The sequence below is a fragment of the Labeo rohita genome, chromosome 8 (genome assembly GCF_022985175.1).
Source record: "Labeo rohita strain BAU-BD-2019 chromosome 8, IGBB_LRoh.1.0, whole genome shotgun sequence".
Taxonomy (NCBI): domain Eukaryota; kingdom Metazoa; phylum Chordata; class Actinopteri; order Cypriniformes; family Cyprinidae; genus Labeo; species Labeo rohita.
The window spans coordinates 9,336,159-9,453,012 of NC_066876.1; the positions used below are offsets into that span (position 1 = coordinate 9,336,159).

The 116,854-nt window shown below is 35.1% G+C and overlaps 3 protein-coding genes across 6 annotated transcripts; all 3 read left to right on the plus strand.

Moving 5' to 3' along the window:
- Positions 1 to 4,590: 4,590 nt before the first annotated feature.
- Positions 4,591 to 79,598, plus strand: slc12a5b (solute carrier family 12 member 5b). Its single transcript, XM_051118158.1, has 26 exons — positions 4,591 to 4,811; positions 44,211 to 44,311; positions 44,402 to 44,533; positions 44,753 to 44,899; positions 49,259 to 49,313; positions 49,622 to 49,752; positions 51,402 to 51,649; positions 51,743 to 51,954; positions 53,266 to 53,433; positions 54,273 to 54,371; positions 54,613 to 54,670; positions 56,154 to 56,328; positions 56,415 to 56,533; positions 59,733 to 59,831; positions 60,330 to 60,449; positions 62,141 to 62,245; positions 62,380 to 62,548; positions 62,634 to 62,829; positions 65,423 to 65,592; positions 65,865 to 65,996; positions 66,085 to 66,192; positions 67,564 to 67,686; positions 68,075 to 68,262; positions 70,920 to 70,934; positions 71,137 to 71,270; positions 71,386 to 79,598. Exons 1-26 carry the CDS (start codon positions 4,757 to 4,759, stop codon positions 71,475 to 71,477), a joined length of 3,351 nt encoding a protein of 1,116 aa, XP_050974115.1. The 5' UTR covers positions 4,591 to 4,756; the 3' UTR covers positions 71,478 to 79,598.
- Positions 79,599 to 84,664: 5,066 nt separating this feature from the next.
- Positions 84,665 to 90,591, plus strand: rh50 (Rh50-like protein). Its single transcript, XM_051118163.1, has 2 exons — positions 84,665 to 85,364; positions 88,649 to 90,591. The coding sequence occupies exons 1-2, from the start codon at positions 84,918 to 84,920 to the stop codon at positions 89,678 to 89,680; spliced, it is 1,479 nt and encodes a 492-aa protein (XP_050974120.1). The 5' UTR covers positions 84,665 to 84,917; the 3' UTR covers positions 89,681 to 90,591.
- A 2,212-nt stretch (positions 90,592 to 92,803) lies between these two features.
- On the plus strand, positions 92,804 to 111,970 carry rbm39b (RNA binding motif protein 39b). Of its 4 annotated transcripts, XM_051118161.1 has the most exons (18): positions 92,806 to 93,067; positions 93,385 to 93,448; positions 95,211 to 95,281; positions 96,517 to 96,666; positions 96,955 to 97,007; positions 97,112 to 97,306; positions 100,522 to 100,587; positions 100,712 to 100,765; positions 102,720 to 102,837; positions 102,934 to 103,086; positions 103,175 to 103,312; positions 103,427 to 103,492; positions 104,991 to 105,195; positions 105,331 to 105,411; positions 105,610 to 105,724; positions 105,844 to 105,949; positions 111,017 to 111,095; positions 111,196 to 111,970. In XM_051118161.1, the coding sequence occupies exons 7-18, from the start codon at positions 100,523 to 100,525 to the stop codon at positions 111,294 to 111,296; spliced, it is 1,281 nt and encodes a 426-aa protein (XP_050974118.1). In that variant the 5' UTR covers positions 92,806 to 93,067; positions 93,385 to 93,448; positions 95,211 to 95,281; positions 96,517 to 96,666; positions 96,955 to 97,007; positions 97,112 to 97,306; position 100,522; the 3' UTR covers positions 111,297 to 111,970. The 4 variants fall into 4 exon arrangements, with proteins under 4 accessions (XP_050974116.1, XP_050974117.1, XP_050974118.1 ...); XM_051118162.1 differs by lacking the exon at positions 96,517 to 96,666; XM_051118159.1 differs by lacking the exons at positions 95,211 to 95,281; positions 96,517 to 96,666 and having other exon boundaries at positions 92,804 to 93,067.
- The last annotated feature ends 4,884 nt before the right edge of the window (positions 111,971 to 116,854 follow it).

Consider the following 116,854-nt stretch of genomic DNA (forward strand, 5'->3'; position numbering starts at 1 on the left):
TCACTGCATGAATACAACCAGGCCAACATGTTCTCATGCTTCTCAAAATCTTATCTCCTTTTCTTCACCCTGGACCTTGATACCACTTATCTGCACAAGGTCCATTGGTCCGTTTTTTTTCCACACTGATTGTCTTTGTTTCTCTGACTCAGTTTGCATAACATTTCATAGCACATTTAGTCCTTTCAATACGTTTAAGGCAAGACATCCAAGTGAAGACTGTAAAAAAACTAAATACATTTAGAATTACTTTTTTGTTTGTTTGTTTGTTTGTTTTTATTACAAGTTTTTTATGCGAATGAGACATTGACATTGTCTAATTAAATATGCAATAATTTGCATACATTTCCAGAACAGAAATTTGATTAATTTCTATAAAGCCAGGTTCAGAATTCTTCTTTTATTTCTTTGACATATTAAAGTCACAGTTTTTTACAGATATAAATCGGAAAATACTGTCAACAGCCAGCAAATAACAATCATTTGCACCATATTTTAAGTAATAAAATATACAAAATCAGGCAAATGATAAACCTTTACAATACACACTGCCATTAAAAGGATCAGTTAGATTTCATGTTTTTTTTTTTTTTTTTTAAATAATTTAAAGAAGCCTCTTACACTCATTAAAGTTCTATTTATTTGATTAAAAATACAAAAAAATAAAAAAATGTAATATTATGAAATATTATTGCCATTTAAAATACCATTTTTTTATTTTAATATACTTTAAAATATAATTTATTTCTGTGATGCCATTACTCCAATTTTCAGTGTCACATGATCTTTTTTAATATGCTAATTTATCAATGTTGGAAACAGTTGTGCTGTTTCATATTTTTTGGGAACCTGTGATGCTTTTTTCAGAATTCTTTGATGAATAAACTGTGTTTATTCAAACTAGAAATCTTTTCTAACAATATTAGTCTATTTACTATAATTTTTTATCAATTTAACACACCCTTGCTGAATAAAATTATTAATTTCGATCATACAAAGAAAGAAAGAAAAAATGCACCTATCCCAAACTTTAAACGGTAGAGTATATTGTTACAAAAGATTTCTATTTTAAATAAATGCTGTTCTTTTTAACTTTTTATTCATCAAAAAATCCACAAAAAAATATTTAGCAACTGTTTTCAAAACTGATAAATACATGTTGATTTATGAATGATTTAGAATATTAGAATGACTTCTGAAGGATCATGTGACACTGAAAACTGGCTTAATGATGCAGAAAATTCAGCTTTGCATCACAGGAATAAATTATGTTTTAAAGTATATTAAAATAGAAAACCACCATTTTAAATTGCAATAATGTTTCACAATATTACTGTTTTTTCCCTATATTTTTAATTAAATAAACTCTAAATAAAGCCTTGATGAGCAGAAAAGTTCTTTAAAAAACATTAAAAATCTTTACTGACCCAAACTTTATTCTTTCCCAAATAGCCTAAAATCTCAAAACTGACCGATATATGAAAAAACAATGTTTTGCCTGTAGTGTCTTGCCTTAAAATGACGAATTATAAGCATTATAAGCGACAATTTAAAAATTATAATAATAAAAATAAAAAACTTTAATGACTTGAGCTGCGTGAAATATGTATTTCTTATTAAATAAGGCCATTGTTTGTTTGTTTATTTCTAGGTTTAAATTAGATTTTGAATTCAGTGTGGTTTTAGATGTTTGGATTCTACATGCATATGCACGTGTAGGGATATGAGAACATTTTATGCTGTTCCAAAGCCCCATATTTGCATCCATACTTTGTCCTCTCCAGCTTCACACAGTGGCTTTTATCCATCAGCGTTTCTCTCTGAGCAGATCTATCATTTATGTGTCTAACCATTTCTGTGTCCCTCATTCCTGTGTGCCCTTTCTCACCATCCTGCACTTTAGAAAAAACCCTTTCACATCTGCCATACCTTAATTTATTCTCTGTATTTATAGAAAGCTCTCAGGAAGGAAGACTCTGTGGAGTTTTACCTCTGAGGTCAGAAGGAAAGTGTGTATAAAAGACAGCAGAAAGCAAGATTTCCACATCACTTCATCTCACAAGCATCTCTACAACCTGTAGCATGATATAGAGCCTGTAAAAGCCTCTGGCAATCATTCCTTACATGGCTTATGCCTCATAAGTATTTCATCACATATAGAAACGTTAAGGCCGAAGGTCGAGGTGTTCATGTGTCTTGTGAAATGGCAGAATTGAAATATCAATGCCCATATGTGATTGTAATGCCAAACCAAGTTTTCTAGAAAGGAAAACAGTTTTCAACTTGGTTCAGTTTATTAACATTATTAATACATTTGATGTTGTTAATGAAAAATAATGTTTATATATATATATATACACTACCGTTCAAAAGTTTGGGGTCAGTACATTTTTATTGTTTCTTTTCTCTTTTTTTCTTTTTTTTTAAGAAATTAATACTTTTATTCACCAAGGATGTATTAAGTTAATAATTAAACGTTTATTAAAAGGTAATAATAAATAATTTACATTGTTATAAAATATTTATATTTTGAATAAACACTGTACTTTTTAAACTTGTTATTCATGAAAGAATCCTGAAAAAAAAAAAAATCACAGGTTCCAAAAAATATTTGGCAGCACAACTGTTGATATTATCCAACATTGATCATTCTAATAATAAATCCGCATATTAGAATGATTTCTGAAGGATCATGTGACACTTAAGACTGGAGTAACAGCTGATAAAAATTCAGCTTTTCATCACAGGAATAAATTCTATTTTAAAGTATGTTAAAATAAAAAACATTATTTTATATTGTAAAAACATTTTGCAATATTACTGTTTTGTTTTTTTTTTGTTTTTTTTTTTTGTTTGTTTTTTAATCAAATAAATGCAGCCTTGATGAGCATAAAAGACTACTTTAAAGACTATTACAAGTCTTACTGACCCCAAACTTTTGAACGGTAGTGTGTGTATATATATATATATATATATATATATATATATATATATATATATACATATATATATAATAGGTTAATAATTTATAAATACTATTGCTCATGTTATGTATATTTATATTATTGTACAGCAACATGCTCATTTATACAACTAAAAATGTTCAAGTAAATTAGCAATAAGGTTAATAATTATACTATTTCTTATGTGGTGTACATTCATATTTTTGCACATTAATATATTCATTTATACAACTTAAAATGTTCACATGAATTATCAAATGTGTCAATAAAGATTAATCATTATTATTTGTATAAATTATTATATTAAAGTATAATTTGTAGTATGTTATAAATATTTTAAATTATGTTAATTTTCTTGTATAATTTTCTTTTTGAAAAATATATTTTTAAATAATACAATTTTTTCATGTTAGCTACTGGATTAACTAGTACTAAACAAAGAAAAAAAAGTTAATTTTGGGTGTGCTACCAGAAAATAAAACCCTAAAGGAATTTTTGTAAAAATATATACTATAAATAATTTATTATAAACATATATTATATTATATTATATTTATTATATTATAATTAAATGATATTAATAAACTTTTTTACAACATTTATTAAATAGGAAAATAATTTATAAATATTACATATTATTGTACAATAAAATGCCCATTTATACAACTTAAAATGTTAAAATGAATTAGCAAATGTGTTAATGAACATTAACCATTATTTTTGTAATTTTGCTAAATATTTTAAATTATTTATTTATTTATTTATTTTTTTCTTTCTTTCTTTCTTTCCATGTTAGGTCTTGCATTATGTTAAGGTATCTTCTTGTAAAGTTTTACCTGAAAGTAAAACCAGTTAGTGTTGGTTTGGTACGTGTCTAGCTGGTTGCTAAAAAAAACATTGGTGATTGTTTCTTTGTTTGTTTGTTTGCTTGTTTGAGCTTGGGACCATCGTCTAAAACAAATCATGTGCAACAAGCCATGCTGCTCTTTTCAGCAAGAAAGGGCAAAAATATAAATATCTCTAGCTTTCAGACTTGCAAATTGGACTTGCATTGGACTTGCAAATTAGCAACACCCAGAACAGATTAGCAACTGCATAGCAACACCTTTGCAACCTCTCAGAACAGCCATACCAACATGTTCAAATCCACTCTGAACACCTCAGCAACGACCTAGCAACCAGCCATTACACCACTCACATTTCAAACAAGTGCAATTTCACATTTCCAAAAATATCAGCTTGAAAATGCAATTACAGCTCTTTTGGGTGGTGAGAATGAGAGCTACTGTAGTAAACCACAAGCAGTCTTTTTTGTTTTTGCGTCTTTTTTAAATGAACGCAGACATGGTGATAACATAAAAACTTCAACAGACAAGAACGGTCAGTGTAAGACAATTCTTGATCACTGCATTGTGAATAGAATAGAGAGGCACAGGCAGCCTGTGGTTGCGTAGCAGAGAGAAGCAGCGAGAGAGAGACGACATGCTGTGTGAGTGTTAGAGAGAAAAAATGTGCTCTTAAGCATTCCATCATTTACGTCCCTGCAGCCTCTCTCTGTCCCCCCCAACCCCTCCTCCTCCTCCTCCTACAGAGAGAGAGAGAGAGAGAGTCAATACGCAGAGAGGACTCCAGTCTGCCGGAGCACAGCTCTGCTCGCTTTCTTGAGAGGAGAGAGGCAGAGAACCACAAGCCTTCTCCTCCTCCTCCATCCGTGTGAGGCTGGTACACGCGTTGGCTGGTGGACACAGCAGCAGCGTTAGCATTAGCAGGGGATCTGTGCTTGAGCTTCCAAAATGCTCAACAACCTCACCGAATGCGAAGAGGGCGATGGGGGACCCAACAGTCAGGGTGAGTGGACTGATCCTGCAACAGCTACTGGGAGTGTGTGTGTGTGCACAGAGGATGAGCAAATGTGCCTTTTTACCGGTCACTGGTGATGGAACCTGTGTGTGTGTGTGTGTGTGTGTGATATAAATGATGCACCAGTGACTGATAGTTGCTTGTCAGTGTGTGTGGGAGATACAAGATGTCAGAATAGGAGTGCAAATTTTCTTGTACTGTCATCAGATATGTTTTTGTGTTTGTGGGTGTGTATGTGGCAAGGAAGCATTCAAAGGAATGATACAGTTGGAAATTCTTTTATATGTGTGTGTGTGTGTGTGTGTATGTATGTGTGGTTGGTGTGTATGCAGCTTTGGCAAAGGCTCGTGCTGCAAGGTTGCTGTGAGGAGAATGATAATGCTTTCTGTCTGAGGAAGTACAGACAGCAGTGGGTGTGTGTGTGAGTGTGTAGATTTTCACACGCTAAGAAAATGTGTAAAAAAAAAAAAAAAAAAAAAAAAAAACCCCTAATGTACAGTTTTAATGCACTGAAAATGATAACTTAACTGATTTTATTTAAAAAATATATAAAAAACAATTACTTGTAACACTGATACACCCTAAAAAGTCCGTAAAAATGTAAGTAAAAAGTAATATATAACATGAGTAATACGTAATATAAATATCCTAATGTGTTATTACACTGAAAAAAATGGTAAATATGAATAAAAATATAAATTAAAAATATAAATTATTTTTTTAAATATAAAAAATTCAGTACACTGGAAAAATGGTAAATATGATTAAAAATATAAATATAAATTATAAATATAAACTGTATTTTTAAAAAATAATAAAGTATTACATTAAAAAAAATGGTAAATATGATTAAAATATAAATTATACATATAAAATTATATTTAAAAAAAAATAAATGAAAAAATATATATTAATTTTTCACAGGCATTTTACACACATTTTCACAAACAATTACTTATTACAGTAATACACCCTAAAAAGTCTGTGAAAATTTTGGTAAAATGTATCATATAATATGAGTAATACGTAATATAAATAACCTAAAAAATATAAATTATAAATATAAATTCTATTTAAAAAAAGAATTTAAAATAAATAAATTATACATATACATATATATTAAACATTATTAAATTTAACATCCCTTAATCAACCTAAATACCTGAAATAATACCAACAGTACTTACAAATCAGGTAAAAATACCTCTTTAAGCTAATAATCACTGGTTACCAGTTTTTGCAGTGTATAAAGGAATTTTCCACAGGCATTTCACACATATTTTTACTTACATTGCATTGTGTTGTTTTTAGGGATAAAATGAACATATAATGTCCTTGCAAAAATGACCAGTACCAGTCCGTTTTTTCCACATTTTTTTTTTCTTACAGTGTAGCTGACAAGCGCAGGCTATTCTGCTTGTCTGTCCTTTTCTCAGTCTGTCGCTCTGTTGCTTAATCTTATTTAGTTTCCGCAGGCAGTAGATTCAGCTCCCTGTGTCTTAGATCCTTGGGAATAATTGGAATAATTGGAGCGTTTTAACAAAAGCAGACCTTCGGTGCATTTCATGTCGTTAACCTCTCTGAAAAGGGGAAGGGGGTCTTAAATGCAAAGATCTTGGTCTCTAAAAGAGCTTCGTGCCTACAGGTACAGCCCGTGAGAGAGGAATTAAATTAGCTCGTACCTGACCTCTTCTCGCATGCGTTCTTATCAGCCCCTGCAATACAGCAGAACCTGCGCTCATTACGAGCGCTGAAACGTTTTGTGTGTTTCACACACATTACAAATTATGGCAGTTGAGCAAATAGCTCTCTTATTAAATGCATCGTGGTGTAAATGTCATGATTGGATTGCAGCAGTTGTAGCAGAGACGCTGTCCGTGGTGCTGAAATGGATGCTGATTGAGCTGCTGGTAGCAGTGGAGCTCTCCGTGGTTCTGAAACAGTCATGCATTGTGAATGCAAACCCATTCTAGGCCCTCTGTCGCTGACAGACTGATCTGTTTTGTGTAGACATGAGTGGAGCTGGCTGCAGACTGCTGCAATATAGCTTTTGCTTCTTTTCAAAGGGTTTCTCTCTCTCTCGCTCTCTCTGCTTCGCTTCCTTCAAAGTCCAATGCTGCCCTGAATTCTCTCTCTCTCTTCCTCCCATCAGGGGGTAGGGACAGTACTGCAGTGGTGCTAATGCCTATTTGGTCATAAAATTCATGCTTGGAAGCTCACCAGCTAAAGCTGTCCCAAAACAGTCTTGTTCTGTCATTCTTATTTTGGGGGAAAATACAAAGCAAATTATTCATTGTATCTGTAATTATTCTGTCTAATCTATCTCTCTATCTGATTCCAGACAGTTTACCTTTGTACAGTTTTCTACACAGACTTAGGTATCATATCTCATATGGGTCATATTTTTAAAGGCATAGTTCACCCAAAAATGAAAATTTGATGTGTATCTGCTTACCCCCAAGGCATCCAAGATGTAGGTGACTTTGTTTCTTCAGCAGAACACAAATGAAGATTTTTAACTTCAGAACACAAATGAAGATTTTAACCGTTGCGGTCTGTCAGTCATATAATGGCAGTCAATGGGATCCACGGCTTTGAGAGTCAAAAAAACAGACACAGACAAAACCAAATTAAACCCTGTGACTTGTGACGATACGTTGAGGTGTTAAGACACGAAACAATTGGTCTGTGCAAAGAACTGAACAGTATTTATATAATTTTTTACCTCTGATCCTCCACATTATCCAACTGTACTGAGCGCGGTCACAACATCCAGCGCGTGGCGCGTCAACGTGCTCTGGCATATACAGAAGCAAGCAACCATAACTTCAGTCGATCAGGCTCAAAAGTTGTCAGTGAAAAGTCAACTCTCCCGAAAGAGTTCGCGTAGGTCATTTTTCAATATGCGTTCTTATGTGATTTTGTGTCCTTGTGTCCTTGCATTACGTCATCATTAACCACCGAAGTTCAAAACACTCGTAATCTTTTAGATTTTAATCGGTTGCAACAATCAGGATAAGCACAAGTAATTACCATTTTGAGTAGCCGTCGTACCCAGTCTCTTCACTGTGTAAACAATGAGCGATGTATATGTGCGATATATCGCTGCCGCGCATGTGTCTACTATGCCAGAGCATGTTGACGTGTCACGCGCCGGCTGTTGTGAACGCGCTCAAAACAGTTGGACATTGAGGTGGATCAGAGGTAAAAAATGATATAAACACTGTTCAGTTTCTTGCACAGACCGACTGTTTCGTATCTTAACACCTCAATGTATCCTCACGAGCCATGTGTATGTTTTTATGACTCTCAAATCCGTGGGTCCCATTGACTGCCTAATTACTCACCCTCACGTCGTTCCAAACCCGTAAGACCTTTGTTCGTTTTCAGAACACAAATGAAGATATTTGTTATAAATTCCGAGAGTTTTCTGACCCAGCATAGACAGCAATGCAAGGACATCATTAAAATAGTCCATGTGACATCAGTGGTTCAACCATAATGTCAAAGACTGATACAGAAGAGAAGAAATTGTAAACTAATTATTTTTGTTTTCTTTGCACGCAAAAGAATTCTTGTAGCTTCATAACATTAACAATGTCCTTACTACCTTTCTGGGCGCTGAACGTGTCAGCTGCATTGCTGTCAATACAGGGTCAGAAAGCTCTCGGATTTTATAAAAATATCGTAATTTGTGTTCGAAAGGTGAACGAAGGTCTTACAGGTTTGGAACGACATGAGGGTGAGTAATAAATGACAGAATTTTAATTTTTGGGTGGACTATTTTTAGGATTTGCATTCTTTAAAAAAATTTGCTATTTACAAGAATTGCACTTTAAAGTAATTTTCTTGCAACCGTGCTGACAATGAAAACATGTTTGCCTGTAAATATGTCATTTTTCCTACTATCACCATCTGACAGCATCATAAAATTCACAGACTTGTCAGCTTTATGAACTTTCAGTAGGGAGAATGTCATTTTTGTATCTAATGATCTGTCAGTTAACAGGCAAGCTGCACTGTGTGAAACGCTGACTTGTGTGAACAGCTAGGTTTGATAAACATGCCACCAGCTCTTATATGTTATTACCAGTCACAAGCTTCAGTAGCTTCACAGATAATGTTCACAGTGTGTTCTAATGACAGTCACTGTGACAATGCAGTTACATCACTCATAGCAGCCGGGCACACCGGATCGTTTTGGAGCTGAGGTGCTTTCTCTCAGTGGATAATGAGGTTTGAGATTGCATTATGACACCAGTGATCTTTGGCATTTGTTAGCTGTGAAGAAGGCTGGACTAGATTAGTTGAGAAATTGGATGGGAGGCAGAAGGAAATTGATTGTTGATCGACTTCAGGGGAGCAAATAAAAACCCTATCAAATCACAACTCCAAATTATACACACGACAGTGAGCAATGCCAAAAATATCTTGTCTCACTACGATTTGAGCAGTTCTTTTTAAAGGCATAAATAGGATAGTTTGCGCAAAAATGAATGAGCTTTCTGACCCTGCATAGACAGCAACGCAACTGACATGTTCAAGCCCAGAAAGGTAGTAAGAACATCGTTAAAATAGTCCATTAATTTTATGTAGCTACGGGAATACTTTTGTCCGTAAATAAATCAAAAATAACTTTATATTTAACAATTTCTTCTCTTCTGTGCCAGTTTTGAGGCTTAATTTTACCTACCGCAATGTAAGCCGGAGAGCGCAGGATGGAAAAGAAATGTATTCTGTGGAGAGTGTACAGTGATGGCTGCTTGTCCTTGTGGTGAAGTCTCAGGTCAAGTGAACATCAGGCCAGATGGCACAGACCTGTTTTAACAGCCACAGATGCATTAAAACATAACAGGACCACCCTAAATTAGGAGCATCTAGAGCACTAGCTGTCCTCAAACCATACAGACACGAACAGAACAAAAGAGAACTGTTTGTACTTAAGCAAGCTTAATTGCTTGGGCTTTGCTGGAACCAACTGTTTCTATCAAAGATGACTCTTTAAAAAGATTTTCCTTGATGTAACCTAATGCATGTCATGTAAAAACTATTTTGACTTGATAAAATGAATTTCAATGCATGTTGAGGTTTCCTTACAAAACACTTTTCAGGCAAACACAGTCATCATCATCATACTGCCATGACGCACTCTCTCTTTGAGAAAAAACGAGCTGCTGGAAGCCATAAGTTATGTCAAAACATACAGTACTCATAATGTCGTAATACTCCACTTTTACAACAGCTCTGACTATGAATCCAGTAATAAAACTGCACCATGTAAGGTTACCGCATAAACCTAAATAGAAAAATATCTATTTACATTCCGTCATAAGACACAAATGCTTGTAAATACTATTACACTTCACTCAGGGCTATTCATAAGTGTGGCATTACCTTGATAAAGACAGAACACAATGTTACTGGATCTGTTGATGTAAGGTTTTAATCAACACTTCATGTGTTAACAACAGCTACCCTCAGCCAATCAACTCACAGCATCTTAAGCTTGTGGTGTGAGTGTTTGATAGACAAGCTGCCACAATTATGACAAGCAACAAAAAGGCAAGTGAGAAAAATGTATTTCCTGTCAGCTCATTGCTTAGATCCATGCAGAGTCGGTGTCGGACGTTTATGAACAAAAATATCTTTGGGTGGCTTAGCTCTGAGCTATTGTGTTCATTGACAAGTACACTATTGTGATAACTGGTTCCGAATTATCTTTTAAGAACATCTGGTTATGTTTACATCATTTCAAGATTCAGTTATTTTTATAGTCAGCTCTGTCTTTAATAGCAGCTAAATTGCATCTTTCAGGCTCATGTGACATTCACAACTGAATTGGTTATATTTTAGATAGTAAGCATTCAATTTTGAATGTAAAAATGATTTACATATTAAGTAAAAAACAAAGCTGCAAGTGTAATTCATGGTGTAGGTGTGTAATTCATGTGTTTTAGGGTCAGGGGGATGTAGATCTTATGTAATTGTGGCAGTGTAGTGAGTATTGTGTCACTGCAAAAGACCATGCATTATATAAGAATATTTCCCTAATGCCACATGAAGGATTTTTATATGCCCTCCTGTAATCCTGCTGATGTATTTGCCCTTGATGGATGGTTTTGTTAAGTTGTCGTGGCCAGCTGTCTCTGGCAGGTGCCTGGGAAGCCATTTTAGGGTGAGAACAGAGGGGAGGGCAGAGGCTGTGAGGTGAGACATGCATAAGAAAAGAATAGCAACAACAGTTTAAAGAGAAAAGACTCAAAGGAGATGAGACTTCATGCAGTGTAGAAGTTATAAGAAGGTTAATCACATGTTGGTTGAACACTGTTCTGTTAAGACACTGGTTAGTTATAAAGAAACTACATTATGTAACAAGAAGCATCATGCACAAATTCTTTCTGAAGAGGCGCCAGTGATAGCCCTGCCACTTTTTCCAATGACTACAAGAAATGATAGTTTGGTGTAGGGATGCACGATATATCGGCCACCATATCGGTATCGACCGATAAATGTTCATTTTTACTGTTATCGGTATCGGCCCAATAAGAAAATTCGGCTGATATCTTTAAGCCAGGCATTTAATTACTTGGGCATTTCCGTCTTTTTGTGCATTTATAAGTTGTAATATTATGTTTATGTTCTATAAATATCTGATTCTCATATAGCCTACTTAACCCGCTAACAAGCGTTTCAGTTTACCTGTGTTCATTCAGCTCTGCAGCTGCAGCGCACAAAGCTCAAACAGCATTGGTGCTATTAATTAAGTGGTATTTGTTACTTTATCAAAATCATTGATGCATTATTAATAACCACCACTTTAATTTTTTTCTTATTATTTTCATCAAAAATGTGATTAAATAATTAAAATCATTTCATTATTGTGCGTGCAGAGGATATTCTGTTTTATTGTTCCATAGCGCAGGCATTTTGATTCTTTACACAGAAGTAATTATGTCCAATGAATTGTTTGCATTATTTATGCATTATTTTATTTATTTGTAGGACTTTTTTTATGAGGAAATTTGGTAATAGGAGGGTATTTTTCAAACATACACTGTTAAAACTAGGCTGCTCATGTTGAAGTGTTTGGGATGTGGCTTTTAATGATGAAACCTTTTTTGTAAGCAGGCTCTCAAAAACAAAAAAAGGATTTAGATTTATCGGCCAACATATCTGTTATCGGCTTTCATATAGATATATATAATTATCGGTTATCGGTATCGGCCAAAATGTTCATATTGGTGCATCCCTAGTTTGGTGGTTTAACTTTTGTTGGGTATGAAAAGGGTCTAGGTTTAAATTATTAAGATATGGCTGTGTTTACTGACACGGCTGTGATTTGGCCGAAGGTACAAGTGTTATGTATTGCATTTATACATTAACATTAACAGTTCGACGGCACAAGTGTGTAAATGCATAAGAAACAACAACGGAATGTCTTTTTGTGCAATTTACTTCCACCATGGATTCAAATCTCAGTTTGACAGTTTAACAGCTGAGCTCAAGCCTCCGTTACTAATACGAAAACATACAAAGGCAGTGCTCTGATATACAGCTTTAATGTTATATAAAATGATGAGATTTTGCCCTCAGTCAAAATTATTTGCTCTGGAACAAATAATAGATTAATGAGACCAAAGACTGCCTGTTAGATTTACCCAAAATGAATTATATCTCATGTTTAACCACTATAGAGACATCAGAGCCAGTGAAAAATTCCAGAAGATCTGGCTGAGGTAAAGCTGCATTTAGTGGGTTTATAAGCGCTAAATGGCCGGTGACACCCTGGGATCTTAAACAGTTATGTATAAATTCTTTAATAATACATAAAGATCTCGATGTCATTGTCACTGAAGGTTTGTGCAGCAAAAAAGACATCTGATAATGGCATTTTTGACTTAAAAAATAAAAACACTGTTGCAATTATTGCAGAACAGATCACTGTTAGTGGCTGTTTCATTATTATTGGTAGTATATTGTAAATATTATTCTTATTTACTACTCATTTAAACCCTTTTAACATTTTTATAAAATAGTATTATTACAAACAATAATATTTATTATGCTTTTTAAACTATTACTATTCATAAAAGTATATCATGGTCAAGATCTCATCTATTATATAAAGTAATGTTTAATTTCACCAAAATATCTTTTATAAAGCCTATATATTATATAGCCTATATGACGCACACGTGCCTTGATGCCTTCCTGCCTTGGAAGCTTTCAGACACGGCCAGTATCCGTTCCAATATCACTAGAATATCACACTTCTTACAGCCAATCATATATAACAGTTGTTTCTGATCCTCAAATTTGATTGGCTGATAAGAGTGCGATATTAGAGTGATATCAGAACTCCAACAGCTGCCTCACAGTTTGTAACCGTATCACTCCGCTTGCGGTACTTGTTTATTAAATATTATTATTCAATAAGTAATATTTTATATAAATAATAGTATTTAATAACATCTAATCGTGTGATATTGCTTGTATATTTTTTTCATCAGAATTTCTCTGAAACCCTCCCCTTCCCCCAGCTCCACCTGTCTATATTATTTGCTTCTGTTTTAAGAACAGTTCAACTGAAGAGTCACCTGTTTGTAAAGATGTTAGTCATTCCCTAACACTGACTGTGTGAAGTTGTGAACGTAGGCATAGAGAGTTGGCAGCACACACTCTCTGTATTTGACTTGCTGGTTATGCATGAACACTCACTACAGTGATGTCCACAGAAGAGCGAGCAGGTGTGATACTTACATCTCTGCCTTGTGTGACTGCAGATTACAGAATGTAGTGTTGTTAATCTGCACCATTCACATAGACAAGCAAACATACATAAGTATACCCTTAGAGTCTCTTTATCTGCGTCCACTGGATTGAGAAGAATGAAATCTGTCTAGGGCTTCTGATTGTTGGAAGACGTGTCTCGGTTCCATGACTCTGTGAGGTCTGCAGTTTTGCTCTTTTTTATTGTCACCTTCCTGCTGTGAGTTAAGAATTCATTAAGTTTCAGTCTAAAGTTCCAAATCAGAGAAGCAGCCTTGAAAAAGTAATGAAATTATTCTTGCATAACCGCAATGAAAATTGAAGAGCAGGGTACACATTGAGCTATGGTGCGCACACAGATGATGCCAGTTTGAAATCCTAATTCTGTTCACGCACCTTTTCTGTCTTTTATGGTTATTCAGATAAATAGGCTTACAGTTCTGGTCCTTGAATCTGACGATGCAGCAGTCCCAGATTACTGAGATAGCAGCACAACAGCGCCTGGAACTTTCACTGTTTGTATCACTCCATTTGTCTCTGTTTGCTCGTTTAAGACAGTTTGTGCATTAGTGATGCTGATTTTTCTGTATGCCCTGTGATGGACTGGCCATCCATCCAGTGTGTTTCCCTGCCTATGGGAAAATGGATGAATAGGTATTTGACTTTCATTGAAAGCAGCCATTTATTCAATCAATTTGTTTAAAATGCTGATGCGTTCAGGAACAATATAAGTACAGTTACTGAATTCAGTTCCACATGCTAATATACTAATCTTAGTATATGTTTCTGTGTCAGAATTAATAAGAGTAATATATAACAATTCAGCAATTAGTTTTAATGAATGAGTCATTGAATCATTGTCTAAAGCTATTTCTTTAACAGGGCTCTACGCTTACTTTTATTTTTAGGAGCACTTGTGCTCTTAACTATAAAATTTCGGGTGCACATTCTAATCAATAATCAAAAAAATAGCCTTCTCATTACAAGGTGATTTCATTACAAGTGATTTACAGGGGGATTTTGTTTTTACCTTTGTAATGGCATTTTTCTTTATTTATTTATTGTATTAAAATTATACTTTTATGTCAAATTTGTAAGAAATTATATTTTATAAACTTTATAAAATTTCTAAGTAAAACAACAGACTAAGAACAAGTAGAATAAGAATTAGTTACCAATCAAATGAATAAAAAAATAATAATTTGTACTACAGAGGTGGCACAGAAGAACACAAAAGTGGCACCTATATTTTCATGTTTAATGAGGCTCAGAGGTGGCATAAGTGCAATCAAATTCATAAATTCATGTTGGTATTAATGTTTTTAAATAAAGAAAAAATATCTGAAAAGATACTTTAAAAATGAAACTAAAACTGCCAGCAAGTGGCAACAAGTCACTGATTTAATTGCTGAATCATCTATTCATTTGATTCATTCGAACATCTGATTCATTCAGGAATAAAGCAAGTGACTGTCTTTATAAATGGGAAATTGAATCATTGACTCACTATTCGTCTAAAAACCCACGTTCATTCATAAACGAAACACCGCTGTGTTTGAATGGAGATGCGCAGCAGCTCGGTTGTGACTTGTTTCAAACTATTTTTGGCGACAAAATAGAGCAAAATCAGGCAATAGTGTTATAGTCTGACAATCTAAGTCACTTAATATTAATTTCTTGTTTATTTAACTGTTGTATTAAATCAATATCTCATTTATAAACTCCCTTAAAAATCATTAAAAGCTGTCACTCATCTTAGTTCATCGCGGTCTCACAAAGTTCCATTATAACTAACAAAGCTCCCTACACTGCACAATGAATCTGTTATTTACACTCTCTCTACACTTTGTTTATGAAAGGATTCGTAAAATATACTGTATCTGTGATACATTACTCAACATTGCAAAAACACGTACAAACCTTTGAAGCTCCCCTCAGCACAAACGCAAATATGCTGATCGGGTCAGTCACATTGGTGCTCCTAAATATTTTTTCATAATCGCATGCAGTAGTTTTCAGTCGCAAATGTGACTGAAATGGTCGCACTGTAGAGCCCTGTTTAAAAGTGGTGGTTCATTCAGAAACCAGCAATTAAACAATTAATTCTAAAACAGATTAATTAATCAACAAAACGGCACTACTACTGTACGTGTGGCACAACTATATGGATTGGTGGAGCAAAAACACAGCTTAAATGTAAATTAATGAAAGGAATGGCACCCAAACCTTTAATTTTATTTTGTCATGCATTTCTTGGAAATCATACCCATAACTTTTTACTACCCATTACTAGTGCCGTACACAACTGTTTTTAGCTACACAAATGCTTCCATTTGCATGGCTGTCTTTGCCTACCAAATGTGTAGTCACGCTTACCGCTGTTTAAGAAAATTTTGCAGTCATTATCCAGTCATTTAAGTATAAATCCACACTCATGAGTTTCACGTGTTTTCAAGGTGGCGATTCTGGTGTGAAATACGCTCTTTACATCGCTATTTTATTGACAATAGACAATGGACTTTTTTTGCCTGTGAAATTTCTCAGAAATGTCGCTAATGTGCCAATACCAAAGCAACCGTTTGGAGTTAAAGCTGCTGATATTCAAATACTCAGTCACTTTTGTCCATACACCGCTGAGAACAAGGAATTACCTTGAGAGCAGAGATGGAAATGAAGAAATGGTACATGCTGTCCCTGTGAGTGCTGGATGAGTCAGTTTCACCCCAAGCGCACTGTGTGCTTTCTCCATTTCTCTCTCTCTTAATCTCCCATTCTTTCCCTCCCTTTCTCTCTCTCTCCTTTTTGAGTAGGGTGAGGATCTCCTTTCTCATTTGGAACTGTACTAAATCCCTCAGCCGGTTTTCATGCATGTCTCTCTCAGCTCTGTTCTCCATCTGCATTGGTCCACAGTCCCCTGTATTCTCTTATCCTCTTTAAATAGGAAAGTTGTTGCTGTAGAATTGATGGATTTCCATGTTTTATTCCTCTGTCAGACAATGATGTGAATTTCATAGATTTTACTTATGAGAAATTGCTGGTCCAGTGATCTCTTTGTGTGTGTTTGCATGGATGTATGAGTCATGCTTATCCCAGTACATGCAAAGCAATGGCAGTATTGCACATTATGACCTTGACATTCATATTGCACTAATCAGCATGAATCATGCTTGATTTTACACTGTAATAATGTAATTAGTAATTCATTTTTGCAGTCAGCATTAACACTGCATGACAGTTTCATCTTTAGTCATCTCTAGTGACCTTTTCCACAGCTTTGCGTGTTGCATATGAACGTTTTATTGATAAAGACAACATGATCTCCAAGGGCAAGATGATTTATGACATGTCACGTGTTCACAGACACAACAGATTTCTAAGCGGAGCTTTGCCTGGGGTTTTGTGGCAGTTGACATGTTCATGCGCAAGACAGTGACATATGATGTCCCATCCCGTGTGTGAAAAGCAGCTCTGTATGTGTGTTTTGTCCAAAAGCATGTCCTCTTTCAACAGGACTGTTTTCACACCATGTGCCATTGGAGTCTGGTGAAGTCTGCCAGTATTGGCTCTTAACACTTTGTCCTGCTATCCCACTCTGTGGGACGAATCTTTAATAGCCGCTCAGCTGGCTGGAGTTCCGTGTGCGGGTGCTGATCTCTGTAAGCTGGCCTGTTAAGTAGCAGTATGTGAGTCTGTCTTAGACCGGTCTGACTTAAGAAAGCTTTAATGTCAGTACAACCTGTGGATCTTAGAAAAGGTAATTTGTGTGATGTGCAGATATGAACGTAATAATTTTCCCAAATGAAAATTATTTTATTAATTACTCACCCTCATGTCATTCCAAACCTGTATAGACATTCATTTATCTATGGAATTAAGATATTTTTTTGTGAAATCGCTTTCTGACCCTCCATAGACAGCAACACACCTGACATGTTCAAGGCCCAGAAAAGTAGTAAGGACATCGTTAAAATAGTCCATGTGACATCAGTGGATTTCATCAAAAATATCCTAATTTGTTTTCTGAAAATGAATGATCTTACAGGTTTGGATTTTTCATTTTTGGGTAAACTATCCCTTTAAAAAAATATAAAATGTAGTTGTTTATACAAAGAGTTGACTTGACTTGTTGGTGACATTTATCAGCTAACATTTTACAATGTTCCGATAGCTGATATATATGACTCAAAATCTGCAAAGCGGTCATTAAATGTAACAAATCATGTAAAATGTATCATCTTTTACTGGAAAATGAAACAATGTTTTATCAAACTTTGATAATTGCCTTTTAAACAACTGAGAATTCTTCTTTTAAGCATCTGAGAAAATCAGTTAGAAGACAATCACCTGTGGGTTTTAGCGAGTGAAGAACAAATCTATTTTTACATGTATGTATGTTACTGTCTTTGACAGAGAGCATGTTAAAGCCATTTAGGCTGCCATTTTCTCCTTTTTCTAGGAAAGTGATGATGTAGTCAAAACTTATGGTAGTGTGGGTTTTCCAGGAAACGCATCTACACCCTGGACCTCTGCAGGCTTCCTGAAAAACTGTGTGTATTGTGCATTTTTTTTTTTTTTTTTTGACAGACATTGTAGTTGTGATACTCAAACGATGCAGATTTAAAAACATTGATAAAGACAACATGATCTCCAAGGCAAGATGATTTATGACATGTCACGTGTTCACAGACACAACAGATTTCTGAGCAGAGCTTTGCCTGGGTTTTTTGTGGCAGTTGACTTGTTCATTTGTAAGGTAAAAATTATTAGTTTATTAGCCAGCAAGTATTCAGTGAAGTGACTAATGCCCATGAGTGTGTTATGCTGATGATTTAGTTCTAATATTCCAACAGTCCTTTTTTGTCCATCAAAAAAGTAAAAAAAAAAAAATGTTACAGTCAGCTGTCTCTAGTTTGTTGAGTTTTGAAAATCAAGTTCTTTTTTTTTTGTTTGTTTGTTTTTTTTTTTACCAGTGAAGGAGTGGTTTTGATGTACAAAGTTGGTTTTATCATCACTTATAACCAAAAATATTTTATTTAAAACCATGAAAATGCATTGATTGTAAATAATAGTAAATGTAATTTGGAAAAAAAAAAAAAAAAACACTTTTTGAAAGTGTTGTTTCCAGGGGCGATTCTAGAATTTTCATTTTAGGGGGGCTCAACCCACAATGAGGCTATAATAATAAAAAAATATAATAAATAATAATACAAATATAATAAACATTAGTGGTGTCAGTCGATTACTTTTATACTTTTATATTGCAATAATTTCACATTCATTCAAAATTAATGTAGAACTAACATAAAGAACACTTTTTTTCCATATTTGTTTAGTGCCATCTTTTTAATGATTGAAGGCAAGTATCAATGATACCAACTGATGTCTCTATTATTTTTTTTTTCTATTATTTAACCATTGACTATAGGCATTCAACATTGCAGTATAATTGAGAGCTGTCACTTTAACATTTATTAGACTTTAAACTTCTAATTTAAGTGAACTAAAAACAATCTTCACATAAACCCCATTATAATAAATGTGCCTTCCAGCAACAAAATCTAGCCTAATTTAGTAAAGTTATCAAACAGTAAATTCTAAATTAAATAAATATAAAGCTTAAAATGACAACAGTTATTGATTTTTTTTTTTTTTTTTTTTTATTATTTTGTTCTTTGATTAACAGACATCACAGCAGCTGGTTATTAGGATATTTTGGCTGCTGTTACTTTAAAAGCTGCCGTTTTTTTTTTTTTTTTTTTTTTTTTTTTTTGATTAATAAGGGTGGTTTACTAAACTGATTGCAGTGTTCCTCTGTAAAATTCCACTAGAAGTTTTCCAGATCTCACATGCACACCTGTTTACTGTAGTTACAAACACAAAATGTTAATGTTTGCATTTCTACTACAACCCTCTTTCTTTAGCTTAAGTATGCAAACCTCTTTACCACATGCACTGTAAAATGTATTATATTGAAAGTTCAATTTTCAAATGAAAATGGCAACTTTGTTATTTTATATGCATTTATATGTGTTTAGGGCTTCATTTTCACTGGAGAAAACAGCTGTGGTCTGATGAGGAGTGAACGCAGCAAAAACTTTACAGTGTATGGGGAGCCGATTGCTCCCTCGTGATATTTTGTAAACTGTATTTATGCACAGATGCAGATATTCTAACAATCTATCGATAAACACACACCTTGTCCTCTGTTTCTTGCTGTGCACCGTCACAGTCTGCGGATCGAAGAATGCGCTGAAAGACAGGGAGGAGCTGAAGTCTGCTGCCGTTTTCATTAGAAATTTAAAGGGGACTGAAGTGATCACGGATTCATGTACTGGAGCTGATCGCAAAATTTTTACGGGGGCTGAGTAGTCATTTTATTGACATCATGTTGTATGACCACAACTGTTTTCAACACTTATAATTAAAACAAGCAGCAAATCAGTATCTATATCTATATCTATCACACACACACGTAATCAGGTGACTCCATGCAGAATATTTTATGTTTGTAAGAATCACAATAGTGAGGAAAAAGCTGAATGAATCGTGTGGATTTCAAGCATGAATGCACATTATGTCTGGTGCATTACATGCGTATCTGATTGTGTGTGTGTGTGTATTCTTGTGGCAGCTGCATGCACCATCAGGCAGTAGTTCTCCACTATGTAGGTCAGACTGCATAGAGAGAAAAAGATAGAGATCTGTGTTTGCTGAGCAGAATGCCATCAACACTGTGACTCTGTTTGCTTATTTATTGAATTGGAACCAAGAGTTAGTCTTTTCAACCTTTTTATGCATTCATGTGTTCAATTTAACAACTGCAAAAAACCATAGGTGAGCTTTGAGTGTGCACATGTCGGTGTGTATGTTTGCTTGTGTGTGTATGCGCGATTAAGGATCTTGTCATAGAAATTGTCCTACAGTAAGAGCGACTCCCCTGGGGGTTTATACAGGCAGCTTAAGCTTCGGGGAACTCTCTAGAGAGTGTGTGTGTGTGTGTGTGTGTGTGTGTGTGTGTGTGCAGGTGCATGGATGGTGAAGGTCATAGATGCATTCCCAACAATAGGTTTATAGGGATAGGTACTCAATCACACTGTCGAACTTCTGTGTTATGCTGCATATCAGTTTATCATCAGAAATATCACAGTTTTACCTAAGGTATGTGATTACAGCTGCATTTTGGATTTTTTAACATAATGCAGATTTAGGGCTAGATACTAAAACGGGGTGAATTAGCATAAGAGCGCAATCCTTTAAAAGCGCAGATGGGAGTAAAAGGTTTGGTTGATCTACTGACAATGAGCAAATTAAAGAACACAGACACAGCCAGATCATTTCAATCATGACCAATGCAATCTACCAAGAGAAGTTCAAATTAACAGCTATCACAGCCATCTGAATTGCAAAAACTGATTAAGAGATGTTTTTTTGTTGTTGTTGTTGTTTCCCCAAATAATGGCATAAATACCAGTACATTGACTACTGCAATCTTCAGTACAGTACATCACCTTGCTTGATTCATTTAAGTACTCTTCTCCCATACATTTTATGTCTACAACTGTGTCCACTGCAAATCTGGCTCAAAAACACGTCTCGTAGAAATATCATAAGTTGTCTATGTGGCTTGTATGCTATATTCCAAGTGAAAAGTTACATTTAAAGTCACAATGCAACAAAAGTAGCAACAGATATTTTCTTCTGTTCTTCTGTAACGTATATCAAAGTAACACTGAAGAATGATCCATTATGTCTTCAAAGGCTTAAATTTAACAGGACAATTATGACATTTTAATTACAAACTAGTTTTTTAAAAAATAAATAAATAAAAAGATACATATGCATGGAAGAATCATGCACAATAAGAATAATAACACACATTTAGAAAATAGAAATAAAATGTACAGTAAGGGGCTGATAATGTTCCCCTCCATTGGGCGGCTAACCATTGTGACTGAATCATTGAGTCAATGAACTAAACACAACTCAGAATCAGTTCAGTTAATCAATAAATCATCATTAGATTGATTTTTTTTTTTTTTTTCAAATGATAAATTGAAAAGATCTTACATCATTTTACATCATTGTTCACAAATCAGACATAGCTGCTTTTTTGCTACCTCATCGGTTATGGTGCGTTTGCATCCTTTTAAAGGGATAGTTCACTCAAAAGTGAAAATTCTGTCATTTATTAATGGCCTTCGATCATCTTTAGAACACAAATTGAGATATTTTTGATTAAATCCAAGAGCTTTCTGACCCTGCATAGACAGAAAACTCAGATTTTGTCACAAATATCTTAATTTGGAACAACATGCTGCTTAATTTGGTGTATAGAATCAAATCGAATCGAATAGAATAGAATAGAATAGAATAGAATAGATGGGATGTGGTGTGGTGGAATGAACTGCAGGAGAATGCGATGTCAGTGCCAGATGAGCCATTATGGGAGATTAAATCTGATCCACGCTAAGAGTGACCCTGTGGAGAGAGAGAGAGGGAGGGAGACGTTCAGCCTGGCTTATTGTATTAATAGCTGTCTGTGGGTGTCAATAGCTGTATATCAGATCTGGAGAGACTTTGATTTGATTTAAAGTTTGGCTGTACAGTGGATCAGCCCCTGCCCTTCAGTTACCCAGCGCTACGATGTCTTTTCTTAAGTATCTCCAAACGTGCTTTCATATAATATTGTAAGTATAGTATTAAATTTAGTGCTTTTATAATAAACATCGCAACCATGAGCATATTAACACTGAACTGAATTCTGCATAAGAATTCAATTCAGTATTCAGCAATTTGGCCTACTGGTCACAATGAAGTAATAAGATGTAGGATAGATCGTTTCAGAGAATAAAATGACAGTTAATTTCTAGATATAAGGGAGGTTTTAGCATAATTAGTTAATTCCAGATCATTTCAGTCTTTACATGTACTGGTAGTTTACCACTAATATAGTGGATAGTTCACCCAAAAATGAAAATTCTGTCTTTAACTACTTACCCTCATGTCGTTCCAAACCTGTAAAACCTTCATTCATCTTCAGAACACAAAGTAAAATTTTTCTGATGAAATCCGATAGCTTTCTGACCCTGCAATTCTACCACATTCAGGGCCCAGCAAGGTAGTAAGTATATTATTAAAATAGTCCATGTGACACCAGTGGTTCAACCATAATTTTATAAAACTACAGGAATACTTTTTGTACGCTAAGAAAACAAAAAGAATGACTATTCAACAATTTCTTCTCTTCGGACATGAGGGTGAGTAATTAATGACAGAATTTTTTGATTTTAGAGTGAACTATCCCTTTAAAATTGTCAAAAGCCACATTAAAAACATATATAGCTAGAAATTATTTCAAATAAATGCTGTTTTTTATTTTATTTTATGTTATTTATTTTTTTTGTACTTGTAAAAAACACAACTTTTTTCAACACTGATAGTAATAAGTAATATTTCTTAAGCAGGAAATGTGATTTTTTGAAGGATCATGTGACATGCAAGACTGGAATAATAATTCAGCTTTGCATCACAGGAATAAATTACATTTTAAAATATATTCAAATAGAAAATTATTTATTTTAAATTTTAAACGGCGGCTTTTAATTAATCTCTAAAAATAATATCCCCTTTTTCAAATCGAGCCATTCTCAGATGCCTGTGTGGCGTCATACCGACAGAGGCCGCTCCCACGATAGTTGATTGACATGAGCGTCTTACCTCAGACCCGCCTTAAATCAGCTGTAACAGTCCGACCTCCATTGTTTTGATACCGAAGCAGTGATGTAAGTTAGACAAGAATATCTCCGATTGAGGGATTGAGGTGTTGTGTTGCTGGATGTAATAGTGAACGTAGTGGTCGTAATTTACTCCCGACATCTGAGCCACTGAAGATGCAGTGGATTACATTTGTTTGTGAAGGGAATGCACCTCCCGATTTACATAAATGCGTCTATTTTCGCGCAAATCATTCGTGATCCAGTTTCACTTACAGCAGAAGTGAGTATAAGTGTTGTTTTTTTTTAGAAATCACTGCAATCACTTTTCCTAATAACGTGCTAGATAACACGTTTTGCGACTAAAATGTGCTAAATGCAGCTAAAGTAAACAGGCTCGTCACTCCACAGAGAGAAGAGAGGGACGGGGCGAGCAGACCTAATTTACATTTAAAGGAACAATCCATCAGAATGGGTTGATTTTGTGCATAGCTCAATTTGGCAAGGTAAAAAGGGTGTTGTTTTACACTACCATTGAGAATTTTTAACTAAAGTATACTATAGAATTTTCATTAAGACCCTAAAGAATCATATCAACTTGTGCAAAATGGGCATCCGATGACCCCTTTAAAAATAACTTTTGTAAATGTAACATAATGTGATCAGTTGGATTTGATTTAAATAAAAAACTGTATATTAAACAAATATTTTACTTCAGTAAAAACATTTTTAGGTTACCTGACAAAATATTGTTAAAGTGCAACAAAAACAAGGTCTCAGAGACAATAAAAAATGTCAATGTAAAATCATTTAAAGTTAGATTAAGTCTTTAAAGGAGAAGTTCACTTCCAGAAAGTTACAGTTAATGTCCCTTGTCATCCAAGATGTTCATGTCTTTCTTTCTTCAGTCGTAAAGAAATTATGTTTTTTTGAGGAAAACATTTCAGGATTTCTCTCCATATAGTGGACTTCATTGGTGCCCCGAGTTTTAACTTCCAAAAAGTAGTTTAAATGCGTCTTCAAAGGGCTCTAAACGATCCCAGCCAAGGAATAAGGGTCGTATCTAGTGAAATGACAGTTAGGGTATGTAGAATATCTCCCATCTTATTTTTTTTCTCCAACTTCAAAATCGTCCTCCATCGCTGTTTTACCTTTTTTTTTTATATAAAGGGTGTTTGATCTTCTTCACACGTTCACTTTGTAAACGCTGGGTCGGTACTTCCGCAGCGATGTAGGATGATTTTGAAGTTGGAGGAGAAATTGAGATGGGAGTTTTTCGAACATTCCTGTCATGTTTTCCTCAAAAAAAAATCTTTACGACTGAAGAAAGACATGAACATCTTGGATGACAATGGGCATGCTATTAAAAATAAAATGCGTCAAAAGTGTATCATATGGCTCTTTAAAGTATAATTTATTGCATTTATAAATGTTCTTAGGCTGAATGCTCAACCTTGCTGCGCTGAAGGACACAGTTTGACAGGCTAGTGAAGGTATGTTGTGATTAAGCCGTTGAATACCAGTCAACTCTTCGTTGTTACTAAGCAACCTGTTCCCTGGCAACGCTTTACTTGTCCTTCGGCAACCATTGATTTAATTCAGAATGACTGTTCCCCCTTCACTCCCATGCTGTGTCATCTCTAAGTCAATGCAAGTCTCAGGACCGATGAACCTAGACATTAAAGAATGTTCAGCATCCAGATATGACATTGAACCATTCTCTGCTGTTAAGTGTTAAAAAAATTGCTGCGTCAGAGCGGTTTTCACATCTCCCAGTACAGTCGGGACTTTTTATATGCCCGTGAATCTGTTCAGATAAGCAGCGTCTATGAAAGGTACGTTTGCACTGGCAGACTGCAGTGTGAGGAGAAAGAGACAGCTAGGGGATTTCATCAAAGAGTCTGCGACAGGGAGCAAGAGTGGGAGGAAGATGAAGACAGAGAAAAGGAGAGAGGAAGACGTTACTCAGTCCGGCAGCAGCACCTTTGCAGCTCTGCACCACTTTGTGTGTCAGTACCTCCGGCATAAGATATCTGCAGAAATTAATCTGACAGCTGTGGCCGTGTGTCTGCGCGTGCCTTTGTATGTGTGCGCTAACGTTCAGGTGGCCTATTTACTGAAATTAATGCAATATCTGGCATGCCACGGTCACCCACTCTGCATGTGGGATAATCCGAGTGAGACACACTTCTAGTAAAGCCTTTGAAAGCTAGTGTAAACTGTCCATTTTGGGATGAATCTACCACGTGAGAGACGCAACCTGTGCTTATCTAGTCTTTGCTGGTGTTTTAAACAATCTGCTACTTATATAGACCCATATTTAGTGTCATTGTGCTATTCCTGCATCGTATCTGAAGCTCCATTTGTTTTGTAGTGAGATTTGTGGGTGTGCACTGTAGAGAACCTTATACTAAAGGACTGCAGTGAGCCAGACCCGTGAAAAAGAAGTGAGCTTAATTGTACTGAATGTGCATCATCATCTTAATGGACTAAATGGCCAGTGTACTTAAAGAAAGCACACTTTCATGACTGTTTTTTAACACGCACTCTTAAAAATAAAGGTGCTTTAAAAGGTTCTTCACAGCAATGCCATAGAAGAACCATTTTTGGTTCCACAAAGAAGCATTCAGTCAAAGGTTCTTTAAAGAACCATCTCTTTCTTACCTTTTTATATTTTGAAGACACACAAAGAACCTTTTGTGAAACAGAAAGGTTCTTCAGATGTTAAAGGTTCTTTATGGAACCATTTAGACAAAAAAGGTTCTTCTATGGCACCGTGAAGCACCTTTATTTTTAGGAGAACTCCACTTCCAGCAAATGCAAAATGCAGTTTAAATGCGGCTTCAAACGATCTTAAATGCGGTTGTAAACGATCCCAGCTGAGGAAGAAGCAAAACGTTTCGTTATTTTTATTAAAAAAATACAATTTGAATTCTTTTTAATCTCAAACGCTCGTCTTGTCTTGCTCTCCCTGAACTCTGTGTATTCTGACTCAAGACAGTCGGGGTATGTCGAAAAACTCCAATCATATTTTCTCCCTCAAATTCAAAAATGATTTCGAAATCATCCTATATCGCTGCAGAAGTACCGACACAGTCTTTGCAAAGTGAACATGCAAAGAAGATCAAATGACCTTAACAAAAAAGGTAAAACAGCGATATAGGGCTATTTTGAAGTTGAGGGAGAACATGAGATGGAGTTTTTCGACATACCCTAACTGTCATGAACCGGAAAAAAACAGAGTTCAGGCAGAGCAAGACAAGACAAGCATTTGACATTAAAAAGTACATAAATTGTTTTATTTTAATGAAAATAACCAATCGTTTCGCTAGACTTTGATTGTATTCGTCTAAAAGAACAAAGTCAGATGCATCTAGGATGGCTTGAGGGTAAGTAAATGATGGGTAAATTTAGTAAATTTTGGGTGAACTATCCCTTTAAGTATATTTTTTTAACAAGTATTATTTCCATAATTACTCTTTTTTTAAAAAAGTATGCTAAAGTGTACTTCTTTTTCACATGGCTGTTTTGTCTTATTGACCGATAGTGAACCATAGGTCTGTAGTGAGTCTTATAGGTCTGTAATGAACCATTTAAGTAAGCAGCAGACAACTTTATAGATCTGTAATGGGCATTACAGGCCTGTAGGTCTACAGCAGCTGAGCAAGCAACATCAACCATGTCCTCTAATGAACTCCAAAATAATTGGTTAACAGTCTTTCTGAACTGCCTTTTAGAAAGCATTTTTAAGCATACCAAGTGTGTTCTTGAAATAAAAACGACAGGTCTTCAACTATACTGCACTATATTAAAGCATAATTTAAGGCTTTAAAACATGCCAATAATTTTCTGGCTTGGTGTATACAGTTTATATTTAGCAGACACTTTTATCTACAGCAACTTATAGTGCATTCAAGCTCTACATATTTCCCTCAGGAATAAAACCCATTACTGCTGGCCATGCTGTAACAGTTGAATCATAGAATATACAAATACATATACACGTATGTATATTAAATATTGTCTGTTTGGCTACATTGATTCACATTCATTGTAATGGCAGTGCTGAAGGATCTCTGCATAACGTCACACACTGCATCTGCAGCACTGCCTTTGGCTATGGTCTACACACGCAGACACACAGCTGCGGTCCTCTCTGCGCTTCTGACTTGTGGTCTGGACAGTCATTATGTAAGTCTTGAGTCAGTGAATTGGTGGTGAGCTCTCCTGGGGAACATGAAGGTTTGTGTCAATACTGTTCACACACACCACACAAAGGATTTGAGGGCTGTGAACGACTAGAGATTTAGACAGAACAATGCTAGCCTTTGTTGAACAAAACCTTTTGCCTCTGACTTTAGTAGCACATTGCAAACAGACAAGTATTATAGAATGAAGGAGCCTATGTAGGGTACAGTTTGTGAGCCCTTTGATAATTACTGCATTTCTGCATTGATGGCTCATAAAATGTGATCTGATTTTAGTCTGTTATACACACAATAATTGACAGGCACAATCTTACTGTACTGCTAACACACAAACAAACAGTTTTTCACAGAGTATGGTGGAAAACGTAAGTGGACCCTTGAATTTAGTTACTTGTAGATCTTGCTTAAGCCACAAAACCTCCACCAAATGTTTTCCGTAGGTGTTTTCTGACCAAGATTTCTGACCAAGGATCTTTGACCATCCCTTTCCACAAATCTGTTTCAGTTTATCAGTATTTCTGGGTTGTCTTGATAGCACAGGTTTCTTTAGGTCATGCCTGTGTATATGTATGTACAGCTTCTCTAAAGCTTGTCATGAACTGCTGTTCTTACATTCTCCTGTAAAATGTCTTTATACACTTAAATTATAATAATGTTACTGTATTTTATTTAAATAAATGCAGCCTTGGTGGGCATAAAAGACTTCTTTCAAAAACATACTATTGTTTTTCTAGGGAAGCTTGTTTTTGGGTTGGACTCAAGAAAAAGAAAATTTAGAATTATTTTTTTCCTCACAATTGTGCAAGAAAAAGGTCAAAATTGCAGGATATAAACTCCTAAAATTTAAAAAATTAAATTAAAATTCAATTAAACTGTGAGATACTGTATAAACTCTAAAAATGTCATAATTTCTCAATTCTGATTTTGTATCTCACAATTCTGCAAGAAAAAGGTCAGAACTGTGAGATATAAACTTACAGATGTTGCAATTTCTCAATTCTGAGTTTGTATCTAACAAATTCTGCAAGAAAAAGGTCAGAATTCTGAGATATAAACTCCAAAAACATCTGAATTTCTCACAATTCTTATTTTGTATCTCACAATTCTGCAAAGAAGAAGGTCAGAGTTGCAAGATATGAACTCCAAAAACATCAGAATTTCTCATAATTCTGAGATTGTGTCTCACAGTTCTGCAAAAAAAAAAAAGGTCAGAATTACGAGATATAAATTTCAAAAACGTAGAATTTGTATCTAACAAATTCTGCAAGAAAAAGGTCAGAATTCTGAGATATAAACTCCAAAAACGTCTGAATTTCTCACAATTCTTATTTTGTATCTCACAGTTCTGCAAGGAAAAGGTCAGAGTTGCAAGATATAAACTCCAAAAACATCTGAATTTCTCACAATTCTGAGTTTGTGTCTCACAATTCTGCAAGAAAAAGGTCAGAACTGTGAGATATAAACTCCAAAAATGTCCCAATTTCTTAATTCTGAGTTTGAGTCTTACAATTCTGCAAGAAAAAGGTCAGAATTATAAGATATAAATTCCAAAAACGTAGCAATTTCTCACAATTCTGAGTTTGTATCTCACAATTCTGCAAGAAAAAGGTCAGAACTGTGAGATATAAATCCAAAAATGTAGGAATTTCTCACAATTCCGAGTTTGTGCCTCACAATTCTGCAAGAAAAAGGTCAGAATTATGAGATATAAATTCCAAAAACGTAGCAATTTCTCACAATTCTGAGTTTGTGTCTGACAGTCCTGCAAGAAAAAGGTCAGAATTGCGAGACAAAACTCCAAAAATGTCACAATTTCTCACAATTCTGCAAGAAAAGGGTCAGAATTACAAGACAAAACTCCAAAAACATTGCAATTACCTTTAACGTTTTTTATTCTGTGGTGAAGCAAGCTTCCATAGTTTTGTATTTTAACATAATTTCACATGTTTTATTGTGATGACAAAGCTGAAATTTCAGCAGCCGTCACTTAACTGTCATATGATCCTTCAGAATTCATTCTAAAATTCTGAGTAAAAGTAATCACAGCATGAATTTTTTGGCCATGTGTGCAACTTTAATACACTTGGTAAATTTGTCAGTCAGTTTACAGTATTTTAAGACACAATTTTAAAATGGCAGGTAATTGTTATCAGGTTATTGAGAGTTGGTGGATTCTCTTTTTTTTTTTTTTTTTTTTTTTATTTTTTTTTTTTTTTTGGTGAAGCAAGGTAGTCAGCCACCTCAAAACATTTGAAAACCACTACAGTACTCAGATGTCTTTATAATGCGAGACTAGCCAGCTCTTGGCTCTGAAACACTAATTTAGATCCACCTCAAGACATTCACAGCACATACAGATGAGCTTATGACATGAGATAAATGACTGCTGGTCTGCACACGCTGGAGGGCTTCTCAATCAAATCTCCACCATATGTCCATTTCTGTGGTTGTGAATTCAGACAGTTTGTATGTTTTGCCCACACTGAGGCCTTCCGCCATTAAGTTTGTTTGGATTAAGCCAGTTGGCATAGTGTTACTTTCTTTGTCACCAACTCCACATTGCCAGCTCCATGAATCAGCACTTTTGGCTGGGGGATAAATGCTTGTATATTCAGTCCAACTACTGAGAGGAAAAGCATTGAAAAGATCCAAACCAAAACAGACCTGTCAGATATGTCATTTCCCCAAGTCTAGGTTAATTTCTACTGTATTAAATACACTTGAGAACTGTGAAAGAGAGTTGACACCCCTCAAGCTTTTCTCATAATGTCTCTATTCTGGCATCGTGCTTTATTACTCTTGTCAGTATCCTCTAAAACGAAGCCATGTTTTCAGCTCTCACAAGCAGACGTCTGATTCCACTTTTAATATTTCAGGTCTTTAACTGTCTTTTATCATCAGAGCTCCTGAATCTGAGGATCAGCAGTTATTTAATTAACATTAATATCTTTTGTACAATCGCTGATTTTTTTTCTCCTTTACTCAAGACTTTTGAAATTGAAATTGATATGACCTAATATTATAACGAAAAGGAATCCAAGTAACAAACAGAAAGTCTTGTGTTTAATCCTGTTTGGGTTATTTTCTTTGACTCTGTCTGTTCCAGGATTGACCCTGATACTGTCCCTACCCCCGCTTTCTGTCTAGATCTGATAAAACTCAGTCTGAAACAAATTATTCCTATAGCTCAACTAGTAGAGTGATATGGACAAGGCCATGGTAATGAAATCTTGAATGAATTGAAGTTCTTCAGAAAGGCCATGTACACACTAAATTTGTTTGTCAATTCACCTTTTAGTGCTTAATCCTGTTCTGTACACAACAAGAACAAAGTTGAGTAATTTGAAGGGATAGTTTACCCAAAAATAAAAATTCTGTCATTAATTACTCACCTTCATGTCGTTCCAAAACTGTAAGACCTTCGTTAATCTTCGGAACACAAATTAAGATAGTTTTAATGAAATTCAAGAACTTTCTGACCCTGCATAGACAGCAGCGCAACTGACACTTTCAAGGCCCAGAAAGTTAGTAGGGACATCGTTAAAATAGTCCTTGTGACATCAGGTCTTCAACCCTAAATTTATAAATATTTTGTGCGCAAAGAAAACAAAAATAATGACTTTTTTTAACAGTTTCTTCTATTCCGTCTCAGTCTTTGCCTTGCATAGACACAAGAGTACCATGACGTTTGCATGTAGTGCTGCTGAGTTATGGTGCCTTAAATCATAAGGAGATACATTAGCACTGCCAGATCTTGCTAAAATAAAAAAGTAAAAAAATAGGAACAGGGCCATAAGCATTATCTTGGAAAAAAGCCACATACTCAAAATATTGCGTCCTGCACCAGCCTACTTTATTAACTCCATGAACTGGATCGCTTTATGAGCTGAGCCCAAACAACAAACCTAAAGCCCTATAAGCATCGCTTATAGTGGACATGGGAATGGCAACCCTTGCTATAGCGTGCTATTATGTTGGAGCCTTTCAAACATAGCCAAAACATGACCGCTCTGTTGATGGTTTAGTTAAAATGGCCGCACATAACAGGTCTTTGAAAGCTGTAATATTATTTAGGTCAAAAATAGCGGATACCAAACATATAAGATGGCAAAGTCTGTGTGAGTTCTGTACTGTACACACACAAAACAATAATTCAGCAGATTCACTCCCATATTTAAATGCGGTTGTCAACTACTCAGAGAAGATAAATAGCTTCTCTAAAGAGGATTCTCAGATCAAAAATGAATATCAAACCCCTGATGATGTGTCATAATAGAGAATGCTTGTCAAAACAGAGGGTTAAAGAAATCTTGATGCCAATACATCTGACATCCAGCCTGTATAATCGTTGATGTGATGACTGGCTCTTAGAAATCAAGTGTAGCGTTAGTTCTGGCAGGTCATGTTAGTTAGCTCGCATCAGCTGACCCTCAGCTGATCCACATCTACCTATAGGAATATGATGCCTATTTCAGCATTCATATATAAGGTCCTTAAATATTATTAGCAGCGTTGCTCAGCTAATTACCTTCCTCCATCCCCAACTCCTCCTTTTGTCCAGTCAGGATTAAGCCTTCTGATTCTCCTTTGAATCAGGCTAATTTCTAAAATGTGTACCTTAAATTATTAAACATTAATGATCTCTGAAATACATTGATGTTGGTTCTATTCTGTTAATCTCTAATGATAGTGTGTCACACTTTGGTACAGCATGCGAGGAGACGTAGCGATAAAAATACAAACAGAGAATAATCCAAACAGAGAAACACAGAGCAGGCAGGAACACATGTAGCACAAGGGTAGACATTAGACACTGGACGCTGGACACAAGAAAACACAGGGCTTAAGAATTGAACTAAACAATGGAAGAGACGACAGGAGGGACTTGGAGTCAGTGGCGCCAGGTGGGACTCAGGCCACAGCCATAATGGCGAGCCACGGTGGAGCCGACAGAAGGAGGAGCCATGGAGGAGGAAGGGCTGGCGACTCCAGGGGGCCGACCAGTGGCGGCAGAGCCGGTGAGCTAGGATGACGAAGAGGATCCGGAGAGCCAAGGTGGAGCAGAAGGTGCCAGCGACCGTTGCGGAGGCGTGGACCGAAAGGCCAAGGTGGAGCTGAAGGGATGGAGGAGCCTGACGGAGCCGGGGGGAGTCCGGAGGTGCAGGATGGTCGATTACAGACCAAGGCAGAGCCAGATGGATAAGGGAGCTCGGCGGAGCCAGTGGACTGCCAGGCCATGGCGGAGAGGAGGGAGCTAGGAGCCATGGTGGAGACCCTGGGTCGATGGGCCAAGGAAGAGTCCTAGACTCTGAGGAGGAGACAGGGGATCCTCCAGCCACAACACCAATGGAGACTGGCAGACCCGCGGTGAGCTCACCACATAGATAGTGGGCTGAGGGTGAGCAGAGGGGCTTCCAGACGACAGCAGAGGAGGAGGCAGGAGCGGGTTTGAGGGCTGGCATTTGTGAGCTTCCGGACTCTCAGGACTGCCCTTGGGAACAGAAGCCCTCTCTGGGTTGAACTTGGAAACAGAATCTCTCTTTGGGCTGGACTTGGAAACAGGAGCTTTCTCTGGGCTGGACGGGGAACCAGGAGCCCTCTCTGGGCTAAATTCTCTTTGGGCTGGTCTTGGGAACAGAAGCCCTCTCTGGGTTGAACTTGGAAACAGAATCTCTCTTTGGGCTGGACTTGGAAACAGGAGCTTTCTCTGGGCTGGACGGGGAACCAGGAGCCCTCTCTGGGCTAAATTCTCTTTGGGCTGGTCTTGGAAACAGAAGCCCTTTCTGGGCTAAACTCAGGAACAGGAGCCCCCTCTGGGCTGGACTTAGAAACAGAAGCCCTCTCTCGGCAAAACTCAGGAACAGGAGCCCTCTTATGGCTGGACTTGGAAACAGAAACCCTCTCTGGGCTAAACTCAGCAACAGGAGCTCTCTCTGGGCAAAACTCAGGAACAGGAGTCCTCTCCAGGATTTCGCTGTCCACAGCTTGCTCCCTCGTGGCGGGCATTGTAGCCGGCTTTCGCACCTGGTCTGAAATCATAAGCAGCATCGGCTCCGTGGCGATCCTCAGCTCTGTCACTCCGTGTAACAATGGTTGTCGTTCGCGGCGGGCTTGCACAAGGCTAGATGTTAAACACCAGATGCTGGACACAGGAAAACAGGGCTTAAGATTGATGGAATTGATGGGACACATCTGAATGAAATGACTAATTAGACAAAGGGGAAACTGGGTCACTGAGCACATGGGAAGGGAAAACAAACACACTGACTAGTGATCCTGACAAAAAAGAATGGTTCTTTATTAGCAACTGTGGTACCATGAAGAACCTTTAAATGGGTCATGACATGGATTTTTTTTTTATCTGTACAAAGACGCAAACAAGCTGTTTAAACCAAATGCATCAAAGCGAATGTTCTTTCACTCCATTTGTCCTATTGACGACAGGCTGTGTGGACAGTGTCACAAAGCGAACATGCATCTGTATGCTGTACTCAGTGTAGACAAGATAGTGACAATGGTTGTAATTTCTATTTGCTTTTGACGTGACGTGACACATTCAGCGTAAACAAGTGTCAGCCGTTAGTGACTGAATGCCAGTGGGCGGGGCCTATGTCGCTGTGTTGCCCTGGAGGCGGTGTTTATGCAAATGACAGCGACCAGGTGACTGGGTTATTACATAAATGCTTTTGTATTGATGATGAGGACATTTTAAGTTATGAAACTTACTCATGTTACTCATGATGAAACTCATGTCATGACCCCTTTAACATCCATAGAACATTTCCATTCCTCAAAAGGTTCTTTATAATGGAAAAAGATTCTTTAGATGATTAATATATCTATTCACACAGTCTAAAAGGTTCTTTTGTGGAACCAAAAATGGTTCTTCAAAAGCATCACTGCAAAAACCCTTTTGGAAGCATTATTTTAAAGGATGTAGAGGATCATTTGTGAGAAGCAGTAAATTCTGGGTTATCAGGGCAAACAGTCCTCACAGTTTGCTCTCTGTGTATACACTAGACAAAGACCTGTGTCCTGAGGGAAAGCTGTGTTGCACTGAGTGCCATCATGATTAAAAAGGGATATCATTTAACGCTACTGGCTTAAAATAAGGAAAGAGTAGTGTGTTGTTTATGAAACAAAAATAAATAGTTTTCTGAAATACAGTCCCTCTTTCAGTAAACAAATATCAGCTACTTCTTTGGCCACGACCTAGAAGTGATGCAATGTAATTAATTTCTTCTCAAGAGACCGGATAAAGTTGGCATTATGGAAAGTAGCGAATGTGTAAGAAAGGTAGTAATGAACAGAACCTCTAGGGAGCCTACTGGTTTTTAAATACTGAAACCGGTAAGATTTGTCTGGTGATTTTGGATCATATTTTAATATACCTGATCTTTTTGTATTCAGTAGCATGTCCAGTTCCCTCTTGCTGAACCTGTTAACTAATTTAATTCTTTTATTTTCAGTTTGTCTTTTCAGTTTAGTTTAGTTTAGTTTAGTTTTCAACAGTGTAGTAACTAGTTTTTATGGGGTTCTCCCTACATTGTAAAAAACAAAACAAAACAAAAACTTGTTTCTCTGCTGCATTAAAATTTTAAGTTCAGTCAGCTTGAAATGTTAAGTTGTACTAAGTGACAATTTAGATATTTGAGTTGACTAAACTAAAAAAATTGGTTTGTTAAACTTAAAAGCTAGGTTTGCTACCCAGCTGCCTTAAATATTTAAGTTGAATCAACTCCAATATCTAAGCTGTCACTTAGTACAATTTAACATTTCAAGTTGACTAAACTTTTTTGAGTTGACTGAAATTTTAAGGCAGCAGGTTAACAAATTATTTTAAGTTGACTCAGCAAATAGTTTTTTTACAGTGTAGTTAAAAAGTAACATTTAAAATACATTTATTTCATACTAATATAGTTCAAATCTACTAACATATTTTCTGACATATCGCTTAAGACTTACTGATATAAAAATTAAACTTTATTTGGAGTACTGCTTGTACACAACATACATTTCCAAAATTAAGCCTAAAATGTGTTTTATTGCCACTATTGATGAGGATTAAAATGCATTAAAGGAGAAGTCCACTTTCAGAACAATTTACAGATAATGTACTCACCCCCTTGTCATCCAAGATGTTCATGTCTTTCTTCAGTCGTAAAGAAATTATGTTTTTTGAGGAAAATATTTCAGGAGTTTTCTGCATATAATGGACTGATATGGTGTCCTGAGTTTGAACTTCCAAAATGCAGTTAAAATGCTGAAATGTTTTCCTCAAAAAACATTATTTCATTACGACTGAAGAAGGAAAGACATGAATTTCTTGGATGAGGGGTGAAGGGGGTGAGTACATTATCTGTAAATTGTCGTTCTGGAAGTGGACTTCTCCTTTAATTACAAATCTTTACACCATGTACTGAGGAAACATCAATAATCAATTCTAATCAATCAAACAAATTTCAAACTGAACACGAAGATCCAGCAGGATTCTAGGACTCCTGAATGCAGCATCTCTTCCCTAATGCTAACTGACCATATAACGAGTGCCTTTAACCACCAGGACAAAACGGAAGAAGAGGAGGCTTTACAGAAGTACTTGAAGTAAACCGAATAAGACATTTTCTGTGAGTCATACAGTGACACTGAGGTACTTTAGTGAGGACCGTTTTCCCCAACAACAGAACATGAATCTCTATGGATCTGAAGGACCTGCTGAGCCAAAAGAAGGTGGTCTGAAGACAAAAGGACGAGGCAAACAGGATACAGAAAGATATGAAAATGGTATTTGAGGAAGGGAAGAAATTCTAACAGCACAAGCGTGATTGCAAACTTAGTCAGAACAATATGAAGGAGGTGTGGAGTGGGATGCTGACTGCAAACTGGCCAGTAGCCATGTAAAGGAAAGCTGTTTCTCATCAAATTTGGTTTTCAGTTGCCTACTACAACCTTTTCATGCAGTGAGGACACTAAAGCCTCCATCCCACTTCCTCAGACTGAGGCCGGCTATCTCTGCTGATCAGTTGTGAAGGGAATTGAGGAAGCTCCACACAGCGGCACAGCCTGATATAATCAGCCTCAGGGAGCTCGAGACACAAGCTAACTAATACTGCAGTCTTCTCAAACATCTGCTCTCTCTCCTTCAGTTAGATAAAGGTGCTTCAATCCAGGAGCTGACAAAGATGACATTCAGCCTTAGGGAATATATAGGCTCTCAGATCATGAAGTCCTTTAAGGGGCTGGACCCGAAATAGCTCAAATCCCTGGTCGTCTAAACTGGATTCATTGCAGCTTGATGGTGTGATCTTAAACCCACTTTTTGCCCACTTCTGGACTTTGGGTTTGTTTGTTGGATGTTTCAATAGAAAGGACATGCAAGTATATGAATATTATAAAATTAGCCACTTAAGTCCTATCAACACTGCATTTAATATAATTTCAAACTGCAAACATTTTCATTTAATTGCAAAAAACTAAATTTAGTGTCTGATAATAAGTATATGAATACTAAATAAGTCAGCATATCTATAGTAAGTGCTAAAGTGCACTTCTTTGTCATAAGAGTCAGCACATGGATCCTACACACCATAAATATTTAGAGTTATGAAGTACTAAATGTGTTATGAAGTACTAAATACTAAATGTGACCACACAAATGTAAGAGAAACAGAAAGGGGCAGGCGAAACATTAAAAATTAAAAAGCAGATTACTTTGATGTCATGGGCTGAAATGGGCTTTGAAAAGCAGATTTTAAAACCATGGATTATGAAAAGGCAAAGGTGCTTAGAGGGAACGAGTGCAGCGCTGTCTTAACTTCACTGAACATTCCCATATTAACAGATGTATCTGAGCAACATGACTGTTTATTTGTAGTTTCTGTATTCACTTTTTATAGTACACTGGGGTTTTAACTTTTTATTGCTTCTTTTTAGTGTTGTTTTATATTAGTTTTATGCTTTCATATTAAATGTGCTGATGTAACAACTATGAACTTTTACTATTATCACTCTGACCATTAGAATTTGTTTTAAAATGTTTCTGAGACATATTTTAACAGCATATAAGCTCAAAGAACCAAAAGCCCAAGTCTGTTTTGCTAAACATAAAACGTTTCATTGCTAGCAAGGGAAAGAAAGAAAAAAAGCATAATAAAAAGCTGCAAATAAAAAAATAAAAACTAGTCTGCAACTAGAGGTGTGCATACTCTTTAAAAAACGATATATATATATATATATATATATATATATATATATATACAGGGGTTGGACAGTGAAACTGAAACACCTGGGTTTAGACCACAATTAGTATGCCGTTTGGCCTCCTTTTGCAGCCAATACAGCATTATTTCATCTTGGGAATGACAAATACAAGTCCTGCACAGTAGCCAGAAGGATTTTGAGCCATTCCTTTCGCAGAACAGTGGCCAGGTCACTATGTGATGTTGGTGTATGAAAACATTTCCTGACTCGCTCCTCCAAAACACCCCAAAGTGGCTCCTTAATATTCAGATCTGGTGACTGTGCAGGCCATGGGAGATGTTTAACTTTACTTTCATGTTCATCAAATCACTCTTGTCACCAGTCTTGCTGTGTGTATTGGTGCATTATCATCCTAATACACGGCACCACCTTCAGGATACAATGTTTGAGCTATTGGGTGCACATAGTCAACCTTCACACTCCGCTCTTATTGGTGGAATGTGCGATCAGTAAAGACTGGCCACCAGGCTGCATAAATATAGCCATGAAACCTCCAACACTATATTGGCCAGTGTTTCAGTTTCATTGTCCAACCCCTGTATATATATATGAACAAGATAAAACACCATGTTCATGTCAGAAAAGCTTTACTCAGCCTACACATTTTGCTCATCACTAATTAGCATTTACGTATTTAGTCTTTGATGCGCTGTATGTATGAAATATGCATAAAGTTACCATGATTTTTTTCTCTTGATCTGCTGTAGGCTTTGACTGACTCATCGTGCTAATTACACACGCTGATGTGCAAGTGTGACTGTTTAATTTGAAGATGAGGGAAGTGCTATGCACAAATCATTTCACCAAGTTTAGCTATTAGCAATATTACTGAAATAGTAAAACTGTTAATTTATCATTTAGTAAATACTTTTACAAATAGATGTAAATGCGGCTTCAAACGATCCCAAATGCGGTTGTTATTTTCATTAAAATAATACAATTTATATATTTTTAATCTCAAACACTCGTCTTGTCTTGCTCTTCCTGAACTCTGTGTATTCTGGCTCAAGACAGTTAGGATATGTTGAAAAACTACAATCGTATTTTCTCCCTCAACTTAAAAAATCATTTCAAAATCACCCAACATCGCTGCAGAAGTACCGACCCAGTCTTTGCAAAGGGAACATGCAAAGAAGATCAAACACCCTTAACAAAAAAAACAAAATAGAGATATAGGACGAGTTTCAAGTTGAGGGAGAGCATGAGATGGGAGTTTTTTGACATACCCTAACTGTCATGAACTGGAACAAAAAGTAAGACCAGACGAGCGTTTGACATTAAAAAGTATATAATTTGTATTATTTTTATGAAAATAACTGATTATTTCACTAGATAAGACCCTTCTTTCTCGGGTTGGATTGTTTAAAACCGCATTTGGGATCGTTTGAAGCTGCATTTAAACTACATTTTGGAAGTTTAAAATCGAGGCACCATATCAGTCCATTATATGGAGAAAAATGCTGAAATGTTTTCCTCAAAAAACATAATTTCTTTACGACTGAAGAAAAGACATGAACATCTTGGATGACAAGGGGGTGAGTACATTAGATGTGAATCTTTGTTTTGGAAGTGGACTTCTCTTTCAATGGCCAAAATACTAATAAAAATATTGATGAAATTCTAATCTTCAAACTGTTACCCCAGTAGATGGCAACAGATGACTACCTTTATGAGTGAGTCATTTGAATAAGGGATTCCTTCAACACACTGATTCATTCGGGAACGTAACAGTTTATGACGTTGCAATTGAATCATTCACTCAACCGATTTTTTTTTTTTTTTTTTTTAAACACAAAACATTGAGAATCACTACTGTGTGTTTTGTCATGGAAATTAGCAAAGTTGCTGGCGGAGTAAAAACAGACAAAGTAAATGGCAAAATTTGGAATAAAATGGAAGTTGTACAATATTAACTTCTTATTTGTTGAACTGTAATATGAAAGTCGTATCATAATCGCGTTGTTGATCTGAGTATCACCGCGGGTGTGATTCAGTTACTGCTAATGTGATATTGCGTAAATATAATTGGATCACATTTAATATTAGTTTGTAACAAATAACGTGTGTTGCTTTAGAAAAGGCTAGGAGAGCTGGCTAGAGTTGTGTATGTTAACAGAGCCAAAACAGCAAAGAATGTGTAGAAAAAAGCAGTGGAAACTACTAGCATAAGCTACCTGCTTTTGCCTTTGTAGCATCGCAAAACCAGAGACTTTAAATGGACAGCAGGCAGAATCAGCAAACCCCCTCATCTAGCAAGCTTTGATATCTGTATAATGTCCAATAATAGGCCTAGAGATGCTCAGAGTCCCTTCTGGGGTTGTAACAATAAACCAAATGCTTCTGTTGTAAATTTCATCACACAGCACGCAAGATGTCAAAGATTAGTTTCTATCTCAATCTGTATACCAATCTTTTTCTCATTATTGCTTATTACATTGCGAGTCTGCTGGGGTTGTGGGATGGTGTGTGTCAAGAGAGCCAGAAGTAGGAGTTTTTGCAAAGATTAGAGAGAAAAGACACACAGTATACCAAGTGCTACACCAAACAGTAGGATGATTCATATGTTTTCAAACTTTATGAGACCAAGGACGCCTAAATGAAATAACTGGCTACTATTTGAAATTGACGGAAAATTATAGTTTGCTTTTCGACTCATTGTGCATAATGTGTAAACCTTAAAAACAACCAACCTGCCAATAAATAGAAATGAAAGCTTTAAGACATTTAAGCACATTTGAAAAAAGAAATTACATATTATTTAGCAAGCCTGTAACTACCTGAATCAATGATTTAAAAAAGCATTGGCAAATCCCGGTAATTTACCATAAAAATATGATGAGGGTTTATGACTATTATAGCGCCAGCTGTGATCTGATCTCCCTAAAACTTTACATGCTTGTTTAGAATCACCTGTCACATGTGCTCAGCAGGTTTTGTGAAGTTTTTAGTTTTTCTTTATGGTTTATAGGCTTTGGGGTATATTTGGACAGGCCCCTTTTCTAAACGACCTTGTAATTGCTTCACAAAGGGTACATTTCAACATTTGTTTGATAATTATTGAGCTAGAAAGTCCAGGGAATTGCACTGCAGTGTTTTTTTTTTTCCAGAAAAACCTAGGACTAGTTCACAAAAGTAGGTTTTGCACATTTATCATTTAACAAACGTTTTGATTGGTTTGTTCGAGAGCCAAAGTTGTTTGGAATGAAGAGGTCTATAGTATGATACAAATACCGTGCGTATGCGTATGTGTTTAAAAAAATGCTCAGTATACAATGGTTTGCGCTTGTCTAATAGATGCTCAAATTTTATCAGCCTATAGCACCCATGTTTTGTTTGCGATACGCAAATGTCCTTACAGATGCTTGTGGCACTTTGGACCAAGAGTGTGCGAATTGATTTTCATGTCGATAGGACAAACAGTTGGGTAGTTATGACTGTATGGCGTAGTTGTTTCATGTCTTTTCCCTTTTATAGCGCCACCAAGTGGCCAAGCTCTGCGACTTTTTTTGAATGTTTTGGCATCCCTTTGCGACGGAGAGTTGAAAGTTGAACTTTTTTTGGATAATTATTGATATTGACTCTCCAGAGAATGTTCCTGCACTGGTTTGGTTCCGATCGAAAAACCTAGGCCTAGTTCGCAAAAGTAGATTTTTCAAAAAATGCTAAATAGCTGAAAATTTGACGAACAAATCCAATGCATGTGTTTTGTCCGGTGTGAGCCAAGGACTCCGATGACATAAGACACTTGAGCCTAGGAGTTTTGAACAATTTCATACTTTTAATTATTGTAGCACCCCCGTAAGGCCGATTGGGGCAAGCCTTGGTGACGTTGTAGAGGGTGTGTGTACTACCATCCCTCTAGGTTTCAAGTCTCTACGACTTACAGTTTGGTCTGCACGATCAGTTTTACGTGGAGATTGCTGATCCTTGGCCATTCTATCAGTTTAAATAGGGTTTCAGGTACACACTTGAACCCCTAATTAAATTCAAAATATGTTTATATATGACTATATGTGTAGTAATTTCATGACATAACCATGAGGATATATAATCATAGTTAATCTAATGAAATGTAAGTAATATGATTACATATATATAAAGCCATATATAAATATTCATGAAATTATTGTTTCACATAAAACACATATTAAAAATTCTCTTTGAAAGGTTAATGTGGTCATAGAGCAACGCAACTTTTCTTCTTTGATCATATGCAATAGCGCTTTCTGTTATGCTTTTTTCTTAAAGGCTGAATTTTATTTGCCTCAAATGCAATGAAAGCATTCAGATCAATTATGCTTGGTTTGAAAAAAAGCTAAAAGCTTTAAAAACAGAAAATCAGCTATCATTATTATTTTTTGTGTCCTTAGGTAGGAAGCACAAGGCTTGGCGGTGTATTGATTCAGTGCTGACAGATGAAATTACAAGGTGATGAATTGTGTGTTTAAAGGTCATAGGGTCGCAGGTCAATAAGCAAGCAAATGCTGTGAAAATTAAAATGTGCAACGCTTTGCCAGGAAGCATGATTAATTAAACTAATACATCAGATTAAACTGGGCAAGCTAAGAGGCAGGATTCCCCTGGCCATTTAATGAGCATGCTCCCACATATAATTATGTTAGAGAAGGCAGGGAAGGTGACAGCATACTAAAGAAATTACAATACGCACTACAATTTAGAAATACACACAATTAAAAACCAAGACATATTTATAGGACACAACAGCACTGTTTGAACCTGTGAGGGTTTATGTTGCACTGCTTCAGAATTAAGCGATCAAAGGTTCCTGTGATAAAGGATGTGCGGCTGAAAGCGGTAGTGTAAAAATAGGCTCAGAACCGGGTTGTTGCTATGGAAGAGTATGTAGAAATCCTGGAATTCCTCACCCACACACACTGATACACAAGGAGTGCACCATGTTGATGCACTGCTTTCTCTACAGTTGTATTTATCCACCCCTTTCTGTTCTTTTCTAATAGATAGACAGAAAAAGTGTAACAACTTGGTATAATTGTACTGTATGCAACACTTTGCAGATTGTGATAAGATGATCTGCAAATACTGTGAGATGAAGCTCTCTAAAACAGACCATTTTGAACCAATCATGCTTGTAATGTAAATCTGATGATACGGTTACAAAATCACTCTTAAGTATTACAAGTTAATGCAATGACGTTGATCTTACACGTAAGCAAATCCAGTGGGACCAATGTCTGACGAACTGCAAATTGATTATTGTTTTTATTTGATGTTGATTTTGATCAATTTAATGCATAATGTAACTGTATATTAATAATATTTTTTATGTAATTTTAAAACCTAACAGGCTTTTTGTGAGACATTTTACATCTATCTGTCTATCTATCTATCTATCTGATGTACAGTAGTTCAAAAGTTTGGATTATGTAAGATGTTTTTTAATTTTATGTTTTTTAATTGTGTGCTCTGTTATGCTTATCAAGGCAACACAGCTACAGTAAAAACAGCAGTACTGTTTTATTTTTTTTTATTGTAATATTTTCACAATTTAAAATAACTGTTTTCTGTTTTAATATATTCTAAAATATAATTTATTTCTGTGATCAAAGCTGAATTTTCAGCATCATTACTCCAGTCTTCAGTGTCATATGATCCTTCAGAAATCATTCTGATATGCTGCTTTGCTGCTCAAGAAACATTTCTTATTTTTATCAAATTTGAAAACTTTTTTTTTTATTTTATTTATTTTATTTTATTTTATTTTATTGGAAAGTTTGATAATTTTTTCATGATTTTTTGATGAATACAAAAGTCAGAAGCATAGCGTTTGTTTGAAACAAATCTTTTGTAATTTTATTAATATTTTACTCTTACTTTTGACTAATTGAATGCATCCTTGCTGAACAAAAGTTTTTTTTTTTTTTAAACAAAATCTTACTAACCCCAAACTTTTGAACAGTAGTAGCTTAAAGGAATAGATCACCCAAAAATTGAAAATTTAGTCATTACTTACTCACCTTCATGTTGTGTTAAACCCGTAAGACCTTTGTTCATCTTCAGGTAACAAACTAAGATATTTTTTATAAAATCTGAGAGCTTTCTGACCCTGCATAGACAGCAATCCAACTGACAAGGCTGTTCAAGGCTCAAAAATGTAGTAAGGACATCGATAAAATAGCCCATGTGACATCAGTGGTTCAACCGTAATGTTATAAAGCGCCGAGGATACTTTTTGTGCACAAAGAATACAAAAATAATGATTTTTTTCGAAGATGAACAAAAGTCTTATGGGTTTGGAACAACATGATGGTGAGTAATTAATAACAGAATTTTTATTTTTGGGATGAACTACCCCTTTAAATATTTTTAAGAATCCTAAAGGTCACAATTTACACCCTTTGTAAATATTTTCTAGCTCATACTCTAATTAACAATGTTTAATTCATGTATGTTCACAGGAGATGCGACATCCAAGGAGAGCAGCCCCTTTATCAACAGCAGTACCAGTGACGTAGAGAAAAGCCAGCAGTATGATGGGAAAAACATGGCTCTGTTTGAGGTAGTCCAGCATTTTTAATCATTTTAAAAATCAGTTTCAGATGAATGTGTTGTAGGTTTACAAGTTTGTTTGTATGTGTGTGTTGTGTAGGAGGAGATGGACACCAGTCCAATGGTGTCTTCTCTGCTGAGCAGCCTCGCCAACTACTCCAACCTGACGCAGGGCAGCAAAGAACACGAGGAGGCAGAAAACAATGAAGAGGCGCGCAAGAAAACCGTGCAGGTGACAGAAACTCTTCTATTATCTTTACATACTGCCAAATCACTACTGACCTTTCTTTCAAGAACTTCAGTCTTCTCTATATTGATGGATGGTGGCTAATGATTAACTGGGTGGATGCTGATTAACAAGCAGCTAAAATGGTCTTTTAATGATGTTGTATATTGAGCATCATGTTTCATGGTGTCCTGATCATTGATTGGCTGGTTGGTTGATTGACAGGCTCCACGTATGGGCACCATTATGGGCGTTTACCTGCCATGTCTGCAAAACATCCTAGGGGTGATCCTGTTTCTCAGGATGACCTGGTTGGTGGGCGTTGGAGGCGTCCTGGGAACCTTCACCATCGTCTTCATGTGTTGCTCCACGGTCAGTTTTAAATGCACTTACACAGACCCTACAGGAGGCATTTTTGGGGGGGCCTGGTATATCGGTGGGTGGGACACACAACACTCCACAAATAGCCACACTATCCTTTAGATTTGTATGTACTTTACTCTGGCAGAATGGCCTTTTCAGGCCTGGAAAGCAGAATTCTTTATTACCATTATGCAGTGAGAGCCCTAGAGACTCCCTCTCCAGAGCTTTGGGTTTTCTTTTACCCCTCTGCACCTTCAACTGGATGGAGATTGCTTACATTTATGCAATCACTTTGTTGTAAGTCACTTTGGTGAGTTAGTTTGCGAGCGTGCCAGGAGTTTCTGCCAAGAACATAAATGTAAATGCTTACATGAGGTGTTTGATTTCAGAGCTGTCAGTTTAGCGCATGTCGCCCCTGCTGCTGGGATTTCTTGTGACGTGCGTAGGGCCCTGTGAAATCCGATTTATTTTTTTCTTCACATATGTTTTTTTTTTTATGTTCCATTTTTAGTTCTTCTGGAGTCAGTTTTAATAATTGATTAAATGTTAATCAGAAAGCATGTCTACATAATTAATCATGAAACTCATACTTAGTCCCACAATACAAAAAAAAAAATCTTGTTTGTAGGGCACATTAAATCTGTTTTATTTTTTCCCAAATTCTGTTTTATTTTTCCCAAATTCTGTGTTCTCCCTTTTAATTTGTATTAATTACATTTTAATGGTTTAATTTTAAAAATGAAAAATCATGTCTAATCAACTGAATTAAAGAGCAGGTCATATGTCATTTTAAAGTGTCCTAATTTTTTGTTGGAGTCTCCTATGACAAGTTTGAATGATTCTAAGGTCAGAAAATATTGTAATTTTCTCAGAACATACATTTATACATAGTCATTTACAGTGTTGGGCACGTTACTTTAAAAAAAAGTAATTAGTTATAGTTACTAGTTACTTCTCACAAATAGTAACTGAGTTACATCATTATAAAAGTAACTAATTATCAGGAAAGTAACCATTGTGTTACTTTTTTTGAAAAAAAGGTTCAAATATGTCAAACTTGGATGCCACCAATATTAAATATGGTAACTGAATAAAACGTTGTACACTAATCTACACTATTTTAATGTGAAAGACTCCAGGGGCTAAAAATCACATTATTGGGGTTGCCTTAACCCGCGAACATGAAACACATGTAAAATCAAGTAAACAGGGTGTCATGTCGAAGTCATGTCGAAATTTTTTTCTCTGATGAAGTAATCCGTATGATGCCAATGCGAGCTCCAGTTTTTACCGTCTAAACTCATCTCTAATGTAATCACGCCCATGAGCAGCTCCGCTTTTCAAATTTTAAGCATCCACATGAGACACGTGGACATGTAGGTAAACATCCACATCACCTCCGTTAACAAATGTGAACATTTAAAGCAACATCGACCAGAACAGGATGATATTTGCAGAGCTGATTTTGGCATGGTAAGAAAGGTGTTTTTTACACTACCACTGAGAAATTTTAACCAAAGCATGTTATAGACTTCTCATTAAGATCCTGAAGAATCATATCACCTGTTGGAAAATAGGCATCCGATGACCCCTTTAAAAAATATAACAATTCGTTATGGCGGCTCTGAGTTGACTCTTTCTTTGAGAGCACTTTGAGAACTTTTTTAAATAACAACTTTGCTGCTGTTTACATTAAAGGATGGCTAACTGCAAAAAAAGATATTTGTTTGAAAACCCATATGGCCTGCTTTTTAAATACCAGTCTTTTTGCAGTTTAATATTTACAGACACTAATCCATAGTGATTTCATTAAGCGTGCAGCCCTATTTTTAATTTTTTCATCTAGAATTAGCCAAATTCCAAGACATTCCGTGTCTTGACTGGATTTTGTGATTCTGTTCACGTTGTCGACCTCACATCACGAAAACTATAGGGCACTACGTGCCTGTTTGCATGCAATCTGTGGGTGCTCATGTCACATATTAGTGAATATTTGCTGCAGTGTTTTGTTTCAGAGGGAGTTTGAGCAGTATTATGTAAGTGAATGTGCAATGCGGTCCCACTCTGAGCTTTTTCCCCTCCTGTCATATCTGTTTTAATATTGTTTGATATAAAAAAGCTGAAAGCTGTCCCTTCAGATTGTACCACCATAAATCCCCTGTCATGCCCTTCTGACCCTGCCAAACCCCAGGAAATACACACGCACACTCACAGAATAATTCTGCAGAACCACACTCACTAGTCAAAAGGTTTGTTTTGGTCCTGGATACTCTGGCAATATAAGAATCATTACAAATAAATACAATTCTAGCTTCCTATTTTAGAATTTGAATACATCATATATCATACAATTTACATGACTGTATAAGCCTTAAGTATACTACCATTAAAAAAGATTTCTCTATTGCTGTTAAAACTCGCAATTCTGACTTTTTTTCTTAGAATAAACTCGCAATTGCAAGTTATAAAGTCAAAACTGCAAGATATAAACTAGTAATTCAGACTTTTTTTCTCAGAATTGCTTGATATAAACTTGAAATTTTAAGTTATAAAGTCAGAATTGAGAAATATATACTGGCAATTTAGACTTTTTTCTTGGAATTGCTTGATATAAACTTGACATTTTAAATTATAAAGTCAGAATTGCGAGATATACACTTGCAATTGCAAGTTATAAAGTAAGAACTGTGTGATATAAAAATGCAATTGCAAGTTATAAAGTCAGAATTGCGAGATATAAACTGGCAATTTAGACTTTTTTCTTGGAATTGCTTGATATAAACTTTAAATTTTAAGTTATAAAGTCAGAATTGCGAGATATAAACTGCAATTTAGACTTTTTTCTCGGAATTGCTTGATATAAACTTACATTTGCGAGAAATAATGTCAGAATTGTCAGGAAAAAAGTCGTAAGTGTTTATCTCTTAATTGCAAGTTATAAAGTCTAATTTTGAGGGGAAAATGATTAACTGGGTGGATTTAACTCATTATTGTGAGAGATATAAACTCAGAATTATGAGAAAAAAGTCAGAATTCCGTGCCTGTGCCTATTGGTTGAGACATTGTTAACATGCATTGTATGGGTGGAGCTTTTTTATGTAAATTGCCTGAAATTGTTTGTGTCAGTTTAATTATGTACCTAAAGATATTTTTCCCAAATATTATCACTGTATGTGACACGTATTTTGAGTATTTTGAGTATTTTGAGTCGTGAGGCCGAATGAACCATTTGTGGGGAAACAAGATATGTGACCCTGGACGACAAAACCAGTCGTAAGTCGCTGGGATATATTTGTAGCAGTAGCCAAAGATACATTGTATGGGTCAAAATTACACATTTTTTTTTTAATGCCAAAAAAACATTAGGAAATTAAGTAAAGATCATATTCCTTGAAGATATTTAGTAAAATTCCTACTGTAAATATATTAAAAGGTAATTTTTGATTAGTAATATGCTAAGAACTTTATTTGGACAACTTTAAAGGCAAATTTTCTCAATATTTTGATTTTTTTGCACCCCTCAGATTCCAGATATTCAAATTGTTGTATCTCGGCCAAATATTGTCCTATCCTAACAAACTTGCTTTCAGATTGTGCACAAATCTCAATTTCGAAAAATTGACCCTTATGACTGGTTTTGTGGTCCAGGGTCACATATAGTTTTGTATTTTATGCTGTTTCTTCCTTTTTATTTTCTTTGTTAAAGGGGCATCAGATGCCCATTTTCCACAAGTTGATATGATACTTTAGGCTCTTAATGATAAGTCTATAATGTACTTTGGTTAAAATTTCTCAGTGGTACTGTAAAAAACACCCTTTTTACCTTGTTAAAATCAGCCCTTTTTAGAGCGAGCTGTTCTGTTGCATGTTCCTTTAAATGTTAATAAGCTCTGCTCACCCCGCCCCTCTCTTCTGTGGGGTGACGAGCCGTAATGTTTACTTTACCCGTGTTTAAACTTGCTAACTAGCACATTATTAAGAAAGGTGAACATCTTGGATGACAAGGGGGTGAGTACATTATATGTGAATCTTTTTTTTGGAAGTGGACTTCTCCTTTAAGTATTGCCAAAATATTTAATCCACAACCAAAAAAAATTACACAATAATGGTACAATATAATTACAGAATTCATGTCTTTATGCAGGGCCATGACTTCAAGTCAAGGGCCTGCCCCCATTTTCTCAAGACCAGTGAGTCAGCTATACGGCTGTAAAACCCCCTCAACCGCACAATGTCTTAATATACTCAAGGTTTCTTTTCTTATAAATACATTTTTCTTTCACGAGTCGCTGGAGGACTTAGTGGGGGCCTCTTGTCTCCGTCACTCACTGTCCCCTCTGTATTGATCTTTATTTATTCTATTTTCAGACTATGCTGACTGCTATCTCAATGAGTGCTATTGCCACCAATGGAGTTGTGCCAGGTGAGCAGAATTCAGCATGTTTGTGTTTATGTGCAGACGCCCAGAGGACGGCTGTCCTGTTGTTCTTCATGGGCAGTTAGCTACAGTGCACAGTACAGCTCCCAACTGTGCTGAGATCAGCTCTGCACTCATAACTGTGTGGATGCATGTCGGTCTCTGTGTTTATTTGAAATAACAGTAGCTTGTAGATATGCCTCTTGTCAAGATGACATTTCAGGAATAGAAAATATGATGACGGTGTGAAATGCTCTTCTATTTAACTCTTAAGATGTATATGCCTAATGGTGAATTTGTTTGTGTACTTACAGCTGGAGGTTCATACTACATGATCTCTCGTTCACTGGGGCCAGAGTTCGGTGGGGCCGTTGGTATATGTTTCTATCTGGGCACCACTTTCGCAGGAGCCATGTACATCCTGGGCTGCATTGAAATCCTGCTGGTACATTTTCATTGCTTTTTGCTTAATCTGACATTCACTAAACTAAAAAAAAATGAACCTTATTGTAAAGTGTTACCATGTTTTTAATACATTTTTTAATTTATACTCTTATACATTAATTTTAAACAAAATTAAAGGGATAGTTCACCCTAAAATGTAACTCACCTCATGTTGTTCCAAACCTCTTTGAATTTCTTTTTTTTTTCTTGTTGTTGAATACAAAAAGAAGATATTTTGAATCTGCAAAATGTTAATTATTTTACCAAAATAAGAGGGATTATACAAAATGCATGTTATTTTTTATTTAGTGCTGACCTGAAAAAGATATTTCACATAAAAGACATTTACATATAGTCCACAAGAGAAAATAATAGTTATTAGAATTAATAAATATAACCCTGTTCACATACACTTGATTCTTAATACTGTGTTACTTGAATTATCCACAGCTTTTAAGTTATATTTTTGGGCTTTTGTTACTTTATTATTCAGATAGGACAGTGGAGACATGATAGGAAAGTATTAGGTGGAGAGAGGGGAGCGGGATCGGCAAATGACCCCAAGGCGGGAATTGAACTTGGGTCGCCGTGAGCGCAATTGCGCTATATATGTTGGCGCACAAACCACAAGGCTTTTTTTGTTTAGTGATAGTTGTTCATGAGTCCATTGTTTGTCCTGAATAGTTAAACTGCCTGCTGTTCTTCAGAAAAATCCTTCAGATCCCGGGGATGAAAACTTTTGAACAGAATGAAGAAGTTTAGGGTCTGATGCTCCAGAAGGAAAAACGATGCATTAAGAGCCAGGGGTGTACTTTTGACCAGAATGCAGATGTGTACATTTTTCTTATTTTGTCTAAATATAATTTTTTTTTTTTTATTTAATACTACCCTTAGAAGCTACAGAAGATATGTACATGTTTCCCAGAAGGCAAAATAAGTTAAATTTGCCCTGATCTTCAAATTCCAAAAGTTTTCATCCCCCAGCTCTTAATGCTAGGTGAGTGTTTGAACCTTCTGTAATACTTGCAAATGCGTCCCTTAGTTGTCCTCAGTGTGAAAAGATGGATCTCAAAATCATACAGTCATTGTTGGAAAGGGCTCAAATACACACACATAAAAAAAAAAAAAAAAAAGAATTTGTGGGACCCAAACTATTTTTCTGAAGAACAGCAGGTAGTTTAAATGTTCAGGACAAACAAGGGACTCATGAACAACTGTCACTAAACGAACAAACACAGCTGTGGATCATTCAGGTAACAACACAGTATTAAGAATCAAGTGTATATAAACTTTTGAACAGGGTAATTTCAATAAATTCAACTATTATTTTCTCTTGTGTACTATATGTAAATGTATTTTATGTGAAATATCTTATTCAGGTCAGTACTAAATAAAAAATAACATGCATTTTGTATCATCCCTCTTATTTTGGTAAAATGATTAACATTTTGCAGATTCTGCAAGGTGTATGTAAACTTTCGACCTCAACTGTATTGTTACCAACCTTCTTCAAAATGTCGTCTTCTGTGTTCAGTAGAAATTCATGCAGGTTTGGAACAAATTAAGGGCTAGTAAATAATATCAAATTTTTTTGATAAACTATCCCTTATTCACTATTTCATTTCATTTCTTTCTCTTGATTATTTCTAGATTTACATTGTGCCAGCAGCTGCCATATTCAAGATGGAGGGTCTGGAGGGAGCAGAGGCCGAGGCAGCGCTGTTGAATAACATGCGTGTGTACGGTACCATCGTGCTCTCCTTCATGGCTTTAGTTGTCTTTGTCGGCGTGAAGTATGTCAACAAGTTGGCCCTTGTGTTCCTCGCCTGCGTCATTCTCTCCATTCTTGCCGTCTACGCTGGGGTCATCAAGACTTCTTTTGACCCACCTGACTTTCCGTAAGTAGAATTTCTTTGTGTACAGAATGTTTCTTTAGGGTACACATTACATTTCAGGACCGACTGCAATCATACTGACCTTCTTCTGCGTAGGGTGTGTGTGCTCGGGAACCGAACTCTTGTATCAAAGGGATTTGACATATGTGCCAAGACCATAGAGCGGGGCAATGCCACAGTCACCACCAAGCTTTGGAGAGCCTTCTGTGACTCTGAGTTCCTGAACGCCACCTGCGATGAGTACTTCACCAATAACAACGTCAGTCAGATCCAGGGAATCCCTGGAGTCACCAGTGGCATCCTGGCAGGTTAGAAAACCCCAACACTCACTTTGATATTTTAAAGGATTAGTTCACTTTCAGAATAAACATTTCCTGATCATTTACTCACCCCCATCCATGGCATCCAGGATGTTCATGTCTGTCTTTCTTCAGTCAAAAAGATTTTTTTTTTAGGAAAACATTCCAGGATTTCAATGCAGCTTCTAAGGGCTCTACATGATCCCAGCTGAAATATAAGGATCTTAACAAGCAAAACGATCAGTCGAATTTATACTTTTTAACCACAAATGCTCATTGTGCACTAGCGTGACTTCAAGCATTATGTAATCACACACACAGGTAGAAGTACCGACCCAGTGTTTACAAAGCAAATGTGCAAAGAAAGTCAAATATACTTTACAAAAAAGGTAAAACAACGTCGGACGATTTCAATATTGGAGGAGAAAATGAGATGGAGTTATACACCCTATCCTTCCTATTTGAACTGAAGTACACAGACGGAGAACTAACCACACAAGACTTTTCAACTTGTTTAAGTAATGCGTGAAGACATGCATGGACATCGCAGAGCTAGTGCAAGACATGCATTTGTGGTTACGAAGTATGTACTTTTTTATTTTTTTTAGAAAATGGCCGATCGCTTTGCTAGATAAGACCTTTATTCCTTGTCTGGGATCGTGTAGAGCCCTTTGAAGCTGCACTGAAACTACAGTTTGGACCTTCAACCCATTTATCCCCATTGAAGTCCACTATATGGAGAAAAACCCTGGAATGTTTTCCTCAAAAAGCTTCATTTCTTTTCAACTGAAAAAAGAAAGATATGAACATCTCGGATGACATGGGGGAATAAATTATCAAGATGTTTTTATTCTGGAGGTAACCTATTCCTTCAATATGCATCACCATAATTTATTTTAAATAAAACTTTAATACTTTTCTTTTTAAAATGAGTACTGTTTTTTTCTTTTTTACTTTCTATTCAATAAAGAATCCTAAAATAAACATATCACAGTTTCCACTAAAATGTAAAGCTGCACAACAGTTTTTAACACTGATAATGATAATAATTTTTTATTGAGCAGCAAATCAGCATATTAGAATGATTTTTGAAGGATCATGTGGCACTGAAGACTGGAGTGATGATGCTTTGCATCACAGGAATAAATTACATTTAAAATAAAATTACTTTGTAAATAAAAAGCACAATAAAAACAGTTCTTGTAAAAAAAAAAAAAAAAAAAAAAAAGATTAAGTGTATATTTCATGGAATTCAGTTTTAAATTACATTTTTAAACAAATCTTCTTTATTTATTTATTTATTTATTTTGTTCTTTACAGAAAACCTCTTCAGCACTTTTATGGAGAAAAATGCAATGTTAGAGAAGCGAGGTCTATCAGCAGTACTCGACCCTGAGGCCACACCAACCAACACTAACCGATATGTCCTGGCCGATATCACCAGCTTCTTCACCCTGCTGGTTGGCATCTACTTCCCCTCTGTCACAGGTCAGTACAACACTTACTAGGGGAATTTATTTACATATAAGCAAAAGCCATCTGACATGTTTTTTTTTAAAATGAGCATTTCCTTCTGGCTACTTTGTGTAGGTTTCTATGTAAGTACTGGTACTTCTGATTGGGCTGAGGCTGGAATTTAGCGAGTCTGAAGTAAAAGTATTTAATGGATGTATACTATGTGCCAGGAGCATTCACTCAGTATCATTATCATCATTATCGAGATGGCTTTTAGCTGGTTTTGCATCTGAACTCTTCATATATGTCTTGTTTACGATTTGGTCTTTATTATGTTTATTATGACCATTTTTTACATTTATAGTCACGTTAATTTGAATCTTGCTTATGATTTTGTCTTTTCAAATTCAGTAAAAGATCTTTTTTTGTTCTCTTAATATCTCATAATATAAGTTCTCATAATGTCCCTTCAGTCCAGGCAGAACCTGAGCCACAAATACCAGTGTTTCTAGGTAGAATATGTGACCCTGGACCACAAAACTATTCATAATGGTCAATTTTTGAAACTTGTTAAGATAGGACTATATTTGGCTGAGATACAACAAATTGAAAATCTGGAATCTGAGGGTGCAAAAAATCAAAATATTGAGAAAATCGCCATAAAGTTGTCCAAATGAAGTTATTAGCAATGCATATTACTAATCAAAAGTTTTGATATATTTACGGTTTATCTTCATGAAACATGATCTTGCATGTCTGGCATAAAAGAAAAATCGATAATTTTGACCCATACAATGTATTTTGGGCTATTGCTACAAATATACCCATGCTACTTAAGGCTGGTTCACATATATTGTGTGTGTGTGTCACAGGTATCATGGCTGGTTCGAACCGTTCTGGTGACCTGCAGGATGCTCAGAAGTCGATTCCTATTGGTACCATCCTGGCTATCACAACCACCTCTATCATCTGTATCCTTTATTCTGAAGGCAATAAACTGCTCCAGCTTTGCATAAATAAATGACCCATGACTTTCACACAATGCAGAACTGCATATCTTGAAATGTACAGAATACAGTGTAATTGGATATTCAGGAAATGACAGTGATAAAATCATAAGACGTGATGTTTCCATCTGTGGGAAAACAGCTGAAGTGGGGTGAATGCCTTTTTGCTGTTTTGTGTCGTTCTCCTAAATTTTTGCTCTTGCAGACATGTCCTCTGTTGTTCTGTTTGGAGCCTGTGTGGACGGAGTCGTTTTGAGGGACAAGTGAGTGTAGCTCCACTTTTGATTCACTTTGGATTCAGTGTAGCATCAAATTTAATTTGAAACTTAAATGGGTACTTTGCAATTTAATCTAATAATTAACAAAAAAATTTAAATGTATATACTAATATAGTATTTATTAATATTTTGAATTACATTTTATTTTTACATTTTCAGGTTTCACTTTAATTTATGTTAAATTTTTATATTTAGTTTTTTGTTTTTGCCATTTTTATTAGTTTTTGTATAAATATTTGTAATTATCTTTGTAATTTTTTATTTTTATTTTTAGTAATTTAAAAATTTAAACTTAAACTTTATTTTATTTCAGTTAATGTCAAAGGACCATTTCTAATTTTCTTTTAAGGTTTCATCTGATATTTTATTTTATTTCAGCCTTAATTCAATTAAACAAAAATGCTTTTAATACTATTAGCAATAAAAACAGTTCTAGGCACAAAGATTTCAGTTTTCATTTTGATTTTAGTTGAAGTTAAGTGATTTTTAATATTTAACCTTAAATAAGCTTGATTTTATTTCAGTTAATTGCCAAGGGAACATTTCTAATTTTTTTTTTAAGTTTTAATCTATATCTATATTTCTATCTTGTTAAAGCTTTTTCAGTTAACGAAAATTAATTTTAATACTATTAGTTAACAAAAAAGAAAAACACTTTTTAAAACACATAGATTCAGTTTTCATTTTAATTTCAGTCATTTTGTTATATGCTTTTGTCAGTTTTATTTGTTTTAAATATTTCTATTTAGCCTTAATTTATTTTGTATTTAAATTTAAGTTTTAGTAATTTTAGTATTTAAACTTACACTTTTTTTAATTTCATTTAATTGCCAAGGCCATATTTCTATTTGTCTTTTATTTTATTTTACTTAGTTTAATTTTATTTAATTTTATTTTATTGTATTTTATTTTATTTTTCGTAATTTTAGTATTTACACAAAGTTGTTTTTATTTCATTATATTTCTAAAAGTTTTCATCTAATATTTTATTTTATTTTTTTTATTTATTTCATTTTAATTTAAACTTTTTTATTTCATTTAGTAGCCAAAGCCATATTTCTAATTGTCTTCTAATTGTTTAAGTTTCATTTATTTTATTTTATTTTTCAGTGGTTTTAGTAATTTTGGTATTTAAACAATTTTTTTTATTTCATTATATTTCTAAACGTTTTCATCTAATAGTTTATTTTATTTCATTTGTATTATTTTATTTTAATTTAAACTTTTTTTTCATTTAATTTAATAGCCAAGGCCATATTTCTAATTGTCTTCTAATTGCTTAAGGTTCATTTATTTTATTTTATTTTATTTTGGTTTTAGTAATTTTAGAATTTACTTTATTTAATTGCCAAGGCCATATTTCTAATTGCCTATGTTTTATTTTATTTATTTATTTATTTAAATTAAGAAAAAATGATTATGATGCTCTTGCAATATAAACTACAACAACACTGTTTTAAACACACAGATTTGGGGAAGGTGTCAACGGTAACTTGGTTATTGGCACCCTGGCATGGCCCTCGCCCTGGGTCATTGTGTTTGGCTCCTTCTTCTCCACCTGTGGGGCAGGGCTTCAGAGTTTAACAGGAGCACCCCGCCTCCTTCAGGCCATCGCCCGAGACGGCATCATTCCTTTCCTCAGGGTACATCTCTACATTTGCCCTCTGAGTATCTCTCTGCTAATGCTTTGATACTTAATCATACTAAGTGTTACTCCTGCATTTGACAGGTGTTTGGTCATGGCAAAGCCAACGGTGAGCCTACATGGGCTCTCCTCCTGACGGCCTGCATCTGTGAGAGTGGCATCCTCATCGCCTCCCTGGATGCAGTCGCACCCATTCTGTCCATGTAAGCAACACTACCCAAAAATACACAGCGCACCACATTCTTTATGATTCCCAGAGAAACAACAGCAATAAACTGTCTTACTATTGCTGTAATAAAACTTCTTCACTCAGCTGAGTAGGCGTTTTTTCAAAACTCTGTTCTTCAATAATTCCTAAACTTATTTACAGGTATATAGCACAATAAAATATCACTCATTCAGCACTTTGCATTCTCTTACACTACTTTCCCCCTTATAACCTTTGTAGATATGCATTACAAAGGTACCGCTGATAAGAGGATGGACTTTGTCATGCTTTGGGGGGTTTTCTCCCCACTTTTCTCTAGATTTCATTTGTCCTTTTTCCCACTAACCAGCAAAAAAGGAGTATTTAAATATTCAACACCTGTGATATGACAGACATAAATTATCACTAATGCACCCCATTGGTTTTTAAAGCCAAGGTAGTTAAATGGAGATCACTTGTGTGTAGTCAAGAGGCTTTAATTAACAGGTTAACGTCTGGCATGAGTCAGTTAGTTTCTGCTGGTAGATGGCATAACTATAAAATTGAGCTGCAAAAAGCATCATAATTCACTGATGGTCTTTCTAAAGCGTTTTTCAGACTATCCTCAAGTATGCTTTCTTTAATTACTGTATATTATTATTTTTACAATATTACAATATTATTTAAAAACTATTCTATTATCTCTAGTGGTACGCAGAGGAATCATTCAATTTCATGTAAATTAATGTAAAAACACAATACATTTAAACTTTATGTGAGTAAAGTTTACTTATTTATTTATTTTTCCATTTAAGTACAATACATTTTTGTACAGTACATTTTTTAGGTACAACATACTTTAATTGAATCATAATTAATTTTTTTCTTTACCTGTTTGTAAGCACTGTGCAGTGTTAATTTTAAGCTACTGTATTTCAATGTTGGTCATTATAGTGGTACTTGGAGAGACAAATATTTTGGTTTAAAATAGTTGGTATAAAAAGTTTGAGAACCACTGTTATACTGTATTATATTATAATTAATTAAAAATATTGTTTTAAAATTATGCTTTTAAAATATTATCTAAAATATGTTATTTAAATAGTCATTTTTTTATTATATTATCATTTTAAAAATATTTTAAAATGGAAAAAATAAATACATTTTTATATATATTTTTAAATATTTAAAAAGATTGGAATATTTTCTTGAATTATATTATTTTAATGTAAACAATTATTTTTAAATGGAGAACAAAAATTAAATTGTAAATTAACTTAATTGTACTGTCTAAGTACCAACTAAATAAGTGCAAACTAATAATTTGTTTAGTAGCTCTAATAAAAGTTGGCTGGTGTGTTTTAGGTTTGATATAAAATATACAAATATGAATAAGTTAATAAATTAGTGGTGTCAATCAATTAAAAAAATAACTAATTAATCACACGTTTTTTTTTTTTCTGAAATTAATCACGATTAATCCCACCTAATATTACAATTTAATTATACTTTTATATTGCAATAATTTCACATTCAATCTTCAAATTAATGTAGAAACAACATAAAGGAAGTATATTTTTGATATGACATCATTTTTTTTTTTATGACTGAAGGCAAGTATCACTGATACCAACTGATATCTCTATGATTTTTTTCCTAATATTTAACCATTAACCATAGCCATTTAACATTACAGTATAATTGAGAGCTTTCAATGTAACATTTGTTAGACTTTTAATTTAAGTGAACTTAAAACAATCACATAAACTTCACATAAACCCATTTTAATAACTATCATATACCTACCTGTGCCCTTCAGGAAGAAAATATAGCTAAATTTAATAAAGTTATCAAACACTAAAATCTAAATTAAATAAAAGATAAAGCTTAAAACTACAGAAGTTATTGATTTCCTCTTTTTTAATTTTGTTCTTTGATTAGTGATGGGAAGAGAAGGGATCATTTTAACGACTCTGACCTTTGAGTCTCGTTCAGCAAAATGAATTTTGAACTTCCAAAATATAGTTTAAATGCGGCTTCAAGCGATCCCAAATGCGGTTGTAAACAATCCCAGATGAGGAAGAAGGGTCTTATCTAGCGAAACGATTGGTTATTTTCATTAAAAAATACAATTTAAAACTTTTTAATCTCAAATGCTCATCTTGCCTTTTTCTGGCTCAAAACAGTTAGGGTATGTCGAAAAACTCCAATCGTATTTTCTCCTTCAACTTCAGAAATCATTTCAAAATCATCCTACATCACTGCAGAAGTACCGACCCAGTCTTTGCAACGTGAACATGCAAATAAGATCAAACACCCTTAACAAAAAAAGGTAAAACAGCCATATAGGATGATTTCGAAGATGAGGGAGAACATGAGATGGGAGTTTTTCAACATACACTAACTGTCATGAACCTGAGCAAAAACAGTCCAAGCAGAGTAAGACAAGACGAGCATTTAACATGAAAAAGTATATAAATTGTATTGTTTTTATTCAAATAACTGATCGTTGCACTAGATAAGACCCTTCTTCCTCGGCTGGGATCATTTACAACTGCATTTGGGATCGTTTGAAGCTGCATTTAAACTGCATTTTGGAAGTTCAAAATCGGGGCACCATATCAGTCCATTATATGGAGAAAAATGCTGAAATGTTTTCCTCAAAAAACATAATTTCTTTACGACTGAAGAAAGAAAGACATGAACATCTTGGATGACAAGGGGGTGAGTAAATTATTTGTAAATTGTTGTACTGGAAGTGGACTTCTCCTTTAACCAATGCAGTGTGAGCCAGAAAAACAATTGATTAATTCATCTCTCCAGTCTTCGGGTTCGGGCCGTTCGTTCAACACGTGACAGCTCCATAAGCTTAACCAATGCAGTCTGAGCAGGAAAGAGAACTGATTAGTTAATCTCTTGTGTCTTCGGGTTCGAGTCATTCAAAATGAACAAATCGTTCAAGAATGACCCATCACTAGTCAAAAGTCTCCCATTTGATGTGCTCGTTATTACGTTCTGTGTCTAAATAAATGCAATTCTTTAGTGGTTGTGGATGGGATGGCCAAACCTAGCCCCGCCCTGCATTAAATATTTTTAACGCTTTAACAAAAAAAAAAAAAAGTCTTAACACACTCATTTTGACACCACTAAAATAAATACATATATGCGTACATAAATACATAAATAGTTATTTTATGCTCTGTTTTCCCCTACAGGTTCTTCCTCATGTGCTACATGTTTGTAAACCTGGCCTGTGCGCTACAGACGCTCCTCAGGACCCCGAACTGGAGACCCCGCTTTAAATTTTACCACTGGTACAAACACATGCAAACACCTGCTCCATTAGGGTTGCATCACCAGCAGAAAGTGTGTTTTTTCACAAAATTACTGGTTTGAGGAGATGAAAGTTGATAGTTTTTCATAACCTTTTTCATAACTGAAAGGGACAGTTCACCCAAAAATAAAAAATCTGTCATTAATTGTCGTTTTAACACAAATAACACACCAATGAAGATATTTTTGATGACATCCAAGAGTTTATCTCTTAATCTGTGTTCTGAAGATGAACAAAGGTCTTACGGGTTTGAAATGACCTGAGGGTGAGTAATTATTGAGTAATGGGTGAACTATCCCTTTAAAGCGAAGGCAAAGAGACATCACACCACATAATTCCATAAAGTCCTTCTTCCACCGCTAAGATTATAGTCACCTGTGATGGTTATCGTAAATACTATAAACACATCTGACAGTAGAATCACAGCAGTTGTTTAACTGGACAAATAAGCATGAGCTGGACTGTGATCTCCTTCCAGGGCTTTGTCACTCCTGGGCATGAGCTTGTGTCTTACTCTGATGTTCCTCTGCTCTTGGTACTACGCCATTGTTGCCATGGGAATTGCCGGCTGCATCTATAAGTACATCGAATTCTGCGGGTAAGCAAACCTAAATGAGCCTCAGGAGGGGGCGACTAAACAAAAAAGGAAAAACCTAATGAGTTTCACACTAACTAGATCAATCTCACTCTTGGCAAAAAAAAGGCATTATTGTTTGTACAGCTTTTAGGTTTTTTGCCAGAGGACTTATTTAAATGTCTGATGAATGCAGCTGAGTAATTCATAGTACTGTAGTTTTAGATGATTGTTAGTCGAAGATACTGATGAAAGATCAGGACCCTCTTCCTGAAATATAAAGAAAGAAATTTGTTTTCATGTACAAAGACCCATTAGTGTAGTTTGAACAAAAAATAAGCATGGTATTATAAAGACAACATATTTCTAGGATTCAGTTATTTGATTTTATATTCTCTATTATAGTGTATTAAAAACCAAAGTAAATTATTAAAATGTCAAAAGTTTGTTGTCATTAAGATTTTGTTTTAATGCTTTTATGTTCATCAAGGCTGTATTTAATTAATTAAAAACACAATAAAAACAGTAATATTTTAGTAAGTACTATGTAAAATAGCTGTTTCTATTCTAATATAAAATAAAATATAATTTTAATGTATTCCTGTGATGCAAAGCTGATCTTCAGTGTCACATGATTTTATAGAAATCAGTGTTGTTGGTGGTCAAGGAACATTTATTATTATTATCACAGTGGTGCTGCTTAATATTTTTGTGAAAACCATTTTTTCAGAATTCTTTAATGAATATAAATATTTTGTACCATTATGAATAACTTTGTCACTTAAGAGCAATTTAATGCATCCTTACTGTAAAAATAATTCAATAAAATAAAATAATTAAATAATTAAAAAAAAGCTTTTGAATGTGCAGGCTTTGATTGGGTTGACAGCATCTTTCAATATGCTAATATGTTAAATGTATAAACCTTTATTTATTTAATTATTTATTGTTAAAAAAAAAACTGATGTCAGTAGAACGAAATAAGGGCCCTATGAAATCCATTTTAATTTTTCCCAAATTCCATTTTATTTTGTTACAAATTCCATTTTTTCCATAATAATTTTTTCTTCTATTTTTTAGACTCTGTTTTAATAGTTAAATTAAATTGTATTCATCAAAAAAACTTTTTTTTTAATTGAATCATACAACTTTTTTTTCTCAAATTATTATTATTATTTTTTTAACCAAATTCTGTTTACCATTTATTTTTTACCAGTATTTTTCCAGAAATACTGTATTGTGTATTAACATGTTTCTGCTTAATCAATTATGGTAAATCATTTTTCAGGTAAATATTCCTTTAAAAATAATGTTTAATAATAATTAAATTATTAGTAGTAGTACTATCATTGCACTGAGTAATATTTCTGTCAAGGTTCTTCAAGTTAAACCAAACTTATGTTTTGACAGGTTGCTGTGAAGACCTTAAAGTTTCTGTTTGTATATGATATGACCATAGTTTTACTCAAAAGAAATGGTAAAATGCTCAAAAGTGATATTGTAGAGATGTGCTAACCATATATTGAAGTCAGGTTGATTTTTGACCGGCCCCACATTTACAAAGACAAAAAGCAGCATTTAAAAAGAGCACAGTAGACAAATTACTTTTGTGTTAACATTTGTAATATCTAAAAGTTATAATTTAAGAGCTTAGTTTGAAGCCCCTGATCCAAGCAAAACTAAATGACCAAATGTTGTGTTACCCTTCTTTGTAGGGCAGAGAAAGAGTGGGGTGATGGGATTCGTGGTATTTCTCTGAGTGCCGCCCGCTATGCTCTGATGAGGCTGGAGGAAGGTCCTCCTCACACCAAAAACTGGAGGTTAGTGAATTATCAGTAATATGCCTCTTCACACAACAAGCAAGCAGCCCTACATGCAGTTTATGGCTGTCACCTCATTCCTCCAAAATACTGAGAATGTATTTAGCATTATTAAAATGTTCTCAATCTTCCAGGCCCCAGCTTATGGTGCTTATGGGTTTGGATGGGGAGCAGAACGTAGAGCAGCCTCGACTGCTGTCCTTGACCAGTCAGCTGAAAGCAGGCAAAGGCTTGACCATCGTGGGAGCCTGTGTGGAGGGCACCTACTTAAACAACCAACCACAGGCGCAGAAAGCAGACCAAGTACGCACACGCACACACACACACACATAGGATCAAAGCTGAGCTCCTGAAGAAATGAGACTCTAATAAGCTCCATCTCTCTCAGTCCCTAAGGAAGCTGATGGAGGTTGAGAAGGTGAAAGGATTCAGTCAGGTTGTAATCTCTTCTAACCTGCGGGACGCCACCTCACACCTGATCCAGGCTGGAGGTCTAGGTGGCCTCCGTCACAATTCTGTTCTGGTCAGCTTTCCCAAGAACTGGAAACAGGCTGAGGAGCACCACCGTTGCAGGAACTTCATTGGTAAGACAAAAGGCTGGACATGGAGTGGCATTGGTGGTTAGTTTGGAAAATGTGGCAAAGATAAAAGATAGTCGATGAACTTTTTACCCATGTTTTCATGATTTTTGTGTCAGCGTAGCTTTACTGCTTGATAATCCTATGTTATCATGTAGTAAAGCTATGCTCACACAAAAGATTGTGAACTGCTGGTTATGAGCAATGATAAAGACAGCATAGATATCTAACATAGATAATCATTAACTACATATTTGTGTATGACTACGGGTGCAGACTTATTCAAAATAACATGTTGCTGATGTAAATAAATGTATTTCAGTTGATATATCAGTGGTGTCTTATAAAAGCATTTTTAGGGGTTCAACCGCATAGCACTGAAAACCCTATTGTAATTGTTAGAATGGTCACAGATCAGCGATCTCAGTGTAAAACTGATCGTGCAGACCAAACCGTAAGTCGTAGAGACTTGAAACTTGGAGGGATGGTAGTACTCACACTGCCTACAATGTGACCAAGGCTTGCCCCAATCGGCCTAATGGGGGCGCTACAGCAATCAAATGTACAAAATTGCTTATAACTCCTAAACCGTCAGTCGTAGGCTCAAGTGTCTTATGTTGTTGGAATCAGATTTGATTGTGACCCTGTCAGAATGTTTGCAAACTAATTCTAGGTTTTTCGCCCAATCGGAATTTGAAGAGTGAGTATCAGTAATTATATAAAACAAAAAAAAGTTTAACTTTCGACTCACTGTTGCAAAGGGGCCGGGACACTTTTAGAAAAAAATATATAACTCCTGAACGGAATGAGATATCTCCGCCAAACTCTGCCACTTAGTGGTGCTATAAGAGGTGTAAAAGACCATAAAAATGGCTTTAATTGCGCAACCATTTGTCCTATCAACATGAAAATTATTGTGCACACTCTTGGTCTGAAGTGCCATAAGCGTCTACAGGGACATTTGTGTGCCTCAAAAAACATGGCTGCCATTGGCTGACGAAGTTTGAGCACCTGTTAGACAAAGTTAATGGTGGCCGATCGGAACGAAACTCGGTGAGCCTGTTCGACTCACTGCCTGAAAGGTATGATAGTCGGGCCCACTGGGGGCCAATATCGCATTTTTCTTCGTAAACGATATTTCGTTGCATGGTTTTTCACACATACTCACGATGTTCATAGCATGTGATAGAACTCCTAATTTCGGATAACTTTGCCTTTAGAATCAATGCTGTCCATCAAATCTTTTGTTAAATGATTGAGAAAATGTCAAAAACCTACTTTTGTAAACCATTTGTAAACCAAGATTGCAGTACAATTCTCTGGACTCTCTATGTCAATTATTATCAAAAAATGTTGAAATTTACCCTTTGGAAGACTTTAACAGGGTCGTATATATATATATATATATATATATATATATATATATAATGCTAATTCATGTCCCATTCACATTTTCTTGGTTAAATAAACATTATTTAATATTTTATATTTTTGTATTGACAATGTAATCTATATTCTGTTTATTAAAGCCAAGTATGAATCTCATCAAGTTAGTGTTTTTAAGCCTTTTACCTTTATTCCAAAATAATAACTCAAGGCAGTAACTGTTTAAAAAGTATATTTTATTAGTGAACTTATGTTCAGATATTCTTTTTAATAGTTAACATTTAACTATTTTTGAATTTTTTGGATCATCAGTCATCAAAAGCTCTGTAAATATTAGTGACAGACACAGAGATTTACTTCAAATTTCACCAAGCTGATTACTCGCTAAAAAATCCCACAGATCATGTTTTCAGGCCATTTTAAGTCTTATTTTGACATAACAAATTGGTTATATCTAAGTGTATGAGTTGTTTACTTACTTTTTTTTAATTAGTCTTCCCATTAACGCCAGTATATTGTTCATTCAGGCTGATTCGCAAACACAAGAGGGGGGATTTATTGCATGAACCAATCCCAGCCGAACATAACCAGTCATATCCAATCATATCGTCTCACGTTTCTCCCCACTAAACTCACGGCATGCTTTAGGGCTGGGGTCACCAAACTTGTTCCTGGAGGGCCGGTGTCCTGCAGAGTTTACCTCCAACTTTCCTCAACACACCTGCCTGGAAGTTTAAAGTATACCTAGTAAGACCTTGATTAGCTGGTTCAGGTGTGTTTGATTAGGGTTGGAGCTAAACTCTGCAAGGACACCGGCCCTCCAGGACCGGGTCTGGTGACCCCTGCTTTAGGGGGTCTGATAAAACTCAATATACTCAGGAGAGGCGAGAGAGATGCGGCCTCCCGCTGTAACTAATCTGCTGGTGTCGCTGTTGGACAGTGTATAAAAACAAGTGATTTATACACTTTTTAATGTTATATTTTGTAATATAGGTGTTGTTGTTTTTTTGCACTACAATTTTTTTTTCATTCAATATTTTGAAGAGGCACTGTCTCCTCAGGAGGAAAATGTCCCTGATATATTTTTTTAATTTAAATAAAACCAGTTAATTTATATGTTTAATCACAATTAGATTGTGTAATTATGTAGCCCTTTGTATGACCACACAAACAAGTGTGTTTGAGTTTAATAATATGTTTTTTTCCCCCACAGAGGTTGTTAGAGAGACCACTGCAGCTCACTTGGCCCTGCTGGTGCCGAAGAACATCTCTGCATACCCGTCAAATGGAGAGCGTTTTACTGAGGGCCACATTGACGTGTGGTGGATTGTCCATGATGGAGGCATGCTCATGCTCCTTCCCTTCCTTCTGCGCCAGCACAAGGTACTGCTGGTGGAGTGATCAGAATGTTGGAGCAAATGTTTTATTATTGATGGTAGATAGTGTTTCTTAGCTCTGGTCTATTATGTGCTGCATTTAACTGAGTAATTGAGGATTAGCACAGTTGCTGTCTACGTAAAGTGTTTTATTTCTCTTAATTAGTTGCGGCCTAGTGGGTGCCCTCACTAGCTATTGAAACTGAAATCACATTCATTTCACGTCTTTAAATGAGATATAAAATACTGACTTGATTATCATACTATTCTAAACTGTAGGTGTGGAGGAAGTGCAAGATGCGCATCTTCACTGTGGCTCAGATGGACGACAACAGCATTCAGATGAAGAAAGACCTGATGATGTTCCTCTATCATCTCCGATTTGATGCTGAGGTGGAGGTGGTTGAAATGGTAAGAAACCAACACTCACCGCCTTCACGCGCACACAGATATTGAGAACCATCGTTCAAACCCGCTTTTTTTTTCCATTTACTTGAAGCATGACAGTGACATCTCGGCCTACACCTATGAGAAGACCCTGATGATGGAGCAGCGGTCGCAGATCCTCAAGGAGATGCACCTGACCAAGAACGAGCGTGAGAGAGAGGTATCGATGCTCCCACAAATCTTGCCTTTTAAAAAAACAAAGACACTAGCTTATTTAAAACAAATACTTGGAAATAATATACTTTTAAAGGGATAGTTAAACCAAAAATTAAAATTGTCATCATTTACTCACCCTCAAGCTATTGTGTGTACTGCAGAACAAAAAAGAAGATATTTTGAAGAATGTTGTTAACCAAATAGTTTCTGGTAGCCATTGACTTCAAAATTCAGAGGAGAACAAAAGTGTTTGGTTACCAACATTCTTCAGAATATCTACTTTTATGTTATAACTAAAATTATTTAATGTTTGTCATGGATTTTAGTATATTTCTAATTATACATTTGTAATGAAGCTGGAAATTAGTACATTTAAAATATATTACAGATAACAGATAACAAACTACAGATAAAAGTATAATCAAGTGGCTTTGTATGTTAGTCAGCATATCAAAATAAGTGTACTTCTTTAAAGCATAAAACTTAAAATGAACACTTTTAATTTGACATTATTACACTTGACATTTGATTATTACATTATTAGATCTGACATTATATTAAATGCACTTAAAAGTCTACTTACAGTTGCCATCGAAAGTATTCAACCCCCTAGGGACTGCAGTCCTTTACAAATATCAAAATGTATCTTTATAAAAATTGCATTTATAACAGATTACTGGCATAAAAGTGATAATGTCAATATATAATGTAATATTTTGAGTTCTAGGATTTTTTAATAACACACCAATGTCATAATTATTCAACCCCTATTCACCATTGCTGTTTTTTAGTCACTTGTTTGTATGGTGGGGAACAAAATTGTCTTAAAACACAATTAAACCTTTAGAAACTCTAATAGAAAACAGAATTAGCTTGAGTTGTTATACATACATACATTTAGCCCATGCATGTGCTAAAGCTGAGTAGCTAATACGACAAAGTCAGCAGAGCTCTCACAAAAGCTATAGAGAAGCCATAAAGAAGAAATAATTTTATTACTTTAGAAAGTCTAAGGCTTTTCATTGATGTACACTACAAGTGCACATTTAATACAAGTAAGCACACTTCTTTTACACAAGGTTTATTCTAACAAACAACATTTAGTTAAAGCAATAAGCCATGAAAGATACATTGATTTTTACAAGGGTAAAGGAATGTTGTTAAAGTCACAACTTCACCCAGAAACATTGATCCTGTGACCTAGAATCCTAGAAACATGAGGTATATGTAGATGAGGAAGAAACGCTCCTTTGCCAATCAAATTAGAGAACCATAACTTACTGTTACGTGAAGAGATACATAATTAGTAGTTACATAAATAGGATAAAATCTGACGGTTTGAATCAGTCTAACAGCACTGATGTTGTCTCTTCAGATTCAGAGCATCACAGACGTGTCCCGTGGCTCTATACGGCGAAAGAACCCTTCAAACTTGCACCCCCAGAGGAGTATCGCTGAGGAGTCGGTGGGAGGCGGCGAAGAGAAACCTGAGGAGGAGGTAGCTGCAGTCTCTCAGTTTGTTCTCTGTGCTGTTATCCATCAAGTGTGTGACTTTGTGCTTGTTTCCCATTTGAGCTAATCACGCCCTTCTTCCTTCTAACCGATTGGATGGTAGCAGACCTATCAGCCATGAAGATAGCATCTCCTTATCACTTTCTATTTTCACTGTTCTCTCTCTTCTCTCAGTCATTATCTACTGGAAAATCATTCTCTTCCTGTTAACACCCTGGCAGTACATCTCTCCCCCTATTTTTTTCTTCATCCTTCTGAAAAAATGAAGGTTACTAGAAAAGCAACAATTCTCACTTTTTAATTTTTTTATCTCTCTCTACCCTTCACACTTTTTACCTTTCTCTTAGTCTGTCCGTCTCTCCCGTCCTCGACAGGTTCAGCTCATTCAGGGAAAAAATGCTACCCCCACCCCTACTAGCCCCACCTCCCCTACCGCTCCCACACCAGCGGCCATGAGCCCCGGAGAGGAGATGCAGATGACCTGGACGGACGAAACTGAGAAGGCCAATAACCCAGCAGTGGCCAACCCTGAAAGCATAAAGGATATGTTCAACATGAAACCGTAAGTTAGAAAATGATGGTCTCTAAAGCTTTAAAGGGATAGTTCACCCAAAAATGAAAATTCTGTCATTAATTATTTACCCTCATGTCGTTCTAAACCCATAAGAGCGATGTTCATCTTCGGGAACTTAAATTAAGATGTTTTTGATGAAATCCAAGAGCTTTCTGACCCTGCATAGACAGCAACACAACTGAAATGTTCCCAGGTGCCTTGTTTGCTTTCAGAGGAATGCACACGCATGCGTCGTGGTACTGTCATAAAGACACATCGAAGACTGACACGGAAGAGAAGAATCTGTTGAATGAAGTCATTGTTTTGTTAAGTATTCTCGTAGCTTCATAAAATTAAGGTTGAACCACTGATGTCACATGGACTATTTTAACAATGTCCTTACTACCTTTCTGGGCCTTGAACATGTCAGTTGCGTTGCTGTCTATGCAGGGTCAAGCTCTCAGATTTCATCAAAAATTTCTTAATTTGTGTTCCAAAGATGAACAAAGTTCTTACACGTTTGGAACATCATGAGGGTGAGTTATTAATGACAGAATTTTCATTTTTGGGTGAACTATCCCTTTGGGTGAACTATCCCAAAAATGAGATTTAAGTTATTAAGGAAATGTTCAGTTAATCATTGAATTATTCTATTAATGAAATGCTGATTAAGATATTTTGCTTATTGAACATTTGACTGTGGAACACTGTATTGACACTTCAGTTGACACTTCAGATGTATTGACACTTCAATTTACCAAAACTTCATTACAGTCCCACAAAGATGTGCAAGAGCAATTTTCAGTGTCACATTTAGGTATTCCCACTTAGCTTTGTTCATTGATCATATACATTGATTAGTTAGATGTATACAGTGAAAGACATAATGAAAGAAAATTATTATTTTTATTATAAATACTAAAAATCAGAATCAGAATCAGAATTAGCTTTATTCGCCAAGTGTGCACAAACACACAAGGAATTTGTTGTGTTTTTTTAAGGTGCTTCTGGTACATACATACATACATACATATCTGACATGAGAACAGAGAAAAACATTTAAATAAAATAAAAACTAAAAAATAATAATGTATGAATCTGGAACAGAAAATTTATGTACAGATTTGTGCATTACTTTCTATATATACAGCTATATAAATAAGAGATGTGCATGTGTATTTACATAATAATACTACAGAAAGAGACAATAATTAGAAATGGAGAAAGAAATACAGAAATGAATTGTAGAACCCAGGTAATGATTCATGTTTATCTGTTTAAGCTGGAATGTATAATAATTTAAATATTTATTAATTAAATAATATATTTAAATACACACATATATATATATATATATATATTCTTAAAATAAAAGTAAATAAAAACATACATAAAACATATGTACTTTTTTCCTTATGACAGTTAATTATATAGCTGTTTTTGTCTTGCATATTCACAGCAAACATCAGTAATGTAAGTTAAACTCTACTTTGAAACAGAAATACTTTCGTCATTATTAGGTTTATTGGAATATTTGCTTTTGTTTCAGTTGATTAACTCACTTTCGATTTAAAAAAACAGTGTGAATAATTTTTGACACCAAAAAAAATCAGTGATACATGACACAAAAGCTTAAAATATTAGTCTAACGCGTGTAGGTCTATCACTAACAATTATTTTGGTAATCTGTCGATTATTCTAATGATAGATAGAGTAATCAGATAATAATTCATTTTTGAGGTAATAAAAATAGACTTAAGTGAACAATAGACTTTAAAATGACTTAAAATACATATATAATAGCAGTGAGGCAATAATAATTAGTTCAAATAAAGTATCAAAAGCAAGTATTCATATGGTTTTATTGAACAGAAGTATTAAAATACGTAATGTATTATAAACAACAGAACGAACATACATTCCACATAATAACAAATGACCGCAGAGGGCATTTTCATGACTTTTAATCAAAGGAAAAAAATGAGAGAGACTGATATCGGCAGTCAAAAGAGAGAGCAATGTCAAAATTTAGCGTCCCTCCCATAGACGCGCATTAGAAACACCTTTGCATTAGCGTTAACTAGTCTTTTGTAACTTGTTGAAAAGGTGATATAATACAAAATGTAGTGTTATAAATATACATATATTTCAAAAAATCAAAATATGAATATGGAATATGGATTTATGATGATGATGACAGATGAAACGCATCATCACAGTCTTGTTAAAAGGGTTCATCTAATCTGTGTTTGATATTGACTCAACAACACTTAATTCAAATGTCGACTTAATCTTTAATATTTGGCCACTTCTTTATGATACAAAAGCTACAGCCACTGTAATTTCTTGAATATGTGGACATTAAAAAGTGTAAACTCAGAGTGAGGGTTTAAACTTTTATTTTGAAATTGTGATGAGCAGTTAGCATATTGAGAAAGATAATGATGTATTCTCCTGTGTTTGCTCACAACAGCATGGAGTTTGATTAATAATGACATTGATTAATAATCGTAACATATTGCTGTCCAAATTATTGGTTCATATCCCTACCTTTGAAGTTTTGATCAAAAAAGTCAATGAGATGCAGACTTGTTTGTGCTGTTACTGTATTTCTCTGTTCACTGTTGTGTTGTTCACTGTTATTTTCCTTTTTGCTTATGCCTCAGGGAATGGGAGAACCTGTGAGTACACTTTAAAGATAACACTAATGCTATTTCATTTGATACCTTCTGATTATTTTAAAAGATGGCACACTTAATTATCACATATAAATGTGCGCTTCACATCTCTCTGATAAGCGTAAATATGCTAAACATGTTTTCATTTAAAGAAACCTCACACTCACAAAAAGAATTTTTGCAATGTGGTATTTTAATACCATAGGAATCAGTCCAACGTCAGACGCATGCACCACGCGCAGAAGCTCAACGAGGTCATTGTGAAGAAGTCACAAGAAGCTAAACTGGTCCTGCTAAACATGCCTGGACCACCCAGGAACCGCACTGGAGAAGAGAACTGTATCCTTTTTTCTTCTAAAAATCCGGCTTCATACTTTTTTTTTTTTTTTTTGTGAAGTTACTTTGTGCTCTAAATGTAAATGTTAAAGTTTGCCTCTTAACTCCAGACGCACAGACATGGAGTTCCTCGAGGTCTTGACTGAAGGTCTCAATAGGGTCCTCCTTGTGCGTGGAGGTGGACGTGAGGTCATCACCATCTACTCTTGAGGGGCTCAGCTCAACCACCAAATATTCCTCACCCCTCGTCCCTCACTGCTTAGACGGAACGTCCCAGTAAACCCAACCTACACCATGAGCAATAACGCCCCAGCACATATCAGATGACTTTGCACTACATAGTCTAAAAAGACACCAGCTTAGTAGATGTCACTTCTTCCACATGATTAAGTTTTATCCCTCTATCTATCTATCTATCTCTCTATCTTCCTCTTATTGGCTCAGTTTTTGCCTCATAAGCTCAACAGCTTATGTCTCACACAGATCAGTAAATGATTGATTTGGTCTTTTCTGACTAATTTCCAAAAGTCCATGTTCTCCAGTGGCATCTGACCAAATACTCTGATCCATCTACTCTTTATTTAATAATGTATATCATAACAGCACTTTTAAGGGACAGTCACACTAGATTTTAAGCAACAACTTTGTTTTTGGTGGGTACTTCAGAACGGTCCATTTTAAATGTTAAAATGTGGCATTTGTTCTGGTTTGACCATTTCAAATCATCCAGCTTTTTTTAAAGTATTGTTTTATCACAGACTTTCAAAAGTTTGGGTTTAGTAAGATTTTAAAATGTTCTTAAACATTTATTATGCTTACCAAGGCTGCATTTATTTGATAAAAAATAAACTGTAGTATATTTCAAATAGTATATTTTAAAATGTAATTCATTCCTGTGATGCAAAGCTACATTTTCAGCATTATCACTCCAGTCTTAAAAAGTAAAAAAGATAATTGTGAGTTTTTGTTCTACAATTCTGACTTTTTTTTCGCAATTGCGAGTTGACAACTTGCAATTCAGAATCAGAATTCTGACTTTTTTTTCTCAGAATTGCATAATACAAACTCGCAATTCTGATTTTTTATCTCAGAAATACAAAATACAAGAAAATACATAATACAAACTCGACTTTTTTCAGATTTGCGTAATACAAACTTGCAATTCAATTTTTTTTTCAGAATTACGTAATACAAACTCGCAACTCTTGACTTAATGCAAACTCACAATTCAATTTTTTTAATAGAATTCTGACTTTTTCGCAATTGCGAGTTTACATTTTGTAATTCTGACTTTTTTTTCAGAATTACGTAATACAAACGCAGTACAAACGTGCAACTCTTGACTTTTTTTTTTTGAATTGTGAAATCCAAACTCGCAATTCTAATTTTTTTATTTAGAATTACATAGTACAAACTCGTAATTCTGACTTATTTTCAAAATTGGATAATACAAAGTTGCAATTCTGACTTTTCCTCGCAATTGTGAGTTTACATCTCGTAATTCTGACTTTTTTTCAGAATTACGTAATAAAAACTCGCAATTCTGTTTTTTTTTTTCAGATTTGTGTAATACAAACTAGCAATTAAATTTTTTTTTTAGAATTACATAATACAAACTCGCAATTCTGACTTTTTTCACAATTGTAAGTTTACATTTTGTAATTCTGACTTTTTTCCACAATTACGCAATACAAACTTGCAACTCTTGACTTTTTTCAGAATTGCGTAATGCAAACTCGCAATTCAAAATTTTTTATTTAGAATTACATAGTACAAACTCGCAATTCTGACTTTTTTCACAATTGTGTTTACATTTTGTAATTCTGACTTTTTTTTCCAAATTACGTAATATAAACTCACAACTCTGACTTTTTTTTTTCCAGAATTGCAAGATAAAAACTCACAATTCTGGCTTTTTTCCAGAATTGTGCAATACAAATTCGCAATTCTGACTTTTTTTACATAATACAAATTCACGATTCTGAACTTGCAATTCTTTTTTTTTGTTTTTGAGAATTGCATACTACAAACTTGCAATCATGACTTTTTTTCGGAATTGCGTAATACAAACTTCAAATTCTGACTTTTTTTTCTCAGAATTGTGAGATATAAACTTGCAGTTGCAAGTTATAAAGTCAGAATTGCAAGATATAAACTCGCATTTCTGACTTTTTTCTCACAATTCTGACATTTTACTTAGAATTGTGAGATATAAACTCACAATTGCAAATTAGTCCAGTTATGAGGGGAAAACAAGACTGATATGTTCTCAGAATTGCAAGAATTTATATCTCACAATTCTGACTTTATAACAGAAAAGTCAGAAGAAATCTGAAATTTAAACTTGTGAGAAAATTGTGAGGAAAAAAGTCAAAAATTTGAGATAATTTCCTTGCAGTTATCTTTTTTATGTTTTATTCAATGACGGAAACAGGCTTCCGTACTGGAGTCACATGATCCTTCAGAAATCATTCTAACATTTCATATTATTATTGTCAGTGTTGAAAACAGCTTAATATTTTTATCTTAATATTTTCTTCATAATTCTTTGATGAATAGAAAGTTAAAAAACAAACTGTGTTTTTAAAATTGTTTTTGTAACTATTTAAAAGTCACTTTTGATCAATTTAATAGGTCTTTGCTAAAAAAAATGTGAATTTCTCCAACCCCAAACCTTGGAATGGTAGTGTTTATAGAAGAAGATTATGAAAAATCCCTAAACTGAGAGTTTCCTCCACATTTAAACATTAATACAGTGTTTAAATCCTCTACTGGTCAAACATTTAATAGCTATTTGAACAGGCAGCTCAAACTTCACCAAAAACTGCATTCTTCTGTGTTCGTTTGCATATGAATGAAAGTATGGAAGTGAATGAAACTGAAAATCTAGTGTGACCTTCCCTTTTAGCTTTATATTTTGTTCCTATGCTGTCTCTCCATTGTCTCATTTTTTTGTCATAGGGTAAATAGAGTGGAATCTTTCTTTGTTGAAAACAAGTCTTCCAGTGTACCAAGTAAATGTCCGCGGTGTGTTTTTACACCAAGGACAAAACTGACCAGGGTTTAATGTGAGCCAGGTGTAAGCACTTCTGGATCAATGACTATCAGCTTTGCCCTTGACCATCTGCATGTCATATATACTGTACAATGTGAGAGGGCTGGACCGTGTGTGTGTGTGTGTTTGTACACAAGTAGACTTAAAGGGGTTTTATAAGTAGGCTGTGTTCCTTTCACAAATATGTTCACTTAAAATATCATCAGCAGACATGAAGTATATTGCTCAGTCACACACGTGTACATACTGTGAAGAGAGTCTAAACAGAACTGCTGTATAATTGAAAACCCATATACAGTTTAAAATATAATCCTGAATAATCTCATTTAATAGTAGAATCACATATATATTAAGGGAATGTAAATAGAAAAGAATTAGTATTTATATTTCAAATATTTATTTACAAAGAAATTATTTATTCATCCAGCAATTTTTGATTGATTGTAAACATGGAAAAAACATGGTATTTACATCTCTTGCCAAATCACTAAATATAAACCGTGCCATATGAGAAGAGAAAAAAAAAAACATGAACAAATGAAACATTTTCACATTTTCATACAAGAAACGGATAGTGCTGGGTCACGACATTAAAACATATCATGCGTCTGATATTACCAGTTACTTTATAAAGCAGATGCGGTTTTATCATCCTTTTTCACCAAATTAAATTTGTGAACAAAAGCATATTTTAACTGCGTAGTATTTTAAAATCATATCAGAAATGTTTGTCATGAATGTCTGAAATTTTCCTTTATTTTTACATTTGTAAAGACGACACTAATTTGCTACATTTAAGCAGCATCTGTGAGCGACTGATGCGGACTGTTCAATCCACGAGCACGAGCATATTATTTAGTTCATGTGTGGTAGAAATAGAAGATATTAAAAAACATTTATCTAAAGAACTATTTTATTTTTTTGTAAAATTGCAACGATGAAAAAAAGGAATATATTAGATTACAGAATAGACTAGTAAACTCTATCGTCTTGTGTAACTGTGAGACTTAAAAAAGGAAAATAACTAACTGTATGTTTTAAAATTTAAACTCAAATTGTGCTGAGGCTGCTACCGTCATTAAAATGTAAATATATTGCACTCCCCCAAAACTTAAGACTGAAAAGAAAAGAAAAAAAACACACAATATTTATAGATTTTTTGCATTTCAATTAAAAGCGTATTACAGACACCCAGTCATTTTTCACATGATGTTTTACAGGGTTTTGAGAACTACAACTCAGAGACAGGAAGTAACGTCTCAGACAGTTTGTCAAAATGCCACCATCAGTCTGTCCTAATACTCAAGCGTACCTCATTTTACCTCATACGTTGTAATGTCGAAGTTCACACTTGTAGAAAAAAGGTAGTAATGGTCGTGGCGTTTAAGTTCATACACTGTAAAAAACTGTTGAGTCAACTTAAAATAATTTGTAACCTGGCTGCCTTAAAATTTTAAGTTCAGTCAACTCAAAAAAAGTTTATTCAACTTGAAATGTTAAATTATACTAAGTGACAACTTAGATATTTGAGTTGAATCAACTTAAAAATTTAAGCAGCTGGGTTACTTACCCATCTGTTAAGTTTAGCAAACACAAATATCTAATTTAACATTTCAAGTTGAATAAACTTATTTTAGTTGACTGAACTTAAAATTTTAAGGCAGCAGGGTAACAAATTATTTTAAGCTGACTCAACAAATTGTGTTTTTTATTTTTTACAGTGTAGAAGCGATATTTAAGTAAATCGTTTGCAAAAAGAATTCGAATTCTAGCTAAGTACATTTTCTTTATCAGTACTCTAGTTATGCTCAGAACCAACCGATTTTTGTTTTTATCCAAAACAGGAATTGCAAAGTGCTACCTATCGTAATTCTTCCATGTTTCTACCTAAAATGATAATCTTATCTAAAGGAACTTTTGCATTGCTAGAATTTACAACACAAAAGACGAGTTTGGCTTGTTTGGAGTCCTATGCAATTACAGTTTCGTTTATTGAGGGTCTAAAACTACTTTCTACTGAATTGTTTATAGTGGTACTATTAAGTATTATAGATTGAAATCAGAGCTTCCGTATCTGCCAGGGTGACTTGCGGTTCGATGAGAACTTTCCACATTATTTCAAGTCATGCAAAGGGAAACATGCTGGGACAATGTCGCGATTAAGCCATATTGGCTGCGTGCTGTTGGATACAGAGGTTTCACTCTGCAGCTGATGATGATGCTGATGTCCCGTTCATCTTAAGTATAGAATATCTGAATTGAATTCACATTGATGCAAAGGGCTTTTCGATACCATTTTATCAGATTCGTCTTATCCTTCCCCGAGGCTGAAGAAGCGTCATAAACCTTATGCTGTATAGCACGTCGTTCCTTATCTTCCCTCGAAGGGGGTTGTAAACTCGAAAGACACCCCAAATTGGCCAAAGCATAACTAGAAATAAGCACTGTGAAAATTCAAAGTTACTTTCTTTCTCATGTATCTACATTCAGTCTTTATTTCATGTCCTTGCTATGGAGCGCTGCTGTAGGAAACCTGAAGTAAATATTGTTAGAATGCATATAATGAATCATGATGGTTTTTATGCAACGCTGACTTGTAAGTATCCTGCAACAATGGTACTGGTCGACTAACAGGGCTTATAAAATAACCAGCGAAACTGAATTTGAAATCGCAGGGGTTTCAGAAGGTGCTAATGATATTTGTAAGTGATTGCTGAAGCAGCGTGTATGAAAATGTTCAAGTGCAATATTGAAAACGCTGACTTGTATGGAATGAGCTATTTAGCCTATTTAGACTTGAAGTTTATTGAGGGCAAAGAGGTTGCCACAGTTGATTTATCATTTTGGGATGTACACTCTAAAAAATAAAGGTTCTGTATTGGCATTAATGATTCCATGAATTGCCTTTAAAGAAATAGTTCAGCCCAAAATTTTTATGGAACTGTCAAACCCTCAGGCCATGGGTGCCGTCAGAATGAGAGTCCAAATGGCTAATAAAAACATTACCATAGTCCACAAGTAATCCACACCACTCCAGTTCATCTTATGTCTTGTTAAGTAAAAATCTATTGAACTTTGGCATCACTTCTGGCAAAAATACCAGCCCATCCTGTTATCACAATCCACCAACATACTGGTTTAGAACTGTTTTGGACTGTTTTCCCCCATGACTCAAGATAACTTTTTTTACTGAATAAAGCAATTTTATTAGTGCTCAGCAACAATCATGATTAATTGCATCCAAAATAAATGTTTTTGTGTACATAATATACTGTAAAAAAAAAAAAAAAAAAAACACAATTTGTTGAGTCAACTTACAATAATCTGTTACCCTGCTGCCTTAAAAATGTTTAAGTTCAGTCAACTCAAATAAGTTTAGTCAGCATAAAATGTTAAGTTGTACTAAGTGACAACTTAGATATTTGAGTTGACTAAACTAAAAATTTGATTTGTTAAACTTAAAAGCTGGGTTTGTTACCCAGCTACCTTAAAATTCTGAATTGATTCAACTCAAATATCTAAGTTGTCACTTAGTAAAACATTTCAAGTTTACTAAACTTTGAGTTTAAACCGAACTTAAAATTTTAAGGCAGCCGGGTAACAAATTATTTTAAGTTGACTCAACAAATTGTTTTTTTTTTTTTTTACAGTGTGTGTGTACTGTGTATATTTATTTTATATACATAGACACATACAGTATATATTTTTACATATATTTACATGTAGATATTTGAGTTGACTAAACTAAAAATTAGGTTTGTTAAACTTAAAAGCTGGGTTTGTTACCCAGCTGGCTTAAAATTTTAAATTAAATCAACTCCAGTATCTAAGTTGTCACTGAGCTAAACTTAACATTTTAAGTTGACTAAATTAAAATTTTAAGGCAGCCAGGTAACAAATTATTTTACAGTGTGTGTGTACTGTGTATATTTATTATGTATATATAAGGCCACATGCAGTATACATTTTGAAAATATTTACATTATTTATTTCATATAATTTATAAATATATATAAATATATTTAATATATAAACATAACATTTTTTCTTAAATATGTATACATGCATGTGTGTGAATTTATATATATATACATAATAAATATACACAGTACACACACATATAATATGTACACAAAAACTTTTATTTTGGATTAATCGTGATTAATCATTGACCAGCACTACATTTGATAGAAAAAGGTCTCATATTTTAGCCAAAAACAACAGATTTAAGTTGAAAACATCTTAATGATGGATTATTATGATGTTTTATCAACTGTTTGGACTATCATTTTGACGGCACCCATTTACTGCAGAGCATTGGTGAGCAAGTCTCCAAATCTGTTCTGATGAAGAAACATCTACATCTAGGATGGCCTGAGGATGAGTAGATAGCAAAAGCAGATTTTTCAGATTATTAAAGATTTTACACCTTGTAAGGAATAAAAAGGTTCTTTTAAGAACTGTTCAAAGCGAGTTTGAGGAACCCAAAAATCCAAAACCCTTTTTCAGAACCTTTATGAAACAGAAAGAATGGGCTTTTGCAGTTACTTTAGATCAGTGGGAGAATTTAATCATCGTTCATTCAGTGCTCCTGATACCTGTTTCTGCATGTTGGTGTTTTAACCGAAAACCTCCAGTCCTCACTTCAATCACCGCTTCAAATTTTAAGCATTGCTTCTGATTTTCTAATGACAACGTACATTTTCGGATACTTCTGAGTTCTGAAACTTTCCCAGCAGTGTGTGCAAGAGCGTTTCTACACAGCCGACATTTCTACTTTCTCCATAGGAGGGCAGTTTGACACTTTTTGTATGGTAGTCAGTGTAGATCCAAAGACAGTGATTTGATTAGTGATGTGTTTTATGTTCTCTGCTTCGGTTCTCACGAGGAGTCAGAACGATGCGTGTTTGTGAGCGCGACTGTAACGGGGAAAGAGGTGGCGTGTTTCTGTTCCTTTATGTATATGACTGTGTGACATATCACTCTGTTGGAAAAGGAGAGGTTCAACCGTGGCAGTTACTTTTGTAAATATATGACACATTATAGTTATATTAGCCTAGCTGTTTAATTTGTGTGTCCATGCAAGTTTAATATTTTAAAAATAAATAGAAAATTGTGTCTCAATTGTGTTATATGAAAATATATTTAAACTAGATATCTTAAATTATTGTTTTATCTTGTCAAAAGCTTCTATGTTCTATGAATAATGGTTTCTCTGGACCATTTTATAGACTTGTCTGCACAAAATGCAATAAAGTTCAAGTCATTTATTACAACCATTTTTGTGTTTTCATTTGGAAGCTGAAAGCAATCAGTGGTCATTTCTTCCAATATACAGTATATTGTGGAGTTATTGTGGTGAGAATTTTCCTTACGGCAACAATATTTTTATTTAAACATTTAATTCAGGATTCAAATGAAGTATATTTAGACTTAGTAAAATACATGTAAATAGTGATGGGTGCTACTTACACAAAATGTACACTACCAGTCAAAAGTTTTTGAACAGTAAGATTTTTAATGTTTTTAAAGAAGTCTCTTCTGCTCACCAAGCCTGCATTTATTTGATCTAAAGTACAGCAAAAACAGTACATTTTGTAAATGTTTTTACTATTTAAAATGACTGTTTTCTATTGGAATATATTTTAAAATGTAATTTATTCCTGTGATTTCAAAGCTGAATTTTTAGCATTATTACTCCAGTCACATGATCTTTTAGAAATCATTCATTTATTATTATTATTTTGATCAATTTAAAGCATCCTTGCTAAAAAAAAAAAAAAAATTCTATAATTTCTTTAAAAAAATGGTATAGTGTATAATGTTACAAAAGCTTTTTATTTCATTTAAATATTGATAATAATAATTAAAAAATGTTTCTTGAACATCAAATCAGTATATTAGAATGATTTCTGAAGGATCATGTGACTAGAGTGATGATGCTGAAAATGTAGCTTTGATCACAGGAATAAATTACATTTTAAAATATAGAAAGCAGTTATTTTATATAGTTAAAACATTTCAAAATTGTACTTTGCTTGTTGAGCAGAAGAGAGTTCTTTAAAAAAATCATACTGTTCAAAAACTTTTGACTGGTAGTGTAAATCCAAGTATTACGCTGTTTGTGTTGAAGGTAAAATATCTAATCAATGTAGGGTTGAGATAGTGAAAATAGCCTTTGCCAACAGGCTTAGCCATTTGCACTCTGTAAACAGATACTGGCTGAATACAGAGAGTTAATATGTTTAAACAAATGTACCTGTAATGTGCTTGTTCAGTTGACTTTTTATGATATGCTGTTAAGACAAATATGAAAGTCAAGATAAAAGATCAGTAAGTCAGTACATATGCATGCTTTCCATCATTTTTAAACTTCTACATAGAATGGCTATAATAATGCATACTGTGTTAAGTTTTATCTTTATTGTGGTGTTTGCCATCCTTTAGTTCTTTCATTTAAATGTCAGGGTGTTCCTGCAGTTCAAACAGTAGAGCATGACGTTGGCAAAGGTCATGGGTTCAATTCCCAGGGACTGCATAAACTGCTTAAAAATAATAATAGGAATGTTTCTGTCAAGCTTTTACTCCTTTTAACACTAGTGAACAACCTGACCTCTCTGTAGAGGAGCTAGTCAGTGTTTTTAACAGTTCTTGCAGAAATATTCTACATTCTGTAGCTCCAGTGTAAAAGAAGCAAGGAACACTTGTTTTTCAGACCTGGTTACTAAACAGGGACACAATCCCAGAATCCTTTTTAAAGCCATAAATTCTATCATTGGTCCTCTGCCTGGCCAGCCAGTTGAACCTACTCCAGGGAACTGTGAGGCTTTTCTAAATTACTTTTATAATAAAATATTGGAGGTTCGGCAGCATTTTAATATTGATTTCAGAGAACATGATGTTGACTCCTGTTCACCTTCAACATTAACCCACTTTTTATGAAACCTCCCTGTCAACCTTGGAACGCATTGTTTTACTTTCAAAATCATCCACCTGGCCTTCTGACTGCATTCCCACTTGTTTTTTAAAAGCTGTGTGTCAGACGGTTGATATTTTAGCTCTAATTGACTGTTCTCTGTCTTCTGGCTTTTTCCCTCATGTTTCAAACATGCTCACAGTTTACTCCATATTAAAGAATGTCTCTCTAGACTCCTGTTTTAAGAAATTTTAGACTCATCTCCAAGTTGGCATTTTTATCAAAGATTTTAGAAAATGCTGTGTCCAATCAACGGATTTGTTTTATGAATTATAATCTAATCTTTGAAAATTTTCAAAGAGCGTCCATTCCCAACATAGCACTGAAACTGCTCTGGTCAAGGTGACTATGACCTACTTCTTGTAGCAGATACTGGCTTGTTCTCCATTTTAATTCTTCTTGACCTCAGCTCAGCCTTTGACACAGTGCACCATAATATCTTAATTAACCGTCTGAAGACTTGTGTTGGTTTTAGTGAAGTGGCTCTGGATTAGTTTATCCTTCCTTGGACCACTTTTGATAGACAATGACTACTGCAAACCAACAACACCTCACAAAAGCTGCAGTTTTGGAGATGCTCTGACCTTATGCTTGCCCATTTTTCCTGCTTCTAACAATAACTTTGAGGACAAAATGTTCACTTGCTGCCTAATATATCCCACTCACTAACAGGTGCCGTGATGAAGAGATAATCAGTGTTATTCACTTCACCTGTCAGTGGTCATAATGTTATGCCTGATCAGTGTATAAATAAATCAAAAATTAAATGAAAAAATGTAGATTATACCTTAAATGCGATTTAGGTTGCATTTTTGGGCTTCTCAGAAGCAGAAGTTTTCATACTTGGCTAAACCTCTGTAGTGGTGAAGGGAAACTATGCATTTTGCATTGCCATTTGCCCTAATAGCAAAAGAAAAAAAAAACACCCAGGACAGCATTTCTATGACTTTTTAAAGTAAAGAAAATACAGAGAGATTGATGACGCTGAACAGAAGAGAGAAAGATGTCCAACTGGTGGTTAGAAACACGATCAGAAACACTGACGCAGTAGCATTAACCAGTTTTCTGTAGATAAAGATAAGAAAATACAAAAAAAAAGAGAGTTATAAATGTATGTTAAGGTTTTAAAAAATGAAAATATAAAAAAACAATTTACAATGTTAATTAAAGCTGCAAGCAGCGTTGAAAGGACCCTCGCACCTGGGCTCACCGCCACCTTGTGGCTTTAGGAAATCAGCGAACGGTGAGCAATGCGCATTTAAAGTGGTAAATATAGGAGGAATATGTCAAAGTCATTTATATGTGCCAAACTTCCTGCTACCAGTTGGCCACGCTATGACTATAACTGAATATTGGCCTTTAGGTGTCTTCAGGTCAAGACTTTGATCAAACATATGATGTTTGGTGCAGATGTACATGGTATGTTTGAGTTGGTGTAAAACATGACATGCCCTGTTGCCAACAGGTGGCGCTATGATTATAACTGAATATTGGCCTTTATGTGTTCAGGCCAGAAGTCTTATCGAACATGTGAAGTTTGGAGCTGATTGGAAATTGTATGGCCGAGTTATAACGACTTCATTTTACATGGTGAAACATCAAACTTTGTCAGGCCGCCTCAGACACACCCTTCACCCAAAACTTAAAATCTTCACAATATAACATTGCAAAGGCTTTTAGAGTAGACTAATCAAATATAATGTTGATGCCATTAAATCACAATGAGGAGTTTGTTAGAGCATAAAACATGCCACTTCCTGTTGCCAGCAGGTGGTGCTATGACTATAACTGAATACGGTCATTGGCATGTGTTCAGGACAGGACTCTTATCAAACATGTGAATTTTGGTGCAGATTGGACATTGTATGCCTGAATTGTAACAATTTCCTTATTCATGGCGAAACATCAAAGTTTGTCAGACTGCCACGGACACACCCTTCGACGAAAACTCTAGATCTTTGCAATTTAACGTCACAAAGGGCTTTAGATCACACTGACCAAATTTAGTGTTGATCTGTTTAAATCTAGGAGGAGTTTGTTTAAATACAACGCCTGAAAGGGCAAAAACGGCACAAAACTTGCAGAGAAAATTCCAAATAACGGACCTCCTGTTGGGTTTCAGACTTCGTACCAGGTGACTTTTTTGTAGGTATTGGTGTGTTACATGTATGTGAAACATACCTCAAGGGGCATTTCGTTGAAATTTTATAGATGGTGCTATCAAGCTATTTAGTCACACCCAGTTCTGAAACCCATATCAGATGTAAATTTTCACCACTTTTGGCGTGTGTGCAAAGTTTCATGAGTTTTCGAGCATGTTTAAGCCCTCCAAAATGCGATTCATTTTAGAGAAACAGAAGAATCTGAGCAATTTCAATAGGGTCCTTACATCACTGGCAGTGTTGCCAAGTCTGCAGTTTTCCCGCGGAATTGGGCTACTTTAACACTGTTTCCATGGGTTGTTTTTGATGTCCCTGGGATAAATCAACCCCGATAACTTCATATTTAGCCTCTGAAATGTGAATTTACCAGGTGAACCCCGACAAAAAAATGTGTCATTTATCCCCCAGAAGTCGATTTTTAATGGGGGACCCCCACTCGAAACGCATTTGGGCTAGTTTTGGGCTAGTTTTGAGTAGCAATTGGGCGGGTTTTGTTGTGAAAACCTGGCAACCCTGATCACCGGTGCTCGGGCCCTAATAACTGTGGAAACGCGTCATAACAGTTTGTGAAAAGGGGTTAATATGGACCAAGGTGTTCAGAACAATATGTTCCATAAATAGAGTCTCAAGGACTTCTTGCATCTTATTACATACACCAAATATAATCTTCTCTTCAAACTAACTCAGACATGGAGGTGCTGTTTGTTCTGATAGGTCAGCATAAACTTCCCAACAATAGTTTCTTAATGTGCATTAAAAAAAACTACAGCAGAAGAAAATATCAGCGAGCAGCTGCAATAAAAGCACATTCTGTTTATCTGTGTGTCTTTGTCTTATCTGTCTATTTATCTATCTATGTCATGGAAAGCTACAATATTTTTCTTGAAGTTTAACCAGATTTAAAACACTTCTAAACTGATTGAATTTTCCTTTTACTCTCATGACTTCATCTTTACCATCTTTCAAATGAAATCTCACTGACTTTCTAAAAGATGCACTTTTGCGTATTTAAATGCAAATGAGCAGATTGTTACTGTGTTATCAGCACTATTAGGAAACAATCATGTTGAAAGTGCATAGCTCTGAACTCGGCATTGAGCTCCTATCATGACTGTAACTGATTGTGCCACTGATCTTTGCAGTAAACATGTTAATGAGTTTCTTTATGCCTTTCTCTTCCTATCTGTCACTCTTCCGTGATGTAATCTAAACTGAGTCTATACCATACCCTTTGTTGAAGTTGAAAAACTGCTGAGTAATTGAAAATCCTGGGAATGGTTATTACTAAGGACAAAGTGCAGTTGGCTTCCCGTTTGCCTAAAGCAGCATGCTGATGATGTAACTTCATCTTTTAGCCAATGGCCAGCGTTTTGCTTATCAAACTACAGTAGATAAAATAAATAAGGTATCACGGGAAGAGAAAGCCAGACAGGGCTGCTGGCTCAGTTGCAGTCAAAATGAAGAATAAATCTACCAATCTGCGTGTGCGGCTCCCTGCACTAATTTTTGCATTGGAGGTCATGATTGTGGTTCTTTATGCAGTCTTTGTGACGTACGAAGATGATGCTAATGCACTTCTACAGAACAATCAGACGCGGCCCATGGAGAACTCATTGTATCAGAACTATCCGTTTTTTACTGACATTCAGGTGATGATATTTCTCGGATTCGGCTGCCTTCTGGCTTTTTTCCGGCGCTATGGTTTCGGCGGAATGGTGTTTAATTTCCTAATCGCCACATTTACCATTCAGTGGGCCATTCTGGTCCAGGGCTTCTTTCAGTTTTACTATGATGGGAAGATTCATCTTGGTGTGCTGAATTTGATCAATGCTGAGTTTGCCTGTGCAGTCGTGCTGATTTCTTTTGGAGCAGTGTTGGGAAAGACAAGCCCTGTGCAACTCCTGGTAAGTGTATTATTTCTGCAGCAGGTGGCTTGAAATTAGATATTGAAACTACAAAAGATGTTTTGCCTTATTTTCCATTGTCAAACAGCTGCAGCACTGAAATGGTACAGTGCAAGATGTGTTGAACATTAACAACAATCTGTTATCTATATTTTATTCTTTCACAAAAAGGCAACACCTGTTTTATGTGTGAGCTGAAGATCTGCCATGCACCAATGTTTTTTTTTTTTTTTGTTTGTTTGTTTTTTTTTTAGGTTTTTTGCATAACATGTTTAGATAAAAAAATTCACTGCCTACTGCCAAAAGCATCTTTCATTTAAGGCAGCATCCCAACCATCATTTGGAGCTCCTTATTAATTGAATGTTACTTGCAATTACAGTGTTTTTGATCCACTTAAATTGGACTTAATGTAACTTGATTATTTCTATTGTCTTTAAAATAAGGTTAAAGTGTATGTTTGAATGTGCTGAAAAGCATTTAAGGTAAACTAAAATTTACTTAAGTGGCTTTTTATTTCATTAATGCATGATCTGCATAAAGATTTCAAGATTTGAAATACACTATACGTGCACATTCGATACAATTAAGTACAGTTTTTCACAAGGGTAAGCAAACAGCATGATACTCTAATGACAGACTTCTGCAAAGGTGGCACAGAAGTACTTCTGAGGTGTCTTTACACAGACTATTTAATGCTGCTCAGAGGTGGCATAAGTAAGGTATAATGCATGGCTAGCTGTGCATTAAGTAATGGATAATGTTCATCCAGCTGGCTCTTATGGCAGAATAAAGCCTGACAGACTTATCAGCTGTTGCATAAGACTGAAGGGCTTTGTTTTGCAATAACATTCGGCTGGATGTACATTGTCCTGCTTATTAAATGGGTACTTGCCACAAAACTAAATAATTAAACCTGAAATATTGATATGAGTTGAAATATTTCAATGCAAACTTATGTGAAGAAAGCAGTTGCTAGCAAGTGGCAAGTTCAAACTAGACAGCATTTTACCATATGAAAAATGATGGCGATAAAAGACAATAATTAAACTGTTTCAAAATCTTACCAGTTTCTTAGTTGCGTTACAATCCATTACGATCGCTGCAAAATGCGCAGCTGCGTTTGTATGAAAGAGAGAGCAGGTCCACAATACCAGGATGACATAATTAAATAATTGTACACAAAATATTGATTTGAGTTTTAATATTTTATTAGCCAACCAAACACAAAGCTTCCACAAAGAAATAATGTTAGAAAGCAATTAGCACCGACTGCAGTTACCCGGATGAGCCTGTGTTATTCGTTTTTACCGGTTGTTATCGGGAAATAACATATCTTGGAATGTGGTGACTGACCAATCAGAATCGAGTATTCTGTGTAGCCGTGTAATAAACAAGTTTAATGCACAACATGGAGGCCAAGAACCACCCGGCACAAAGCGATTGTCTCCGCTTAGTGCATTAAAATAGTTTAATGCACAGCTAGCCGTGCATTATCCCATTTATACCATGGTCATTTGCCAGCATAGATCTTTGCAGTGCAATATTTGATTGGAAGAGTAAAAATGACGGTTATTTTCACCATCTACACTGTAAAAAACAATTTGTTGAGTCAACTTAAAATAATTTGTAACCTGGCTGCCTTAAAATTTTAAGTTCAGTCATCTGAAAAAAGTTTATTCAACTTGAAATGTTAAATTATACTAAGTGACAACTTAGATATTTGAGTTGAATCAACTTAAAATTTTAAGGCAGCTGGGTTACTTACCCATCTGTTAAGTTTAGCAATCACAAATATCTAAGTTGTTACTTAGTACAACTTAGCATTTCAAGTTGACTAAACTTATTTTAGTTGACTGAACTTAAAATTTTAAGGTAGCAGGGTAACAAATTATTTTAAGCTGACTCAACAAATTGTGTTTTTTATTTTTTACAGTGTACGGCTCGTTAGCTCTAGCATTCTGTCCTCTTCAAATCAGACACAGAGATAAAGTAGTGCCGTAAGATCGTATTTATTTGAATTAATGAATTATAATCAATGAATTTGTGCCCCGCTCTGGCAAAATTAATCAGAATGCAGACAGTGGTCGAATTTGAGGTTTTCACAAAAATTTGTTCATTAAGCCCTCTTCTAGTGATCCCAATGTTCCAAAAAGTAAAAGTATCTAAAATGATCTTTATTTGTACATTTTCTGAGAGGAGATCAGCAGCCACTGCTGCTGCTTCTCACAAGATGCAGGTCCACTGTTGCAAAGCGCAGCATTCCAGCTTTGTGAATATTCATATCGAATTCTTGATGAACCATGATTTTCAAACCCATGCTGATGAAAACAAAACAGTCGCACTGACTGAAATTGCAAAATGCGTAGATATGACGAGCCTCTCTGTGAGCGCGCAGTCTCTCTATAAAGTACATTATTGCGAAATATCGACGAGATTCACACATACATAATCTGATATGTCTTACATGAACATTTATTTAATGTGACATGTAACATTATATTAGATCCATGCATCACAGTAGGTCTTAATATAGATCTGTCTCAATGTTAAGTAAACATTAAAAGACAGAATCACTCGCTACTCTTGATTAAACTACTGTTTATTTGCATCTTTTTAATAACAAAGATTAAATTAAAATATCTATACTGTGATTAATAATATAGTAATTATTATTAAGAAAAAAACTGGAGGAAAATATGCAATGTTGCTTGGTCATTTTACTTCAGAAAACCTTAACTCGATTTTTCTCAAAATCAACTCTGCTGACTTTATCTTCAAATATCTGTAGCTCAGTTATTTTTGTGGCATTCCAACAAGTCATATATCATTGTGAAGGTATTTTAATGGAGAATGTGAAAATTTAAAAAACTAATTTTTGAACATTTGCTCATTCCGGCTCATTTTGCCAGCACGGGTCACATTTATTTGAATTACTTATTGATCGAGAGAGAGAGATGACAGTTGCGTGTGTGAATTACCTGCGTCTGTGCGTCTCTCTCTACAAACAATGAAGTTGTGAGTTTCCCTGCTAAAAAAAAAAACAAAAACAATAGATACTCCAGAAACTCAATAGTCGCCTTCTATTGGTGGCTTGTTAAAACCACTAAATCCTAATGGAATATGTCCCAAAACACACTACAGGAAACAATTTTTAATAGTTTTAATGGTTAACATTTTACCTCTTTGTTGCTGAGAAATATAATGTAGCGATCCAGTATCAAAGCTATTGCAGGGCAACACTGATGTTTCTGTACTTTTGTATGTTTTTACATACTGTGTGCAGATCATGGCCGTGCTGGAGATTCCTGTGTTTGGTGTCACAGAATGGGCTGTAATGAAGTACCTGAAGATCAACGACGCTGGTGGCTCGATCCTCATCCACATTTTTGCCTGCTACTTCGGACTGGGTGTCACCTTTGTTCTGTACAGGCCCAGCCTAAATGAGGGACACCCAAAAGAGACAGTAAGTTACCAATCAGATCTGCTATCTGTAATGGGAACCCTGTTCCTCTGGGTGTTCTGGCCGTCTTTCAACTCAGCTCTGACCTTCAAGGGAGACGACCAGCACCGAGCCGTTCTCCACACGTTTATAGGTCTCAGTGCCTCCACGATCACCGCCTTCGCCCTGTCCAGCCTGCTTAGCAAGAACGGCAAGATCAGCATGGCTGACGTGCAGAACGTAACGCTGGCCGGTGGCGTAACTGTCGGTGCTTCGGTGGACATGATGATTTCGCCAGTTGCTGCTTATGTGCTGGGGATCCTGGGATGCATTGCGTGCATGCTGGGGTACAAATACTTGAGCCCATTTTTGGCGCACCGGCTGCGGTTACAAGATCAGTGCGGCATACACAACCTGCACGGCTTGACAGGACTCATTTCCAGCCTAGCAGGAATCTGTGCAATTCTGCTGGCGAATGAGGAAACGTATGGCCCCAGTCTCTACCAGACCTTTTCTCATCGGGCCCCTCCAGAGGGAGATCCTCTGCTAGCAGAGTTGCAGGAATTCATCCCAGATCTGGAAGCGGGTTTGGGTCGGACCGCACAGGAACAGGCCCTCTTTCAGGTGGCTGCTGTGTGCGGGACTATTGCGGTGGCAGCAGTGGGGGGTTTGCTGACTGGTGTGGTACTCAAGCTACCGTATCTGGCTTCCCCCAGCGATGAGAAATGCTTTGATGATGAGCTCTTCTTCAATGTTCCTCCAGATTACAACTGCGTAAGCGGGCCGCAGGACGTATGGTCCTATGTTCTCAGAGACACAAACATAACTAATGCTGACTGGTGCAATAAAAACACTGAGCAGGAGGAAGATGAATAAATGGCAGTGTAGGACTGTTGTGAACTTCAAAACTGAGTACTGTGTAACTTGTTAACTGTAATTGTATTTACTCAAAAAAATATTGTAATATTTGATGGGATGAGGTTTGTATGAAAGCCCATTTCCACCACTGAATAAAAAATAAAGGTTATTGCTACTTCATATTTTACAATGCTGCCAATTTTTCTCAGAATTGTGAGATACAAACTCGCAATTCAAGTTATAAAGTCAGAATTGCGAGAATATAAACTCACAATTGTGATTTTTTTTTTGCTATTTTTTTCTTGCAAATACGAGTTTGTATCTCACAATTGCAAGATTATATCTTGCAATTCTGACGTTTTTTCTCAGCATTGCATGATATGAACTCACAACTGCAATGTTTTACTTTTCTTGCAAATACAAGTCTCGCAATTCTTTTTTCTCACTATTGCACATTTATATCTCGCAATTCTGATGTTTTTTTCTCACAATTCTGACTTTTCTCATAATTGTGAGATATGAACTCGCAGTTGGGATTTTTTGCATTTCTTTCTCTTAATTGCGAGTTTGTAACTCACAATTGTGTGACAAACTCAGTTTTTGCTCATTTTTCTGGAACATGCAAGTTTGTCTGGCAAAGCTTTTTTTCTTGCAAGTGCAAGTTTATATCTCGCAATTCTGACGTTTTTTCTCGCAATTCTGATAAAAAGTCACAAATACCTTTTTTTATTTTGTATTCAGTGGCAGAAACAGGCTTTTGTAGGTTTGTATACTGTGTATCAAAATATATAAAGTGTATGTTCAATTTTGAAATTTTTTTGTATTTGTATATTTTTTTTGAATCAGCAAATATTTCTATGTACCACTTAATCGCTGAACCACTTTTCATTTATACATTGTAGATAACCTTTGTGAAAAACAAGTACACTGTTAGACATTTCAAATGGTCGCTAGTGAGTTACTGTAATTAAGATTTACAGTAGCAAACTGTATTTAATTTACAGTTGTAAACTGTACTGTTTTACAGATACTATTAAAAAAGTCAAATTCATCAGTATACTACTGTAATTCGTTCATTTTAATATAGATTTCAGTAGATTTTATCATTTCTACATTGAATTCATTTAAATTTATTTTTACTCTACATAGGTACTACTGGCATTTAATAATTACAAAATATCAAATACTTTATTTAAAACAATGCACGTATAACACTTAAAAATATAAATATAAAATATAAATATACTTTAATGTCATTTTTAGACATTTGAATGGTAATGTTGCAATTTAGTACATTTAATATATTAACTTTAAATATTAAATAGCACATAAAATTATAATTGTACATTAATTAGACAACACACATCAAAATAAGTGTACTTATTTAAAGATTAACAAAACATAATGATATAAAATGTACTATAAGGTAAAACGCTTAGTTTAACATTAATAAGTGCACTTATTAAAAGTGTGATAAGAAACATGAAAGTCTCTCTTTAAGTACAGTGGCTTTTTATTTTAGTAATATCTGTAGTTTCTTTTTTAAACATACTTTACAATTTGAAGTGCACTACATGTGTACAATTCAATACAATGAAGTGCGCTCTTTTTTCAGCGAGGTTACAATTGGATGATAAATGATATCTGAGTATTGTGAGCTTAGGAGTCTGTATTTCACATTGAGTAACTGCAACAACACCTCCCTAAAGATAAACATGACTAAAGTTAAACAGTTAACAGTTCAAAAACTGAAATATGAACTATATTGCATTTACAGGTGATGAATGTTATCTTGATAAAAGCTTACAAATTAACAAGTCGACTGTATTTCTTGGGGTCATTTTTGCCCAATCTTTCTATCTTAATATCTGTTCAGACAGATAAATATGCACATATCTATAAGCATATAAGCATGTAGTTAAGTAATATGACAGTCTTTTGCAATGTAAAGGTTGCTCAAGTTGCTCAGTCGCTCACTGGTGGATCTCAGAGTTCTGGAGGGAGTGTAGATTGGTAGCAGTGAGTGGAGGCAGGCGGGCGCCGAGCCTGTGGCTGTTCTATATGCAAGCATCAGTGTCTTGAATTTGATGCGAGCTGCAATTGGGAGCCAGTGCAGGGTGATAAAGAGAGGTGTGACATGGGCCCTTTTGGGCTCATTGAAGACCAATCGTGCTGCTGCATTCTGAATCATTTGTAGAGGTTTACTGTGCATGAAGGAAGACCGGCTAGAAGAGCATTGCAGTAGTTTAGCCTGGAGATGACCAGGGCCTGGACAAGAAGTTGTGTGGCCTGCTCTGTTAAAAGGGCCTGATCTTTCTAATGTTGTGTAGGGCAAACCTGCAAGATCGAGCAGTTTTAGCAATGTGGTCTTTGAAAGACCACATTGCTAAGATTTCTGGCAGAACTTGACAGTTCAAAAACACATAGAATTGTTACATAGAAAATACATAGAATTGTTTTGTTTTTTTTGGAATTGGCTGTGAGGTCTGGGAAATTTAAACAACTGTTATCAAATAAAACTAGTGTCTTTTTTAATATTTTACCATAATGAATGTTATTTAAATATACAGTGTCTCATTTGATCTTGACTTCATCTGGCCAATATATTTTAATAAACAGTATTTTATTTAAAATAATATCCCTAAATTTTGCTTTGGATTAATTTCAGACAGCTGTAAGGATGTGAAGAAATGCCATTAGAATGAGAAGAAAACCTAAAATAATATTACTAATTATTAAATCAACATATGCGTTTGAATGAACTTATTTGACACTTTATCAAATTAAGTAATTATTATTAATTAGAAAATAATATATAAATACATATTATATAATATATAATATAGATACAGATAATACGTGGTTAATTTATAGAGATATTAATTTATATATGTATAACATTCATGTAAATGTAATTTTCTAGATATTATCATTACAGTATTTGATGACTCCGCCCTTGTTTTATAAAACACTAAACTAGTTTCTGCAGTGAGTGTGGTAATTGCGCAAAAAACAGAGCAGGTCTATCAAGGGTGGCATTCAAAGAAACAAAAGCACTGCAAATTCTGCAGGATGACCACACCTGAGGAAAAGAAACGGCAAATTCTCCTTTCCTCGACTTTTATCTGCATTACGAAACGATAGGAAGCCCTGCCCCTCTCAGCGTCCATTTTGGGTAAAGCAGGAAGTTGTCTTGTGGGGGAAACCTCATGACAAACTGAATTGAGCTTTTTAAATATCCACAGATACAAACATCGGTATTTGTTTTGGCTTGAATGATTATTCGTTGTATATTTTGCTGGTCTACAGGCGGATTGGAGCGTTTGTTTCTCGGTTGTGTTTACTGTCAAACTTCACGCGTGTCGAAGAGGTCGCGACGGTAACCGGAGTGCTAAATAAAACCAGGTAATTTTTTCAGACAAGCAACTACTGATCTAATTAAGACTTCGGTTTAGAATTAAATGTAAATATGACATAAATTACAGTATGCTATCATATATGGATATGAGTGTGGCGTCTAAATTAGCCGCTTATGTAATGCTGTTGTTGTCTGAAGAGCGTTTGCTGCAGAACCGAGCGTGTTATTTAAAGAACAACACAGCTCGACTGTAAGGCGTTTTTCTGTTTGTTTGCTTTGTAGTTTGTGAGTACGTAAACGGAACTGTAAACTATAACTCATCAGGTTGGCTGTGTTTGTAAACCGTATGTTGTTGTTTCCATAGACAGTAGGTCAGGATGGCGGATGACTTCGACGTTGAGGCCATGCTGGAAGCTCCTTACAGGAAGGTGGGTGGACGACCGGAAGTTTTCGTATTTTTATTTATTTTTTGTTGGCATTTGTATGAATTAGTTCAACCAAAATGAAAATATGTCAGTTTATTCACCCTCATGCTGTTCCAGCTTGTTGTGGATATCATTTTAATGATGAACAAAAAAGGAGAAATTGTGAAAATTGCTCCATATCCGTGTATGAGTGCTGTATGAGAACTGAAGCCTTTAAGCTGTGAACAGAATAAAAAAGCACTATAAAAATAGTCCATACGAATGTAATAATACAGTTCCAGAAGTAAAAATCCCATTCATTTGGGTGCAGTTGAGGTTTGGGAGCTGTAAGGTTGTTATCGGTGTACAGGTTTGTTGAAGTTAAACAGTTTAAATTTTTGCCTATATACACTACCGTTCAAAAGTTTGGGGTCAGTAGGACTTGTAATAGTCTTTAAAGAAGTCTCTTATGCTCATCTAGGCTGCATTTATTTGATTAAAAATATAGAAAAAAAAACAGTAATATTGCAAAATGTTTTTACAATATAAAATAATGTTTTTTATTTTAACATACTTTAAAATAAAATGTATTCCTGTGATGAAAAGCTGAATTTTTATCAGCTGTTACTCCAGTCTTAAGTGTCACATGATCCTTCAGAAATCATTCTAATATGCGGATTTATTATTAGAATGATCAGTGTTGGATAATATCAACAGTTGTGCTGCCAAATATTTTTTGGAACCTGTGATTTTTTTTTTTTTTTTTTTTTTTTTTTTTTTTTTTTCAGGATTCTTTCATGAATAACAAGTTTAAAAAGTACAGTGTTTATTCAAAATATAAATATTTTATAACAATGTAAATTATTTATTATTAACTTTTAATAAACTTTTAATTATTAACTTAATACATCCTTGGTGAATAAAAGTATTAATTTCTTTAAAAAAAGAAAAAAGAAACAATAAAAATGTACTGACCCCAAACTTTTGAACGGTAGTGTATATACACACATATATGTATACATAGTGATGAATGTGAAATGTGTAGTTTATGCATATGTGACCACAAAACCAGTTTTTTTTTTTTTTTATTATTAAGATTTATGCATCATCTGAAAGCTGCATAAATAAGCTTTCCATTAATTTATAGTTTGTTAGGATATGGCAATATTAGCTGAGATAAAACTATTTGAAAACCTGGAATATGAGGGTGCAAAAAAATCAAAATATTGAGAAAATCACCTTTGAAGTTGTCTAAATGAAGTTCTTAGCCATGCATATTACTAATCAAAAATTAAGTTTTGATATATTTACGGTAGAAAATTTACAAACTATCTGCATGGCACATGACCTTAATATCTTTTTTATTTAATTTCAAGTTTGTAATTTTGTTGATTCACCTTGTTGCTTGTCTTCCGTTAATTCACCTTGTTGCCTGTCTTCCAAACAACTTTTATAATTCTTTTGTGGTCATTTGTCTTTTTTACTGATTTTTATTATTATATATATTTTTTTAGCTTAAAGCAAATCAAATTTTAATTGATTAAATTAAAAGAAAATTCAAAGTTTCTCCTTTTATGTTCAGAAAACAGAAAGTTGATAAGATATGATTTACAGAATTTTCATTTTTGTGTGAATTGAACTCGTGTTGTCATATGGCTACTCAGAAACCCTGCTTTTATTATTTGTACCTGAAGTGTAAGATTGTGTAATGTTTATGAGAGAGAGTTATGTTTTGTAGTGTGATATCCTGAATTACAAATAAATGCCCATCTATCTCTCTTTATAGACTTGCCTAATGATATCTCACCTCTACTCCCCTGAATACATCTTTGATTCCAGTGTGAACTGTGAAAAAAAGTAAGGTAGTAATTGCGCAATGTATTAATGTACTTTGATCCAAAATACAATTAGATCGCCGCCATACACCTTTAAATCAATTTGGTTTCATAACGGTGAATGAATGCCAATAGATGAAACAAAACGTGACATGGAGCAGAGACAGTATTCAGGTTTCAGCCATGTCACCAAAAATCTGATGCAGTGGCAGACAAATATACACTACCAGTCAAAATTTGAGTTGGAAAGAGGTTTTTTATTGTTTTGGAAAGAACCATTTTCTATTTCAATATAAAAATGTAATTTATGCCTTTGATGCAAAGCTGTATTTTCAGCATCATCACTCCAGTCTTCAGTGTCACATGATCCTTCAGAAATCATTCTAATATGCTGACTTGCTGTGCTAGAATTTATTTAAAAAAAAAAAAAAAACAGTTAAGGTCAATATAGAAAGCTCACAAAAACAGCATTATTTGTAACTGAAATCTGTAATATTATAAATGTCTTTACTGTCACTTTTGGCCAATTTAATACATACTTGCTGAATAAAAGTACTGTTTTTTTTTTTTTTTTAAATGGTAAAAAAAAGGCCTTACTGACTCCAAACCTTTGGATGGTGGTGTACAGACTATATAATAGACATACGTTGTAAACGGATAAATTCAGCCCCTGCCCAATATTTAAAAGAAAAAAAAATGTTGAACTCAGAAATTCTTCATATTATCAAAGTAATATTTATTGCAAATGGCATTTCATGTAGTGCAGCCTTCTTATTGGACCTGGAGTCAAGAATTGAAACCCTGAAGCCTTGAACTAACCTTGACCTTTACTGAAGGTCAGCTTCGGTATTCAAACCTGAAATGAGCAGAATTTTTCTATAAATGAATTTTAAGATTTTAAATATGAATACTGTCTCTCTACCCAGTGTTTTGATGATCTCTAAAACCATTGCCATTGGCATTTGGTTTGTGCATGTACTTTTTAGTAATATCTTTTTATTCTAAAACTGTTTACTATTTCAAAAATGAATTACTCAGTAATAATTTTTTATCAGTAAATGTAGATATAAATAGAATTTTTATTTGTCTATATATAAAAAAAAAAAAATGCGTCGTTGTCAATTTGAGACAAATGCGGAAAAAAACCCTGACAATCTTTTGATGAGTTTTTAAGTTGTATCTTTTTTTGGCTGACTTTGATGCGGTGTCTTTTGGGAGGCGATATGACTAAGCCGTGTAAATCCCTGTCTGCTTCAGGACAAGCTGTGAGACAGAGATGGCATCGAGCTCTCACAGTCCAACAACGCAAACTGGGGAAGATCACACGGACTGACAGCCTCCACTCTGGAATGCCCTTTAGCAGCTCTATAGCATGACTACAGCAAGACTTAGGCTAAAAATAGCGGGGTACCTATACTACCCTAAAAACACATGGCCTAGCATGTCAAGACCTTGAATTTAACTGATCAAAAGTTAAAGACAGGCCCCCTACCATCTGGTTATTTGATTACATTTGATTACATACAATTAGCACTTTTATCCAAAGTGAAAAAATGAAGAAAAACACAAGAAATTGATCATAAAGGAGCCAACATTAGTAGCATTTCTGTCTTTTCTCTTATCCCCCTCCCCTCTCGATTTCCAGTATTTCCTCTCCATCCTCATGTTGTTGTTTTTTTTATCAATTTTATTCAGGGTGAAAGCAAGTCCTCTAGCGCCAATGGTCATAATGAGGAACGCAGCAAAAAGTAAGCAAAAACGTTTCTTTCTGCTTGACTTTAAGCTTTTCAGGTAAATTAAGTACATATGTTGGTAATGAATGAAATTGTGTTTTTTTTTTTTTATCACGTAGGAAAAGACGCAGCAGAAGTCGTAGTCCGAGCGCAGGCCGGCGGAGGAGTAAAAGTGGGGACCGCAAGAAGAGTCGCGAGCGACGCAAGAGCCGCAGCCGAGAGCGGAAACGTTCACGGAGCAAAGAGCGCAAGCGGTCGCGATCCCGCAGCAAGGATCGTGGTGGACGTGGTGGTCGTGGACGCAAAAGCCCTTTGTGAGTTTAACCCCTGATCATTAAATTTAGAGGCTAAGTTTTATTTTTTTTAGGTCAGCATTTTGAATTTAAGATTGTAAAATGTCAACAACACAGTAAAATAGTTAAAGGAATAGTTCACGCAAAAATGAAAATTCTGTCATCATTTAATCATACTAATGTGTAATAAGACAAATAAGAGATTTTGAATATTCTTTCACCTTTTATACTTTCAAGCAAAATTTTCAAGCTTTGAAAAGTTCATAAAGACATTGTGAAAATAATCAATATGAATTACACAGTTTAAAGAATAAACTTCCAGAATAAAAATTTCCTGGTTATGTACTCCCCTCCATGTGATCAAACATGTTCATGTCTGTCTTGAAGAGATTAGGGTTTCTGAGGAAAACATTCCAGGGTTTTTCTCCATATAGCAGACTTAAATGGGTTGAAGGTCCAAACTGCAGTTTCAATGCAGCTTTAAAGCTTATATATATATTTCCTAAACTCAAATGCTCGTCTTGCACTAGCCCGACCTCACACATTACGTAGTCATGTTGGAAAGGTCATGCATGACAAAGGCAGAAGTGTTTACAAAGCAAATGCGCAAAGAAAGTCAAATGCCGTTTAAAGGGCTATATGCTTGCTTTTCTTTTTAGCAGCACTTGTGCTCCTAACTTAAAAACATTTAGGAGCACAGCAAAAATTTCAGGAACACCCTCTAATCAATAATCAAAAAATCTGATCAAAAATTAGCCTTCCCATTCCCGTGATATCAGACTCCTTAAAGTGATTAACAGGGGAATTTTGTTTTTATCTTTGTAATGGCAACTTATTAACTTAACTTATTAACTTATGTAACTTATTAAAAGTGTCATCTTTACGTCAATTAAAAAAAATAAATAAATATACACACACACACATATACATACATATATATATATTATAAGCTTTTTAAAGTTTCTCATTAAAACAACAGAATAAGAAGTTGTAAAAGTTATAAAACTAAGTTACCAATCAAATAAAATCAGTATTGATTTTTACTACAAAATTAATTTGTTTACAGAGGTGGCACAGAAGAACACAAAAACACAAAAGTGGCTTGTAGGTGTATTTTCAGATGTTTAATGAGGCTCAGAGGTGGCATGAGTGCAATTAAATTCATAAATTAATGTTTTTAATATAAAATTTTGAATATAGAAATGCAGTATTAAATGACTTAACTGAAAAGATACTTTAAAAATGAAACTGCCAGTACGTGGCGGCAAGTCACTGATTTAAATTACTGAATCATAAATTCATTTGATTCGTTCAAACAGCTGATTCATTCAGGAATAAAGCAAGTGTCTTTTTGAATGGGAAATTGAATCACTGACTCACTCGATTCATTTAAAAACGCACGGTCATTCATAAATGAAAAACTGCTGTGTTGAATGGAGATGCGCAGGGGCTCAGTTGTGCCTTGTTTCAAAATATTTTCGACGATGAAACAGAGCAAAATCAGGCAATACTGTTTTAGTCAGACGATGTAAGTCACTTAATATTAACTTGTTTATTTAATTGTTGTATTAAATCAATATCTCATTTATAAACTCCCTTAAAAATCATTAAAAGCGGTCACTCATCTTAATTCTTTGCAGTCTCACAAAGTTCGATTATAATGAACAAAGCTCTCTACACTGCACAATTAATCTCTTATTTCCACTCTTTTTTTACATTGTTTATTTGTGAGATATGAATGTGATACATTACTCAACATTGCAAAAACACGTAGAAACCTTTGAAGCTCCCCTCAGCGCAAACAAAAATGCTGATCAGGTCAGTCACAGTGGTGCTTCTAAATATTTTTTCATAGTCGCACGCAGTAGTTTTCAGTCGCACTATAAAGCCCTGCTTTACGAAAAAGGTAAAGCAACAATGTCGGACAATTTGGATCTTCAACCCATTGATCCCCACTGAAGTTCATATATGGAAAAAAATCCTGGATTGTTTTCCTCAAAAACCTTCTTGGTTGACATGGGGGTGAGTAAATGATCAGGAAATTTTTATTCTGGAAGTGAACTAATCCTTTAATCCAAGTCTTCTAGAGAAACATGAGAACTTTGTATGATATTTAGGCTTTTGTTCCCGTATAAACATTGATCAGTGCACATTTATAGCTCCTATGATAAACATGAGCTCAATTGATCAAATCTCATTGGTTTTTACCCAGCAAACAAACACAGTTAAACTTCCGTTTACCATATTTGATGAGCTCTGTGTATGTTTCAAAGATTAGTTGAAATCATACAGGTTTGAAATGACATGAGGGTGTGTAAATGATGACAGAATTTTCATTTTTTGTCACAGACCATGGACCGGTTCGAATTTATTGCCACGTGTTGTGTTTTTGGGAAGCATGGTTTAGTTTGTTGTAACTCGAGAGTGGTCAATGTCTTGCTAAATGTGCATCTGCTTTGCTAAAAATGCAGAAGTACTTGAATCTTGCATTCCTTTACGCTGCAGCACATTGCTGTGTTTTTGAAGATGCCTGGTGCTTGTTTTGAAGAATTCTGAGAATAGAAAACCTAGAGGCGACATCTGCCCAGGCCTGCTGTGTTCTGGTTCATGGGGGCCACCACAAGTTCATTGTCCAGTTGCAGTCACATGACTCACCGTGCCCTTGTGGAGCAAGCAGTGATCGCCTACTACTTCAGTGATCATGATTACAGAAATATATATATTTTTTCCATTGGGTTTCTTCAAATATTCATCATATAATGTAATGCCTTTACAGAGGAAACGGGGATCGCCCATTTTTTCAGTGACCATGGTTGCAGAAGTATTTCTTTCCCATTGGGTTTCATAATATAATATGTCCTTATAAAGTAAATGGTGGTTCCCCATTTTTTTTCACTGACCATGGATCTGGAAGTATTTTTTTTTCTTTATTTCTTTTTTTAAAATACATGGGGGTAATAAAAAAATACTTACAAATGTATACAAATATTAGTAATATAATTTTACAGTGTAGTTTTCTACCGATATCATCATGTTAGGTCTGCCTTTTTTTTTTTTTTTTACATTATCAGTTACAAAAAATTGCGAAGGGAACCCATAGTTTTGCCATTGCTTGCATTGGGTTTTCACTGGATACTTGCCCTCCTGCATCAGTATGTAGTAGCCCTTGCATGGCCACAATGGCTGAAAATTGACTGGTTTAACACTGAGACAAATCCTTGTTTTATATGTCATAGTATGGGGCCGAAATTAAATGGTGGTCCCGGAGGGAAGACCGGCCCACAACATTTCACCAAACACAGGTGATCTCATCTGTGAATCTTGCTGCCTGTTGTGTGCTGTTTCTATGCTGATGTGTATGTCTGTATTGGATAATCATACATGCATGGGTGATAAACACAGGCTGACAGAGTATTCTGACTTTAGTCGCAGGCGCTCTCGGAGCAGAAGCCCGTTTAAGAAGGAAAAAAGCCCTGTCAGGTGAGATTCTCATTGTTGTCTGACTCTGCTGAAGTACTGAAGTATTCAATTCAGGTTCTTAATTGCCATAGATGGTTCCATGAAGAACCTATAGCTTCCACAGAACCTTTCTATTGTACAAAAGGTTATTTATAATAAAAAAAGTGTTCTTCAGATTCACTGAAATATTCTTTGGAGAGCCCAAAATGGTAGTGCTGTTGTATCGCAGTGAAAACCCTCTTTTTTTGGAACCTTTATTTTTAAGTACTACCACAAATTATTCCATAATCACATGTGATTTTTTTATTTCATGACACTAAGAAGAAGCAAAGAGAAATCTGCTATCTTAGTGCGCTTAAGCTGAAAAGAGGAAGTGGGTGCAGTTATTTTTAAAAGGTGTTAGAGGCACTGTTAACTCTCTTGCCTCAGTAATAGTGTGTATCGAGCCTGGAGTTCTCAGTAAACTTGCTGTAAGATCTACATAAGTACAATTGATTAAATTGATTGGTAACACTTTGCAATAAGGTTCATTAGTTAACATTAGTTGACTTATTTTTAAGTGTTACCAATTCATTTATGTTGTTCAAAATAGTCATTAAAAATACACACAATGTCATTTTAATAGAATATTAAGGTCATTTTGACCTGACATGAACAATTTTAAAAAGTATTTATTTTACATAAAGTCATGAATGGTCTAATATAATCTGATATAATATAATATAATATAACATAATATATAATATAATATAATATTGATTAATGTGATTCACTCCTAAAAAGTCTTAATTTGGTCAATTTAGTACAAAATCTGATTTAGAATATTTAGGCTACATAAATCTTGCATTGTTTTCACACTATTGCAAAACATAAAATTCCCATATGCAGGTGAAATGTGATCTTTGTATTCAGGGGGTTTAAAAGGTTAAGACTTTATTTTTTTTTTTTTAACTTATTAAATTTAAATTCAGTTGATAAAAATTAGATTAAAATAAGTTGAATCCTAAAAATAAGACTGATTACTAATGTTAGCTGGTCAAACTAGCTCTTAAGACACTTCTTAACATAGTAAAAAAGTTTTTTAACTCCCAGGTTGTATTTATTTTTTTAACTTATTAAATACCGGGTTATTCAACGGTTGAGTAAAATTAGTAAAATAACCTGTAGTCCTAAACCTTGAGTACATGTTAGCATACACACCTTAATCATTATTTTCATGGTAAAAAAAAACGTTTTGATCATAAATGTAGCATTTATTTTTTTTTTATTATTATTATTTTTTTTTTTTTTTTTTAAACTAGTGGGTGCAGGACACTATAGTTAACTTATGTAAGTGAGAATAGCAAAATAAAATAAACTGTGACATATACCCAAACATTCTTCATACAGTGGACTACCAGTAAAATTAATACAAATTTGGGACAAAGAAGTATTCAGAGACTTTGACCTGACCATGTTTTTTCTTTAATTGCTAATGCAACCTTTTTACACCACAGGCTGAACGAAATTAAGCATTGCTTGGTAATTGGTCAACAAAGTATTGGTAATTGTGTAAATGTTGTCATACTAACAGTCGTCTGAATTTTTGGTTGATCGTAATCCATTTAACACCTTTTTGTTATATGACATTATCAAGATGAATTGTTCTGACACACTTTAACTCTGAGTTCTTGTCATATTTTATTACCAACTATAGCGAATAAACTGTGATAATGTGAGAAATGTTGAAGGTGTCTGAATAAATTTTGGTTTGAATGTATGCCAATAGGGTAAGAAAAATAAACTTGATATGTAAAATACCACATAATATTTTATAGTATCTTGCTTCTTAAGTAAATATATATTTATTTATGGTTACAAAATGGTTTATGTTGTGGGAATGTCCATGAGAGATTCATTTAAGGTCATAAGCTTTATTTCCAGAGGGAATGACTTGCATTTCAGTGGTTGATGACCTGTGTGCTTCTTCAAACAGGCAACCGATAGATAACCTGAGCCCAGAGGAGAGAGACGCCCGTACAGTGTTCTGCATGCAGCTCGCTGCCAGAATTAGACCCAGAGATCTGGAAGATTTCTTCTCTGCAGTAGGAAAAGTATGATGCCCCTGATTAAAGCAAACCCAGTTGTAACACTTTTTTTTTTTTTTTTTCCATTTACTGATGAGAACTTTTTTTATGCATCGTTTGAAGGTTCGTGACGTAAGGATGATCTCCGATAGAAACTCTCGGAGGTCAAAGGGCATTGCCTATGTTGAGTTTGTGGATGCGACATCAGTGCCACTGGCGATCGGCCTGACGGGACAGAGGGTTCTGGGAGTGCCTATCATAGTCCAGGCTTCACAGGTCAGAGGAACAGCGCACTGCAATTCCAATGTCTGCTTCCTAATCCAGTGCATGTGAATCATTTTGTTGAATTGTTTACATATTTCAGGCTGAGAAGAACAGGGCAGCAGCCATGGCCAGCATGCTCCAGAGAGGTGGTGCAGGGCCCATGCGGCTGTACGTGGGCTCTCTGCACTTCAATATAACTGAGGACATGCTGAGAGGCATTTTTGAGCCGTTCGGAAAGGTACAGTTGGCATTTGAAGTGGTTTTGCATGCATAAATAAGCAGCTAAACCAGGATGAAACTAATATGGAGTAAATCTGCTATTTAATTTGAGGTATTTTTTTCCGCATTTCAGATTGAGGGCATCCAGCTAATGATGGACAGCGAGACTGGCAGGTCGAAAGGATACGGCTTCATATCAGTGAGTTCATTAAAATGCAGATTTGCTAAGGTTAAAGGGGCAGTATTTGACATTTCAAGCTCAAGTTTTGCTATGTTTGATTATAGGGCTGCACAATTTGGCCTAAAAGTTGATTATCAATTATTAGTATGATAGTAGTAATTAGGAGTTCAAGCACGTATTGCTGAAACCCTACTGTATTTGTTAGAATCTCCATGTAAAACTGATCGGGCAGACCAAACCATAACCGTAGAGACTTGAAACTTGGAAGGGGATGGTAGTACTCACACCGTCTACGACATTACCAAAGCTTACCCCAGTCGGCCTGAGGGGGCGGTACAGCGATCAAAAGTATAAAATCACTCATAACTCCTAAACCATTCGTCGCAAACTCAACATATTTGTCTGTCACCCTGGTGAAATTTTTGGGTATTTTGCATGTTTTTGAAAAAGCTACTTTGCGAACTAGTCTTAGGTGGTGCGGAGGTGATCAGAACGAAACTCCCTAAAGGTCTCTAAGAAATTTGAAAGAAACCAGCCACTGGGGGGTGATATCATTATTCTCTGGATGCTCTAGGTCAGTAATTAAGAAAAATTAAATTTACTCTTTGGGAGGCTAAAACAGGGTCATTTAGAAAAGGGGCCAAAAAAGCCTATAAAGTGTAAATGAAAACTCAAAACTTCACAAAACCTGGTGAGCACATGCGACAGGTGATTCTAAACAAGCATGCAAGATTTTAGGAAGACGGACCACAGCGGGCACTATAACAGCAATATAACACTTAAAAAAAAAAAAAAAAAACACACATAATATATCTATGGTAAATTACCTAAATAAATTTGCCAAAAATGCTTTTTAATTATTGATGTAGGTTGTTACAAGCTTGGTAAATATTATATGTGCTTAAATGCCTTAAAGCACTTGAACCGCTGATTTGCTGCTTGCAGATGTATATATATTTTTTAAATTAAAAAACACAATAGGAATTATGACTATTATAGTATTTTACTGTAAAATGAAGTCTTGTACTTAAGAAAAATAATTGCAATTTATTTTTTTTTTTTTATTAGCAGTGCTAATATTGTGTCTTGCATTGTACCTTCAATTCTAATATAATTTCTTAATTTTCAAATTATAATAAATCAGCAAGCTTTTATTTTGGCAGAAAAAATTCCCTTAAAACTTACCTATTTATTCTGGTTTATAAGCACTTCTTATTACAAGGCATATCCAATGCATCTATAATTATAGGTATTTGTTTAATAAAACAGCCTTTGAGATTTGATAATTGCACTATGCCAAATCATGATTTTGGTTGTGTTTCTGTTAATCATGCATCCCTTGTTGTGAGCTTGTAACTGTGATTTCAAAGTGATCCATTTTAGCAGCTTTTTTTCATCATGTTGGGAAATGCGACTATATCTACATAATGCAAAACTTAATTTCAAAAAGACAAGGACAATTCTATTTTACCATTGTGTCATAAATCCAATGCTGATTAACAGTCTGTTTGTGCAGTTTGCAGATGCAGAATGTGCTAAAAAAGCCCTGGAGCAGCTAAATGGTTTCGAGCTTGCGGGACGGCCAATGAAGGTGGGTCATGTTACCGAGCGTTCTGATGCGTCCTCTGCAAGCTCCTTTTTGGACAGTGATGAACTGGAGAGAACTGGCATTGACTTGGGCACAACAGGTCGACTTCAGCTGATGGCAAGACTCGCAGAAGGTATAGATTGTACGCTGCGTGTTTACTGTGTCTGGGATGTGCTAATGACTGATTCAAACTACTTGTGTATTTGTTATTTCATATGATATTCCATAGCTTTGAAATTATTTATACTCGTCTCTCGGATGTTTTTAGGTACAGGACTGCAGATTCCTGCTGCTGCCAAGCAGGCCTTACAGATGAGCGGCTCTGTGGCATTTGGAAATCTGGCAAATGGTGTGTGTTGGAGTCATTTTCATATTCCGGTCTTAGATTCCATTAAGTTTAATGAAATTTGAAGTGCACTGAGGTCTTTAGAAATTTCCCCCAGGAGAGATTTGACAAATCTGAGTAGAGCTTGTCCTGTTCCCACAATTTATTGATTCTTCAGAAGGTTTACAGTGACATTTATTTATGTTTTTGTGCTACTTACAGCCTCAACCACACAACCTATTCTTCCCAGTCCCGGGATGAACCAAGCTCTGAATCTTCCAAATCAGCCGCTGGCCACGCACTGTTTACAGCTCTCCAACTTGTTCAGTCCACAGACGTGAGTTACACTAATTATTAAAACTGTTCTTGGCAATAGGGTGTATGTGATGTCAAATGGCATACTTAAAAGAAAGAAATTCTAGAGAAAATGAAATTTCTTGTTGTGTTGCCTTACAGAGAAAACGATCCTGGCTGGGACTTGGAGATAAAGGATGATGTCATCGAAGAGTGCAGAAAACACGGAGGCATTGTTCACATATACGTCGACAAGAACTCTTCTGAAGTAAGTGATTACCTTTATACAGTCACTTTTGCCACCACTTTTAATGCAGTATTAAAACCAGTAAAGTTTTACATTTAAATAGCAGCAACTTTGACAAGGTGTGTAAACTTTCTATACTCACAGGAGTTGAATATCATTAAATCTATTGAAAACATGCCCAGGTCATATTTACCATTAAAAAAAAAAAAAAAAAAAAAAAAAAAAATTCCGCTTAAAAGTAATCCTGTTTTTAGGAGCAATAATATTTTTTGCATGTCATTATTTTCACAATATTATAGAATTTAAATTCTAAAGTATTTTTACATATATCATTTAAAAGTGTAGGGTCTATATAACTGTAAGTCTCTTATGCTCACCAAGGATGCATTTATTTGATCAAACATACATTAAAAACAGCAATTTGGTGAAATATTATTATAATTCAAAACAACTGTTTTCTATTTTAATATATTTAAAAATGCAATTTATTATTGTTACCATCATTATACCATCATACCATCAAGCATCATTACTCCAGTCTTTAGAAATCATTCTGATATTCTGATTTGCTGCTCAGTTTTATGAAACAATTCCAGATCCATTATGGTTATGATTTATATTATGACCCATATGGTTATGGTTACAAAAAATTAATTCTTTTTTGTATGTAATTTTTGCAGTAAAATGTGACCTGAAAGTGTTTTTTTTGAGACTTATATATTCTATATATATGCCCCTATATTCTGTATTCAGAGTATGCCTGAGATCACATGACCCACCGACAACAATGGTGTTGTAGTTCTATTGCTCACTGACTCTGTATCTTGTAATCTAGCTGTTCTGAGTAAAATCTTCCATATTTGGTTAGTTTTGGTAGTTATTTAAATGGTGTAATGATTGGAGATGGCAAAACATTCCTGGGATCCCTGAGAGGGAACTTAAAGTTGAATCTTAAGCTTTGTCAGTGAACTGTTTAAGGAAGAATTCAGCCAGGATTGTCTTGTGGTTGTATGGGGCTCCTTTAATGCCATGTTGATCCTCAGTTGGATAGATCTCATCATTTTATTTTTTCTGACACCGTGTCTACACTGGGCAACCATTGCAAATCATTTGAACTTTGTGTGAGCATGTCATAAATAGAACGCATCTGCAGTTTACTGCTGCATCCAGTGTAGACGGCATTATTGATTACAGTGGGTTCTACTGTATTTTGTCACGCCGCGCCGCTCGCGTCCGCTGTAGACATGGTGTTAAGTTTTGTGAGAAACCACTAAATGTTTCATTAAAGGTAAATGTGTAAGGAGAGCCATAAACTGAACTCGAAAAACAAATGGGTCTACTAGAGAAAGAATTAAAAGGGACATATTGTGAGATAAATGCCAAAGAAGTAAATGTTCTTAAGGCAGAACTAAAATCTATGTATTTGAGTAGAGCTTAATTTGCAATATATTATTACTTTAATGGTGAATGCCCTTTTAAGTTGTTGGCTCTAAAATTGAAGGAGAGCGAATCTAAGGCCAATATATATTATGCAATGAGGGTTTAGTATATACTCAAACTAAGGTTATAAATGAAGTATTTGAATCCTATTATCAACATTTGTATTAGAGTTCAGCACTGGCCTGTCCAATTTTGCTTTATTCCTTAAGCACTTAAATCTTCCCAAGGTAGAAAATATTGGATAGCCCTCTCACAACTGATGAACAAAAATCCGCCCTAGATTCCATGAACATTGATAAACCCCCTGGGTTAGATGGGATTCCCTTTGAGTTATTGAGGGTGCTATGGGACATAGTGGCACCTATGTTATTTAATGCTCTTAATTTTGCTTTAGAATGTGGTGCTTTGCATAGGGTCCAAAATACAGCTTTAATAACACATTTGCTGAAGAAAAGGGACGGATCGCCATAAAGGAGAAGTTCACTTCCAGAACAATAATTTACGGATAATGTACTCACCCCCTTGTCATCCAAGATGTTCATGTCTTTCTTTCTTCAGTCGTAAAGAAATTGTTTTTTGAGGAAAACATTTCAGGATTTTTCTCCATATAATGGACTGATATGGAAGTTTGAACTTCCAAAATGCAGTTTAAATGAGGCTTCAAATGATCCCAAATGCAGTTATAAACCATCCCAGCCGAGGAAGAAGGGTCTTAAATATATACTCAGTTATTCCAATGATTGGCTTCTGGTAGAGAGAAACTATTTTGTTACCTCAAAGAACCCGGCTTTTCAAATGATTCAATATAAGTTGACTCATAAAGCATATACCACTCCTTATTAAATACATAAGATGAAAAGAAAGCTTGACCCTTTTTGTCACCTGTATGGTAGTGCAGGTCTGAGTACTTGATGATCCTGCATTGTCACTAGCTGTTTTCGTGACTTTTGAAGTATCACATCAGAAACAAGTGATAGAAATGGCAAATTTAGATTGTATGAACTTAAAACACCAAAAGCTTTTGCAAATTTTTTTTTTTCTGACTGTGCGAATGATGGAACATGGAATAAATTCCTCCATGCGCATAAAAAAAAAAATGTGTAAAAATAAAAAAAGCATTTAGCCACATACTAGATGATTTTCAAATCTTAATCGATTTTTCATGGGAGACCACAGACATGAAAACAGTTTCAACCGATTTTTAGCCTTATAATCCTCTCAACGCGCACACTAGACAGTTCAACCAGGCCGCGAGACCACACACTTGTCGGTTGTAGGGACGATTTCACAGTGATGTGAGATGTCACAGAGACTTGCAAGATCAAACGTGACTAGAGAAGAAAAGCAAAACAATTAACGTTGTGAGCTGGCTCTCTCAGCATGTGTTCTGTTTCACAGTGAAAACCAAAGTATATTAAAAAAAAAAAAAAGAATATGGGTTATGTATTCTGCTTTCGTGGCATGTTTGTGGCTGCCAAGTCCGGGGATGCTCCATCTCAGTTGGGAGCAGTTAAATAATTGTAATGACACTACACAATAGAGGATTTTTTTTTTTTGGGGACAAAAAAAAATTGCTTGTGACGAGGCTCGAATCAGATCACACCCCCTGATCATTCGGGGGTGCAAATCAGACTTAAAATTGGCCTTAAAATCCTGTGGCCAGCTTAACCAGCGGTCTGATCTTGATGCAAAGCATCTGAAATGTTGTTGTCATTCTTAAATGCCTGAGTAAAGTCTGTCAACAAAGTATTTCTATATAATTGCCTCCCAGAACTGCGTTCCCAAACAGCAGAATGCAGAGGCGCAAGTAATTTTTTATATATGAATATTATTATGTTTAGTAGCTTCTCCTACATTTCTTAGTAATATTTAGTGCCAGTTTATCGGGAAGTGACAATTTTGTTCTCTTTGACTCATTGGAAGGAAACAGTGCTTATTCGCAAATGTTTTATGCGATGTTCCAATTTTTTTTTCCAAGTTAAATTCGCAAAGTTGGATGGAAACCCGGCTACTGTCTGTTAATCAAAAAAGGATTCTCTCAGCTACTCCTGCTGCTAAAAATGTCATCTTGAATACCCCAGCTATGTCTAATTGGATGTACTATTTGTTGGTAGTACTTGAGTGTACCATGGCTAAATGCAATTTTGATCAGTCCATGTCATGACTTCAGTGGATCTTTTGGATCTGTACAAGATGTAAAATAAGTCTATGATGTCCCCAGAGTATGCATGTGAAGTTTCCAGCTCAAAATACCCTACAGATTCCTATATGCATCATCTGTTTGATTCCTCAACCTTTCTTCTGTGCAGCGTACGACCAGTGATTTGAACATTCAAATCTGCTTTCGTGCTGCCGCTGGCCTAAAGCGAGCCACCGTCATGTATATGAATGAAACAGTTTCAGTCTTTTCAACCACACAGTTCATTATTTCTGTGTCACAGACATTTAAATAATCACAGAAGTACTGGGATAAAAGTTCAAAGACTGGATATAAACTCTATGTACGGTAGAGAACAAAATAGAGTAAATCATCATTTTGAAAGTTAATTTGACATTCCAAAGGATGTTAAAGATTTATCAATTACGTTGTTATGCCAGTAGGCGAAATGGGGCTGTTAATAATGTATTTGTCTTTGATCATTCATTCAAAAACACTGATTCATCCAGTAATGAACCAAGTAAATCTTGACTTTGTGATTTTTAGTCGTCTAATGTTTTTTTTTTTTTCTCTGAATTGTAAGAGAACCACAACTTCCATTTAAAAAAAAAAAAAAAAAAACAACCCAATTTATCCAGAATCACACAGCTCTATTTTGCAAACAGCTCTTAAGTGAATCTTGTTTTTAATTAGCCTGTTGATTTTTTTGTTCATGGTATTCAGCTGCAACTAAATGTTTAGCAAAAAAAACAAAACAAAACGGAATGAATATGCTTGATTTTTATCTTTTATTCACATTGGAATCGAAACTGGGAATCGAAAAGAATCGGAATCGATAAGCAGAATCGGAATTGATCATAATGTAACGATACCCAACCCTAGGGACAGTGGTAACTTTGGCAACGTTAGCCTTACAGAGTGCTAAGATACTCTTTCAGAAAGGCAATTTGGAAAAAACAAACGTGTAATACTTTGTCTGGAGCTGACATTCACACTCGAAGCGTTGGTATTGATCCCTAAACATATAGGGCACTTCACAGATTTTTTTTCTCGGACATTTCCTTCGGTAATGAAAGTTAACCACAGTGTCTTGAGCAGCTCAAATAGAGGGAGTCTATGGAAACTTCTGTGTTCGTTGGTGCATCAGAAAACACAACACTTGTAATGCCTCCTTGGTGCTGACATTGTATATCTCCACTACTGGCGGACTGCTGCTTTTCACTGTTTATAAAAAAAAAAAATGAATGGGTGGATTTTTCCCATTATGAGCACACACTGCGGCCACACAACTGTGCTTAAACACTTTATAAATTGTTTCCTTTAAGTTATGCATGTAGTCATCTGTTTTGCTTGGTTGTGAGTTTTCTCTTTTCTCTCAATTTATAATCTTTATGTGATTTCTATAGATTTATTTTTATTTGCTTTTTTATTTTAAAAAAGTCTTTCATTTTTCACAAAGTCTAATCCTCATTTTTGCTCTTGTTTGGCAGGGAAATGTTTATGTAAAATGTCCAACCATCCCAGTAGCAATGGCTGTTGTCAGCGCCCTGCACGGCCGGTGGTTTGCAGGTAAACCCGTCTCATTTTCTCCCATCTACCAATCTTTCTCTTTATAGAGTGCCTTGTGTTATTGGTATGACATTAATCAGACTCTCCTTCCCTTTAACAGGTAAAATGATCACAGCTGCCTACGTGCCTCTCCCTACATACCATAACCTGTTTCCAGATGCTGCCACAGCCACGGAGCTCCTGAGGCCCATGCACCGGTGATCCCCCTGCCTCTCTGAACCATATGCCTACCCTACAACCCCCTTCCCAAATGAACTGCTGTGGGCCAGAGGCAGTCCTGTCATGGAGGGCCACCTAATGTATATGAAGTTAGATTTCACAGTTGGACTGTATTTTCATATTGTATTTTAGCAGGGGTGTTGATCTCCAGTTAGAATCACCCTCTCTGCGTCTCGCTTGTAATGGCAAAAGCAAGCTTTAGACCAGCTTTCAGCTTTATGTACAGTGGTCTGTTGATAAGTGAAAACCTGTAACACCGTCGCCCTCTCTAGATGAGCTCTTGACTCCTGAAAACCGGTTTTGAAGGAGATTCTGGTGTTTTTTTGGAAGGTATCTTTCTGTTTGCTTGATTTCTCTTGTAAGGTTTTTTCAGCTGTCTGGTCTTCAGGTCAAGAAAGTTTTCATCTGTCTTCATCTTCCCATGACAGACATTGTGTTGTGAACTACTGGTTCATTTTTTTTTTTTTTTGTTTGTTTGTTCTGTTTCTTTACTTTTAAGCAACCAAAAAAATTGAGTTTTTTTTTTTTCTGGAGAGTCTACTTGAGCTGTTTAGCTTTCTAAAATATCTTTGAATTTATAACTTTTCATAATCAAGAATTGATTTTTCTAAAATCTTCTACTGATTAAATGACTTTCACAACACTGTAAAAATGAGTTCTGTCTTTGTATTCATGCTGTTATGAAGGGTTGTTAATAGTACACTACCAGTCAAATGTTTTTGAACGGAAAGATTTTTAATGTTTTATTCTGCTCACAAAGCCTGTATTTATTTGATCCAATGTACAGCAAAAACAGTAAAATGAAATATTTTTACTATTTAAAATAATAGAAAAATGTTTTCTATTTAATGAAATGTATTCTTGCGATTTCAAAGCTGATTTTTAGCATCATTACTCCAGTCACATGATCCTTCAGAAATCATTCTAATATTTTGATTTGCTGCTTAAAGAACAATATTATGTTGAAAACAGCTATGTAAAAAAATTTCAGGTTTCTTTGATGAATAGAACACCAATTATCTGAAATAGAAATCGTTTATATTATACTGACTTTTGAATGGTATAGTGTATAATGTTACAACAGCTTTTTTATTTCAGATAAATGCTGATCTTTGGATCTTTCTATTTATCAAAGAAACCTGAAAAATACACTCAACTGTTTTAAATATTGATAATAATAATAATAATAATAATTTGTTTCTTGAACAGCAAATCACCATATTAGAATGGTTTCTGAAAAATCATGTGACAATGAAGACTGGAGTAATAATGCTGAAAATTCAGCTTTGATCCCATTTTTTTAAATTAAAATGAAAAAATATTCAAATAGAGTTATTTTAAATAGTAATATTTTAAAAATGTACTGTTTTTGCTGTACTTTAAATCAAATAAATGCAGGCTTGGTGAGCAGAAGAGACTATTTTAAAAACATTAAAATTCTTACTGTTCAAAAACTTTCGACTGGTAGTGTAGATCACCTGTAGCGTGTTTTACAATCTAATTAATTGAATAACTTACAAAAATAATAATTCTGTCCTAATTTACACCCACTTTTTTTCTGTACAATATTTAAGATATTTTAAGATTTTTTTTTTTTTTTTTTTTTTTTTCATCAAGGCTGTTTGGTTACCAACATTGTTCAAAATATTGTCTTATGTAGAAAAACAAAAGTCATACAGGCTTGGAATGACATGAGGGTAAGTATATGACAGGATTTTAATATTTGGGTGAACTTTAAGTCACTTGACTTTTTTTCCCCCACATTTTACAGGGGTCATCGGATGCAAAGTTCACTTTTACATCATAGTTTGAACCGAGAGGCCGCTCCCACGATAGTTGATTGACATGAGCTTATTAAGTTAGACAAGAATATCTCCGATTGAGGATGCACTAAATGCGCTAAAGTAAACAGAACAGTTCGTCACTTCACAGAGAGAAGAGAGGGGCGGGGCGACGATTTTTGATTGGGTGATGATAGGATGATTTTTGCAGAGCTCATTTTGACAAGGTAAAAAGGGTGTTGTTTTACACAACCATTGAGAATTTTTAACCAAACTATATTATAGACTTTTCATTAAGACCCAAAGAATCATATCAACTTACAAACGAAATACAATTTGAAATTATTAGATACAAATGAAATTATTGGAATTATGTGTGACCAAAATATTACATCAAAGTAGGCACACTTTGTCTAGTATCGATGATAGCATGATCTGCATATTCTTGAATGAACTTGCCCTCCTTTAGTCATTGTAAGCGTGCAACTTTAGTGTTAACTTTAACATTAACATTAACCTTAATCAGACATGTAAACTCTGCTAGATGTCTCTCTCAACAGATGTGAGGTGTAATATATTTTGAACCCTCTATCACTGTAATTACAGCTCATGAGTCTAAATATAGAGTCTTGTAAAGCTGGTTAATGTGATTTATTTGAGGTATGCTGAAACCTTGGGAATTTGCCTCAGGAAGTATTACAAATCTGACAAATCTGAGCAGCTAAAGTCCAACCTTCTCTTCTAATCAAAGGATGAACCAGCTCAGCCATAGGCAATATTCCAACTTTCCCAGACAATGTTGTGTACATAATGTCAAATGGGCCAGCAACTGTCTGTCCACTCAGAATAAAGTGTTCAGAAAGACTTTATAATTCTTATGGACTTAAAGGAATAGTTCACCCAAATGAAAAATCTCATAAATGATTTACCCTCATGTTGTTCAAAACCAGTATGAAGTTCTTCTCTGGAACATAAAGGAAGATTTTGAAAAATGTTGATATCGATTTTCAGTACAGTTGTGGGAAAAAAAAGACCAGGATTGAGAAAGGCCGATCTAGTGGCTGGATATACGTCATGCGAGTATCTAAAACAATAAGGCACAAGGTTCATGTGTATAAAAAAACCCTCATGCAGATTACAAAAACATCCACTGACAGAGGACACAATGTTCAAATGTTCAGCTTTTACGTCAGCTCTCAGTGTACTAGTGGACTGTAGTTCTGTAAAGCTACTGTAAAGTGTCCAGAACCCCACAGACCATGACATAACGTCAGCAGGCAAGATGGGGTTTTTGGCTCCGTGTACCAAGCTACTGCCTTTGAGGAATCATGCTCCCCATCTGTGGTAGTAAATCAAATGTAAAATAAATCAGCCAGGTCTCAGAAGCACAGGTCTGCAGTGAGTCTGAAAAAACAAATTTGGCAGCTCATGTTGAGAATAGAGACTACCTCATTTTCCAAATTTGATGATATAGAGAAAGGGGGGGAACGTTTTAAATTTGAAGATCAACGTAAACTTAACTTATTTTGTCTTCTGGGAAACATGTATCTTCTGTAGCTTCTGAAGGGCAGAACTACATGAAAAGAAATATGATATTTAGGCAAAATAAGAAAAATGTACACATCTTTATTCTGTTCAAAAGTTTTCACCCCCCAGCTCTTAATGTATTATGTTTCCTTCTGGAGTACCACTGAGCATTTGAACAAAACCACAGCTGTGGATCATTCAGGTAACAACACAGTATTAAGAATCAAGTGTATGTAAACTTTTGAATGGGGTCATTTTTATAAATTAAACTATTATTTTCTCTTGGATATGTAAACGTTTTTTATGTGAAATAACTTATTGAGGTCAGTACTAAATAAAAAATAACATGCATTTTGTGTGATCCCTCTTATTTTGGTAAAACAATTAACATTTTGCAGATTCTGCAAGGTGTATGTAAACTTTTGACCTCAACACATAACATAAACGTTTCAATAAAAATTACAAGTATTTATACTATAAAGGGACAGTTCACCCAAAAATGAGAATGAACAATCATTTACTCACCCTCAAGTTGTTCCAAACCTGTATGAGTTTCTTTATTTTGTTAAACACATGCAATCTAAACAGTATAGCATTGACTTGCATATGGAAAAAAAAATATTATGGAAGTTAATGGCTACCAACAACTGTCTGGTTACCTAAATTCTTCAAAATATCTTATTTTGTGTTCATAATATTATCTGCAGGTACAGTACAAAACTGATACATTTAAAGTAGGCTACATTACAAGTGTATATTCAGTATTCAGTTAAACTTTAATTCATTTTTTTTACAAGGGTATGTATCAGTACAAAATAACATACATAACACGGTATAGCACACAAATGTGCAGTATCAAGCAGCAAAACGAGCTGTTTTGTACAGCTAAAAATAGTTGGACGCTAATAAGACAGGAAGCCAGACCCATGAAATTTACAAATGGTGAAAAATAAGGTGGATATGTAAAAGAAACAAAAACAAAAAGTGCAGTAAATAGTAAAACTGTTTACACACTAACCAGCGTGTTTATGATCATTCAAATAAAATGGCAATAAATACCGGTTTGCAACATTATCAGACTATTTGGGATTAAAACGGAATCCCAAAAATCTGTTGGTGAGAGACCACTTTCTTTTTTATGAAATCTAATTAGCAAAATACATCCACAATACTGTGTAAAACTGAGTTTTAGCTTTGTGTTTACGTTCTCTAGAGTTGACCTTATTTGCTATGTCTACTAAGCAGACGACCTCCAGAGGGAGCTGTAAGCCTGTTTATACCCTCTCTTCCATTGCCTGGTAAGCATTTGCAACAGTTGACGTTTTGGAAATGACAGTTAAGACATTCTTCTTAAGTTTCTTTGTAGTCGTTTGTGCTTATTTGCATGAATTTATGCATTCATGCATACAAACTGTTTTGACTGTTTGTCATTCATTCCGTGCTTGTTTGTGCTGGGCAGCTTAAGAAACAAAAGAGTGTCAATGCAAAATATTAGGCATACCAGAAGTCTGTTTGATACTAGGAGGAGAAAGTGGCCAACAACAGAACTTCCTAATAAAAAGCAATGAATGAAGAACCAAACACTGTTTTCCCTTGTGAAAAAGGCTAGCAGAGCAGGAATGCTCTACAGCAAAAATCCATGTGGAAAATACCAGCGTCTGTAATAGAACTGCAGTTAATGACACAATTGGTTGGCACAGTTTTTTATTCTTCATCCTTGGTATACAACTCTGATAGCACACACAGGCTACGTCTCAAGTTTATGTTGTGAACATATTTACAGATGTATTTTGCACATCTGTCTTTTTGGAAAATGCCTTTAAGATGTTTGTGATATAGAATGAATATAAAACTGACTTTTTAAAGACATTTATCAGTTCTTTGTACACAACAGATGGTTTCCAAGTGAAGCACTCTTTAATAGACGTCTTGCAGACGTGTGCTACAGTATATTGATATAAGGTAACCATGTGCAAATGCAAAGTCAAGAAACTCTGGACATGCATTTCATTAATTTGTTTGTGACAAAATAGCGCCAAATATCCCCATGGGGAAATAATAACTGATAATGATTTCATTTTATTCTCCATGTGCTAACCAACGTGCAAACCATGTTTGAACTCTCTTACATTTCCCAGAAAAATGTACTTTTTACATTACACTAAGATTTATAAATGTTTTGAAAAGACTTTTATGCTTACCAAGGCTGAATTTATCTGATCAAAAACAAAA

Excerpts from the sequence above, each read along its gene's own strand:
- rbm39b (XM_051118159.1), top strand. The coding sequence starts at position 93,398 with ATGGCGGATGACTTCGACGTTGAGGCCATGCTGGAAGCTCCTTACAGG. Across the intron at positions 97,307-100,521 it reads CGTGGACGCAAAAGCCCTTT|TATGGGGCCGAAATTAAATG; the intron begins GTGAGTTTAACC and ends TATATGTCATAG. Across the intron at positions 102,838-102,933 it reads TCTTCTCTGCAGTAGGAAAA|GTTCGTGACGTAAGGATGAT; the intron begins GTATGATGCCCC and ends CATCGTTTGAAG.
- slc12a5b (XM_051118158.1), top strand. The coding sequence starts at position 4,757 with ATGCTCAACAACCTCACCGAATGCGAAGAGGGCGATGGGGGACCCAAC. Across the intron at positions 51,650-51,742 it reads TTTGACCCACCTGACTTTCC|GGTGTGTGTGCTCGGGAACC; the intron begins GTAAGTAGAATT and ends TCTTCTGCGTAG. Across the intron at positions 60,450-62,140 it reads AAGTACATCGAATTCTGCGG|GGCAGAGAAAGAGTGGGGTG; the intron begins GTAAGCAAACCT and ends CCTTCTTTGTAG.
- rh50 (XM_051118163.1), top strand. The coding sequence starts at position 84,918 with ATGAAGAATAAATCTACCAATCTGCGTGTGCGGCTCCCTGCACTAATT. Across the intron at positions 85,365-88,648 it reads CAAGCCCTGTGCAACTCCTG|ATCATGGCCGTGCTGGAGAT; the intron begins GTAAGTGTATTA and ends TACTGTGTGCAG.